The following is a 144,179-nucleotide window of genomic DNA, read 5'->3' as shown; positions in this document are numbered from 1 at the left end:
GCCAGTGGTTTTATTATTTTCAGATTGGCTGTTCATGTAATAAAGACATTGTGTGGTAAGTAAAGATCGAGAACAGGACTGATCAAGTTACCATTTGTAGCAATGCTCTGTAACAGATGGACACAGGTATCCATGGGGGAATCATGAATATGCACAATGGCTAAATTGGGTTTTGAGGGCATGCAGCAACACTACATATGAGAACACTAAAGCAGCTGGCTGGCTGGTTCTTATGAACCCTAAGAGGAAATGCCACCAGTAATCCAACTCTGCTTCACATTCACTTTCCTTAAAAAAAACAAACGTATAAAATAGCATCTGCTGTTAGCCAAAATGCTCGGTTAAGAATTATTATATGGGGGAATTAGCATTCAATAACTGGCACTGGACATAACCTGCAGGATCTAACCTGTGTCTACGGGAATCCAAACCATGATTCAAAGAATGAAGCAGAGTCAATGGTTTTAGTTTCAAGGATTTACTTATTACTCGCATGTTCACAGACACTCAAATAACATGAACACAACAACACAGACAGCCTAGGAATTAAAGAGAGTAGTGTAGAGACGTTTGCCAATGTGGCCGGCTCTCTGAAGACGGGTAATACTGCACCTGGTCCAGAAGCAGAGACATCCAGGGTTCCATGGGCTAAGATACTGGGAAAGCGGGGAGAAGAAGAGGGGTTCCCGGGATTCGACCAGCGAGGAGGGAGGGGAGTGTGGTCAGGCTGCGCAAAACCCAAACCAACAGAGTGACAGCAAGTATGCAAGGGGAAGACCTAAGGTAGCATATGGACTAAGGAGACCCCAATTATACTCTCTCAGGGGGTGGGGGCTGATTGGATTACCCAGGTGGTTCCCGTTGTGAAACAAAAGGTGACAATAACACTAATGGTCGCCTGCCAGGGTGGGGCAAAAGGGCAATTGAGACAAACTATTCTACTCCTACTGATTTGCGCAATTCTGGGAGGACCGGGAGTCGTTCATAGATGGGATTAATCATGCATGTGGAGGAGGAGGGAAAGGACTACGTGCGTGCTTGGTCATCTCTTGCAAAATGACAGCTTGCTGGAGACTGGATCAGAGAAAATGGATTCCCTCTGGTTCTCCCTGAGAGGCTTCTCTGCCCGTGGTCCCTCCTTGTCAGTTTCACTGGATGGTACGGGAGCCTTCCCCATTGCGTTTGGGGCTTGGCACACGTCAGGAACAGTGGTGGCACGTGTCTCTCGGAGCTGCCATGTAACTAGTCCGGGAGATGGCACCTACTGGCTTACACTGCCACAACTTGAGACAGGTTATTTGCCTCTGCTGAGCCAGAGAGAGTATGTGGAATGAATAAAGAGAGCTGATATTCCTGTGGAGTTTAGCACTTTGGTTTTGATAGATTGCATGTGAAAAGGAAGGCTGGGGCTGGCAAACAACACTCTGCAGCTTTTTGGCGAGCAAACAGCAAATATTTATTAAAAACGAAGGCGCAAGGCAGTGATAATCTTTTTCACAGAGTGATTGTGACATGTCCTTCTTTCTCTTCAACAAGGACTGATTATGAATGCTTTGGACTGAACTTAAAAGGTACATGCGGAGTAACAAAAACATACCCAGTTCTCCATTTTGAAATGGCAGAAAAATGGTTCCTGATTTGATGCTCATTACAATGGGGCGTTTTTTACCCCAACGGTGATGAGGTATGTGGAGAATGTGCTTCACTGCTTCACCGGGAGACAGCCAATAAGGCTACTTGAGGGACCCATCAAACAATAGCCTAACAGTGTTTGATGCTGAATGCAATGCATACTTAGGGTTTTGCCAGGTCCCCCCTTGCCATCGGCAGGAGCTTTGGTGGTGGGGGGCAGATTTGTGAGTGTGAAGCACGCACATGCAATAATGTCCCTTCCGGGGTAAATCCAGAAGTGACGGGGATGCTCTAGCATGTCCCTAAAAAACTCCATGGAAACCATAGAGTGTTTGGAGGAATGTGCAAGAGCGTTCCCGTCATTTCCAGGTTTACTTCAGAAGGGACATTATTGCGCCACCCTTTAACTGGTCTGTTTCCCCCACTGGCCAGCTGAAGGGTGGTGGGCAGGCCTGCTTATTGGCGGGCAATTGCTCACCATTTTCAGGCACCTGGCAACTCTATGCATACTGGACACTTCCGCTGGGGGGCAAAACTTTGGCTGGATCCACACATAACGTTGCCAACTCCAAGTTGGGAAATTCCTAGTGGAGCCTGGGTAGGGTGGAGTTTGAGGAGGGGAGGGACATCAATGAGGTATCATGCCATAGAGTCCACCTTCTGAAGCTGCCATTTTCTCCAGGGGAACTGATCTCTGGCACCTGGAGATCAGCTGTAATTCCAGAAGCTCTCCAGGACCCACCTGGAAGTTGGCAGCCTTGTTCACATATGGCTGGCTATAATTGCACTCTTCTTGCACTAGAACAATCATTCAGCTCCTGGATTGTTTACCTCATGGTAAAATCCAGCTAAAATGACTAAACTGAGGCTATCGTATTTTGGCCACATTATGAGAAGACAAGAGTCACTAGAAAAGACAGTCATGCTAGGAAAAGTTGAGGGCAGCAGGAAAAGAGGAAGACCCAACAAGAGATGGGTTGACGCAATAAAGGAAGCCACAGCCCTCACTTTGCAAGATCTGAGCAAGGCTGTCAAAGACAATGGAGCACATTGATTCATAGGGTTGCCATGAGTCGGAAGCGACTTGACAGCCCTTAACGCACACAAAATCTAGTTGCAAATGACTGTGAAAGCAACAAGACAGCCATAGTGACACATGGGTGTTTGGATGCAACCACCATCCAAATCCTAACCTGAATTAGTTTAGAAGAAGAAGAGAAGAAGAAGAGTTGGTTTTTAAATGCCGACTTTCTCTACCACTTAAGGGAGAATCAAACCCGCTTACAATCTCCTTCCCTTCCCCTCCCCACAACAGACACCCTGTGAGGTAGGTGGGGCTGAGAGAGCTCTTAATAGAACTGTGACTGGCCCAAGGTCACCCAGCTGGCTTCATATGTAGGAGTGGGGAAACAAATCCAGTTCACCAGATTAGCCTCCGCCGCTCATGTGGAGGAGTGAGGGAATCAAACCCGGTTCTCCAGATCAGAGTCCACCGCTTCCAAACCACTGCTCTTAACCACTACACACCATGCTGGCTGGTTTAGCTAATTCAACCTCAGGAAACAACTTGAAACTTCTTCATTCTGGTTGTTTGTTGAATCCTTTCTTGTAAATCAGTTCATTGCTTATTCTGTATTGAGATGTATGATGAGGGACGGGCCCTGATCAATTGTGAGGCAAGAAGAATTACCCCACCAACTAGTTGTCCAGAATGGAAAATAAGGCACTGACAGATTTGGTCATTAAGAAACAGTATGAAGTGGAGAGAGTTTGGGTTAGAAATGTGGATCCCAGATCTTGAGTCCAGAGAAGGATACCAGTGTCTAAATTTCATTACAATGCAGGACAACTATTCGTATGAGAATATGTAGCAAAAAAACAACAACACGCACACACAACACCAGAAGAAATGTCTAAGATTAGTGTCTACAGGTGCCTAAAGTTCCATTTACTTTAACCCAATTCATACCAAGCCTGCTCTCTGGTAATCACTCTTTAATGATCTCTTAACAAAATTATTGTTGGCTATTAACATTTAGAGACAGGGGATTTTACAGTCACTGCCTGAGCCCAGCAGGATGCTTCTGTAATGGAGTACTTTCCGTCTCAAATAAAGGCCACTCAAAGAGATCAATGGCAACAGAGATGTCTCACGAAGCACATAAAATATGAAAGGGAATGCACAGAGCTCCTTTTTATGTTGAGGTAAAGCTGTGGAGTGTTTTCACCTTTATGAAGTTTCTGAAAGCTGCCTGATTTAAATCTCCTAAATTTAAAAAAGATAATGGTTGGCTTTTGTTTTCTTTTCCCGTCAAATGACGGAATCGTCTCCCTGGCTGAGACGAGGTGCAAACAGATGCAGCGTTGATGGCGCGGCAGAACAGACATTGACAAATGAAAACATTTCCATAAATTCACTTGCTAGATGTTAGATGAAACAAGCTCAGAATCCTCAAGGACTTGTAGGGGGCACTTCATTCCCCCCTTATCCCTGTCTGCATGCTATTTTTTTTCTTTCTGTCCTTCTGGAAGCCCCCATACCCTAACCTTTCTCAGCTTCCTTCTCTCTAGAGTTGCCAGCTCACTGCAACTCACTGCCACAGCCCCTCCTGTTGTCCAAGGCCCGCTTGTGGTAGGAGTTGGAGGAGGGTAGCGATGAGCCCTCCATGATCAGCTGCCACAGGGAAGTTGGACAGGGCAGGACTGGCAAGACGGTGAAGAGGCAAGCTCCAGAGACGGCTGCACAGGGAGATGCCGTGCCGTGCTCAGCCCTTCATCTCGCCTCCTGCACTCAGGACAGTGACTGAGAGGAGACCCCAACCTGGTTTGCTCCTGCCTGCTCAGTGGTGGAGAAATTGTTTGCATGCAGAAGGACCCAGATTTGAATCTTGGCGCCTCCAGTAAGGGATCTCAAATGACAGGTGCTGGGAAGGACCCTTCTTTGCTTGAGACTTTGGAGGGCCACCTCCACCATTGTAGACAACACTGAGTTACCTGGACCAACAGTCTGATGCAGCATGATAATTTTTGACATTTTCCCATGCAATATTTGTTTGCATTCTATCAAGTGGTCTGTGATTTATTATGAGAGGTTCCCCTCATCTTCTGATGAGGAATAAAGCAACTTTGCAGAAAGGACAGAGTCAACATTTCACTGGCCTGCTGCCCTCACGTAAAGCTGCAATTCTGTGCACATTTGGGAGTAAGCCCCCTTGGACACAGTGAGTAAAAGAGCCTACAGTCACGTTGTGTGCTTTTCTACAGTCTGATATCTGGCTTTTCAGCAACTGGTTTAAGAAATGCCTGGTGTGGTGGCGGAAAGTGTGGTTTTACGGTTGGCTCTGCCTCTTCCAGAAGCCATTTCATGGTTGGCCCCGCCTCTTCTGGCAGCCATTTTGTGCTTGGCCCTGCCTCTTCCGGCAGCCATTTTGTGCTTGTGCCCACCCACCCCCATGTCACAATCCCAAAAGTGCCCACAGGCTCAAAAAGATTGGGGGCCCTTGGGTTAGACTGTAGCGCTAGAACTGGGGCGGTTCGAATCTTCACTCATCCATGAAACTCATTAGGGAACCTTGGACCAACATTTCAGTTCAAACTAGTTCATAGAGTTGTTGTGAGAATAAAGCAGAGGAAGGGAAATCTGCCTCAGTTTCTTAGCAGAAACCTTCCCCTCTGTATGGGGATCTATCAATGAAAGGTTCCATAAGTACAATTTTGCTGTTGGAAGAAGAAAGAGGGGCAATTTTGCTCCTATCCTTCTAACCCAAGTGGCACATGGTACATGTGAGCCCCATCATTCTGGGAGGTCAACTTTTCTCATGTTGGAAGGATCTGTTGCTAGGAAAGGGAGATACAGCCAAGATAAGCATCTTCCAGCATCTTTGCAAGATCTCACCTTATATATGCCCAATTGCTCCTGGTAATTAGTGCCATTCAGCAACATGCCTCCTGGAGCTTCTGGAAAAAAATAGACGCTCCAAAGACAGTCCTACAGAGTACACTTCACAACAATCTAACTTGGATTAGGTCAGGCATAATTTTGACCAGATCCTGGCTGATCCTGGCTTTACCGGGGGGGGGGGGACCGCAAAAAAACCCCCAAAAAAACCCAAGACCACGGTCACACAGCCCGGATAACCTACAAGAACCAAAAAACCAGTGTTCAGACCACTAAATATTGACCAACCAGGACTGATGACTTGCATCTGTTCCACTTTTTTTTGGTCAAATAGCCAGCATGGTGTAGTGGTTAAGAGCGGTGGTCTGGAGCGGTGGACTCTGATCTGGAGAACCGGGTTTGATTCCCCACTCCTCCACATGAGTGGCGGAGGCTAATTTGGTGAACTAGATTTGTTTCCCCACTCCTACATATGAAGCCAGCTGGGTGACCTTGGGCCAGTCACAGTTCTATTAAGAGCTCTCTCAGCCCCACCTACCTCACAGGGTGTCTGTTGTGGGGAGGGGAAGAGAAGGTGATTGTAAGCAGTTTGATTCTTCCTTAAGTGGTAGAGAAAGTCGGCATATAAAAAACAACTCTTCTTCTTCAAGTTGTGTCCAAGGGTTCTGTTCCATAATGCTGCCTTGCCTCTGGGACAAGGAGCCTTTCTCTAACCACTATACCACACTATCCCATTTAGGGATGATACCATATTTTTCATCTCTGCCATTTCAGCTCAAATATCCTCATTGTGAGTTTCTTTTCCCTCTACAAATATTTCCCAAGAATCTTTATTTTTGCATCGTTTCCTATTTGGGGGCATTGAGCTTTAACCACTAAAGTTGGTGGTGGAAAGTGTGCTGTCGCGGCTGATTTATTGGTCATTTATGCATGGGAGGTTTTGCCTTGGCTTTGCTGCTCTGTAGATGCACATTTTCCCCATCCGAATCCCCAGAACTAAAAAATAAGCCCCCATGCAAAGTTTTGAGAATTTGGACGGGGAAAATGTGCATCTAGAGAGCTGCAAATCCAGGGCAAAACCTCCCAGCCATAAATGGCCATAGTGACCGCATGGGGTTTTCAAGGCAAGAGACAATCAGAGGTGGTTTGCCTACTTCTGCATAGCAACCCTGGACTTCCTTGGTGGTCTCCCATCCAAGTACTAACCTGGGCCAACCCTGCTTAGCTACCGAGATCTGACAAGATTGAGGTTGCCTGGGCTATCCAGGTCAGGGCCCACTAGATTTACACTGTCTTAAAATTAGTTTCAGAGGCTAGCCATGTTGATCTGTAGTAGAACAGTTAAATTTGAGCCCAGTGGCACCTTAGAGTCCAGCAGGAGCTTTGTCGTATAAGCTTTCAAGAGAAGGGAGAGAAGAAGAAGAAGAAGAAGAAGAAGAAGAAGAAGAAGAAGAAGAAGAAGAAGAAGAAGAAGAAGAAGAAGAAGAAGAGTTGGGTTTTATATGCTGACTTTCTCTACCACTTAAGGGAGACTCAAACCGGCTTACAATCATCTTCCCTTCCCCTTCCCCTCCTCACAACAGACACCCTGTGAGGTAGGTGAGGCTGAGAGAGCTCTAACAGAGCTGTAACTTGCCCAAGGTCACCCAGCTGGCTTCGTGTGTAGGAGTGGGGAAACAAATCCAGTTCACCAGATTAGCCTCTGCCGCTCATGTGGAGAAGTGGGGAATCAAACCTGGTTCTCCAGATCAGAGTCCACCGCTCCAAACCACAGCTCTTAACCACTATACCACACTGGCTCTCAAAGGCTGATAACCTTGCTGTTCTCTAAGGTGCCACTGGACTCGAATCAAACGATCTTAAAATTGCATTTCAAATACCTCATTAAATATTGTGTTTGTCATTACTCAGCAAGACCATACGATGGCAGTGCAGGAACACTGATGTTTTTCTACACTATTAGATGGCGACTTGAAGGCACTTTACACACACACACACACACACACACAGACGAGGCAACATTTAACTCCGGTTGTTCTTTGGTCATGCAGTAGAGGGCAGCATCCTGTGAAAAGCATAGCCTGGTAGTACTATCAGCTGAAACATGCAATCATATTAAACATGAATAACAAAACAGAAATCCATTTTTTAAATGTGCGTGTTTTCAAGAGTGAGTCTCCGAATGATTCAGGACCAAAGCAGAAACCAGTTTTCCCTGATAAATACTCCTCAAAATTTGTGATGTCTATTCAACTTATGTTTGATACTGATACTTTCTCATGAGAACTAGTGAGTGCGGTGGCTTAAAAAATGATCACTTAGGTCCTGAGTTCAACTCTTAGGAAAGTTGGGGAGGGGCCGTGGCTCAGTAGTAGAGCATCTGCTCTGTATGCAGAAAGTCCCAGGGAGGGCTGCAAGAAAACCAACTCACGTCTGGAGAACCTGGACCTGACTCATTAAAAAATGCACCGTGTCGTTTGACCTTTAATCTTCTCCTGAATGAATTCCTGCCAGAGATTAATGTAGTAGCAGGTTACGCAGCCCTGAATTGGACTGTAATGCCGAGGGAGAACTACCATTTCTACCAATCCCAGTAAGCCTGTGATTTCTGAACATGCATTATTCTGGGAGGAAGGGTTCCAAATTGTTCCATATCATGATTCCTCAACTCCACCCCTTGTTGATAAAAGATAACGACAGGCGCAAACCTAAGCAGGTCTACTCAGAATTAAATCCTGCGTTATTATAAGATGCTACAATAGGATTGCCAGGTCCCTTTTCGCCACTGGCGGGAGGTTTTTGGCGTGGAGCCTGGGGAAGGACTTCAATGCCACAGAGTCCAATTGCCAAAGCAGCCATTTTCTCCAGGTGAACTGATCTCTATCTGCTGGAGATCAGTTGTAATAGCAGGAGATCTCCAGCTAGTACCTGGAGGTTGGCAACCCTAGACATGGGTATCTCATCACTTCCGTGATGCCGGCACAACAGGCCCTGCCCTGAATTCCTCCTGGGGGTTGCGGCCTGCAGCATGGCAACCCTTTCAGTAGCATGGTCTTCGATGAATACCAATGTGGCTTTCAAAATGCTTCTAAATGACTGACTGATGGGTCTGTTCATTCTTTATTTAAAGAATTGGCTGTCAAGCATTACACGGTGATGATAGGTAAGGGAGAGGATTCGTATTCTCGCTAGACTATGTGAGAGCATGTATCCATAAAATTCCGTGGTTTGTTATCGGCTGGAGATCAGCTGTAACACATGAAGCCTGCTGGGTGACCTTGGGCCAGTCACAGTTCTCTTAGAACTCTCTCAGCTCACGTGGAGGCAGGCAATGGCAAACCCCCTCTGAACATTTCTTGCCTTGAAAAGCCTATAAGTCAGCTGTGACTTGATGGCACACATGGTTTGAGGATTCTTGTGTACCGTCTATGCTATATTTCTGAGAATATGCCAATAAAGGTCAATTGATTGATTGATTGATTGGTTGGTTGGTTGGTTGGTTGGTTGATTGGTTGATTGAATGATTGACTTGATGGCACACATACACACAACCATGCACAGAAGATCAAATTGCTCACAAATAGCTGAACTGCTGAATGAAAAACTTGCTCTGCTTGCAACTGGCGATAAGGTTGCCAGACGCCCGCTGGTGGCGGGCAAACCCCTGGCCATTTACCCCTCTGCCCGCCGACCACCTGAGGGTCGGCGGGCAAACGTGCATGTGCGCATGCATACAGCGTGCGGCACTTCCGGTTTAGAACTGGAAGTTCCGCCTCACAAGGGGGCTTTACCTCATAGTTTGAGCTTTACCACTCAAACTAAGAGGTAAAGGCCCCTTGCAAGGAGACACTTCCAGTTCTAAACCGGAAGTGCCGCGCGTGCGAGAAGAATATGAGCTGAACCAGGGGGTGATGGAGCAACCTTGGGATCAACCCAAATGTTTGCTGCTGCTGAACAATTCAGACTTCAGCTGTGATCCTTGAACAGAACTATCAGTATTTTATTTTATTTTTGTTGCCAAGTCACATCCGACTTATGGCTACCCCTGGTGGGGTTTTCAAGGCGAGAGACGTTCAGAGGTGGTTTGCCATTGCATGCCTGATGTCATGACCTTGGTATTCCTTGGAGATCTCCCACCTAAATACTTGCCTGTGCTGAGCCTGCATACCTTTTGAGATCTGATGAGGTCAGACTAGCCTGGCCAGGGCAAACTATCAGTGTAGCCTCCCAAAATGTACTGGCAATGTTGTAGTTGGTTATTACTGTACGAGTGATTTTTCTCCTGCAAAGAATGTATCTTTGGACACACCCTCCATACTGAACATCACATAAAACACAGAGCAACGCTAATGAAAACCACTATTCTTGGCTCGAACATTTCCAGGATTAATATGAAAAATTAAGTCTTGATATTGGAGTTGATTAAACTTTTAAAATTGTCACCTGAGGGGAGTTTATTCTCAAAGGAATAATAAAATATGTTCTCAATCTTTCTTCCCCCCCCCCCAACCTCCTTCCTTATTATAGATCTCTGCGAAGATTTAAATGCACAGCAAGCCCTTGAAACAGATTCTAGTCCAGATGGGAGTGGCCGAATTGTTGTTCGAGAAGCATGCATTTCGATCAGCGGAGCATTCCTGTCAAAGTGGATTACTGCAGGATACTTTGGTCAAGAACAGTTCTCCAAGAAGAATGTCCAAGAGGGGAGAGTTTCATGGAAAAAAAATAAGACAAGGAGAAAGAGAGAATATAAAAAAGTCTCTTCTCTTGGCATTTGAATACACAAATAAATCCATCATATATCAGCAGTCAAATCTTATTCAAAGCTCAGAATGACCAGGTAAAAGACCTGCTAATGGTGAAGACTGTGTGCACGTTAGCATGACAAATACTCACTTCTGAGAACCATTTTTTTTGTCAGTTTGAGAAAGCTGGCATGGCTCCAATAGGCAAGTGGTTTGCAAAATGTCATGACAAAATCAAGAAGAGACATGTATGAAAGCAAGCCCCCAAGAATAACAAACTTTCAAGCAGCTCTCTGACTTCAACCTGGTCAAAGAGAAGTTATATCGTCTCAAAAATGGGGGAGGGACTTTGTAGAGTAGGCATTTTCGGCAGAGAAAACATATTATATCATCAACTCGAGACAGAGCATGACATCTCCCGTTTTAGACATGAATTAGAGACCCTCACAAAATTCCCTACTACTGAATTCCTCAACCAAATTTGATCTGTACGTTCCCTGGCACAACACATCAAAGTGGACCTGACGGTGCTTTGTCATCTCTATAAATTTGGGAGTCAGAAGATAAACATCCTTAGCTCATCCGTCTTCCAACTGGCCCAATATGGTTCACATAATCCCCCTTCTCCTGCCATCAGCCCTATGAATTAGACTAGACTGGAGTCAGTTATGCTTGGGAGTTTTACCTGGGGTTTGTTGCTTGCTGGACCCACACTTTTCTGTTGCGAATCCAAAAATTCTTATGCACCAGCAGTCACCAAGTTCAAATCAAGAAACATTTGAGTCCCCACCACTTGAAACAGTACTTTGTAATTGGCTGCAGTGCTTTCAGTGAGAGAAATATCCAGTTCCCCCCCACACAGAAAGCCATGTTAAAAAGCAAAACAAAAATGAATGGGGGGGTGTGGGAAACCCGTGTCATTTTAAAATCCTTTCTTCTCAGAACTCTGAGAAAGCAGGAAGCATTTGAATCCCCGCCCCTTGAAATGCTGCTTTGTAATTGGCTGTGGTGCTTACAGGGAGAAAAAGTCCCTCCCCCAAGCTTCCGTGTCCCACGCTTTGGCTTATGCACAGAGATTTCACCTAGGCTGATCTCAGGAGAGATAGAAGAACCGGGTTTTAACTGCAACCGTAAGACCTGGGATTTGCAAGAGCTGGGCACGAGGTCACCTTTAATGGATGGAAAACTCATGCATAACTCCAAGGAATAACCAAGTCTGACCAGGGGCAAACATGAGTGAAAGTTCCTATGCATAAACTACCTGAAAAATTGTGACTGGTCCCAGTGTGATCTGTTACACTTTGTGGCTGATTCTTGTAACTAATCTGATAATGCAGGGGTGGGGGAATGGTAAAGCATCTGCTTGGCATGCAGAAAATCCCAAATACAATATCTGACATCTCCAGTTAAAAGGACCAGGCAGTCGGTGATATGAAAGAGCCAGCATGATCTCTTTTTCACATTTTGGCTTGTGCAAGAACTCTACTATATGTGGAAATCTTTTAGTGGATTCAAGCCAGCCAACTGCATAATCTAAACCAGGGTGCCTGGGGGCTGGACCTGGCCCCTTGAGAGATCTTATCTGGTCCACTAACCAGCCGAGGCAGCTCCCCCCAGTCCTGATCTGGGGCTGGCGAGGCATGACACGGCCCAACCAAGTGACATTTATGTAGGGTTGCCAACCTCCAGGTACTAGCTGGAGATCTCCTGCTATTACAACTGATCTCCAGCCAACAGAGACCAGTTCCCCTGGAGAAAATGGCCACTTTGGCAACTGGATTCTACGGCACTGAAGTCCCTCCCCTCCCCAAACCCCACCCTCCTCAGGCTCCACCCCAAAACCTCCCACCGGTGGCAAAGAGGGACCTGGCAACCATACATTTATGTCATATATGGCCCTCGTAACAAATGAGTTCAACACCCCCAATCTAAACGCAAGGATTTAGCTTGCGCTAGGTCTGATCCCAAGAGGACTCCATGGTTTAGGTGAAGCTAACTAGAACAGCACACAGGAAGAAAGGGAGGGGAAAGGATGCAACCAGCCACCTTATATTTGGAGCTGATGACATAGGGTTCCAGGTCCCTCTTTGCCACTGGCGGGAGGTTTTTGAGGCGGAGCCTGAGGAGGGTGGGGTTTGGGAGGGGAAGGACTTCAATGCCTTCGAATTCAATTGCCAAAGCGGCCATTTTCTCCAGGTGAACTGATCTCTACCGGCTGGAGATCAGTTGTAATAGCGGGAGATCTCCAACTTGTACCTGGAGGCTGGCAACCCTATGAGGATGCCGGGTGCCCAAAGTGCCCAGATGTCAGAAGAATGCTATGCTTTACTCAGGGTGGCCTCCCCAAAGCTCGGTTGTACAAGTTTATAAGGATGCAGAGAGGGAGGTGAATCTCAGAGTCCTCCTTCTGAAACAGAAACAGTCGGGTAATCAATAATGCAGCTGAAGCGGTGGATCCTTGGAAACTTTAAAAATAACTAGCCACATTGGTGGGTGTGTAATTTTGGTTCGAAAAACAAGCATGTTAGGAATTGGTGGGAAATGCCAAGGACAACAAAGCGGTGAGAGGAACACTTTGAGGCTGACTATGTTTAAGAAATCTGAGATTGCCAGGCTATGTTTTGTGTGTACCCATGGCCCTTTCACTAAACACTGGTGGGCATCCGTAATAACAGTGGTCATGCTAGGAGAAAAGTAGCCTGACAATTTGTTTTTGAAAATATCTGTCAGGGTCCCTTCACATGTGTGCAATGCCAGTCGCTGCAAACAACAATGCAACTTCAGAATATAACACTGCTGGGAAGAATGTTCATAGAATCATAGAGTTGGTAGGGACCACCAGGACCATCTAGTCCAACCCCCTGCACAATGCAGGAAATTCCAAACTACCTCCCACACCCCCAGTGACCCCCTACTCCATGTCCAGAAGATAGCCAAGATGCCCTCCCTCTCATGATCTGCCTAAGGTCATAGAATTTCCTGCTGGACTCACTACACAAATGCTTTGAAAGGGACAGTCCGGTTAAAAAATGCAAAAGGACGGAGAGAGAGGGAGAGAGAGAGAGAGAGGGTGGACCGCTAGCTATAAAATAGTGTCTGATTCCTCATGTTTTTTATTGAAACATTTCGCCATGACTCAGGGCAGCTTACAACGTAAGACATCCGGTAACAATAAAACCCCTGTTCACAATGACCCTATAACAGCTATGACTACAGTGGCTTCTCATGAGCATTCCAAATATCAGCATCCCAGAAATCTTGGGACATTAATTTGTTCTGTGCACCTGAGAATTCGGTAGGGACTCTGAAGTGCTTACCCCAACCTGAATACTGCAGGATAGCTCAATCTCATCAGATTTGGAAACTAAGAGAGCCAGCATGGCGTAGTGGTTAAGAGTGGTGGACGCTAATCTGGAGAACCGTTTGATTCTCCTTAAAATGTAGAGAAAATCAGCATATAAAAACAATCTCTTCTTCTTCTTCTTCTTCGCAGGGGTGGCTTTGGTTAGTATTTGGCTGGGAGACCTTCCTCCAATTTAAGTGGTTCTTCTTCCAATGAAAAAGTCACAGTTTGGATTAGGCTGGAAGAAGGCTTCAAACTTGAGTCAAAGGTGGGATATGAATATTTGGAGCGGTGGGGTAGAGATAGGATCCACCATGTTTTCTCATTTGGCATCTGTTCACAAAGGATTATATTCTTGCTAATACACAAAAGCATAAAGTTGGGGCCAAAAGGACAACACATAATTATGAGAAGATTATGGAACATTATCACAGCACAAGAAAATCGAGTGGACCTTCTGAAGTACTACTTCCTTTAAAGGATGCATAAGGGAAGGAATGGGGAGTGGGTAATTTCTATTTTAAAACATTGGTGCCAGTAGCTGGCATTAATACTGGAGGATGGCTCCAAACATTCAGTCATTTAAATTTGCTGGCTGTGAGACTGGAACATTGAATTAAAACTGAAATATCTGCTACTGAATACTTTGCGTGCAACAAAAAGATACGGAGAAGCTCATAGATGTTGAAGACAGAAAATACTTTATTTTTAGCAAGCTGAAAGTAGAGATGTTTCCATAATGTACCTAATTCAAAGCTCTCCCTAGATTTTGGATTCTTAATTCCTGAGTGTAACCATGGTCTAGAAGTTGATTTTAATTCCTATGCTTTTTATGGAGCACCATGCATACAGAGTTTGGCAATGCTTTTGTTTCCTTATGCTCCTGTGTTCCACCCCCCATTACTGATATGGCCTTTTTACACTGATAAAACACCACACAAAAGTATTCACTGTGACGGATGCTTCTATTAAGATGTTTTTGTGTGGTGTTTTATTAATGTTCAGGAGAACATATGTGCATCAGTACAACACTACACAAAAGGAACCTTGATTACAACCTGCAGGCCCTTTTCCGTCATATCCTCCAAGGTGTCTGGGCATCAATGGCCATCCAATGGGGGGCCATAAAATTGGACCCCATTACTCAATATTTACCAACCTTCGGGGTTCTGCTAAGGAGAGCTACCAGCAATTATGCTGAAAATTTGGTGTCTCTACCCTGAAAAAAAGCCTCTCTAGAGCCCTGCAAAAATTCCCTATAGGGTATAATGGACCTGAATTTTTTCAAATTCCCAACATCCCCACCCCCCAAAAAACCCCATACCAGTCTGGGGGTTCCGGATTTTTTGGGAATGAACATTTTTGGGTCCAACATATATGAATATGATTTTTTCCCCATTTTTTTAAGGAATACTCCTACTTTTATATAACTGTGCAGGCTTAGAATGCCAAGTCTATGCGTTCCTGTGGCTTTCCAGTTGGTTTTTGGAAACAAATCAGTGCAGCCCCCAAAGCACTATGATAATTCCCTATGATAATGACCCAGCACATCAACCTTACAGCAAATTTAACAGGCAACCACGAGTGGTGTGATCTGTCAAACACTCACAGTTCTTGATGACTGCTTCCTAGCAATGCAACACATGCATCATTGCATGTTCCTTTCCTATAGAGTCATTCATTCATAAATATGTCCTTTGTGTTGTATTTTCTAATTGAGCCCCAAACCACTTGACTCCCTTTGTGGTGCTTCCATTAATTTCCGTGTGGTTGTCTAGTTCTTTTTATGGGATATGGTTCTCTTTGACTATGACTTCTGTTTTTCTTTGTGGTTATGAGGAACTCCACCATTTCCATGTAAGAAATGTGCTATACATTTTGTTTTCAGACTTCTCCTGACTGAAAATATTACCATCCCTAAAAACAAGAAATCAGGGTTACACAGTGGGAAATGAAGGATGGATTTGCTAAGGTAACGCTAATGTGGTAGAGTGGTGGGACCAGAGACCTGGGTTCATACCCCCCATCAGCCATGTAGGCAACAGGGTGACCCTCTAACAGCCTCACCTACCTCACAGAGTAGTTGTGAGAATAAAATGCAGAGCCATATCTGATGCTCTTGGAAGAAAAAAGGTGCAAGTAGCCAAGAAATCAGGAGGAGATTGAGACTGGGAAGGGCAGCCATGAAGGAGCTAAAAAAGATTTTGAAGTGTAAGGATGTGTCACTGGCCACCAAGACTAGATTAATTCATACCATCACATTTCCTATTACTATGTATGGGTGTGAAAACTAGACAGTGAAGAAAGCTGATAGGAAGAAAGTAGATTCTTTTGAAATGTGGGGTTGGAGGAGAGTGTTACGGATACCGTGGACTGCCAAAAAAAAAAAAAAATCAATGGGTTATAGATCAAATCAAGCCTGAACTGACCCTAGAAGCTAAAATAACTAAACTGAGGCTATCATATTTTGGTCACATCATGAGATGACAAGAGTCACTGGAAAAGACAGTCATGCTAGGAAAAGTTGAGGGCAGCAGGAAAAGAGGAAGACCCAACAAGAGATGGACGGACTCAATAAAGGAAGCCACAGCCCTCAGTTTCCAAGGCCTGAGCAAGGCTGTTAAAGATAGGACATTTTGGAGGTCATTGATTCATAGTAGTCAAAAAGGGCAAGAGTCCAGTAGCACCTTAAAGACTAACAAAAATAATTTCTGGTAGGGTATGAGCTTTCGTGAGCCACAGCTCACTTCTTCAGATACAGCTAGAATGTGAATCCATCGGTCTTTAAGTAGAGGAACAGTATGTAAATGTGAATAGCAGGCTTGATGGGATTAGGTGTGATAAGCAGAAGAGTCTGTGATGTCCAGGGGAGAGATGGGTGTGGAGAAATCAGCATTGGTAATGGGTCATGAATGCAAGGTCTTTATTCAGCCCAGGTAAATGCATTGACTTTAGTTTGAATATCAACTATTGATTCATAGGGTCACCATGAGTCGGAAGCGACTTGACGGCACTTAACACACACACACACACACTGAGATATTACTGACCCATCATGTTTACTAGACAGATTTTGTTTATGGGGTGGTTTGCCATTGCCTTCCCCAGTCGTCTACACTTTACCCCCAGCAAGCTGGGTATTGATTTTACCGACCATCAGAAGGATGGAAGGTTGAGTCAACCTTGAGCCGGCTACGTGAACCTAACTTCCGTTGGTATCAAACTCAGGTCGTGAGCTGAGCTTTGACTGCAGTACTGCAGCTTACCACTCTGTGCCAAGGGGCCCTTATTGTTGGAAGAAAGGACAATATCAAAATGTAATAGGCAGTACTTCCACAATTATGGACTGGCCATATCTAGGAGCTCCTGGGTATGCAAAATGGCAATTCAAAAAGCTTCTGATGATCTCTGAGAGCTTTTTTTTTTTTTAAGAGTTTTAAAATAAGCAAACTTGGATGGTCTATTGATCAATAGTCCTGTGTGTTGGGATTCGACTGAACGAAGGGGAAATCCAGATTTGGTGACAAAGTTTATTTGTTTTGTTGGTATATTTTAATCTCGTCTTCTCCTCCAGCACAACAACCCCCCCGTGAGGTAGGTTAGGCTGAGGAAGACTGGCAGGCGCAATATCATCCAGCTGGCTTCCATGGCAGACTTCAAACTTGGGTCTCCTGATGCTCTAACCACGTCACTGGCTTAGCAGTCGTCATTTTTAAAAGTAAGAGACGTTAGCAGTAAAATTTGCCAAAGACGTTTTCACTTTAAGTAAGTCCTGGAACGTAATTGTCCATTCAAATGAATTACCCAACACATTTCGACCACAAGGACATTACCCAAGATTTTTCTTCCCAAGAAAGGCCAGCAAGTAAAGTTAGGTTTTGATGACACATCTATGATTCAGTGACACAAATTAGAAATAATATCCTTTAAAAAAATCACAAATATGGGGAGATAAAATTAAATTTTACCTTTACCTGGGACCACTACAAATCATGGCAGCATGATCCACGTGGCAGCCAATCTCACCCATTAGTAGCACATTAGGATGCCAGGTGGATATGGCCCTGAGCATACAAAAAGACCTGTTACAAGTGTGAAATATTCCCATTGGGATACTTCCCAAATTTTCCATGATAGGAATTTCTTTCCAGTCCAGTTATCTGTGCTGTGGACCAGAATTGCATGCATGTTTATTCCAGCCATTTTTGACGCTTGTATTGTTGATTTTTTTTTTTTTTTTGGAGGGGGTATGCATTAGATACATAATGGGTTGGGTCTAACCAGCTTTTCTGCTAGGGAACAAGGAAGACGGCCTCCCCACCCAGACCATCCTGGAGATCACTGACCTGCATGGACAAAAGTCAGATGGGTTGTGGGCTGTAGTAAGGAGGGGAACTGGGTGAGTTTTAGTGAAGAAGCTGGCTGGATCCAGCTCGTGATCATTATGGCAATACTACGCAAGTGTGGATTACAACTCACATCAAATATATATGTCAAAAAGGGCAAGAGTCCAGTAGCACCTTAAAGACTAACAAAAATATTTTCTGGTAGGGTATGAGCTTTCGTGAGCCACAGCTCACTTCTTCAGATACAGCTAGAATGTGAATCCATCGGTCTTTAAGTAGAGGAACAGTATGTAAATGTCAATAGCAGGCTTGATTGGATTAGGTGTGATATGCAGAAGAGTCTGTGATATCCAGGGGAGAGATGGGTGTGGAGAAATCAGCATTGGTAATGGGCCATGAATGCAAGGTCTTTATTCAGCCCAGGTAAATGCATTTACTTTAGTTTGAATATCAACTGTAATTCAGCAGTTTCTCTTTCCAATCTCCCTTTAAAATTCCTTTGTAAGAGAACTGCTACTCTTAAATCTCTGGTGCGAAAGATGATTGAGAAGGCCAGAATGATACCCAGGCACAACTTACTACAAGATAAGCCCAGAGAGAATGACAACAGAACACCTCTGGTTGTCACTTATAGCTCCCAACTAAAACCAGTCCAACGTATTATTAAGGACCTACAACCAATGCTGGATTGTGACACTTCCCTCGCTGAAGCACTGGGGGGATGTCCCTTTCTTGCTTACAGACAGCCGGCTAACCTAAAACAACTTCTCACCCATGATGATAAACTACTTAACAAGAACATGGACTCTGGCACCAAGGCCTGCAACAAACCAAGGTGCCAACTTTGCCCTCATATAGATTCTAGGAACACCATCTCTGGACCCACCAATGTCAGCCATACTATCTCATGTTCATACTCCTGCTCATCTTCTAATGTGATTTATGCCATCACATGCCAGCAATGCCCTTCCACAATCTACATTGGACAAACAGGTCAGTCTCTTAGACAAAGATTAAATGGACATAAGTCTGACATCAGAAACCACAGTATTCAAAAACCAGTGGGTGAACATTTCACCCTTCCAGGACATTCTGTTGCAGATTTAAGAGTAGCAGTTCTCTTACAAAGGAATTTTAAAGGGAGATTGGAAAGAGAAACTGCTGAATTACAGTTGATATTCAAACTAAAGTCAATGCATTTACCTCGGCTGAATAAAGACCTTGCATTCATGGCCCATTACCAATGCTGATTTCTCCACACCCATCTCTCCCCTGGACATCACAGACTCTTCTGCATATCACACCTAATCCAATCAAGCCTGCTATTGACATTTACATACTGTTCCTCTACTTAAAGACTGATGGATTCACATTCTAGCTGTATCTGAAGAAGTGAGCTGTGGCTCACGAAAGCTCATACCCTACCAGAAAATATTTTTGTAAGTCTTTAAGGTGCTACTGGACTCTTGCCCTTTTTGACTACTGTAAACAGACTAACACGGCTACCCACTGTGAATTATCAAATATATATGGAACTATATGGAACTCTTGGGAAGGAAGGCTGCATGATATGGCCTGATCTCATCAGATCTTGGAAGCTCAGCAGGGTCACTACCTGGAGGGAGGACCACCAAGGAAGACTCTGCAGAGGAAGGCAATGGCAAACCATCTCTGCTTTTCACTTGCCTTGAGAACCCCTTGCTAGAGTGGCCATAAGTCGATTGCGACTCAATGGTACTTACGTACGTATATGGAACTCTTCACTCTATCAAATTTCAGAATGTGTGATGCTATCCCAAGCTTATACAAACACTGTGTGTGAACAAAGTTAAGCATGTCCGTAACACTCAGGCATTAAAAGAAACCAATCATTTACTGACAGCTAATGGAAGAAATAGAATTTCAACTACAGTTTGATAGGAAATGGTTTTGTGATTTCATACATTTCCCTTGTTGTCTCATATTTTAGGACTTTGCGTGGCCAGAAAAGATGAACTATAAAGAGTCTCTTTTCAGTGTTCATTCATTCAGAAAAGCTTCTCTCTCTTTTTTTTCCCTCTTCAGTCTCACACAATGAAAGGGGAACGATGCCTCCATATCTACTATATACTGTACGCACTGGTGCATTTCAGGAAGATTTGCCTGGAACATGAATGGTTTTTTTTTCCTAAGCTGCAAATGGAATTTGACCCTTGGCCTTATTCGTGAAAGCTATTTAGTCATCCTATTAGTCTTAACCCTTTTATGATTTGATCTAGCTGAAATTCGCTGTCAAATCATTAAACGTGGGCAAAGGAATGTTCAGAGTCACAGTGACCATTTTTTCGCAGGAAAGAAAAGTTGCATGAAAAATATTGGCTTGAACAAATACAATGAAAGTCCTCCATAGCACAGGGTGACTGGACATCCACCAGCTTTGTCACATTCAGAGAATCCAACTAGCCATAAAGAATAGGCGCATACACATGATGACAATAGTAGCTGCTTTTTAATCAACATTTCTAGTGCTCGAGAAATAAGGACAATCACAAATTAGCTGTTTCTTGCATTGGGAAATGGCCTCAAAGATTCCAAATCAAAATTTATTGCCAGCGCCTAAAGTTTAATGTTAACTACTCTTGTGTGGGAAGCGGAATAGCTGCTTCATTAAACCATCATTCTGAGCCAGTGCCTGAAAGAGGGCGTGAAGCTCCTTAGGAGCCGGCATGACCCTGCGCTGGCATAGGTGCCCCCTTATTATGGAATAAGGTGGCAACTAGGCCAGCACAGGGGCAAATGTGTCAGCATCTGGGAGCTGCCAGCCCCCACTGGTGTGTATTGGAGCATTGCTGAGGGATGAGCTGCCATTAGGCAGCTTATCTCACCCCTTTTGGGCTTTGGGAACACCCCTCGCACTGCGGTAGTGCTGTGCCACTTTTTTTGGTGGTACAGCCCCGTTGGAGGCAATAGGAGATTTTTCGCCATTTTGTTTTAAAAATATTTTCCTAACCCCTTTTGCCCTGGGAATGCCCCTTCCCACAGCGGCGAACTACGACACCTTTCTGGATGTAGTAGCCCCATTTAAGTTCATGGGGGCATTTTCTTATTTCTTAATTTTTACAGAAGTTCAATTTCTTTTCAGTGGATGGGAAGCCGCTGTGGAGAGGAAAAAAATCTGTTAGTCACTAACCATGCAATCCTGAAGGGGGGGTGAATCTCCTTAGGAGGCGGTGTGGCAGCGCCACTTCCAGCTGCCACAGATCTACCACCCCCTTCAGGAAGTGACATCTTTTGTGCATGCTAAAAAAAACAAGCCATTCATTTGTGTTACATAATTATGCTTCTCATGTTGAAAAATTTAAAAAGAAATTATCTGGACTTTTTTTTTTTCAGTTCCAACAAAACAACTGCTTATGCCTGGCACACTTGAGAACAAATGAAATGCTGTGTGTTTCCAATTAGTCCTCATAAATAAGACATTTATTAATCATATTAAATTTTCACCAATAAACTACAAGACCAGTAGGGATAAAAACCAGATTCTCTGGGTAAAATCTGGAACACTTCAAAAATAGGTGGGAAGAAATAAATCTTGAGTGACTCTTGGTGAGATGACAGACCTTGGAATTTAGCTGGGAGCCGGTTGGAAACAAATTCCATTTATATTAATGTGAAGTAGAGTTTTCTAGAGAATTTTACCTAATTTGAACACTTGAAGCTGCCTTATACTGAATCAGACCCTTGGTCCATCAAAGTCAGTATTGTCTACTCAGACCGGCAGCGACTCTCCAGGGTCTCAGGCAGGGGTCTTTCACATCACCTACTTGCCTAGTCCCTTTAACTGGAGATGCCGGGGAATGAACCTGGGACCTTCTACATTCCAAGCAGATGCTCTACCACTGAGCCATGGCCCCTCCTCATAATTTTACAAGTTGTGATACCACAAATAGTGCAGGAATTTCAAGGGAAGTTAAATGACTTTGAAGAAGTTAAGTATATGCATCCTCAGGTTGCTACCAAATTCTGCCTTAAGCAAAATTTAAAGCATACTTGATGAGTCTTGCTCAGGTAAAACACCTCAGGAATGGTGAGAGGACCTGAGAACCTAGTACAACTTCACACGTACAAACCTTTGTTGGGAATGAATGATTGACATAATGGGCACAATTCAGCAATCCACATGTTTAGACAATCTGGCCCTGCTGTTGAAAGTTGAGGAAATGATCAACTCTAAGTACTGCAGCTGGCAATGGAAGCGCCAAGTAGGCCTGAAGTTCTAAATCACAGTAATTACAGGGCGAAAACGCATGGCCGCTTTATCCTCCTTTAATCCCTGTTTTAGCCAGGATCGAACACACATTAGGCGAAATGCATGCGTTCGATCCTGGCTGAATCCTGGATGAAACAGGGATTAAAGGAGGATAAAGCGACCATGCGTTTTCGCCAACAGATGCTCTTTCTAAGACAAAGTTAAGCTCATGGGTATTACTCACTGAGCTGCAAAAAAGAACATAGAAAAAGATGAAGGAACTTGTGTTTGTGCAGTAGTGTGCTCCGCTTCATCAATAACAGAACGTGGTCTACAGCCTTGGGGGGGGGGTGCGATCAAATACCAAAAAATCTATGAGGATAATATTGGCTTCAGAACTGTTTACCTTGAATAGCATCCTTCTCCACCCCGGTAAGTTGCTTTTGAACTTACGAGGATTTTGAAAATGACTTTGAGAGCCCATTCCTGAAGGGGGGGTGGCTCCTTTGGAGCCAGCATGACCCCATATTGGCATGCCATGTGACACCTACTCCAGTGCGGGGGCAAACATGCTGGTGTCCAGGCCCCGCTAGCCCCACTGCAAGCACAGCCATGCCAGCAGGGCTTTCCCAGAAGGGAAAGCTCACACCAGTGTGTGTGGAGGGTGATCCTGGGGGTGGAGCTGCCTTTAGGCAGCTTCCACAGACCTTTCGCCCCGGGAATACCCCCTTGAGCAGCGGCTGGGCTTTGCCACCTTTTTCGGCGGCACAGCCCCATTGTAGGCAATGGGGGATTGTCCTCTATTTTTATTTTGTTTTATTGTTTCTTTTTGCCTCCACAGCGGCCGGGAAGCCTCTGAGGAGGCCGTGGACCTGCCTCCCCCTTTAGGATGGGGCTGCCCGATATGGCATGGGTTGGTTGTTCAAAGACAAGGTCATAGTTTGAATGGGACGCGATCAAACACACTTAACTATCTCAGACATTGTTGCTAAAGTAACCCAGTAAAGACAAGGTCATCGGTTTCATGGGACTCGATCAAGCACACTTCACTATCTCAACCACTGTTAGTAAAGTGATCCAGAATATCCAAGAATATGGTATGAAAATACACAAAGCAGGGAACTCAAAAAAGCATGAAGTAATAGAAAAAATGACTGATCACTACTCTGAGTATACATAGAGCCTCCATATTTTATTCAAGACTTGTAAGGGTATCAAACATAATGAAACAGTTAGAGTATTTTATTATAAAACTTATAAAATAATTAAATAGTACACTTTATATGTTGCACTTTTTTTACACCATAATCCATACCTTTATGTAACTTTTCTCTTCTGAACTGCTGCCGCTTAGGGAAGCAAGTGATGAAATAAAAAGGCTATGCATTAATAAATTAATATTTTTACATCAAATAATAATTAAAAAATGACACAATTGTAGAACAAAACACGGCATTTCTGGGGGAAGGAAAACATCTCCTTGATGTACTGTTTGGAAACGTTCAATGTTCATGACCCAGAGCATTCAGAAGCTGAGACGTGGTTCTAATAATAATTCCGTAAACAAATCGGAACGTGCATGTTGTTTTCATTTCAACTGTTGCAAATGCAGCTGCTAATTTTAACTGACCGCTGTCTGCTATTAGTGCCGATGTGGCTCATTTTAGTTGGAAATGGTACTTTGGGAAGCAGTAAAGTTCAGCTCCATTCATCATATGAAGCTGTGGAAATGGGTGGAGGTGACAGGGGAAAACATGGCATTTTTAGCCACTCCCCAGAAAATTATAGCAGGACGCAACTCTGCCTTAGCCAGATGGGGTTTGGCAATGAAATAAATGCTTCCCCCCCTTCTTCCCTGGGTTTCAGCTTTGCCTTCAAAACATGCTGTGCCCTGACTCCTCTGGTTCTGGGTCTAAAAATGCCAGCAACTGAAAAAATGGTCCAATAAACCAGGTTTGAGTATCCCTTATCCGGACATTCGATATCCAGACTGACCCCAAAACCGGACTGTTTGAGCTGGCATGCAGGCAGATCTGCGCCGCCCAGAACAGGGTACAGAAGAGACAGGAATAAGGAAGGAGGATGGGAAAGGGTGGGGAGGGAAAAAAGGAAAGCCAGATTTCCTTCCGGGGAGGAGGAGGCTACCACTGGCATGCCTGCTGGCAGCTGCTTCACTTTTTCTGCCTGAGGCTGGGGACCAGATATTCCAAAATATTCCAAAATACGGAAAGATCTGAAATACGGACCACTTCTGGTCCCAAACAGTCCGGATAAGGGATACTCAACCTGTATATCAACATTCCTAGTCGATTTGGAATACGGACAAACACTTGGTTTGCTTGTCATGTGATTATCAGAGAAGGGCATATTTCTCCATAATTTAATCGTGTATGATCCCACCACTGTTTTCCTTAATCACCAAGCCATTTTTCAGCAAATTGGAGCTTAGAACAATGGAACTCAAAATGCAGTTCCTACACACTATAGTCTACTAGACTTCCATTGATTCTTGTTCATTAACATGACATATTAAACTTACTCCCTGATCCTATAAAAATATGTAGTTTCACATATGTAGTTTACAAAGCCAGAAATGTCAAGTGGTTTGAGTCTTACTGTGTACTATATCAATTGCAATCCCTTAGTAATATCTTACTGACCCACCTAGGGTTGCACACCACAGTGGTCAGAATCCTTTTTAGATGCTACATACTTTATGGCCCATTTTCTGGTTTTCCTCTTCTATTGTCACCACACCACTGATATATGCAATGCCACTGTGCCACTTCTGGTAATGGCAGATGTTGCTGACCACCAGCGACAATCTATATGAATCATGGTGCTCTATTCTGGGCTGATTGGCAATTAAGCTAGTGCAACTACCACAATTTGTAGTAGTGTACTGTTATGATAGTGACTGAGCTGAATCAGAAGACTGGGTCCCTCAAATATGGAATATGATATAATTAAAAGAGGATCATGGACAAGAAATCTTAGTTGAAGGCACCTTCATTAATCTTGCAACATAATCAGCTGCAGAAACAGATTGGTGGATTTTGTGCAGACAGATGTTACTCTTCTAGGACTGAGTTTCCTTGCATCCACATTTCATGTCTGAAAACTCAGCCTTTGCATCCACAAAAATGTAATTTTCACATAGGACATTTATGTTCTGCAAGATATGTGATTGTTCAAAGCTTAATTCAATGGTAACCTATGGAGAAGCTCGTGGAATTTTGGAATCCAAGTGATCATTTCTTTCATCCATAATTACATTGTGGGATAACAGCAAATGTGCCAATTTCAGGAATTCGTTGAAGTATGAAATTCTATTTTGCTCCTATTACACAGTAATGTTTAAAGAGGACTTTTTGTGGCATTATGTTGGGTTGGACTCTTGAAGAGTGCCTGTCAAGTTAACCATGGTTGAGTAATGCTTCTTCAACTCTTGATCACTGTTTTTCTGCTCAGTCAAGCAGAACTGAATGGGGGTTTCACAATGTACTCCCCATAAAAGTCCAGCAATGTTTGCCTTTCTATATTTATCGGAAGTCAGTTGCATGTAGCCATTCCCTTCCTCTCTCCAATTTTCCTTGTGTTTCTTTGTTCTGCAGCCTAGTTCTTTCCTTCATGTTTTCTCATGACTACATTATTCTTGAACCATTCATTAACTGTTAGTTCTTTGTATGTGTGTACGTGTGTGTGTGTGGGGGGGGGGGCTTAAGTGCTACATTTCACGTAGCAGCCAAAGCCATTGCTCACTATTCAATTTAAGTAACCTTATGAGTAAAAAATAAAGAAATTGTGATACTAAAAAATGAGTAGTGTTATAGCTGCAAAGCCAAGATACTCAGTTTCTATCCTCCTCAAATAAAAAAAAATGGCCTGCTAATTAACAATTGATTCAGGAATGCCACAGCCAGGTAGGAGAAAACAGAAGCCAAATAAGCTAAAGTCAGAAGGAAAGGAGCATGATGCAAAGAGACTAGTGCTGCGAGATCTCAATAGTGCTTTGACAGTCCACATTTCATAGGGTGGTAACATTTAATTTAAGAAATCACAAAGCAGAAAAAAGACAGACAACAACAGTAAAAAATACAGGAATGCAACAGGGTTGTAAGTGACATTACCTGGATTCTTTGTTAAAACTGAGTGAACAGATCATGTCAATGCCAGACTCAATGCCTACCATGGACGCAACCTTACTAACAAAAGCAGAAAAGGGCAAAAATAAAATAAAAATTCATCTACTCTAATGCAATACTTGCTTTCCCAGCAGCAAGTAAAACACAATAAAGCCCCTTTTATTTTTGAGAGTGCAACGTATGTGCTCAATGTGGATAATAAGACACCCGCATTATGTACGGCAATGCATTGTATCGTCAGCCACCAATTCGATTTCTCAAGACTATAGGCTACCCTGTTTTGGTGGGATGTGCTCATGGCGGTTAAAAAAAGGATCCATGTATCACTGTTACGCTGCTCTGTTGGAGGTCTAGTGCACTGAACAAATGAAGAGCACCATGCCAAATATGCTCAAGTCCATTCTGAAGACCTGCTTTGGCCATTAACAAGAAGGTAGGCTGTTTTTGCTTGCAACAGAGGACAATGGAAATAATGAATCAGAAGAAGGCTAAACATTGCCCTAACCTTCTAAAGTTTAATAATACCCTGTGACTTTTGGTCAAAACCCAGTCTTTGTGCACTCATCGTCCATCAAATATTGTACCACAGCAAATATTGCTCTATCAAATCCAAGTCTCTTCCGCTGGAAATAGCTGTGATACAAGGTGGAGGAAGGCCTCATGGGAAACTAAAGTTTGCGAGGAACTGTCGTCCAAAGGTCAGAGGAAGCCACTTTTATAAGTTCTTCCGCGTGCATGATTTGCAGCACTGTTTGCCGTAGAACTTGTGGTTGCAAACTCCATGCTGGGGAACCAGTTGACACCAAGTAAAAAAGTCCACGCAAGAAGGATCATCTACAATGGTAAAAAATACCAAGCAAACATATTTAGTTTACAATGGAGATGACAATGTAAAGTTCAGAGCTAGTTCAAAACAACAGCTGGCCATATGTACATTTGTTTCCATGTATTAGTCTATTCCTAGGAGCTCTGAGAACATAAGAACCACAGTCCTACCGACCAAAAACCCATCTAATCCAGTACACCACTGCATCCACAAGTCAGTCAGATACCTCTGACCCATCCTCTATGAATCTGTCTAGTTCTTTAAGGCCATATAAGTAACTTTAGAAGAGGAAAATCCTAAGAGATTGCATAACTGCTTCCAAAAAACGTAGGTTGCTCTGAAACCCACAACCTATGAAAGCTGATCCACATACTTTTGCAAGCCGTATCATCAGAAATAGCACAGTTCTTACTAAAATGTGATTTGTGAGAGCAGATAAATAAACTGCGGAGTCGCGAATGTATAAACCATCTCCCCAACAAACTACTATGATTTCCTCCCTCTCCTTCCACCTGACAGGATTGAAGCATGTATGCTTGTGAAATTTATCTGCAAGATCCAATTCCTGCTGTTGCACTGGTTAGGTTTCAGGAGGTTTGCCACTGAACAAGAAAGAGGTGGTAGGGATCTACAGAACCACTAAGGTCTCTTTCATACAGGCTTCTCAAACCTACTTTGGCTTCTAAAGGCAAACAGATCCCCCCCACAAGTTTTCAGACACCTAAAGGATAAAGCACGCGCACACACACACAGGTCAAAAATGCATGGTCCCTTAACCCACTTTATTCCCCGTTTCAGCCAGGATCAAATTTACCCGGGCTGGGGGGGAAACTACGCATTACCTTGAAAAGCAGGGACGAAACTGTGCCAATCGATCCATGTAAACAGAAAGTGCGGGAGACGTGAAGTTCCTGTTTAGTTTGGCACACACCCCACGCCCCCGGTGATTGGTTGTTTCAAATTGACCAGTGAGGGCCTTCCCTGCCCCGGGAAACGACCAATCATCGGGAGCGGGGGTGTTGCAAGCTAAACAGGAACTGTGTACGTCTCCCGCACTTTCTGTTTACATGGATGGATTTGCACACAGTTTCATCCCTGCTTTTCAAGGTAATGCGAACAGTTTTCCCCCCAGCCCAGGTCAATTTGATCCTGGCTGAAACAGGGAATAAAGTGGGTTGAGGGACCGTGAGTTTTTAGCCACACGCAAAGATCTAAACAGGTTTTGGAAAATGCAAATTAAAGCTTCATTGGCCATTTATGCAGGGCTGTTTCCCCGCAGTCACCCCGCTCCGACTGCTTCGGGGCTTCCTTTTGATTATGCATGCCTTTCCTGACCGTCACAGGTCGCCTCACGCTCCCTGCACGTTTCCATGAGTTTTGTCCGCGTTTTCCAGATTCTGGCTAAAACAGCCAGAACCCGGAAAACATGGGCAAAATGTGTGGAAATGAGCGGGGAGTGAGAGGCAACCTTTGACGGTCAGGAAAGGCATGCACAATCAAAAGGAAGCCCCAAAGAAGTTGGGGGGGGGGTGACTGCGGGGAAACAGCCCCGCATAAATGGCCATTGACTGCAGGAGGACAGCGCTTTATCCTTAAAGTGTGTGAAACCTTAAAAAAAAATCCATTTGCCTTTAAAAGCCTGAGCACTTTTATGTGTAAGATGTGTGAATCCTTTTAAAAAATATGTGTGCCTTCAGAAGCCAAAGTGGGTTAAAGAGCCCACAGGAAAAGGACCGGAGTCACTACAGATGTTAATGAGCAACACCTGGGACTCCTTATCAATTACTGGTGTTAACAAGCTTAGCAAAACTAGCGAATGCTCTCTGATTTTTCTTGATGAGATTTACATCTCATACGGTACTTCCTGTACTTTATGGCCCCTTGACGCTGATGTTTTCCTCCTATACCTCCTACATAAAAGGTAGTCAAGAGACACTACAGGGTATCTGAAAAAGAAGAAGAGGAGTTAGTTTTTATATGCCGACTTTCTCTACCACTTAAGGGAGACTCAAACCAGCTTGCAATCACCTTCCCTTCCCCTCCTGCAACAGACACCCTGTGAAGTAGGTGGGGCTAAGAGAGCTGTGACTAGCCCAAGGTCACACAGCTGGCTTCGTGTGTAGGAGTGGGGAAACAAATCCAGTTCACCAGATTAGCCTCCGCCGCTCATGTGGAGGAGTGGGGAATCAAACCTGGTTCTCCAGATCAGAGGCCACAGCTCCAAACCATCGCTCTTAACCACTACACCACGCTGCCAGAAATCCAATTAGATTTCATGCCAGAAATGTGTCCCTTAACAATGCTGTAGTGCTGTTTGTCTGTCTGTCTGTCTGTCTGTCTGTCTGTCTGTCTATCTATCTATCTATCTATCTATCTATCTATCTATCTATCTATCTATCTATCTATCTATCTAGCTGTCAAGTCGCAGCTGACTTGTGTCCCTGTAGGGTTTTCAAGACAAGAGACATTTAGAAATGGTTTGCCATTGCCTGCCTCCCATCGTGATCCTGATATTCCTTGGACGTCTCCCATCCAAATACTAGCCAAGGTCAGGACTGAGAGGGTGTAACTAGCCCAAGGTCACCCAGCAAGCTTCCATGGCGTAAGTGGGGATTCAAACCTGGGTTTCCCAAGTCCTAGTTCAACACCTTAACCACTACACCACACTGGCTTTCTGTAGTCCTGGTAGTTGTGTTGAATTTTGCCCAGCCATCTATCTGCTAAAGACACAGGAGCTCCCTACATGATTGCATACTGGTAATACAAATAATCATCACGGGGATGCTTCTGGGATTCTCTCTATTTATTTTTTTCTCCATGGGTTTTGGCGTGCTAGTCCTGTCTTCGAAGCATAAGATGAATCTTCCTTCTTTCTGAACTTTTAATTTTTTTCTTAGTTTTACACTAATTGACAATATGGAAAGAAAGCCGCCTTGATGGAATCAGACACGAGGCCGTGTCGAGAGTCTTTCTCACAAGGTGCATTTAGCGATGTGCCGGAGCAGACAGGAAGAAATGGAAACCTGCCGGGAACACCATGGGCTCCTATTTCACAATCAATCTGAACAACTGTCCTAGTTAAAGCAACTCAAGGAGAGTCGCAGTGTGGGACAGAATGGTCCCCTTGGAACAGCGAAGGAATGGAACAGGGGAAATCCTATCATCTGTAGTCTCTTGCCCCACCCTTCCCCATTACATGGCTTTGTCTTCAGAGGAACAACGTTTAGATCTGAAGCATGTAACTATATTTTTAAGGTGGGGAGGAACCGGTCGCTGTATGCATGGCTTTCCTTTAAATGCTATTTCTTTTCTGTGCCAAGTTGACTTACAGGCTGTGTGTTACGGTACCTAGCCGACGGATGGAAATGAGGAAAAACGAGCGGAGCAGCAGACCCAGCCTGTCTAGGGAAGCCTGCAAACTTTCCCTGAAAGACTCATGTCTTTCCCCGCAATCTCTCCCCAATGACTCACCGCGCTGGAACTATGCGGTGGGTAATTGAGAGTGATTGGCTCCCATGCCGTTCCAGCACAGCTGGCCACGTTTGGTGGTGGAGACAGAGACTTAGAAAGCGGCGAAGAGATAATTGATCTCCAGAGCCTGAAGACCTACTTACAATAAAGTCAAAAAGGACTGCTACAGCTGGGGGGTGGGGGGAGGGAACAGGCTGAAGCAAAATGAGTAACAGACGCTGCATAAGAAATCCAGCAAGAAGACGGGTGTGTGTGTGTACTCTACCAGGAAAGAAAGTGGGCATTTTTTAAGTCGTGCAAAAATAGGTAGCTTCAAGAATTCTAATACAGAGCCAGTGTGGTGTTGTGGTTAAGAGCAGTGAACTCTAATTTGGAGAACTGAGTTTGATTCCCCACTCCTACACATGAGCGGCGGACTCTTATCTGTTGAACCGGGTTGGTTTCCCCACTCCTCCATAGGCAGCCTGCTGCATGACCTTGAGCTAGTCCCAGTTCTCTCTGAACTCTCTCAGCCCCGCCTACCCCACAAGGTGTCTGTTGTGGGGAGAGGAAGGGAAGGAGATTGTAAGACGGTTTGATTCTCCTTTAAAAAATGGTAGAGAAAGTCAGCATATAAAAACCAACTCTTCTTCTTCTTCTAATAACACCCCACGCCCTTCCGGGAGATTCTGAGAGCAGATTCCCCCACCAAATGTCAGAGAGTGTAGTACTTTGGATGGAATTTGGCAGGAACTCTATTTAAAAGTGAATTTCTTTAGTACAAAACAATTTGCAACATAACAGTAACCTATTTCAGGCTGTTCGGCCACTCTGTGTGGCCAGTCAAGATCCATGGATTCTCATGGTTTCATGCTGATTCTCACATGGGTGCTCATTGCTTGATGACTTCAGAATTGCCATCAAGCAACAACTTGCCAGCATCAACAGGCAGCCAGTGATCTAATATTTTGATAGATCTTTCATGTTACACTAAGGAGCTTTTCACACGTGCTGAATAATGCACTTTCAATCGACTTTGCACTTTGCAGCTGGATCTTACTTTGGGTGCTTTCACACATGCTGAATAATGCACTTTCAATCTACTTTGAATGCACTTTAATGATTGGTTGCAAGTGGATTTTGCCATTTTGCACAGTAAAATCCAGCTGCAAAGTGCATTGAAAGTGGATTGAAAGTGAATTATTCAGCAAGTGTGAAAGTGCCCTTTGAGAAATGGCAAAATCCACTTGCAAACGATTGTTAAAGTGCATTGAAAGTGGATTGAAAGTGCATTATTCAGTATGTATGAAAATGCCCAAAATTACCACACATTCTTTGCTGTTCATTAAGGTCTGCTCAGGCATCCAGCTGGCCTCTGCCAAGTGATGGGACATGAAATTAGGTGTATGCATGTGTGAAACATCTCATTACAGATAATATTTGCAGGGCTTCCAATGTCATCAGTCCAACATCCAGTTTGTCCAGGTTTTGCCTTCACTCACTCTCTCTTCCAGAAGTACTGCCTTGCCTGAGAATGCAATCATTCATTGATCATGAGCTTTGACATACTAACTCTGAAAAACAAGGAAATCTTTTTTGAGAGCTGGTTGGCCAAACATTCACTAACAAGAGTGGGCGTGTTTACCTCTTTTCTCAGGAGCAAGGCAGAAATTAGTATTGCAAGCTCTTGATATCGCTGGCTTCTGATGGGGCAGGCAGCCCATTGACGGCTGACCCTGCCGAAGGCACTGCACAGTCCGTGTCTGCACGCCTCCACCACATGTCACCGTGCACTGCAAGAAGGGAGAAATAAGAGGTTGTATTTCATACAGCTATGAGAACCTACGTGTCCCCAAGAAAGGCATCCCTTTCTATGTATCCCACAAAGCTCTTTTCCCATATGAAGCCCCTCAGTTTCAAGGTCCACAGGAGACAGCAGGATCTGGACAGCTAGGGTTGGATCCTGGAAGATTTCCCACTTGATCCGGTCCCCCTCTTAAATGAAGCCCACATCAATTTGGATTTTGTTCATAGAGGGCCCACTCCCCAGCATAGTATTTTCAGTGGTTAAATCCCCGCCCCCAGTGGGCAGATGAAAAGAGGGTAGGGTCTACTTGCTCATAAGACAAGATGTAACTTTACAGCTTTCTAAATGCATTAAGGTCAATGGGTGACTGAATGAAATGATAAAGTGGTGACCTCATATGCCCACCCACCAGATGTGGAAGAATGCAGGAAAGAGACTGAAAGGTGGTGGAAAGTGCCGTCAAGCTGTAGCTGCCTGATGGTGACCCCACAGGGTTTTCAAGGCAAGAGAGGAATAGAGATGGTTCGTCATTGCCTACCTCTGTGCAGCAACCCTGGACTTCCTTAATGGTCTCCCATCCAAGTACTAACTAAGGCTGACCCTGCTTAGATTCCAAGATCTGATAAGACTGGGCTAGCCTGGACCCTCCAGATCAGGGCAGGAAGGTAATTAGCAACTTCAAGAGGGAATAGATCACCACAAGATGATAGTCAGATTTTCTAATCTTGGTTTGGCTTGGAACCACAGAACAAACTGCCTGCAAAGACTTGGGCAGTGCAAAGCCAACCGATGTCCAACATTCACAAATCTATTTCCCTCTTGATCTACAAACTCTTTAAGGAACTAGTTCTAATAATACTGAAGGATGGCCCAGGGGAGATTGATCTTGTCAGTTCTTAGAAGCTAAGCAGGGTTGATCCTGGTTACTACTTGGATGGGAGACGGGCAAGGAATACCAGGGTTGCAATGCAGAGGAAGGCAATGGCAAACCACCTCTGTTAGTCTTTTGCCTTGAAAACCACATAAGGGGTCACCATAAATCTGCTGTGACTTGACGGCACTTTATACACACACAAATGTTTCAAATATTCCTCAGTAGGTGCTCCTTTACACTGAAACTGTACCTACATGTCACACATACGCAACTGTTGAGAAAACAGTCAACCCACAAGAGATTAACATTTGAAAACATTATTTGTTGACTTATTTTCAAAAATTTACAACCTGCTACGTGGCTCTGCAGAGTTGCCTCCAGGCAGCAGGGACATGATTGGAATTCGTCTGCTATTTGTCTATGTACCAAAAAGTGATCATTGTCTCATGACATATCTGTGGGGAGATAGCCATTTCCAAGGAAACCCCTGAAATGTTATCAAATACGTGAATCTAGTCTGTCTATGAACATCAAGTCTCCAAGACAAAATGTGATCACTTTCAACTGATTATGAATGAAGGTTAGGTAGTCATGTGTGAATGAGCTGGTGAAGAAATGCTTGTCTTAGGGATATGTGACTCATAAGGTAGAGGCGTTCCAAAATACAGAAGCTTGTTTGCAAGACAGTGGAAACAAATATAGACTGATCCAGTAATCAATCATGCTATTCAAGGAATTCCAGACAGTCTCTGCAGATCCCGAAGGACATTGCACATGAAAATTTGTAATAGTTCAACCACAGTGCAGCTCTCAGAAGAGTGACAGAAAAAGGTCCATGGAATGCTGCATACAGGATTTGCGAAAGGTTGCTGAGAACTGCACAGGAAAAGGTTAGCAGAATAGATGTTGCTGAATACGGGATTTAAGTAGGGATGTCAGGATCGGGGAGACTCAGATTGAAATACCCACTCAGCTGATCATTTAGTGACCTTGGACAAGTCACTCACTCTCAGCCTAATCTAACTCCCAGGGATGTTGGGAAGATAAAACAGAAGAAAGGAGAATTATGTAGAAGAAGAAAAGGTTTTATACCCTGTGTTTCTCTACTGTAAGGTGTCTCAAAGCAGCTTACAATCAACATTCCTTTCCTCTTGGAGCGGTGGAGTCTGATCTGGGAAACCGGGTTTGATTCCCCACTCCTCCACATCAGCCATGGACGCTAATCTGGTGAACCAAGTTGGTTTCCCCACTCCTACCCATGAAGCCAGCTGGGAGACCTTGGGCTAGTCACACTCTCTCAGCCCCGCCTACCTCACAGGGTGTCTGTTGTGGGGAAGAGAAGGGAATTGTAAGCCAGTTTGATTCTTCCTTAAGTGGTTGAGAAAGTTGGCATATACAAACCAACTCTTTTTCTTCTCTTCCCACATCAGGCACCTTGTGAGGTAGGTGGAGCTGAGAGAGTTTGGAAAGACCTGTGACTGGCTCAAGGTCATCCAGCAGGCTTCATGTGGAGGAGTGTGGAATAGAACCCGGTTCTCCAAATTAAAGTCCGCTGCTTCTGTGGAGGAGTGGGAAATCAAACCCAGTTCTCCAGATTAGAGTCCCCTGCTCTTAACCACTACACCGCGCTGGCTCTCTTGTAGGCCATCCTGACTTCTTTGGAGGAAGGGCATGATAATAAGAGGATGGATTGATAGTGGATGGATGGACAAATGTGTAGAAGTAGCACCTGGTGCTGTCCTTCTGAGATGATACCACTTTGGATTTTGCAAGGGATGAAATAATTTACCGGTAATGGAATACTCTCACAACTTTTTTTAAAAAACTAACAGATCGGGGGGATTAAGCAAAATTCCTTCTCTGCAAAGTTAGGAAGGGAGTTTTTAAAAGTCTAGATCCCAATCTAACACACCCCTGCAGATGTGAGAGCTCATGTGGTATCATGATTAGGGTGTCGGAATGGAATCAGAGCTATCTGGGTTCAAATCCCAACTCTGCCTTGATGCCTGCATGTTACCTAGGGCCGGTCATTATCTCTCAGGCTGTGCCTACTCACAGAGTTGTCATGAGGATAAAATGAGAGGAGAGTTATGTGCGCTGCCCTCAACTCCCAGGAGGAAGCTACCAGAAGGAAGGATGGAATAAAAAGAATGATCTATTCAGTGCACAATCCAGGTTGATGCCACTACAGGTGGGATGTAAACACCAGCAACATTGAACCACATTGCCCTTGACTGCTACAGTAACAGTGCAATGCTAAGCAGAGTAACACCTTTCAAAGTTACACCAAGAGTATTGTGTTCAGCTTTGGGCACCACAATTTAAGAAAGATGTAGACAAGCTGGAACGTGTCCAGAAGAGGGCAACAAAGATGGTGAGGGGTCTGGAGACCAAGTCCTATGAGAAAAGGTTGAAGTTGCTGGGTATGTTTAGCCTGAGAAGACTGAAAGGTGATATGATAACCATCTTCAAGTACTTGAAGGGTTGTCATACAGAGGATGGTGCCGAGTTGTTTTCTGTTGCCCCAGAAGGTCGGACCAGAACCATCGGGTTGAAATTAAATCAAAAGAGTTTCCATCCAGACATTAGGAAGAATTTTCTAACAGTTAGAGCAGTTCCTCAGTGGAACAGGCTTCCTTGGTAGGTGGTAAGTGCTCCTTCCCTGGAGGTTTTAAGCAGAGGCTAGATGGCCATCTGTCGGCAATGCTGATTCTATGACCTTAGGCAGATCATGAGAGAGAGGGCATCTTAGCCATCTTCTGGGCGTGGAGTAGGGGTCATTGGGGGTGTGTGGGGGAGGTAGTTGTGAATTTCCTGCATTGTGCAGGGGGTTGGACTAGATGACCCTGGTGGTCCCTTTCAACTCTATGATTTTATCATTCTAAGGTAAAGATTAAGGGTGTAACTCTGCTTTGGATCGCACTGTAACTAGAGCAAAGAGCTGCACCGGAAGACGACATCTCCAGAATGACTGCTTTTAGACCCTCTGTCTAGGCCGCCTCTCTTACTTGCTGCCAAGGTGAAGAATACCATCCTGACACCCTGTTGTACACATGATGCAGGGGACACACTCCTCTGTTGCACGCTTCTTCCAGTTCTACGTTTGGCTTCTTCAGGTTCCGACATCGCCGTTGGGGGAAAGTGATCAGTTTGCCACCGATGCTCTTCTCGCTGCACTGCATTTCTCGCCTCTTTATGCCTGGGCCACAGGTGGCAGAACACTGCAGAGGACAAAGCACACAAACATTTGGGCTGGAACTGAAGGTTCCGTTTGACGTTTCCGGCGAAAAGATTATTTCTCCCCTGTGATGTCGCTGAACCTTGCCCAAGACACGAGCCTTAATGGCAGTGGAGAGCATTCCACGGCTCCCTCACGAGAAACTGGGGGATTCTCTTCACATAACAACCAACAACTACATAGCCATTGTCCTTGCTAAAGTCATTGAGAGAGACTCCAAGACAATGCTGAATATATTATTCCGGGGCATTTTAATATACATGCCAAGGATAGCTTTCCAAAACCACTTCATGGTCTCCATGGTTACTAAGGGTCTTTCCCAAATAAGTGGACCCAACACATATTGGAAGCAGTGTTTTTCACTGGCGTGGAAATGGGTGAATGGGTTATGAGAAGCCAGTATTGAGAGAACACCACTGCAACCATCAGAACATTATTTTCTGAAAGCCCAGCTTGCGTATTAGCAGCAAACCACGGCGCTCTTTGGAAGATAAAATAACCAGATAGGTGAATACCAATCTCTAAACCTCACATTGCATGCCTGTTACTTTACCTCACTCCAAGCAGAAATGACCCACTGGAGACGTTCATTTTTAGGACACCGTCCCAACACACACATCTGTTGCGTTTCGGGCTTCGCTTCGCCATTGCACATGCTCTCCGGCAGGATTTTCATCATGAAGGGTCCCATGCTTTTGCAAAAAATGTCCCGTTTTGCAATGCCTCTTCCACAAGTTTTGGAACACTTGATGAGAGGGAGAAACAATTTAAGGTCAGGTGTAAGGAAATTTAATTTGGCACTTCTCTTTCACTGTAGAAAAATGGGCCAACCAGACTTCATCAATATCCTTGGTTACGGATGTATGGTTGGATCTTATGACACATTTTCTCCATCCAACAAGACTCCATCCTCCAGAGCAAGATTTATCATTTAGCAGATGGGAGTCATAAAGTCCAACCCAATGTGGTCCAGCCATCAAAGCATCTTTTTTTACAGGCCCATAATGTTAATTCTCAGATTGTGTAAACACACCTTAGCCTGTGTGAAAAAAACAGGCTGTGTATTATGAAAATGTGGGGAACAGCAAACTGAAAAAGACCTGATTCAAACCTGATAAAATTACCTGGAAGTGACTTTACCTCATCAAGCTGCTGCCTAATTCTCAGCAGGAGGGTGAAGCCAAAATTGGCTCTTATTCTATTAATGTACTGTCTACATTATTCTTTCCATTTGTCCATATAATTTATATATGGCGCAGAGTGGTAAACTGCAGTACTGTAGTCCAAGCTCTGCTCACGACCTGAGTTCGATCCCAATGGAAGTTGGTTTCAGGTAGCCGGCACCTTCCATCCTTCTGAGGTCGGTAAAATGAGTACCCAGCTTGCTCAGGGGTAAGGGGAGATGACTGGGGAAGGCACTGCCAAATCACCCCGTAAACAAAGTCTGCCTAGTAAATGTTGGGATGTGACATCACCCCATGGGTCAGGAATGACCTGGTATTTGAACAGGGGACCTTTACTTTACTTTTACTTGATCACACAATAGGCAGTCTGTTCAGAAAAAAAAATGGCTTGGGAAGGGGCTATGGATCAGTGGTGGAGCATCTGCTTTGCATGTAGAAGGTTCCAGGTTCAGTCCCTGGCATCTTCAGGACCAGGCAGTAGGGTCTTGACCTGAGACCCTGGAGAGCCACTGCTAGTCTGAGTAGACCATGCTGACCTTGATGGACCAATGATCTAATTCAAGATAAGGCAGCTTCATGTGTTCATGTGGATCCAGAAAACCATGAATGGAGCCTGTTTCACTAATCTTTAGCACCTCCCCTTCCCTCCTACTGGCCCATGCATCCCTTGCAAAGCCTTTCTTGGTGGTTGGAAGAACCTTCAGGAATGGCTTGGGATGAGGCAAAGGGGAAACCGCAGTAGGACGCAGGGTTGAAGTTTGGGTTGAGGTTGTCAGTTGGGTCCAACCCAACATCTTCCATTTCCATGATGTTCATTAAGTGAAGTTTTTTTCCTCCTTTGCAAAACTTCAGTGCACTGATTAGACTATCCTGAAAGCCTCTGCAGGAGCTCATTCACTCAGATTACAAGTCTGCAATAACGTCTGCCTTGGCAGCTTTACAAAATGGCAAACGTGAATTTCGCTTCCAGCGTGAAAGCTGTCAAGACTTCCTGTGTCTTCCCGAAGCAGAGGCGTATGTCTTTCAGAATTTGCCTGAGGCCCCAGGCTACCATCTACGCTTTTAAGCACAGTGTTTTCTCTGCCAGGATAGATATCAAGTTGCTTCGAATTACATTATCGAAAAGGAATAGCACACACGTCATTGACACAGTGTTGCTAGTAAAAATCTCATGTGCAATGTCTACTTTGGGAAAACCTCTGTGGGATGAGGAAGTCGAAATACCTGTCCCTGCCCGGTATGATGTTGTATCCTTAATTGCTCTACTATTACAAAACGTTTAGGTCGCAGTTCAATGCAGAAGGTTGGATCCAGTGCAAGGACCTTGTGAGGTTTGTGCAGGGATGCCCGATCTTCCCAGCTTTCCCCTTCCTGCCAGTGGCATTTCAGACCCCAGGAAACATGATTGGGAGGCTGCTATGAGTAGAGGGGAAAGGGCAAAATTGTTCCCTTCTGCATCTGCCACTAGGAGCGCTCTACTCACACACGGTAAAGGTCCCCTGTGCAAGCACCGGGTCATTCCTGACCCATGGGGTGATGTCATATCCTGACATTTTCTAGGCAGACTTTGTTTATGGGGTCGTTTGCCAGTGCCTACCCCAGTCATCTTCCCTTACCCCTGAGCAACCTAGAGCCAGCTACCTGAAACTGACTCCTGTCAGGATCGAACTGAGGTTGTGAGCTGAGCTTGGACTGCAGTACTGCAGCTTACCACTCTGCACCACGGGGCTCATACTCACGCAAGTGGGAACTATTTTTCTCCCTTTCCTCTCCCTGCTGCAGCCTCCTGATTTGTATGGATATTTTTAAATTATTTTTATTCGTTTTAGAGTGAGGTTGTAAGAACCTCAGCATACACAAAATCACTGCCAAGCAAACTCTGATACTAACTTCAGTGGTCTTTGGGAGAAGGGCTAGCCAGAAACGTCAACAACAACAAGAACGACAGTGACTGGGTTGTGCAATACCAGTAAAAATATGAAGCAAGGTAATGCCAGTTGTTTCTCTTAATTACCTGAGACCAGGGGCCAGGACTCCATTCTGGTGGGCAGTCTTGATTATTACACGCCTGTATTTGCGCGGGAGTGCTCACAGGGCAGAGAGCATGGGCCACGATTTCCTCCGTCTTAAAACTCTTTTTCTGGACACACTGTATCTGACGGCTTTGCTCTCCTCCGCCACAGGTCTGGCTGCAAATGCTCCACTCACCTGCCGACCAACTTCAAGAAAGAACACATTCATTGGATAGGATCCAAACCAGGGAGGGTTGGATCCAAAGGGGATCATGGGAAGACTCGTGCCATGTATGGAGTGGCAAATTTAGATCCAACCCTATGGCTTGGAGCCAGAATAGGCCTACTTCATCAAATGCAATGCAACAGATCCTAGGCAGGCATTTATATATGAGGTGTGATTTTTTTAAAAAAAAAACCAGGGTCATAAGGTTATGAGATGCAGGAAGGGCAACCAAAAATATTAATTAAGTTGGCACAGGATTCCTACTGATTTTTTGCTGCTAGCACAGGTACCACTCTGGATTATTTACCATTGAAAGCCAGGATGCAAGGAGACCAATGAATGGATCAACAGAGTAAATAACAGGTGGGGGAGGTGGATTCAGATCAAGACTATGGCGTGTAGAAAAGTGGGAGGTTGACCTTTCTTCTATGCAGTTTTCCAATTCCAATGATCACCTCGAGCTGTTGTTTGCTTCATTGGAGGAAGCATACTGGTAATATTCAAAGTAAAGAAAGGGCAAGAAGAAGAAGAAGAAGAAGAAGAAGAAGAAGAAGAAGAAGAAGAAGAAGAAGAAGAAGAAGAAGAAGAAGAAGAAGAAGAAGAAGAAGAGTTGGTTTTTATATGCTGACTTTCTCTACCACTTAAGGTAGAATCAAACTGGCTTACAATCACCTTCCCTTCCCCACAACAGACACCCTGTGAGGTAGGTGGAGCTGAGAGAGTGTGACTAGCCCAAGGTCACCCAGCTGGTTTCATGTGTAGGAGTGGGGAAACAAATCCAGTTCACCAGATTAGCCTCTCCCCCTGGTCGATGCTATTTACCCCATTTCAAATGTTTAGGAAATCCATTTGTGGCACTTCCAGAATCACTTACACGTTGGCCCTGATTCAGAGGCCACTTTGGCACAAGCAACAAAGTGGCATTGTCTTTCATTCTCCCCACCCTATAGTTTTGAGAAGATACCTTGCAAGAAATCCCAAGCCCCCCAATCTGAGCCACAGTTACTCTGCTTTGGGGGCAGAAGGCATGGCAATTACACTGGGAGGTGGTGGAATCTCCTTCTTTGGAGGTTTTTAAGAAGAGGCTAAATGGCCATCTGACAGCAATGCTGATTCTGTGAACTTAGGCAGATCATGAGAGGGAGGGCAGGAAGGGTTGCATCAATGCTTGGCTCTCGTGACCCTTTCTTGCATGGGAAATGCTCATTGCCACTTTGGGGTCAGGAAGCAATTTTCCTCCAGACCAGATTGGCCAGGGTTCCTGGAGGGGCTCCCCCCCCATCTTCTGGGCATTGAGTAGTGGTCACTGGGGATGTGGGGTGGAGGTAGTTGTGAATTTCCTGCATTGTGCAGGGGGTTGGACTAGATGACCCTGTTGATCCTTTCCAACTCTATGATTCTATGGTTAACATTTGCTGTGTACACAAACTCTTTAAATTCTTCAGATTAGAAGGGTATTATTAAAGGTTTTCATCCACAACAAAGAGAGCTGCAGTCCACATCTGCCATCTATGGCTGCCCTTTCCATTTCCTCTGAGGAGGAAAACCAACTCAACTCTATACTTATGCCATTTTTACCCTGCCTCTCCCTCCTTCCAAGGGACAGCCTACATGCTCATCCCATCCTTTCCCCCTCCTGTAACAACTCTGCGAGGCAGACTGGGCTGAGAGAAAGTGACTGGCCAAATCTTGCCCAATGAGTCTCACTGTGTGTGAGGATTTGAACCAGGTTGTTACCCAAACTACATTCAACACACTAACCACTACATCACCCTGTCTTTCACCAAGCTCAATTAATCTTTAGGATGAAGGAAGAAAGAACTTTCCAAATCCAGCAGCCCTGTAATTAGAGTTTGGCAGATTTCGAAGCTGTCCTCTGGCAGATTATATATATATATGCCTTTGGCATGCCCTGAAGATATATTTTTCTGCCAGCGGTCAGCTGATTAATTCACTCTTTTATTTATTTATTTATATATATATATATATAAAAGAGTGAATTAATCAGCTGACCACTGGCAGAAAAATATATCTTCAGGGCATGCCAAAGGCTTCAAAAAATCCACAAAAAACACAGCCCAAGAAAATACAATAGTTCTAATGAGGGATTGTGTTGTGTAGATATTTCAGCATTGAACTAGACTTTGGGCAGAGGACCAATTCTGCCTTGAAGCAAACTTGGTGACCAAGATTTGGACATTTTCAGCCTAACCTACTTCACAGGTCTGTTGCGAGGATAAAATGGTGGAGAGAAGCATATATGCCATCCTGAGTGGATGTAAAAATGTAGTAGGTATATATATGAACGACAAAATGTAGTAGATATCTATCTAAAGTACAAAATAAGATCAGATAGATTGACTTGCCTCAAGTATTCGAAGCTGAACCAAAGATGGTAGGGTACCAAAGACACTCCTTGCCTGGAACACCCCCTGGACTAGGCCTGGTCCTGCAAAGTGAGTAGTTCTATCGTGCTGTTCACCTCCCTCCCTGAGGTCTAAAAGTATGAATGCCATAACATCTGTGATTGTGGCTGATGGCATATGCCCTCATACAGTTTCTGCATTTTGGAGATATTAACAAGAGAATCCAAGAATCATGGCATTTCAGAAGGGGCTGGAAAGTGAAGTTGTAATCAAAAATCACTTCCTGCATTGTAACTTAGATTGTGATATAATGGGTTTTTAATGCAGAAGTTGTGACTTTAACTGACATTTGGATCTATAGGGTGTTTATTTGGGGTTGCTGCTGCTGTTTGACCTGCTTCTTAATTCAATGTGTTGATCTGAGTTTATGCTATGTGCCATAAAATCTTCAGACTATGGATGTTAATTGGTTCCATGCATTACTGCAAAGGTCGGCAGCAACATTTGGGCATGGTTTTTCTATTAAGGTAATACTTAATAGTTAATGTAATGTTAATGTAAACCAACAATAGCAAAAAAGACTGTAACAACTAGGATCCCTACTTAGGGATCCCTAGAAGAAGATGAGTCTCCAAAATCTGATTGTTCACTTTTCCAAACATTTTTTCCTATTATTGACATACCCATCCTGTCCTTGATCCAAGGAGTTCAGAGTGGTATACAGGTTATTTCCATTTGTAGACCACCTTTCTCGCTGGGATTCAAGTACAGTAGAACTGTTCAATGAATGGGTAAACTGACTACAAAATATAGTAACATCTGAATGATAAGATTTGAATCCATTAGCAAAGCTTCCTAGTAAAACAAAAGTATCCTGTCAGTCAGCAAGCAGATTATAAAATATAACAACATTTGAGTCTTATAGCAAAAATTCTTAGTAAAACAAAATAATGTAGTGGGGTTGGGATTGCAGAACAAGGGGGAAAAAACCACATTATCTCTAACAGAGGTCATGTCCTGAGCAGTTCCATTACATCGCAGCTCGCTACTTCTACAATAATGCCCTCCAGAATAATTATGTTTTGCCCTTTTTGCAAAATGACAGAAGCGTGGGGACCTTCCTAATAGCCTCATCAGGCCATTCCACAACGTGGGAGCCACCAAAGAGACTGCAAGAGAATGTACCTGTTTGCATGGTGGTGCCTTCAGAAGGCTTAGCTCTGGCTTGAGAGCTAGCATTGTATAGTGGCTAAGAGAGGTGGATTGGAGCAGTGGACTCTGATCTGGAGAACCGAGTTTGATTTCCCACTCCACATGAGCAGCAGATGCTAACCTGGTGAACTGGATTTGTTTCCCCACTCCTACACACAAAGCCAGCTGGGCAACCTTGGGCTAGTCACAGCTCTGTTAGAGCTCTCTCAGCCCCACCTACCTCACGGGGTGTCTGTCGTGGGGAGGGGAAGGTGATTGTAAGCCAGTTTGAGTGTTCCTTAAGTGGCAGAGAAAGTTGGTACAGGTCCACGCTGGAGAAAACTTGTCCCTTACACCACTCTTGCGAGTCCTGCCCATAAGAAATGATTGAAACCAATCCAAAGCACATCGCTTAAACCAAACATCTCAACAGGACAGCATGGCCCACTGTGTGAAAGGCTTCTGAAAAGTCCAGTAAAATTAGCAGACTCATAGCTGTTGTTTATATTTAGACAGAGGTCATCATCTAGGGCCACCAGCACTGTCTCCAATCCATCCCATAGCCCAGCCTGAAACCAGACTGAAAGTGCTTTAGGGCCAATGATTTATCCAGGAAGGACTGGAGCTGCTCCTCAACTGCTTTTTCTATCCTTCTATCCCTGGCTCCACGTCACTCAGTAAGCTTGGTGGTTGAACTCAGATCTCCCCATTCTATTTTGACTCTCTACACTATTGTATCTATTTTGCCCTTACCCTAAAAGCTCAGGATGACATAACTCAGCCCCCCCCCTCCATTTTACCCTGACAACAACCCTGTGAGGCTGGTTATGCTGAGAAAATGTGACTGATCCAAAGTCCACTAGTGAGATTTATGGCAGGCTTGGGATTTGAACCTGGGTCTCCCAGATCCTAGTCCAACACTCTAACCACTATACCAGGCTGGCTCTCACAATAGGTGTTCTCACTTTCCCTAGCACTCTGTTTCTGCCTGAAAGCTACAGAGGGTTTCAGTGTGAGCATCTCCTGACCGGACATTTAAGGTCTACACACCCAGCTTCAAAATGTACCCAGGGTTTCCAATAACGGCAAGGGGAAACGATGATAGCAACTTGTGTGGCTTTCCCCCTGATTACAATAAATGGTATGTTTCAGTAGTTGCCAACCACAATTAGAAGGCGAAGGCAAACAATCCCAAAGAAAGCCAAGGGAAATGTAATAGAAGGCTTTTCTGTCTACAAGAAGCTAAGCCCATTGGTCCAGAAATAACGCTTGGCAGCAGATTAATCGCATGCAAATAGATTGTTTGGCAAGCGGGATTGCTTAAAATTAGTGTTCAGACAGTGACGTGGCTCAAGGCAATGAAATTGCTGAAGCTGTCACATGATATGTTACCCCAATTAAACCTTATCTCTGCCTTTTTGTGGTTCTGCTACAATTTCCTTTTAGATTTTAACATCCTATATTCTTTTCCCTCTTCAGTTTTTGCATAAAATTAGACTGCGTTGGTTAAATATTGCTGAACGTACACAATGTATTACAGACTCTATTTCTATCAAATAAGGGTTGTTCAGATGGTGGGTTGGATCCAAACAACAGCCCTGGATCCTTATGGAAGGGGTGCTTTTGAGAATCACTTGTCTGAGCAGCAGGGATGCCTTCCAAGAGAGGAATGGACGCTCTGGATCCAACCCTAAGTTTTGGATTATGAATGACCTGATTTATTTTAGTTGTTAAAATGTTTATACCCTGCCTTTCCCTTGTGGCTCGAGACAGCTTACAGATACAAGATTCAAAGCATAACAAAATACAATAAAACCCCATTAACCCCCTTCCCAAGAAACACCTACCACTTAAAAGCCATTAAAAGCCCTCACAAATAATATGGCTTCTTAAAGACTTGCAAAGACATTGCCTCTTGACTAGGCTTGCCAGGTCTCCCGCTGGCAAGCTCTGTTGCCGCCAGAGAAAACAACACTTTTATTGCTGACCTTGCTACGTCACTTCTGGGCAAAACCGGGAAGTGACAAAGGGTAGCTCTAGGAATCAACAGAAATTCTATGGCTAAACCACAGAGTTTCTGGTGATTCCTAGAGCTACCCTTTGCAACTTCCCCGTTGTACCTGGAAGTGACATAGTGATATTGTGCCCACCCACCTCCCATGTCCCTGCCCTCCAGCCCTCCCACTGACCTCCTCAGGGTGCCCCTTCCACAAGTTGGGAACCACTATAGAGAAGGAATGGGTTCTAGTAGATTCCAAGTAGGCCACCTTCAGCTGAAGGTGGCAATCTTTAGCTCTTTTGCTCTTTGTCCTAGCTCTGTTTTGTCCTCTTGCTTGCGCTAGTTCTTACTCCTGATGTGGCCTTCCTGTTCTGTTAACAGCCACAATAAAGCCTAGTAGGAAGGCCTATTCGTAGGAGAGAAAGAAGCAGCCGGGCAATCTCTCCATCATGTCTCAATCAACTCTCCTCCCTAAGGAACTTTTTGCATTGAATTCTATCATTTCTATTAAAGTCTGCTTCCTATGAGTTGCTTTGGGAATCCGTTTTTGGCCAGAAAGTGGGACAGAAATGTAACGAGCAGAGTATCCAGAAAGAAACGGGTCGATTCCAGGTATCCGCGGGTGCAGAATGCATGCCAAGACTTGGGTGGAAAAAAATGGGGGTGGGGGGTGGGGGCTGCAAAGCAGTAAAACTTACTAGGCTGGGCATGGATTTGTATTGCAGATCTTTGTCTCTGTTAAGGATTTTGTCCTTGGGCCACAGAAAGAGGAATTAACTCGGGTGCGGTGATCTTGTAAACAGACAGCTTTTGCTATTAAGTGCCCTGGGGAGATAAAAATAAATGGAAACAGCAATTCAAAATGAGATCCAGCACCCTTTTTAAAAAGTTAACCCTAGGAAAGACATCTAAATTCAGATACAGGGACTTTAGGTCTCAGAACTAAATGAGTGCGGGGGCTCCCCTGTTCTTTTCTATGCAACTCTTCTGCATTCTCCTCTACGAGATGAATTATGCTCAACGTACGAGGAACCCCATGTGCCTATGGAACACTTCCTTTTATTAAAAAAAACAAGACAAGGATCTCCTACAAACACAAGACTAGGGCCTTTTATGCAGGGACGTTTCCCCACAGTCACCCCCGCCAATTGCTTCGGGGCTTCTTTTTGATTATGCATGCCTTTTCCTACCGTCATAAGTCGTCTCACTCTCCCCGTGCATTTTGCTCCTGTTTTCCAGATGCTGTTTTAGCCAGAATCTGGAAAATGTGGGGAAAACGTGCGGGGAGAGCGAGGCGACCTCTGACGGGCGGATAAGACATGCATAATCAAAAGGAAGCCCCGAAGAAGTTGGTGGGGGTAACTGCGGGGAACATCCCTGCATAAAAGGCCCCTCCCTGATCACTTTGGCTTTATAATTACTTTGTCCTATAACTGTTATAATTTTTGAGGGCAGAAAGGGTATAACAAAGCCCTTCTCGTTCAACATCACAACACATAGTAGTGAACGTACCAGAGCAGCGTGTTTATGAGACAGGCTTGCCAGTTCTGAATTGGGAAATTCCTGGACATTTGGGGGCAGAACATGGTAATGGCAGGGTTTGGGGAGGGGAAGGACCTCAGCATGGTATAATGCCATACAGTTCAATCTCCAAGGCAGCCATTTTCTCTGGGGGAACTGATCTCTGTCGCCTGGAGATCAGTTGTCATTCTGTAAGATTTCCAGCCCCCACCTGGAGGTTGGTAGCCCTAGAGAGAACACATCTCTCTCTCCCTTTCTCTCTCTCTAGTATAATTGAATCCTGCCCTTTCTCCATTGAGCTCATGGTGGAGTTTATGAGTCTGTCTTTCCCATTTTGTCCTCCCAACAGGGTAGGGTAATGCATTCATACTAACAGGGATTTCTAGTGATGGCAATGAACAGTAATGTGCTGTTATCTAGCCTAACAAACTGCTGAGGATGGAACTACCTGCCAGTTATCTCCACAAGCCAGTTCACAAACCTGCTGATGTCTCATAATACTCATAGAAGGATTAATCGGGGTGTGTGTGTGTGTGTGGATTTGCACCAGAGAATCAGCAGTAATGACCCAGTGCTTGCACAGGGGACTACCTTTACCCTTTACCTTTATAAAAGTCACCAGAAAAAAACTTTTGGCGATTTGGCTTAAGTCATGGTAAATGTAGGCCCTTCTTCAGAGATCTTGGAAGGGATTCTGCCCCTCCCAAGTGCACCATCTCCAATGGCTCAACATTTTTTAAAAATTGAAATGCATTGTTGGGATTACAGAAACGTTACTGAAAAGTAGTCTCATGGGAGTTTGGCATAGTCTTGCAATTCAGACTTTTTGAGTAGGTTACTCACCCCCACCACACGTTGCTGAGCAATCTGACTGGACCGTCACCCACAAGTAGCTATGTCCTTTGGTGAATATCTTGTTCTCATTGATCATCTTTGAGAATGTGTACTGCCAAGCAATACCTGGGTTTTTGCCTTGTAACAAGATCTAGATTTGGGATAGAAGTAGGAAATAGATTATCAACAGGAGAGAAAGGAGGCCAAATTCGGCGGTTTTGAAGATATCACAGAATCATGTCAATCCATGATCTGATGGGATTGACCTGTGATATACACACGAAGATCTCCAACTTGGCAACCTTAGTAACACACGTTCCCCAGTACACACATGATCCCAATTCATAGGTACACCACCATGAAAATATAGTCTCCAGAGATGAACAGGGGGAGGAGAGAACCAGTGAATTGCCAACAATCTGCGTACTTTTTAAATTTTTTGATCAAGAGGAGTCTAGTCACATTAAAGGGGAGTGATAGCTATTCAGAAAATGTACCCACTGTGGCCTGGAGGGACCAATAAGCCACGACAGGGAAATGTTTTCAAAAGAAACTTGCATTTACTTCTGTGCAACAATGGCAAGCATGAAAAGGATCAACAGTGTTTGCCATGTGCCTCTGTACAGAATAATGGGGGCGGGGGGAGGAGTGAGAGAAAGAGAAAACGATTGAAAGATGCATTTTCCAGTCTTAACTATATTTCCAGTAGTGATTCAGACTGGAAGTAAAGGACCTAGTGCAACAACACACTCGAAGGATTGCCAGATTTTTTTAAAAAAATGCTGGACACACCAAGAGACTCCGTGCCGCCTCCTTCCAGAGCAAACAGTGCAAATCATGCTGTTTGTGCCAGGAGAAGCACTCGTTCCCAACATGAAGCCACAGTGGCAGCTGCTGTTTTGCGCTTGGTGTCGCCTCCCTTTAGGGTTGCCAACCTCCGGGTGGTGGCTGGAGATCTCCTGCTAGTACAACTGAACTCCAGCCGATGGAGATCAGTTCACCTGGATAAAATGCTAGATTTGGCAATTGGACTCTGTGGCATTGATGTCCCTCCCCTCCCCAAACTGGCAATCCTAAAAAGCACTCAAGTCTTCCTCTCTCCTAGCAAATAGCTTTCCTTATCTTAAATGCTTAAAGTTCCTTTAAAACTCCCTCCTTCATTAGCACGCAGTTCTTACGTATATCTTATTCTCCAATTATTCCTATTCAGGCTCTCCACTCAATCTTGTCCAAAGTAGGGTTGCCAGTTCTGGGTTGGGAAATACCTGGAGATTTTGGGGGTGGAGCCTAAGGAGGATGGCATTTGGAGAGGGGAGGGACTTCAATGCCATACAGTCCAATTGCCAAAGCGTCCATTTTCTCCAGGGGAACTGGTTTCTATGACCCAGAGATCAGTTGTAATAGTGGGAGATCTCCATCCACCACCTTGAGCTTAGCAACCCTACCCCAAAGACATCATGACGTCACTTCTTTTCTGCCAGAAATGATATTACATGCCAGTGTCATGCCAGTATGCCTGCCCCCACCCCCAATCCTAACGGAGATACCAAGCGGTAGTCTGGCATCCCTAATAGGATTCCTCAACTCTTCAGGTAAATAGCTGTTTTTCACTCATTTTCTCCTCTGGTTCTTCCCTCTAGCTTTCTTCTCTGCTCTCATTCCTCCTTCTCCATTTACTATTTCTCTTTCATAGCCTCCCATAGTTTTCAGCCTGCTAGCTGTTACTCTCCTAGATCCATGCTTCTTCTATTTCCATTCCACACCATAAACCTACCTACCCTGTTTCTTTCTAGGATCAGAATTGCTCAGCCTACACAGCCAGACACCCTGCTTCATGCTAGAAGAGCAAGCATCGCCTCACTGCAAAAATTGGGAGTCTGACCTTACTTTCATTTGCATCCAGAATATTGAATAATATTTATGTTCCATTATGATGCTATTGTCAAAGTAACCAGAACCCTCAGAATAAAATCTGCTCTCTTCCTACAAGCATGTCTGGTTTTTTTTTAAAAAAAGCTTTCCTTCGCAGTCCAATATCTACGGTCAGTGTACGCTGCCATATTATTAAAACTACAAATTTGGAAAAGACCTCCAGTGCTTCAGTCTACTTAACTGGACATATTCCAGAGACTTCCCAGCCAACTGGCGTTTGCTCCCAAATTTACAGCTGGCAAACAAGCTCTTAAACATTTCCAGGTCCTTCCCACAGAACTGTTTAACGTCTACCTTTAACACACCAACCACCTGACTTCAGACACAACACTCAGCAGCTTCCACCGCAGGGCGCAGAGTTATAAAATTTACAACTTCTTACGTTCACAAGCCACAGGTTCTACGGCTAAGATCTTCCAGATCTATTCTGAAGAACAAGACTTTTGCTCAAAGCCTAAGAAAGCTGGAACAATGGGCAAACCCCTCTTATGTAAATGGCCATTTTCTTTTTCTGCTAATTTGGATTTCAAACTTAGAACAATAAATATTCTAAACCAGCTGTGCATCTCTCTCTTTGTTCCAGCTTCCCCCCCTCCCCCTTCACATTCCTTGGCCTTTACAAGTATATAAATGGATAGGAACATTTGTGGGTTAGTTTAGCCATTTCTTTTAAACGTATGTCAACACCTTCTTTGAATTGTCTTGGGGATTTTCGGCTGCAATCTGTTCGTGACAGCTCAACTAAATTAATTACATTGAATAATTAAATACATTCTAGCAATGGTTTAAGATAGCAAATATGAAATGTTGAGTACATAATCCATATAATACCATGTATTGTGTAATATCATATACAACCCATTACATTGTATGTAATGCATACACCACATGTAGGTAGTATCATACAACGTGATTACGTTGGCAGTCAGCATGGCATAGTGGTTAGAATGTTGGACTAGGATCTGGGAGACCCAGGGTCATGCTACCTTGACAGCTCACTACATGAGGTTGGGCCGGTCACTCTCTCGTGGCTTACCGGTAACCTACCTCAAAGGGCTCCTGTTGTGGGGTAAAATAGAAACTGGGGCTATTTATGCAGGGTCAATTTTGATGCTTGCTCAACGCTCTTTTTTTAATGCTACCTTTAAAATGCCTATTCACGGTCTCGATGCAAAAGGAGAAATTCCACCTACCCCCACTCGTCTGCTCCTTCGCTTGCATAGCCATTGGCAATGGTCGTTTGCATAGCTAAGCCACGTTTGTGATTTTTCAAGGTTCTTTCAGTAAATGCTTCGGTGCAGGGGCGGAGCAAATACAAAAGGTTGCGTGAAAGGGGCTCTTAAGAAATGTGAAGCAGGTATGTGCCGGCTTCGCAGTCACTTCCTGAATGACGGTTCAGCGTGAAAAAAAAAATGTGGGGCACTTCAGCCTGGAACGCGCTGCTAATTACCAAGCATAAATGGCCAGGGAGAACAATGTCATGAGCCATTCAGGGTCCCCTGCAGCGCGTGACATGATTACGTCACTTCCGGGTTTACCCCCAGAAGCACCGCATCACTGCAGCTGCATTAGCACTCAAACCCCCAAAATGCAATCGCCCCAGCCCTGCCCACCAAACCCTCCTACCGATGGCGAGGGGGGACCTGGCAACCCTAATCTAGACCAGCATACTCTTTCACAAAGTGGTTAATCAATGGATTGGTAGGGCCAACAAACAGGGCATAGAAGAGAAGGCCTTTCCCTCATGATGTCTCCTAGGACTGATATTCAGAGGTTTACCACCTGTGCATGGGGAAGTTCCCTTTAGTTACCATGGCTAGTAGCCGTGGATAGAATAAATATGTCTAATCCCCCTTTAAAGCCATGTATGTTGGTGGCTAAACTTAAGTCCACTGAATATCACAATTTAATTACTGGTTTAATAAAGAAGTAATTTCTTTGGTCCACCCAGAATCTATTGCCCATCAACTTCATTGGGTATTCCAAGTTCAATATTATAGGAAAAGGAGAAAAAGTTCTCTCTCCACTCCATGTATAAGTTAATAAACCACAATCCCTTAGTCTTTTTCCCCTAAACTGAAAATCCCCAGACTGTGTGTATGAATACTGCATACCCCATAGGCAAAGGCAATTGTGTGAGTTTTTGCCACCTGATCTTTGCCTACCGTTCCATTGGGTTGGTAGTTGGGTAGGAAAGGCCCATGTGACTGGTTATCACTTATGTAACCGCAGCGTTCACACAAACTCCAACAGTTCAGGAAAGTACCAGGAAAGAGTGGATCCGGGGGGACCACAGATTTTCTTTCGAAATTAGAATCTGCACCTACAAAGTAGATCACCGGAATCATGGAGGCTCTGTTTTTTCAGGCTGTGTGTTTTGACAGAATTGCTCACCAAGGAATATAAGCACTGCTTCCAGGCGGAGCAGAGAACATTTCCAACCCAGAATGCCAGGAAGAGAAGCTTCTTGTCAAGAGAGGGAACTGTAGCTACTGCCCTCACATTGGACCAAGCCCCCTGATATGTCTCATTATCTCCTGACAGTACGAAAACGGCTACTGTTGGGCTGATCCTTATCGAGGATCTATGGGGCCTGTCTCGTTTTACCTCAAAGGCTCACTGAGTCCCTGGGCCTGCAAAGAGGCTGAAGAAAGCTACAAAAGACAGATCAACGTATGGACATGATACCATCCCAAAGCAGTCACATTGTTTATTTTATTGTAGATGTTCGAAAAGTCTCAAGATGACTTTCCGACATCTCATTAAAATCCAGATTTTCCCAGTATAAATTCCCAACGCTATTTGTCCACTTATCAATCATCACGGTACTAGTGTTATACATATAAATTCATACTTATTGTCTTATAAATTATGTACAAAACTGGTGTAATGCACAGATGCAATACAAATTAATCAACAAATCCCACATCCAAAAGCAGAGAATTGAATCTGTTGACTCCAAGAAAGGAAACCCAAAACTCTTCCTCACCCCTATCCAAGACAAAGGGCTTCCATGTCTTTTATTTTCCCAGAAGTTATTTTAAATCCAACCTTCAACATGACATGAAAAGCCAAGAGTTCACACACCCTTACTAAAGACAACGACAAGAAAAGGTATCCCTGAAAGGTTTTTCTATGATCTTCAGCTGGTTTCTATTTGCCATCCTAAGTATTCCTCGCACTCTCTTCTTCAGGAAATGTCATGTGCTAAATTCGCTAGTTGAAGGGCTACAGCCCGTCTAATCTTTTTCACTTAAGCGGAACTCTTTTATCCCTTACACTGAGTTTACATCTGTATCCCATAAGCGTGGCTTTGCTCTGTCCAACACATACTCTCTTTAGGGGAAATCAGAGCTAATTCATCATGTAGTAGCTAATAATAAAAGTTAGGCTTTCGAACTGCACCCTGGCTCTCACCCAGGAGCTGCTAAATTATCAGCAAAGTCCTTCCACCTGGTTTCCTTCCTCCATTCTCCCCATTGACAAAGAACAGAGGAAATGATTTATCGGTTTTAATTAGACAACTTTTCCTCCTTTGAAGATCCATTCCCTTTTTTTGTTTCTGGTGAATGATCGGGATTTGGTTAAGTGCCCCATCCATCCCTTACCTCTTGCACTGGAGATAAACTAATCTAATTTCATGGGGAGGGGGGGAAGAGTTGTAATTCTTTAGCTTAATATTAGACAGTTTTGTTGAAGGTTCCATTAATTCTGTGCCAAGTCATAATCCTAAAAACCTTCCAACTGCTTTTTGCATGTGGTGGCGACATTTCAAAGACGATTTGGGTGATTTTGCTACTTCTTAGTATTTATTATTTCCAGAGCACCTATATCAACTCGGCAGCGTGCATAAAACAAAAGTCCTCCCAAAATTGATCCAAGCCGATGCACCTCTCTTACTGGGACCTTAAAAGTTTCAATCACAGTGAATGACAAGAGGCAGTTTAGACTATGGGAAATGTAGTTTTCTTAAGACATGTCTGGCACTCCGGGGGTCAGGTGCTCAGAACTCAAGCACCTTGGGGGGAAACTACATTTCCAGGTAGACAATGCTCAATAACATTGAGCAGGCTCAGGGGCTTGGAAAGATAGGTAGTGGTTGGGTTAGGGACAGAGCCCAAATTCAGAACTGAGTTAGGGGGAAATAGCAATTTTCAGATGCTTTTGATATCTATTCGCTGAACCTAATTTCAAATCAAGCCAAGAACAGTCGAGGCACCACTAGAAATAACATCTACTTTCATTCTAGTTTTTATCAATAGTCTTTCAAAAATTATTTTTGGCTTTGATAATAACTGCTGCCTTTGAAATGAGCTGTTATTTCCTTTCCAAGGATTCTGCAAGACTCAAATTGCACCAATGATGTTGATGTGCCAAAACCTTGGCTTTTTTATTCCCCAAGTTGACATACATATCCCATTTACTGTTTTGCTCCTGGAGAAACTGTTATAACCTCAAACCTATTAGGAAAACAAAAACATTTGTTGTAAAATTTCCTCTTTAATAATCAAATGAGGTATCATTCCACTGTACATTTATTACCATAAAGTATTTCCAACAGGGAATGTGTATGAAAAAAGATCATACTGAAATTCAAAATCCACATGGATTTGGTAAGGAACATCAACAAACAGGAGCAGGCAGGGATATGATCATTAGCTCACAAATATTAAAATTCACAGGTACTTTGTTGGCATCTTATGGCAACTCAGTGTTTGCCACCACGTGCACGAGTCTAGGGTTGCCGGGTCATCGCTTCCAACCCCCCAAAAGCTTATTCTGGGCAGAGCCCTGGGGAAACAGTGTAGACATTGCCATTATATCATTTCTGGGAGAAAACCCTGAAGTGATACACAGCCTACCATGATGCTCTAGGAGTTCCACTAAGCTCTATGGTCTAAAACTCATGGTCTCTTAACCCACTTTCTTTCCTGTTTATTCCCTGTTTCACCCAGGATCAAATCTTCGCAAACCGATGGTACCTTATTTACTGTTGGCTCAGCCCTGTCTCAATGCCAAACAAACTCAGTTTTTGCAATTCCCAAGTCAAACCATTATCCCTGGCTCGTTTCAGACAAACTGAATAAGCGGCCTGCTCCAAACCCCTCCTTGTGCAAGCTCTCCGCCTTTTTTCTTCTTCTCTCGAATATTTAATTGAACAGACCAATTACTGGGGCGGGGATGTTGCTAACTTAACAGGAACCCTGCATTTTCTGTTTTCATGGATGGATCAGCACACAGTTTCATCCCAGATCATTCAAGGTAATGCGTACAGTTCCCCCCTCCCCTGGCCCAGGTTAATTTTTTCCTGGCTGGAAAGGGGAAGAAAGTGGGTTACGGGACCATGCGTTTTAGACCTATGTTAAAAACCATAGAGATTTGTGGGATTCCTAGAGCATCATGGTGGGGGGTGCTGTGCTGTCACTTCTGGGTTTCCCCCCAGAAATGACCTCACAGTGCAAGGGACACTGTTTGCTCCCCGTTTACTTCTCCCGCCATCAAATCAATCAGTGGTGTGATACTGAGTGCATCTGTGGATATTGGGCTCACTTTTCTTCCTCCTTCTTGTCCTATGAAGCAACGTAACCAAAGCAGTGCTGGATCAGACCAACGGTCCCTCTAGTTCAGCTTATGCTCCTCACAGTGACAAACCAGATGCTCAAAATGCTTCACCAACCTGGGCACATAGGCCAAAGTCTTCTTCTTTTGCCTTCTAGCAAGTGGTACTCAGTGGTACACAACCACTACCTCTGAGGTTCCATCACAGTAACAGCCACTGATGGACCAATCCACCAGAAAATGGTCTCATCTCCTTTTACAACCACTTAGTTGCCCTCATCCCATTCCACAACACTGAATTTGACAAGCTCTCTAGCGGCAGAGGGAAAATGGCAGCCATGGAGGACTGAGGTGAGGAAAGTGTGGTGAAGATTTGTATGTGGATGCTCTGTGGCCACTGGGAATGCTGTCTGCATGTGCAGCAGCTACAGAAATTATATGGAGAATTGTCTCCATGTGGCAGCAAGCAATGTAAGCAATGATGAAGCCACCGTCAGTTCTTCCTTGTCCAAAAACCTTAAAAAACAACAACCCAATTCTTTGAACAAGTTCTATAAATTGAAACCAGATGAGCTTAAATTACCTATGCCGGAATTGCAACAAAACGTTTTAGTGTTAAGCACTTAACTGGATTAGAAGCTAAAACAAAATATATATCTGCATGCCTCCACTTAAGATGACACAGCTACATTACTCAAACCATATGCTAAAAGCCAGTATTAATTCATGATGCCAGATGATCTTTGGACTATCATATATCTTCCCTATTGTTGGTCTCTTTCTTCCCCTCCAGCCAGAACCTGCCTCTTTTTGGGTGGGTTGGAGTCAAAATCCACTAGAGAGATGATGCGTTTGTGTTGTATCAGTTTTAGCGGGCTTCTGTAAACTCCCAATCAGGAAGCTGTAAATAACGCACGTGTTTTCAGCAGCTTCAAGCAATATTGGCAAGTACAAAGAAGGAGCTCTCCACGATCTCTGGCCGAGAAGGATCTTAGGATCTGCGAGACCCATAGAGTTTTTTGGGTGAATCCTAGAGTGTCACCCGGATGTGATGACGTCACTTTGGGTTTTGTGCCAGAAGCGATGTCGTCCATAGGGTCGCCGACCTCCAGGTGGCGGCTGGAGATCTCCTGGAATTACAACTGATCTCCAGACTGCAGAGATCAGTCCCCCAGGGGGAAGGGGGAAATGGCTGCTTTGGAATGGTGGACTCTATGGTGCTAAAGAAGAAGAGGAAGAGTTGGTTTTTATATGCCGACATTCTCTACCACTTAAGGGAGACTCAAACTGGCTTACAATCACCTTCCCTTCCCCTCCCCTCGCCACAACAGACACCCTGTGAGGTAGGTGGGGCTGAGAGCTGGCTTCGTGTCTAGGAGTGGGGAAACAACGGCAAAAAAGCCTGCCCCAACCCAAATCTCCAGGAATTTCCCATCCCAGAGCTGGCAACTCTATAACTTCATGATTTACAGGAAGAGATTTGGAAAGGAACAGAGACAGAATGGCACCAAGGTAGGGTTGCCAGGCCCCTCTTCACCACCAGCGGGAGGTTTTTGGGGCAGAACCTGAGGAGGGCGGGGTTTGGGGAGGGGAGGGACTTCATTGCCATAGAGTCCAATTGCCAAAGCGGCCGTTTTCGCCAGGTGAACTGATCTCTATCGGCTGGAGATCAGTTGTAATAGCAGGAGATCTCCAGCTGGTACCTGGAGGTTGGCAACCCTACACCAAGGCCTCAGCGGATCAGGGCTGCAAAGACTGGCAACCAAGTGCAAAAGAGGTAAGACAGTGGGAAAGGGTTTGGGGCATATTTCACACACAGAGAGACACACACACACAGCCACTTTTTGCATACTGAAAATGCTGGCTATCAAGCATTCATTGCAGTTCTCACAGCAACGGCCGCCAGCATTGTATAGAGGTTAGAGTGCTGGATTAAGACCAGGGAGATTCTGGTTCAAATTCCTGCTCAGCCACAAAGATCAACGGATGACCCCGCAACAGTCATTATTTTTTTTTTATCAGGGAATTAAAGATCTGTTACTGCAGGCAAGCACCATTGAAAAGGAGTGCTCCACTAATGACCTACACTATCTGCAGATGTATTCCAGGGTAATTTTGAGACCCAACAGACCTCAACAGTGCCTTTGTGAACTGTGTATGAACCCTAAAAACACTCCCTAAATCCTCTGCAACATGCAGGAATTCCATTAAGACATGAAGAAGTTCTTCAGCAGGAAAACCAATACAGAAACAGTTCTTTGAAGCCATTAGGTTTCAAAACCGCCAATGTATGCTATAGCTTTCCCTCAATTTATTCATGCGTACGCTGCACTGAAATTAGTGAAACTTCCTCAGACACAATTGCTTCCCCCCAACAATATCCATGCTGAACACTCATGGACAAGATGTTTAAAGCAAGTCAAAAGTAAGCTATGATATAAAAGATGAAGAAGAGTTGGTTTTTATATGCCATCTTTCTCTACCACTCAAGGGAGAATCAAACCGGCTTACAATCACCTTCCCTTCCCCTCCCCACAACAGACACCCTTTGAGGTAGGTGAGGCTGAGAGAGAGTGACTAGCCCAAGGTCACCCCGCTGGCTTTGTGTAGAGGTGTGGGGAAACCAACCCGGTTCACCAGATTAGCGCCTGCCGCTCATGTGGAGGAGTGGGGAATCAAACCCGGTTCTCCAGATCAGACTCCTCCGCTCCAAACCACCGCTTTTAACCACTACACCACGCTGGAACTACACCAGTGGCAATTGGACTCTATGGCATTGAAGTCTCTCCCCTAGCCAAACCCCACACTCCTCAGGCTCCACCCCCAAAATCTCCAGGTATTTCCTAACCCGGAGCTGGCAACCCTAAAACTCTAAGGCAATTTTCCCAGGGCTGCTTTCAGATACCACAAACAAACTGTGGCACAGTTGTGATGAGATGCAGTGTCCCTCAGAATGATTCAAACCAACTGCAGCTTGTTTCTTGCCTACAAACCAAGTTTCTAAACTAAGGAGGAAAAGGGGTGCAAGAACCTGTTCTCAGGCTATACAAAGCATGGTTTGTTTGGTTGTTTCAATGCAGCCGTGACTTTCATCAAGTGGTTTCAAAAGCCTTTAGCCCTGACCATGCAAAGAACCCTGACAAACCCCATGGCTGGCTTTTCTTCTGTGCACCCTTTAATTTGTTGGAGAAAAGCAGCATGGAGCTATTGCTGTCACGGGTAATTCTCTAACAGACATCAAGGAGAAAATGAACAGAAAGAAACCTACTTCAAAGACAAGCGTCTCATTAGTTGGCCCAATGGCGGAAAGTCTCTCTGGAAGGTTAAACGAACGCTGATAATCAAAGATTGTTCCACCAAAATGGAATTTTCCCGGCCAGTCGATTGTCCAGTCCTTCGTTAGGTAGTATTTCTTGTTCAGGTTGCGGACAGCTAGGTAGCTGCTGGATATTTGTAATTCCTGGATTTCGATACTGCGAGCTCCTGCTGGAATTGTAACCACTGGATAATAATCTAAAATAGAATATATATATATATATTTCTGTACAAAAAAGTATTTCCAGACAAAAACCACTGTATTTTCTCTGTAACTAATGTTATTATTTACAAAAACAGGCATTTGGATAGTGCTTCTGAGTATTTAGGGAATGTTGCATACATTGTTTTAGATAGGATCCACGTGTCTTTTAAGATTGCATTTTTGCAATTCACTTCCTGGATTTTCCCGCAGCCGACTTATGGCAACCCCTTTTGGGGTTTTCATGGCAAGAGACTCACAGAGGTGGTTTGCCAGTGCCTTCCTCTGCACAGCAACCCTGGTATTCCTTGGTGGTCTCCCATCCAAATACTAACCAGGGCTGACCCTGCTAGTGTCAGGTTAACTTCTGGATTTGTCTCTCGGTACTGGAGTATTCCTCGCAACAACACATGAAGATCGCTTAGCCTAACCTACCTCACAGGGTTATTGTAAGGATAAAATGGAGGAGAGGAGAATGATGTACACTGCTTTGGGTCCCCTCTGGGGGAAAAGGCAAAGTATAAGCAAAATCAATAATCAATAAAATGTTGCATATGGGGGCAGAGTCTAGGGGACTGTGGCGTGTGCACCAGGCTACCTGGTGAGTTAATGGCAGAGGTCAGATTTAAGATCAGACTTCCTGTTTCAGCGTGTAATTCGGTAGCCATAGACTAACAGCTAATTCCTTCCTCCTGAGGACCCCAAAACTTAGATTCTGATCCCCACCAGGGACCCAACAAGATGGGACTTTTCCTCCTTCAAGTGCTGGGCATTTATTCCATTTGTCATAGACTTAACTTCATACTTTTGCTAATGCCTCCAGTGGAATTTACTTCCAATCGAGTGTTCCTAGAATGACAGCCAGAGACTAATAAGCTTTACAATGTGAATGTATTCAGTTATGACATTTAGCTGGACGGGAATAAAATACAGGCTGACACGAAGCAAGCATTTTCCTCTGGTTAGCGAGAACCGTTGTTTTCACACCTGACCATATTCCCTCCCTGAAGCATCTGGCTTAACCCCTTAGTTCTCCTCCCCAGCCATAATGAAGCCTAAATGCGTTTGCTAGCTCCAGATTGCTTTACTTTTTAAAATGTTTTTATCCCACCTGACCCAAAAGCTCATGAAGGTTTTGGGTTGTTGTTGTTTTTTTGCTATCTTCTGGGCATGGAGTAGGGGTCACTGGGGGTGGGGGTGGGGAGGCAGTTGTGAATTTCCTGCATTGTGCAGGGAGCTGGACTAGATGACCCTGGTGATCCCTTCCAACTCTAAGATTCTATGATAACAAGACATTGCAAACAAACACTAGAAGCCAAAAACGTACACACAAAAGTTAAGACTAAGGTTCAATAAATACCCTTGCCTCTTTCATTCTCCCCTTCATTCTTTTTTTCCCCCTTCCCTGCTCCTTGTTCTTTCTCCACTGGTGGAATTTAGATTGCATGCCTCTTGGATAATATTTGATTGATTTTTTGCTGATGCCATTTTGTAAACAATCATGTATGTCAACCCCCAATAAAGGGGGGGAGAAGATGGTTCATGTCCTTCCTCCCTTTGTGTGTGTCTCTCTGTGTATATATAAAGCACTGTCATGTCACAGCTGACTTATGATAACCCAGTAGGCTTTTCAAGGCAAGAGATGAACAGAAGTGGTTTGCCATTGCATGCCTTTGTGCAGTGACCCTGGACTTCTCTGGTGGTCTTCCATCCAAGTACTGACCTGGGCCAACCCTGCTTAGCTTTCTAGAGTTGACGAGACCAGGCTAGCCTGGGCCATCCAGATCAGGGCTCTTTTTCTCAAGTGGGATGATGATAATAAACCAGAGGGGAAGGGACAATTTTGATCAGGAAAATAGTGCCAGAGGAAAACTTCTCCCTTCTCTAGGACCATTGCCCTGATCTAAACTCACGAGGCTGCTTTTTAAGAACAAATCATATTTGGGTTGTGGAACCCCCAATGTAACATACAGTTTGGCCCTAAGTCTCTCAAGGAACAACTTTCCTTACCATTAGTTTTATGCTGGGTCAAGTAATGGCCAGAAAAAAACTTGCATGTCGAATTGTCTCCTTTGCAAACTCCACAGGAATCCAAAACGGCTTTGGATCCTAGCTGACGATCACACCCTACTTGCTACAACAAAAAAAGCATGAGTGAAAGACTAAAAGGGACTACAAAGGGGTTTCTCCCCCCCCCCCCACAACAGACAGGTTGTCCATCTCTTAAAAATGAACTCATAAAGTTGCCTTGTACTGTCTCACTCCAAAGTCCAGTTCTGTCCACTTTGAGCAGCAGTGACTATCTAAGATCTTCTCCAACCCCACTACCTGGCAATCTCTTTAACTTAAGATGCTCAGCACTGAGTTTTTGGATTTCCACACATAAAGCAACAGCTCCCACTTAAAGGGAGCTGGGTTTGTGGGGCCACACCAGGAGCTGGAGGTCTGGCCCGGATTTGGCCGCGTCCATCGGGGGTGGGGGGAGAGTTCAGGAGAAGGCCACTGGCGATGCGCCTCTCCCTCACAGCTCCTGATGGGCAGCAGCTGGTTGGGCTGACGGTGGCGGCGGCAGCAGGCTGGGAGGAGCCGAATTCCCTCCACACCACGTGGAGTGAGTGGGGTAAAATGGCGGCGGCCAGCTGCGCGCCGGGCGGCCACGCAGCCCACCGTTTGAATGGGCCAATCAGGGCCCAGGTGCCTCGTTCCTACCCGGCTGGCGGCAAAACGGACCTGAGGTTTGCACTCGGGGCTGCCGGCCAGGTATTTATTACCTGCACTTCTTCTAGCCCAGCCAGTCCTCTGCTGACTTTGTCTCGCCCTCCCTCCCTATATTCAACGTCTAAGAATTTTGTCACAACTTTAAGGTTGGGGGTTTGGGCATGGGGCCGGATCCTGTTTGGGGAAAAGATGGCCTGTGAGCCCCATAAAGCATACACTCTGCCACTAAGCAATATCCAAGGCACTGTGACAGAGGGGGGGAAATCAGCTTAATCTTACTTCACAAATGCCGTCAATGCACACATCGTCTCTGTAGAGAGAGCAGGGAGTTCCATCTTTCACTCTGCTGGACATGGCAAAGAAAAAGTCAAAGTCTTCTGCAGTGCAGTACAGTTTGCAGCGATCTTCCTCTGAAAGGACAGATGCGTGTGTGTGTTAAGTGCCGTCAAGTTGCTTCCAACTCATGGCGACCCCATGAATCAAAGTCCTCCAAAATGTCCTATCTTTGACAGCCTTGCTCAGATCTTGCAAACTGAGGGCCATGGCTTCCTTTATTGAGTCAACCCATCTCTTGTTGGGTCTTCCTCTTTTCCTGCTGCCCTAAACTTTTCCTAGTATGACTGTCTTTTCCAGTGACTCTTGTCTTCTCATAATGTGACCAAAATACGATAGCCTCAGTTTAGTCATATTAGCTTCTAAGGTCAGTTCAGGCCTGATTTGATCTATAACCCACTGATTTGTTTTTTTGTGTGTTTATTTTTTTGGCAATATCTGTAACATTTCCCTCTAACACCACATTTCAAAGGAAAAGACAGAAAGCCATTAAGAAGAGAAATGGAGAAAACATCCTTGTTACCACAGACCTTCCCTGTTACCATTACTAATTTACCTACAGAGGCCAATATCCCTTCCTCCCAGCTGAAAATCTTCGCTCTTGAACAATAAAAAAAAAAAAGGGTAAAGGTCCCCTGTGCAAGAACCGGGTCATTTCTGACCCATGGGATGACGTCACAACCCGACATTTACTAGGCAGACTTTGTTTATGGGGTGGTTTGCCAGTGCCTTCCCCAGTCGTCTTCCCTTTACCCCCAGCAAGCTGGGTACTCATTTGACCGACCTCGGAAGGGCGGAAGGCTGAGTCAACCTTGAACCGGCTACCTGAAACTGACTCCCGTTGGGATCGAACTCAGCTCATGAGCAGAGCTTGGACTGCAGTATTGCAGCTTACCGCTCTGCGCCACGGGGCTCCTCTTGCACAATTAGGGAACTACATTTGTATGACTTTCCTTTACAACTGACAAGAAAATTTCTTTCAGTTATGATGTCGCCTCTTAAAATTTGGTAACGGACCAGGATGTCTTACTGTATATCTCGGGACATATCTCTCTATTTGGCTTCCCTCCAAATACAGATTTTGTATATGCCAAATATAATAAAAAGATGATCCTCCCCTGCCTATTTTAGTACCATATCTTCCAGTTATGAACATATGGCACCAAACTAACTTTGCCTCTAGGTAAAAAAGGAATTTGTAATATAATATGTGATCACCATCGATAAAGGAGGTTTTTAAAGGTAAATTTAGGTTAGACAATGAGTTCTTTGGGTTTTTAGAAATTATTTCATATATTTATGGACTTTTACAACCTCTTGAAAATGATCATTATTTTTTTAAAGTGGCACCAAATTGGCAGTGTCTTACAGAATCAGCATTTTCCACTGTATAGAGTATTAAGCTAGAGTCTGAAATAGGCTGACTTGTCCAACCCATATTTTGAAAGCCAGAATGTAGCAGTAAAGGTAAAGGTCCCCTGTGCAAGCACCGGGTCATTCCTGATCCATGGGGTGACGTCACATCCCGACGTTTACTAGGCAGACTTTGTTTATGGGGTGGTTTGCCAGTGCCTTCCCCAGTCGTCTACACTTTACCCCCAGCAAGCTGGGTACTCATTTTACCGACCTCGGAAGGATGGAAGGCTGAGTCAGCCTTGAGCCGGCTACCTGAAACTGATTTCCGTCGGGATCGAAGTCAGGTCGTGAGCAGAGCTTGGACTGCAGAACTGCAGTTTACCACTCTGCGCCACGGGACACAGTACAGGAGTAAAAACCACGGGGTGCAGTACAGGAGTAAAAACCAAGCAGTATGTACAACACAGTAAAACAATCCACTTGCACAGTATATCCAGGCATTAGAACCATAAGTTAGAGCCATACCATAGGCCTGCTCAACAGCATGGAAATAAAATACACTGAAGGAAGAGACTGGGGTCATGGTCATTGCCCCCCCCCCATCCTTGCATTCAGGGGCTCACTGCCCAGATCCTATGCACATATACATTAAAATTATACATGGGATGGAGAAAATGGTTAGAGGGAGCTTTTTCTCCCTCTCCGATAATACTAAGACTCAGGGCACCCAAGGAAGAAGATGGGCAATAGGTTCTGGATAGATGAAAGAAAATTCTTCTTTACTCAACAAGTAATTACATGGTTGGTGGGATTCACTGCCAGCGGACGTAATGATGGCCGTCATTGGATAGATGCCTGGAGGACAGGTCTATCAATGGTTAGTAGCCATGGTGAATAAAGGGGACCTCTGAAACCCAGTGCTAGGAGGCAACGTCAGGGGAGGGCCTTGGCCTCTGTGCTCATTCTGTTGGCCCTTTAGGACAACTGGTTGACCACTGTGTGAAACAGGATGGTTGGCTAGATGGTCCATAGGTCTGATCCAGCAGGGCTCTTATATTCGTATGATCCATACACTCTGAGTTATGCATTGTTCATAGTGCAACTTACGAGTATTAGAGTGTATGCATATAGGGGTGCCCCTGGGCACGATTCAGAAAGTTCAGCTGATATTAAATGCTACAGTCTTCGATTTGGCATGAGCAGATTTCTCAAATAGTATAAAAATGTCAGTCACTTTGAATGACAGTCACTCAGATCATGGTTTGTCTCAACAAATGCTGCTTTTTATCTCTTGTTTACCCACCTCCCCTGCAGAGACCCAACTGGCATCCCAGCCGGCCTTGTGGCTATGGTGAAGCTAGGGATCAAGCCAAGATTAAGACAGGATGCCTTTAACATTCATGCATTAAACAAAATCATAGTTAAAAGTAACCATGGTTAATAAACCAACTGCAAACCATGGTTACAGAAAATTGCTTGTCCTCCTCTAACAAACCATACTTAGTGGACTGGCCCACATTCTTATGGTCATACTAACCATGGTTAGTTTAAGTTTTATGTGACATCTGAGCTGAGTCATAACTTTATGCACATCAGGCCCTTGAACATATGAAGGTCAGGAGTAAGAGAAGCAAGAAAAACCCCAGTGTCTTCCACATGTCACTTCAACATGGATCGATGTGTTGGCAGGGCTCATATGACATCCCAATCTATATTCATAACGCAAAGAGATACAAGAGAGAGAACACTGATTTCATGCTAACCATTACTGGATTACCTTCAACTTTCGTGTAGGGCTTCCATTTGTAGTACCATCCACGGAAAGGCTTGCTGTTATACTCAGCACACTGCTGGGCACGGAAGTCAGGACTGGTAGAAGCGCACGGCTGAATATTGCACAGTTGATAAATACGACTTGAGCCCTGACAAAATTTTCCACCATACTGAGGCCTATGAAGAAAAGAAATCCTTTGGCAAGATTCAACACTACGCAGGCGATCATCCACTAAATTATTAGCATAATGGCTGCTTCCACCACAACTATCTGGCCACAGTTTTCCATGCTTCTGTCATGTTCAGGTTGGATTACTGCAGCGTGCTCTACACAGAACTGGGTGAACCTGAGGCCAGAAACACTCTCAGCCCGATCTACCTCACAGTGTTTTAAAATAAAATGGCAGAACCATGTATGCTTCTCTAAGTTTCTTGGAAGCTTAATAAATACGTACCAGGTAAACAAATTGAGAGATTATAATGTATATAAAAGACTGACACACTAGTAACACGGAATGATTACATTTTACAGGTCACATTTGGCACAAAGAAACAGAAAAGTGTGCCACAATAAATAATCACCGGGTTGATTCACCCAAAGGAAAACAACACAAAATGGGAATGTTGGGGTCAAAATGGGTCATACTCTCAAACTTCTCAAATGAAGCTGGAGGATGAGAAATTAGGGCAGGGGATCAGTGACACGAGGAGCTTACACACACACCTCCCCATTACGGCATTTCAGATAACAAAACCAAGCAGGTGGGGTGTGTTTCCAGAGATCAGCATCAGGGCATCCAAAATATAGCAAAGCTTATGGATAAAGCTTATGAATAAAAGGAATACACATGGTCAGTTCAAGCATTCTGGTAAGCAAGGGAACAAAGAAAAGGTGAAAACACATTGTCCCCTTTCCCTCCGTACTTATCCTAAACAGGCTTGTATTACTTGAAGTTGCAGTAAATTCTGGAGAACCTTAGTTCTCATGGTTGGGACTTTGCCCCATTTTCCCTTACTGCATGGACAAGTTGGAGATACTAGGTAAAAGTATAGTTTTTCATGGCTTGTGCCCATCCAAGGTGAAGAGCAAGATGGAAGAGAGCTTCTTCTCTGTGTCCTGAGAATTTATAATCTACCTTGGGGAATCCGTCCCGTCCCACTTTTGAGTTGTTTTGATCTTCCTGACTCAAGAGAAAAAGAATATATTCTAGCACCATGGCTGTTTCCCTTTCTGTCTCTTTGGGCATCACCTTTCAGAAGGTATAGGGTGAGAAACTATTGTCCTGCTTCAGCCGGAGTCATTAACACAACCTTGAGAGCTTGGGTGCTCTCTGTGCTTGACGGCTCCTTCCCAACCCTCTCCTTTCTGCCGGCTACAAGTTTGCAGCTGGGTTCCTGAGCAAACACAGAGTATAGTCACAATGACTGAAATATTGGGGTGAATTCTTGGGTGAATGGGACATATCACATTGTATTGCTGTTGTAGCAATGATGGCCATCATGCAGCTGGAATGAATACTTATATTTGCCAAAGATAAGTGGTCCTGGACTTCAAAACAGGGTCTCCTGGGGCTGGTTACATGATGTGCTCATTCCTCAAACAAGGTGAGCAGGTGGCGGATTTTGTTCCAGATTTCTGAGCCAATGTCATCATCCACCCAAGCATGTCTCCTAAATACACATGTCATGAAGTCAGCCCTGGGCAAAGCTACCTTGGACTGATCTGGACCACTTACGTGGCGCATAAAGTCTCTCAGAAACGTTATGAGATGTGTTTTCAGATTAACACACAGTATTTACCCAACAACAATGTATGAATCCATATGTGGCAAGCTATCAATAGATACTAAATCCCTTACAAAAAAAAACCTCTTACTATCATGTCCTAATATACTATACTGTTGAATCCATCATAAAAAGATCTTGTTAACATATGTAAGATAGAATCCAGGTGCAATTTACAATCAGATCTTGATACTCTCTGCTCAGACTTGATACCCTAATCCTCTCTCTCTCTCTCTCTCTCTCTCTCTCACACACACACACACACACAAAACAAGACAGAACGTGTCTCAGCAGTTTATATCCCTTGCAAACAATAACACAGATTCAAAAGCTGACTTCTTCCCAAAGCTTTTCACAAATGAAGAATATAGAACACTGTCAAAGCAAGCAGCAGAAACTGTCTCTTGTTCCATGTCAATATGGGTAGCAATACAGCTGTGAAACAATAGATGTGATATCATCTGTAATTACACAACTGAGGAGCAGCACAGTTTAAAAAAAAATTGTACAGAATGTAATATTTAGTCTTTATGTCCCACACTTGAAGAGCTTTGTTAAATTGTATCATTAATCCTTACAATAGCTCTGTAAAATAGGCTAGTATTTCTACTTCTACATTTAAGACAGGATAGTTGAGGCAGAAAGAACAGCAGCTTTCTCAAGACAACTTAAGTTTCTGGTTGTATTAAGGTTTGAATGAGGGCTTTCCAAGCATCATCTACCTTTTCATCAACTATATATCTATTTTTATTTAGAAGATTATCTGTCCTAATTTGAAGCATTAGAAAGCAATGGGGTACATGAAGTCTTAGATTAAACCATGTAGTAATGGCAAGGGCTGTATCCACATGGTGATGGTTCTCTGGGTTGCTTTCACTGCCACAATGAACACAGAGGCTTTTGTAGAGACAAATGGAGTGTCCCTATGATAAGCTGAGCAGTGAATTCCCACCTCGCTCCAGGCATCTTGCAGCCTCCCCATTCCTTTCCAGACAAGCTGCATGAAAAGTGCCTGCACCTTTCCCATTATAACTCAGCAACAAAAAAGGACTTCACTTTTTACAATTAAAGTTGGGAAATCAGCAAAACTAGCAGATTGAAGAAATAGATCCTTACAATGTTATTGCACTATAGCACAATAGCAATTTCTGGTTAAAAAAATACTCCAGTGGCATGGTAAAGAAAATAGTAGCCATGAGTGGCTGAAGGAAGGAAAACAACACTGCTGAGAGCTGAAAGTTTGAAAAGGCACATCTTGCCATCTAGAAAGCATGCCAACATGCCTGGACTATATTCTTAAAAAAAACAAAAACCTTAGCAAAGCAGGTCTGGGAAGCATCAGAGCAAAGCAAGGGAAAACCTGGAAAGTAGACAATTAAACAATGATGCTTTGTGGATCCTCCTAAAAGGGGGGGGGAGCAACAGTGGAGCAAAACATCTGTGTAGAAGTACCCGAATATGAAGTTCTTGTTTCATTGGCAAAACATCTTATGAACCTGAGGTTGCAATTCTGAGTGTTGCACTGCACCATAAAGCCTAACAGATTTATTGCGGCATAAATTTTCATGGACCAGTGCCCATTTTCTCAGATACAAATGGACTCCAGTGCTCTACAGCATCTTAGATCGCAATACATCTAATAAGCTTTAAAGGGCCACAAGACCGTTTTGTTATTTTATTAAACAACAGACTGCCTTTTGAATTTACTGACATGCTTGGAATGTCCACTGAAGTCCTGTGTTTTTTTTTCCAGAGAAAGCATGATAGGACCAGGTTGTCAGAGGTCTACCTTTAGTGCACAAAGTGAGCGGCTTAGGGAATTCCAGCCTTGAACTGTCCCTCCAGAATCAGACTAATTACCGTTCTCTTTGTACACTCTGTTGATATTTGCAGTTCTCGCAATCACTCCCCAACCGAGAGCGTGACAACAAATAAAAAAGTACATATGTTAAAGCCATTGTTTCGCTTGGGTTTTGTTTTTTTAAGTACACGAGAGTTTAAAATTGTATTTTAATATCTGAGCGAACAATGTGCTATTATAAAGCAGGTAAGCCTGAATCCCACAGATATGAGTTAGTATGAGCTTACGTCTCATGGGTACGCTTCATGTTCTTTACGGCCAAGCTATTCAGTTATGCAACCTATTGCATTCTCAGGGAAAATACCTTGACTGTAAAATGTTGTGATGTATGAAAACCAGATCTCGTGAATTTACACCGCAAACATAATGATTTTAGCAAATCTGCATAGAGTTGTTGGACTGTGGATGACCTCCAAAGGTGCTGGGAGGCTGTAAGGTTCTACTGAATGTAGACAGAGTCAGAATGCCATTGCCAATTTTCTTACCTCAACAATGCATATCATTTATATTGTAGATGCTTGATAATTTAAGATGGCTGCTGACCCCAAGTGAACAGTTGGGATCATTTGACAAAGGAACAGAAATAAACAGTTTAGACAACCAGAGGTTCCCAAACTGTGCTCCAAGGAGCACTTGGTCCTCCACAAAACATCTCCCAGTGCTCCATGAAGAGATTGGAAAGGAAAATACTACTGTCGTTCTGTTTAGTATATAGGTGCTAGGTGAAAATTAGTGCTCCATGACGAATTTCTCTCCTGAAAAGAGTCCATGACTCAAAAAGTTTGGGAAACTCTGTAGGCAACAGTCTGTCCAGCAGTTTGTGACCTTTGACGTCACCATGTGGTGGGAACAGATTGTAGTAATAGAGCCAAGATGGAGTCCAGAGACAACATGGGCAGCCCATTCCCGAATTGGGGGGGGGCAGTTAGGAAAAATAGGGAAAATGCCCCCATTGAGGAAAACGAGGCTACACCACCAAAATACCTGGTATAGCAACACCGCAGCTCAAGGGGGCGTCCCTGTGGCAAAAGGGGTTTGGAAGCTAACCTAAAGGCAGCTCTGCCCCCAGGAACACCCCAGGATGCCAGCACAGCTGTGTTAAATGGGGTCTTACACTGGCACGGGGTCACGCCAACTCCTAAGGAACTCCCTTCCCATTCAGGATTGCATGCTTAATGCACAAGTTTTGAACCACCACCAAGGAATAGTTTTTGAAATTCTTATTCCTGCTGTTACAACCTGAAAAATCCCCCTTCATTTTGTGCAAATTCAATACATTGTTCTTTATTTTTGCATCACTTTTTTGTTTCCTCACACCAAAGTTCTCCCATAAAATGTATGCATTTAAAGCATTACTTGTGTGTCAGTACATTTTAATTTTTGGCATTTTGTGTATTTTTATTGTTGTTTTGTGTAAGTCACCTTTTGTTCTGCAAAGCAGAAAGGTGGCTAAGAAATGTTTAAAATCAATCAATCAGATAAATTAATAAAGTAGTATTATAAATTGTACGTATAAATGCTATATGTTTGTATGCTTAAATACTTTATCAATTGCATATAAAAACTATACGACGTGTACGCAATATAAACAGATCTATAAAACCAGTTGCAAAAAGACAATAATATAAACGAATATAAAGAAATCTCCTTTAGTAAATGGTGAAAGATTTATACAATCTGAAGAAAAACCAGAGTATAATAAAAAGAATTGAACAGGGATCATTCATTGCTCCCTAGAATTATTATGCCATCCTCTGGTAAAGCAAAAGTCACCTTATTCTGGGTTTTGGTTTCAGTTCTGTTAAAAACTTGCTAGGTTGGATCCAGTCCATTCAATTTTACCCAGTTATCCTCCTTACTATTGCCTTTGTCCCACATGGCTATTGTCCATGTAGACCCTCTCATCCCCAGAATAACCATTTGGGGTTGTCCAAGGAGACCCTTTCCTTCCTTTTCCACTGGTCGGATAAACTGGTTGGATACTAGGCATCTTAGCCTAGTAACAGTCTTCAAGAGAACTTTGCTATGTTAATTAATCAGAGGACAATTATGAGGAATATGGGATTCCTACTATCTGCCTATCATGTTTTCTTTGCACCTCTCCAGCAAAAACTTCAAGGTGACATGCATGGTTCTCCCCTTCCCATTATATCTTCACAACAATTTTGTGAAGTTGTTTAAGGCTGAAAAGGGCATGACAGGCTCAAGCAAGGTGAGAAATTGAACCTGGATCTCCCAGTTCTAGTCAAATAGACACCCTCCAAGTCTATTACGATGGTCTTAGATGGTAGGAAAGGGTATTAATTCTCAAGGAAAATCTATTCTGCCCTCTGCCTTGCTAGATACCAACTATTCATAAGAATAATGCCTAATGATATCCATGTCTTACTTTGGATTATTGCAGTGTCTCTCTTGGTATGTTATGCCGCCTCCACAGGTCCGAGAACATTGGGACCACTCAGACCAAATGGACCACTGGCCGTTAACAGGTTTGGGACCGTGGTCTCCATACCGTATGCACTGACCTCTTCGGCACCACTGTAGAAAGGAATGTAGAAAGTCAATGCTTCATCAACGCTCGCCCATTTTGGAAGTGTAAAAATTGGCATTTCTTTCAAAGCAACCCCGATGGTCTGATTGGGACTTCAAGGAAGGGAAACCAATTGGGGGGAAATGAATAATCAAAGTCACCCAGAGGACTTGATCCATTCCCATGTGTTTGTTTCCTCCAATTCAGCAGGTGAAGAACTGAAGCTGCTAAAATGGGAAGCTGATTCAAAGAATAGAAATGTCCATTTTGTAATAAGATAAAGTTTTGGTTAAGTGAGAAAAAGTTAGTGATGTAGAGCTGTGAAATATTTTACGTGATTTTATGTGATTATGCAACTATTTGTGTGTTTGTTTAGTTTATGTATATATCTATTGTTGATTGTCCATTAAAATAAAATAAAATAAAATAAAATAAAATGGGAAGCTGATGTGTTCTCCAGTCATAGTATTCAGCCCTAAATAAATTGGGGGAACCAATATTGAGGGAATGGAAGGCAATAACACAGTTTTCTTATTTAAGGCATTTTTTAACCTGCCTTTCTCTTGCAAAAGGACATAAGGACTGTGTGGTGTTTTCCCCCATTCATCCCATTTGGAGGACAGAAATCACATGCTTAAATGCTTTATCTACATAAAGAAAACTAGCATGGGAAAGAAAAGACTTCCATTCCATTTAATAATGCTCACAGACCAATTGGTCATAAGGACATAGAGAAAAATGCAACACCCATAATTATAAAACACAGTATTTACATTATATGATTTCATTATTAAATGCCATAGGCAAAAATTTTACCACTGTGAGAGTCAGGCGAGGGTAGGGTTGCCAGCCTCCAGGTGGGACCTAGGGATCCCCCGGAATTACAGCTCATCTCCAGACTACAGAGATCAATTCCCCTGGTGAATGAATGCTTTGGAGGGTGGACTCTATGGCATTCTACCCCACTAAGGTCCCTGTCTTCCTCAGGCTCCATCCCCAAATCTATAGGAGTTTCCCAACCTGGATCTGGCAACCCAACCTCCCCCCACCCCCATCCTCTGCCGGTGGCCCAGGGTGATCTGCCAACCCTACGTGAGGGTCGACTCAGCTAACAATTTAGCTATAATCTCCAGCCTTGGAGTCCATTTTTGAATATAAACTATAATCCACATCTTGGGTAACACTATATTTATTACAGTCGATTTAAAAAATGCCAAATCATATCTAATTTTTCAGATTTACAATTGCAAAGCCGCTCAGAAAACGAAATCCCTGCAAACCTACCAGATAATTCCCCTAACAGTAACACATTATTTCTTGCTTTAGAAAACAGGATTCACTATTCAGGCACAGTTAGGAGCTTACATTAAGAAGGAAGAGTCTTTGGGATTGAGAGGCTTAAATAATACAGGGAGCACACCTTCTGAGCTCTACAACAAGAATTTCTTCCTAGCATGCTACAGTTCTTTGAGCAGGAGTTTGCTTTTAATATGGGAAAGCATTCAAACATGCATTCTCTCCCCAGCCATGCACCATCTCAGATGGTAGCACCTAGCCACTGAGCTATTCTGTTTAACCCACGTTTCACAACTAACCGATTACTAACTTACCATGCTTATCCCACAAGTTGTCCCTTCGGCCGCTGGCATAAATTTTGTCTCGCATCGATGACCTACTCTGTGGCACCAAAGTGATTTACATATATCCTGAAAGTTTAAAAACCTCTCATTACTTTTATTATTTCATGACTAGAACCATCCAATGTGTTCATTTCCAGCATCATCCCCCCTGCACACACCCACAAAAGTCTATGTTGGGGATCATGGGACCTGCATGAACAAAAGCCATAGTGAGACAGGGGCAGTAATTAGAAGAGGAATTGACAAGATTGAATGAAAGCATTGGCTGGATCCAACCCAATGCTTCTGCGAGTTCCCCACCTCCATCATCTACTCATGGACCTCAAAATTCACAAAGACAGATTTGCCCAAAGCTTAAAAGACCATCTGTGATGGGGTATGCTTTGGGGTATGTGTGTGTGTGTAAAATGCCGTCAAGTCGCAGCCGACTTATGGCGACCCCTTTTTGGGGTTTTCATGGCAAGAGACTAACAGAGGTGGTTTGCCAGTGCCTTCCTCTGCACAGCAACCCTGGTCTTCCTTGGTGGTCTCCCATCCAAATACTAACCAGGGCTGACCCTGCTAGCTGAGCTAAAATTATACCCAACATTGGTTGTTTAGGTAGGGCTGCTGATCTCCAGGTGGCACCTGGAGATTTCCCACTATTACAGTTGATCTCCAGACAACAGAGATCAGTTCCTGTGGCAGCCTGTAGAATCCGTCAGACACTGTTGGGAACGCCGGTACTCCCACAATTTTAACGTGTGGTTGTTCCTCCCAGCCACATGGCGACGAGGTGAGAAAAACCCATGCAACTGACTTCTGCCATGTGGCTGCATCATCCACATGCATACATGCACACTCTCCTATGGAATAAATAACATTCCGGAGGATTCAGTTCCCATGCGTAGTACTTGCATGTGACTGGGGCTAAGAGGCTAACAAAAGCCACCAGGATCTACTACTTAGAACTGACCCATTTTGAACCCATGTCTAATCTTTCTTACAGTAAGATGAGTATCTGTGTTTGAAACACCTTTAACACTTCTTCCTTGATATGTTATCAACCAAACAAATTCAACCACATCAAAACGCCCCCTTTGCCACAACTGTAGCTCTCCTTCTCATATCTTTATTACCATCCAACTGATTTCCCAGACAAATAGCCTCCAAGTTATTTCTGAGTCCACACCCTGTCCCTGCCCACCCTGCCCCCCAACAATACAAGCTGCTGCAAAACCTTTTGCCTCTCCCTCTTTGACAATAACAAGGTACGCCCCTGCCTCCCCATTTTGGCTGCCAGCATTTGGTTCATCTTATTCTTGTCCTGTCTTGCCTCAAATATTGAAAACGCCTTCCTCGTCATCCACCCTTGATCACAGCTCCATCTCTTCTAGGAGCTGTGGCTTATTGGTAGAGCATCTCCTTTGCGTGCAGAAGGTTCAATTCCCCAGCACCTCCAGTTAAATGGATCAGGTGATGTGCAATAGCTCTACCTAAGGTTCTGGAGAGCTGCTGTTAACCAGAGTAGACAATTTTGACCTTAATAACACAGTGTGTCTCAATATAAGGCAGGATCAGGTGCAACCTATCTGAACATCTATAATCTCTCTCTCTCTCCCCCCCCCCATTCCCATAGGCTTCAGTCTTTCACAAACACATGAAGTTGCCTTATAATGAATCAGAGGATTGGTCCATCAAGGTCAGTATTGCCTACTAAGACTGCTCTGACAGAGGCAGCGGCCTTTCTCAGCACCTACCACCTGATGCTTTTGGTTGTAGATGCTGGGGATCGAACCTGGTTCTTTCTGCATGCAAAAAAGGTGCTCTAACACTGAGCTACGGCCCCTGCCCTCCACTCTTGCCACATCCCAAAATCCACACTTCCTAACCTTCAGGCCTGTCTTTCCTATTTTATTGTATGTCACTTCACTTCCTTCTCTTACAACCTAAGGCAATGTCAAAGGTGTGGTATTTAGAGCCAGAGCAGTGGAGGACAGCATGTCAGAATAGGGCTTGTATGGGAAATCCCATAAAGCCTTTTGCTAGTCAGCCTTTCTCAGCCTTAACCTACTTCACAGGGGTGTCATGATAATAAAATGGAGAAGAAAGGAACCATATATACCACCCTAGGCTCCTTAGAGGAAAGGCAGCTTAAAAGAAACAGATAATAGATTTGCACAAAGACAATCCCACACAAATGAGGTGCAATTTAGGGGTTAAATCCTATCAGATATTCTGCTTGAGGGGGGGGGAGCCTATTTTAGCCACTGGAAAGGCTATGCTGAGGATCATGGGACCTACAAGTACAAACGCCACACTGGGCAGAGGTTGCAGTAACAAGCGGAAATTGGCCAAGACCATAGGGAAAGGTGGAAGAAGCCAACCTCATGTCTCGTCCTGTCATCTCCATCTTGCTCTTATATCCACCAATGGATTGCAAGCTCTTGGATGCCGTCTCTTCCATTAATGACTAGCTAGCTGGCAAGTTCTTTGATGCCCTCTCTTCCATTTCAGGAAAAAACCTGAAGGATCACAGCGTACAAGACAAATACAGAAAGACAATGCACTGTGAAAAAAAATGAGAATGCAATGGCAATGAAGTAATTTTTTAAAATAATTTGTTAAAAATATGGAATGCTTCACGAATGGCCACTGTACAAGGATGACACTCAAATTCATGAAGCGTTCCATATTTTTTACAAATTATAAAATAATATTGTATACATTACATCATTGCCACTACATACTCATTGATCACGAATTGTGAATTTTTCACAGTGTATTGTCTTTCTGCATCTCTCTTCCATTACAGCATCATTTTAGGACTGGATCATGCCATACAGTGTGTGGATATGCCAGATCACACGAACACATGAAGCTGCCTTATACTGAATCAGAATCAAAGTCAGTATTGTCTACTCAGACTGGAAGCTCTCCAGGGTTTCAGGTGGCGGTCTTTCACATCATCTACTTGCCCAGTCCCTTTTACTGGATATGCCGGGGATCGAACCTGGGACCTTCTGCATGCCAAGCAGATGGTCTACCACTAAGCCATATCCCCTCTCTGTGATCTGGTAACAAATCTGGGCTGACTGCCACTCCATCTCCATGCAATAAAAAAAAGAAACAACTCTTAATGCAAAACGGAGCTCAGGCTCCCCCCTTCTGTTCACTCTTCAATGTCATCTGCAATTTGATTCGACATCCTGTAGGCACAATCTTGTCCTGCAGCTATGATGGCCCACCTTGACTTCCATCCAAGCCAACACCTTAAAAGCAAGCGAGAAGCCTGCCAAATCAATGAAGGTTTAGACAGAGCGCAGACCCTGGAGCTCATTGGAACCCCTCCACTCATTCATAATGTCTTCCATTTACAGCTCGTTGCCGTTTCCCGGTTCAAGTTCTGACTTTGCTCGAAAGGGTCTTAGAAACGTACCTTCACAAAACTCAGGTTGCAGAGTTTGGCTTTCCCTCCAAATTGCCACTTGCACTGTGTGTCAGCGTCATAGATTTGCCCTGGGAGTTTATCGGGATATTCGTATCGCCCAGTTTGTCTGGGCTCATCGATCAGACAAGCCGCTTGAGCTGTACTATAAGAAAGAGATGCATCTCTGAACGAATCGTTTTATCCCCATACGAAAACCATGATACGTGGCTCAAATTATATCTTTTAAGAGAAATTCAAAGCCAGAAAGGGTCCTGAGAGCAACCAAGAGCTTGCTCCTGCTTAAATGTACACCATTAGTTACCACTCAGTTACTCATTAGTTACTCATTACCACTCAGTTGCTCACACCTCAGTGTTGTAAATTGTCTGTAAACAAAAAAGCTTTGTGGAATGGTTTGCACGCAGGCAGCCCCAATGCAAGCTCTTCAGGGCTGATTCTCAGATTACATAGTACACAGGTTAGGCCCAGGATCCCCACCCTTTTTCCTAAGTAAAAGCTGCACAAGTTCCTCAATTCCCATACGTACGGTGACCAGAAGGAAAAGAGGAAACCCAGCATGAGATGGATTGACTCACTGAAGGAAGCCATGGCCTTCAGTCTGTGATAGGGTTGCCAGGTTCTTCTTTGCCACCAGCAGGAGGTTGTTGGGGCAGAGCTGGAGGAGGGTGGGATTTGAGGAGGGGAGGGACTTCAATGCCATAGAGGCCAATTGCCAAAATGGCCATTTTCTTCAGGTGAACTGATCTCTATCGGCTGGAGATCAGTTGTAATAGCAGGAGATCTCCAGATAGTACCTGGAGGTTGGCAACCCTAATCTGTGAGACCTGAGGAAGGCTGTTAATAATAGGGCATTTGGGAGGTCATCACTTTATAGGGCCGCCATAAGTCGGAAGCAACTTGACAGCACATAGCAAGCATACCATACCCTATTCAGATCACGAGTAAGCCACATGAGAAGAAGGGTCGAGTTTTCATGTGGGTTTCCCCAACAGCCTAAACACTGGGGCTCCCCAGGACAATTTCAGGCCAGGAAAACTGACTGGAGGGAAGGCTGAAGCCCCTTCTCCACGTGTGCCACTGCTGCAATCAAAACAGGGCACCGTGCATGGGAGAACTGAGGAATTTATGGGTGACTCTTGCACAGGACAAACGATGGAGACCTCTGGCCACTGTGCTCCATTGTACTCCATAAGGTGGAAATCAGCCCTCAGAAACACATGGTAGATGGTAGTTGTACACAGGTGGTACATTGTTATTCCAAACTGCTTGAACAATTGGCCAACTGAAAAAAAATAATTAGTCCAGCTGTATAGACAGGCTTCATAGGGAAGTACTCATTCTCACAAATTCCAGAGGGTTAGCAATGTGGCAAATCTGCATTACAAACAGACCATAACATAACACGGGCACTGAAAACAGACATGAGATTGCAAATTTTTTACACCTTGCAGTTTTAGATATAAGAAATCCTAGACAAAGGCCAAACGAGATGACATGCGGGAGACACATTAATACCCTCCTAAATTTTTCTGAATGAAATGAAGCTGAGAATGTTCTCCGTTTCAACAGAGGAACGGCAGCGTCTGCTGGACGCCTTCCACTAATTTGTTCTCTCAAACGTGCCATGTGCAAAGTGCTTTCCATACCATGTGAGGAAAGATCAAGGGATCCTGGATCTTTTTTCAGGCAAGTGGGGAAGAAGGTGGGGGGGGGGAGGAGGAGGAGGAGGAGGAGGAGAAGAAGAAGAAGAAGAGGAGGAGGAGGAAGAAGAGGAGGAGGAGGAGGAGGAGTTGATTTTTATATGCTGACTTTCTCTACCACTTAAGGAAGAATCAAACCGGCTTACAATCACCTCTCCTTCCCTTTTCCACTTGTGAGGTAGGTGGGGCTGAGAGAGTGTGACTAGCCCAAGGTCACCCAGCTGGCTTCATGTGTAGGAGTGGGAAAACCAACCCAGTTCACCAGATTAGAATCCCCCACTTGTGTAGAGGAGTGGGGAATCAAACCTGGTCCTCCAGATTAGAGTCTACCACTTCAAACCACTGCTCTTAACCACTATACCATGCTGGCTCTCAAAGCTGAAAAGCTGAATGGAGTGGGAGCAGGGCTACCAAATGCTTCCCCCCCCCATATACATTGTCTGCACATGTCATGTGTGCTGGATTCAAACATGGATCAAGGAGATTTTAGATTAAATAAAAAATATGTCATTTATTTAGATACATATACCCTATTTTTCTCCCCAGTGGGGACCCAGGGCGATTCACAACACCATTTCCCCCTCTTCCATGTTATTATCACAACAACAAACCAGTCAGGTAGGTTAGGGTAAGAGAGAGCTTTGACTAGGATCTTGGAGACCCAGTTTTGACCCCCCCCCCTTTGTGCCATGGAAACTTCCATGGCAGAAGAGGGAGGTCAAAACTGGGTCTCCAAAATCCTAATCAGAACCACCCCACCACACTAGCCAGTCTCCCCATCCCAAACCATATTGGTTTGTTCAAGAAATATCTGTTTGCATCCAATGCCAGATCTTTGGTCCAGACCCAAGATGCCCAACGATCAGCCTCTTGCTTCAAACTTACCTGAGAAATTTGTTAAGATACTGCCGACTGCACATTGACCACGAAAACACTCCGTTGTTGCCTGTGAGAGTAGGAGACATAATGTTACCTTCGGCTTTTCTGCAAGGATTCCCTTCTCCATCATGGATCATGCCAAAGCTAGAGACAGAAGCAAAAAAAGGGGGTGGGGGGGAGAAAAGAAAACAGAAGACCTTACTAATGTATAGGGGATTAAACAAGGAGGGACAGGTTTATGGGAATAATAGTTTCTTGATTTGGGGGATCATATTATAAAACAGTGGTTTTAATCTTCAGCTTCTCTTGATGACCTTGAATCTCTACCAGGTTTAACTCCAAAGTACAAAATGGCATCCAATTTTGTTTTACAATGCAATTATATGCAGTGTTACTCCAATGAAATCAATGGGGTTAGGCTAGAGTAACTTTGCATAGGACAGCAAAGGTCAATCTTATTGGGCTGGACCTTTTAAGCTAAGTGAAGTGTCCATCCACAAAGGACACTTTCAAGTCACTGAAAGGTTTTCTCAGTGAAAGAAAGTTAAGTGACATTCAATTAAGCACAGAATCTTCTGTGAATGGAAGATGAACAGAAGAGCTCTAATTTTTAACTTCGCTGTATCTGTCTGTCTAGAACTGCCCTTTCCAGAGGCCAGCGCATAAAGACCAGTGGTCCTCCTAACATGGAAACAAATGGGTGCATAGTCCTCCCCGCCAGCACACATATTGCATGATGCATGAAATCCACACTGATATACAATGGCGTCATTTTTACAGTTCCTCAAAAAAGGGAGTCATGCCATTTCATCCTACTTCTCTAGGGTTCTCTGGCATACAGCTTGCTCAAGATATCTGTAGGAGTGACTTGTATATGAAGAAAGGCATTGGGTCCATTGTTTTTTAGAATTGTTAGCTTCCATATTAAAAGACTCACATGCTGAAATAAGCCTGTGACCCAGTAATAGGTCAGCAATTAAAGTGGAGACACCTTCATGGAGGGCAAGTTCATCAGTAGCTACCAGCTTCAACATTTAAAGGGAAACTCTATCTTCAAAAACATTAAACCTCTCTATGCCAGTTGCTAAGAGACAACATCAGGGAAAGGTTTGTCGATCCTCCAAGGCAACTGGTTGGCTAGTGAATGAGACATGATGCTGGACTAGATGGACCACTGTTCTGATCCAGCAGAGTTCTCCTTATGTTCTCATACAGAAGAGGAAATGAGGTTGACTTCTGAAACCAAAATATGCATTCTGGCGAGGAATGCTGAACATTCTCCACCCTGCAGCTTACATCCTCTCAGACCCTCTCTCAAGGTACTTTCCCCATGTCTGAGGAACGTGTATCAGCAATAACGCTGAGAGACAAGCCCGTGGAAGACGAGATTTCAAGGAGATAATAAAAGGGATGGTTTAGCTCCCCTCACCTGTGTGCCCCCCATCCCTTCTGGGCCAGTTCCAAATACACTGAACCATCTCTGCCACATAGGGTTGCCAGCTCCAGGCTGGGAAATACCTGGAGATGTTAGGGGTGGAGCCTGGGGAGGGCGGGGTTTGAAGAGGGGAGGAACTTCAGTAGGATATAATGCTACAGAGTCCGCCTTCCAAAGAGGCCATTTTCTCCAGGCAAACTGATCTCTGTCACCCAGAGATCAGTTGTAATAGTGGGAAATCTCAAGCCACCACCTGAAGGTTACACTGAGGAACTAAGTAAAAGGTTCCCGCTGAGGAACGAAGTAAAAGGCTGTACACATGATTGGTAATGTGCATTCAGAATTATGCTTGTAAAGACAATAGAGGAGAGATATGAAAAGGAACTGAAGAAGAACCACAAAATGGAGTAGAGTAATCTCAAGAAAAACCATCTTCCAGATTCTACTGGGCACTCTCCTGGAAATAACGAAATTATGAATATGGACTGTTGGTTGGTTCTTGTAGGTTATCCGGGCTGTGTAACCGTGGTCTTGGTATTTTCTTTCCTGACGTTTCGCCAGCAGCTGTGGCAGGCATCTTCAGAGGAGTAACACTGAAGGAGTGTCCTTCAGTGTTACTCCTCTGAAGATGCCTGCCACAGCTGCTGGCGAAACGTCAGGAAAGAAAATACCAAGACCATGGTTACACAGCCTGGATAACCTACAAGAACCAATGAACTCTGACCGTGAAAGCCTTTGACAATATTATGGACTGTTGGGACTGTGAACTCCTATGTACTACTGAGCTTGTAGCTCATATGGTTATTTTTGTGTTTGTACTATAACTTTTGTCAAGATTCTTTGATTTGATATAATATAGAGACATTAGGTATCCTTGCCGTTCTTGATTTCAGGTTTAACCACCTGAAGGTTGGCATCCCTACTGCCACATCTCACTCGAGACCAGATTTCTCCACTTTAAAACTTCTGGTTCTCAAAATGAAATTAGAGCACATCGATGGCATCCATCAACTCATAGGAAAGGAAGTTTTATTAAACCTAGACTGATTTATCTGCCAAAAAAAAGCATATAATTGTTTCAAACATTCAAACGCTCCCTCTTATCTATAATTATTATCCAACTGCTAATAGGATCATTAGGCATCACTTCTAAGGACCATCTGCCTCCAGGATCTTTAGGTCACTGCTGCCAATTTCCCCTATTATACAGCTGAAGAGGCACAAGCTTAGACAAACGACAATTTCTATCAGTCATTGCCAAATGAAAAAAAAAACTGCAGCCTTTCCAAAATACATTTTTTTCGGAAGGCCTTTCATAAATCCTTCCTGTCTGGATATTGAAATGTATATGCCAAGCTGCAAAAAAAAAGGCTGAAAAAACAAGAGGGGAACCCTGAAGAAAGAACAGCAAACATAAGTATGCATTATTGAAAAGCAAATAGAAGGAGAAGAGGGAGTTGAGACACCAACAGTGCAAACCTAAGCAGAGTCACATCCTTCTAAGTACTTTGAGGTCAATTGGGCACAGAAGAGTGTAATTCTGATTGTACTGCAGCTAGCATGTTCATGACAAAACTCTACTCATTTATCACCATTGGGCACAAACCACCAGGACCTTTTGAGGACCAATCCCCTTTGGCATGGTTAACGGCTATTCTTTTGTGGGCTCCTGTTTATGTCAATGAAGTTCTTGCAGGAGAGTGTCTCAGTGCCATGTTCCTACACAGCTGCCACTTTTCCCCCACTAGGACTTGTGCAAGAGAACTTGCTAGAAGATAACACTTACTGTAAATGACCCAAAATTTCATAGATTCAAGTCCAGTGACATCTTGGAGACCAACAAGACTTTTGGGGGTATAAGCTTTCAAGAATCAAATCCCCCCTCACCAAAACTTCTTGAAAGTCACACAACCATGTTTTTGGGGTGGACTTCATGACTTTGATTTGGGCTGTCTTTTGGTGAAGTTTTAATCTGTCCACCAGATTTAACTTCTAACAGTTGTATTTTAGGAACAGACATCTGCATTCTGCACAAAGTGGATTTTCTTGACACACGCCAAGGCTAGGGTGACCCAGTTAGCCAGATGTAATGATTTTCCTTGGGAAGTTTCATGCCTTCACCAAAAACCCGACGCCGAGTTTTTTTCTTTCCAAAGGCAGCAACCAACGCTCCCAAAAAGGGATCAGATTTGAGAGGGGACATCCAGAGGTAACTGGAAAACGGAAGTGAGTTCATTGTCTAGGACAGGCCCCCACATGAACTCATGAAGCCTTATATCAAATCAGACCACTGGTCTATCAAGGTCAGCATTGTCTACTATGACTGGCAGCAGCTCTCCAGGGTCTCAGGAGGAGGTCTTTCACATCATTGTGCACCTTGTACAAATCTATGGTGAGACCACACTTGGAATAGTGTGTACAGTTCTGGTCACCACACCTAAAACGGGATATTACAGAGCTTGAGAAGGTGCAGAAAAGAGCAACCAAAATGATCAGGGGAGTAGAGCAACTGTCCTATGGGGAGCGGTTAGGACGCTTAGGGCTGTTTAGCTTGGAAAGAAGGCGTCTGAGAGGAGACATGATAGAGGTCTATAAAATTATGCATGGTTTGGAGATAGTGGACAGGGAGAAGTTTGTCTCCCTCTCCCATAATACTAGAACACGGGGTCATCTGCTAAAGCTGGAGGGTGAGAGATTCAAAACAGATAAAAGGAAGTATTTTTTCACACAACACATAGTTAAATTGTGGAACTCCCTGCCCCAGGATGTGGTGATGGCTGCCAGCTTAGAGGGCTTTAAGAGGGGAGTGGACATATTCATGGAGGAGAGGGGTATTCATGGCTATTAGTTAGAATGGATACTAGTCATGCTGCATACCTATTCTCTCTAGTATCAGAGGAGCGTGCCTATTATTTTGGGTGCGGTGGAACACAGGCAGGATGTTGCTGCTGCAGTCGTCTTGTTTGTGGCTTCCTAGAGGCACCTGGTTGGCCACTGTGTGAACAGACTGCTGGACTTGATGGGCCTTGGTCTGATCCAGCAGGGCCTTTCTTATGTTCTTATCATTCACTACCTCATTCTTTTACTTGGAACTGCTGGAGACTGACATAAACTGTGGAGACAACTCTGTTCTGAACTGCCCCAGTTTTGGTTATTATTGGTCTCTTATGCATGGCTGTTTCCCTCGCTGTCACCCCTCTGCCGACTTTTGGTCTTCGTTTAGATTATGCATGCCATTTCCAATCGTCAGAGGTCACCTCACTCTTCCCCTGCATTTCCCTGTGTTTTGCCCGCGTTTTCAAATTTGAGATGAAAACGTGGGCAAAATGCAGGGAAACGCAGGAGGAGAACAAGACGGCCTCTGACCATCAGAAACGGTATGCATAATCTAAACAAAGGCCTGAAGTCTTCGGAAGGGTGACCACGAGGGAAACAGCCATGCATAAAAGGCCGATCTCTCACTAAAATGTCTCACAGGGTTACTGCCGGGATCAGGATTAATCCCTAATTCCTCGTTTCCTTTCAGATGAACAGCAACCTGCAAAGGGACCACTCGTGCAGACGTGAGGTCACAGCCGATGCCCCACACAGTATTTACACAAAGAGGACTGAATCATGCCGAGCAGTCATGCAGAATCAGGGATTCGTGTCACAGGCAAAAGGAATGACAGCAGCGTGGCCATTGACAAAAGGGGACGAGCTGAATGGGACTGTCAGCCAACAAAGGGGAGCTTCTGTGCGGGATGTATTTTCATAAAGATTCCCAGACAAAAGCAACCCTGGATTTAAATCCTGCCTTCATGCTAAAAGCCACGGTTAGCCTGCTGCCAATGCCTTGGCAACTTGATGGCACCACACATATGCATTTATTCAAATACATTGCCCACCCTGACTCAGAAGCTCAGGATGGGAATGGTATTATTTTCAAAAAGACCTAATTGAAATCCAACAGCAATTGATCATCTCTGTGGGTGACCTTCACTCCTAAATCTCCCCTATCTTTTGCCATCCCAAAAAATATCTGCATGGTGCCACCTCAGTTCTTTTGAGAGGGGCTGTAGCTCAGTGACAGAGGGCCTGATCATCCCCATGTGGAAGCAGCCCTGCAGGGACACATAAAAGGAGACATGCATAAGCTCCTCTCGTGTTCCTGAGACGATGCCAGAAGGGGCACTGAAGAAAAAGCACCACTCAAAACTCCAAGTTTGGGCATCACTGTTCGTTTCAGGTTATCTTGTAGGGAGAAAGAACTCACGAGGAATCGCTTACTTGTGTCCGGATTCGTGAGCAATAGTAAACGCCAAGCCGAGCCCAGTGTCTTCATTGATGGTACAACTGCGGTATTTGCTGCACATTCCACTGATGGGAGCAAAACCTGCCAGGGAGGGATTGAGAACAGGAAAAGTGGCGGAAGAAAGGGATGATATTTCGTCCTGCTGCACAACTTCACAGAGATTCGTCACATATTTTAGCCGGGTGCCTGGGGAAGATTCAGCGCTCATTCAGTTTTGGCACATCGAAGGAATCTACAAGGCAAACTCTCTCACACACGGCAATGTTGGGCCCGATCCAAGGGGGGGGGGAGAGAATGCATTCTGTCTGCAGCAGCTTACAAAAGTAACACAAGCTCATGTTCTTTGCTGACTCAACACCAGGCCAGTCAGCTGGGAAAGTGATTTTCAAAAGGGGGCTCCAGCTCTTTTCAGGAGGTCAGCCAGCGAGAACAAGAATGCTGCGGGCCAGAGGTAGTTTCAAAATCTAAACCAAGAGTACCGGGCTGAAGATTCCCCAAGCACCAGAAGCCTTCCAAAATAAATTCCCCCCCCCCCCCAGGAAGACATCTCCTTTTTGGTCCTACATTGCGGGGTCCAAAATCCTGCTAATTAGATCATGTGTAGAAAACTGTGAACGTGTGAGATCAACTAACCTTTTTGCCTCCCTGCTGAGCTGCCTTGGATACTAGATTAACTGTGATGATAAGTGTGCTATAGGACACAGACATAAGAACATAAGAAAATAAGAAGAACCTGCTGGATCAGACCCGTGGTCCATCTACTCCAGCATCCTGTATCCCATGGGGGCCAAATGATAGCCCTGGAGAGCCAAACAAACAGGGCATAGAGGCTGAGGCCCTCCCCCACTCCTGCCTCCCCAGCACTGGTATTCAGAAGTCTGCTGCCTCTGTATATGAATAGGGTTTCCAGGTACCTCTTCACCACCAGTGGGAGGAAGGACTTCAATGCCATAGAGTCCAATTGCCAAAGTGGCCAATTTCTCCAGGTGAACTGATCTCTATCGGCTAGAGATCATTTGTAATAGCAGGAAATATCCAGCTAGTACCTGGAAGTTGGCAACCCTCTATATAAACCTTCCCTTCAGTCACCATGGCTGGTAGCCTATGATGGATGCCCACCATACTTCATAGCATAACCAAAGCAAAAGCCAACTTCTCACCCATTCCTTTCAAGTATTCCTCGGGCAATACTTAAGAAAAAAAAATAAACTGCAAGTTTATAAACTCCTTTTTTTCCTCAACTGGTAGCAATCTAGCGCAACTTTTCAAGAGGGTTTGCTCATTGCTACCTAATCATGGCCTACTCTTATGGGCCTCTTACTATTGTGTGTGTGTCAGGTGCTGTCAAGTCACAGCCGACTTATGACGACCCTCAGCAAGGGGCTTTCAAGGCAAGTGAGAAGCAGAGGTGGTTTGCCATTGCCTGCCTTTGCAGAGCCTTCCTTGGTGGTCTCTGGAGAACCGCTGCCGGTCTGAGTAGACAATACTGACTTTGATGGACCAAGAGTCTGATTCAGTATAAGGCAGCTTCAAGTACTGACCCGTCTTAGCTTCCGAGATCTACCAAGATCAGGCTATACCACGCCGCCTTCCCTCCCTGTCTTACCATTACATCTAGCTATAACATTCATCTGTTGAGGATCTCTTTCTTGTCCTTGAGGCCATTTGCCCAGAGGGAGGGGGGAAATCATCTTTCACATGACAATTTAAAATCTGAACACATTTCAGTGGCTTCTGTACATGTCCCTCCCATCATGCCAATCATAGTCTTTTGTGGGGTGGTCAGAAGGAAAAACGGGTTGGATCCAACCCATTATTTACATCATATGGCTGTCCTCAGTTTGCCATAGAATATTTCCATGCCATACCTAAAGTGTCACACGGTTCATTCTTCCAGGAGCAGATATCAAACCCGGTAAGCAAGATGGCATGGTCATGACGCTTCCCATTCTTTCCAACCAGAGCAGACTGCCACTGGCAAAAGCTGTTTAGGGACTGGTCCGCATGATGGTTGATTAGTAATCCACCCTAAGGGATAATTCACGGACAGGAAAAAATAATAATCTGCAACCAACATCCAAACAAAAGGCAAAGAAGTAAGAAAAAACTCTGAACTCTTAGAGTAATGGCTTTGTGTTATTGATGAACTCAACTCTGGCTTGCATGTTTTTCACAGGCCACCTCGTGGACATGGGAGAAAAGCTTAAAAGGCTTCCAAACTGAAATTTTGTCCTCTGTGGCTCCATAATCCCAGCAAAAAGACATGCTTAAAGCTTCCACTTAAACTGGTTTTCCTGCCGAAGAAGAGGCAAGTTGCTTTTCAAATTGCCTCTTCTGCATGAACTGAGGCTATCATACTTTGGTCACATCATGAGAAGACAAGACTCACTGGAAAAGACAGTAATGCTAGGAAAAGTTGAAAGCAGAAGAAAAGAGGAAGACCCAAAATGAGATGGATTGACTCAATGAAGGAAGCCACGGTTTTCAATCTGCACATTCTGAGCATGGCTGTCACTCCCTTCGTATCCATCTAAGACAGTGTCCTTCACCACATCCTATACCAGTGAGTTCCACAAGTCAACCGAGCTCCTTCATTCAATAGTTCCAGGGAGAGCAGTAGCAATAGCAACATTATTAGGCTTGTGCATATTGATAAACCTGAACCAAAAATAAACCTTAAAAAAGTTATTTCGGTAAATTTCGGGTTTACCAAATGCTAAAACCTGGGGAGGAAGCCAAAGCCAAATTGGCCATTCCCCCCAAAAACGGGTATTTACTCAGCTTTTTCGGGTTTGGCTTTCCCCAGGCTTTGTGAAGCTCCTGGAGGACATTTTTTGAGGTCGAGCCCCCAAATGTGTAGCATTGCTGTGACAGACTCTCCTTGCATGAACCCCCAAGTTTGGTGAAGATTGGATCCAGGGGTCCGGTTTTATGTGGTTTGGTCCCCATCCTCCTCCATAGAGAAGAAATAGTGAGGTGGTCGCAGTCAGATTCTCTATTGCAAACTTCACTATGCTTCTCTATTGAGGAGCCCGACAAACTTTCCCGCCATCGAAAGCAATGGGTATGGCCGGTATGGGAATTTGGCTTATTTTGGGTTTCCTGAAAAAATTCAAGCCCAATAAACCTGAGTTTTTGCACAACTCTAAACATTATCACATCACAACATTTGTGAGCAAGATTTGTCATGATTTGTACATTCCCTCTGAAGAATTTCCTCTGTGTAGCCAGGCTTGCATAACACATCCAATGTAAAATATTTTCCCTGACACAAAAGGGTGGCTCGCATCACTTACGGGTTCTTGCTCCAAAAGAAGAAGGCTCACAACCACAATGTTGATGTCACTTCCGATCGTACCATCCTTAAAAAGGCTAGAGACCTGTGTGAAGGAGAAAATGGATACAACAGTAAGAAAGAGAACAGTCTGAGAAAAGGAGCAGGAAGCCCCTTTAGAGCTGCTCTATGTGGTGGTGGAAAGCACCATCAAGTCACAGCTAAATTATGGTGACCCCGTAGGGTTTTCAAGGCAAGAGTTCTTCGGAGGTGGTTTGCCATTGCCTGCCTCTGCAAGGGCTGACAGAGTTCTGAAAGAACTGTGACTGGCTTCATGTGGAGGAGTGGGGAAACGAACCGGATCTAATTCTTCAGATTAGAGTCCGCCGCTCTTAACCACTATACCACACTGGCTCTCAGAGCTGCTCTATACAACTGAGAAGATCATTGATGTGCATGTATGTATTTTTATCCTCTCTTTTCAACTGACCTGTCTCAGAGCAATCATAAAACTCCAATACAAGTGAAAATTAAAATGCCGTACACCAACTTCCTGAGGGAAAGGATGCTCAGGCCACACACACAATAGAATGAGATGGTAGAATGGGTTGGGAAAGGGGAGACAGGGTCAAACTCTTAAGGCTCTGGGTTCAAGAAGTCAGTCAATAAATTTAGCACTCTTTCCTACTGCAGCCCATTCCTGAAGTGGGGGGTGGATTCGCAGCGGACAGGATGCAGAAAAAGCCTTTTATAAACATGTAAAATTTTAAAAAAGGAAGAGGAAGGCCCCATAGCGAGCAGTGAGGCTGAACCACCGAAAAAGGTGGCGCATTCCCACCACCACTCAAGGGGGTGTTCCTGGGGTGAAAGGGCTGTGGAAGCTGCCTAAAGGTAGCTCCACCCCCAGGAATGCCCCCACCACGCCGGCATGTTTGTCCCCATGCTGGCATAGGTGCCACCTTATTCTGTGATAAGGGGGCACCTACGCCAGCGTGGGGTCATGCCAGCTCCTAAGGAGCTTCGCCTGTCCTTCAGGAAAGGGCTCTAAATCATGTTATTTTGCAAGCAACACCCATTCTTACCATGTTCATCACTGTTAAGATGTACGTGGTGACATTCTCCTTACTGTGTTTCTCCAACATTTTCCTGTCAGCCACAACCAGAGTCTCCACATTCAAGCTTCCGCCTTTCTGGCTTTTATCGGGGGATCTTTTCAACCTTGTCGAGCTCCCGTATTCGTCAGAGAGGATGAATGTGTCCTCTGTGGGTGGCTTAGGTGTGTCTAAAAGGAAACAGAGCCGAGATTTGGAAAATATTCAGAACTTTTTTTTTTTTAAAATGAGCAGTTCAGTTCAGTCTTAAAAGAGCCAAGGGACTCGAGCCCCAAACAAACGCTACGGCGCTGTGACGGATGCCAAACCCTGATTAAAATGGGCTGTCAGATGCAGAGTTCTTCTAAAGACATTATTAATTAAGTCCTGATTCCTCCCGATTCATCCTCCTTTGGAAAAAAACAAAGATACTTAATACAATAAGTCGCTGAGAATAAAATATTCATCTTGCAAAAAAAAAAAAAGAGTTTCACATGCCTAGGCGGGAAAGCCTTCAAATTTCTGACTAATCGTTTTCTATCTGCTCGTGAAACACGTGTACGCACTCTTCCCCCCCCCCCATCCCCACAATATCTAGGGAGCAATTCAACTAGCTATTCTGTGGGTGGCCGGGATTTTTTGTGTGTTTTCATTCTGACTGGGTTGCACCAGTTTTCTAAGGAGCAGGATGCCCCTAAGCACAAAGCAGAACCATGTTAGGGCTGCGGCAATGAATTATGCTTTTGAAGGGAGGCACAGGAAAAACTGTTCACCAGGGGCAGACTTTCACTTACTGAGAAAGCTACTGGTGGGCTGTTCCCAGGCTTTGAAAGCACTACTGAGGTGAAACAGCTACCCCATTTGTATTTTTTGGGCAGAATTCAGAGAAATGTGGCTCTAGAACCTTCTCCCCTTAGGTCCTCGTCACCTGCACAGTACTAGAAAATGTCCCCCAAAGTACAGCCACTTAAACGCTTTCAGTTTGCGTTCTGTAAGGGTGGCCTGAAAGATGGCACTCTACCTTGACTAGGCTTGCCAACTGTTCAGTGGGGGGCAGGCAAAAGCCCGCCAATCCCTCAGCTGGTCAGTGGGCAGAAGAGGGCCAGCGGAGGTGGACTAAAATACAGCAAATAAGGAAATCAATTATCATCACATTACATACACTATGATAATTTCCCCCAGGAATTTTTGTTTTACTAGATGAAACCACAAGGGCTGTGATATAAAGAGCAAGATACATAGAGGAAGAGTATTTAGCTCCTCCCCTTTGTACCTTGTCCTAAGAACAAAAACCCTCCACCACCAAGCTGTTATATTAGGCCATTAGCATCTTCTGCTAGACACAAAACAGATGGCAGAAAGTGACATCAGAATTTTCAGACCTAGGGTTCTTTCACACATGCTGAATAATGTAGTTTCAACCCACTTTCAATGCACTTTGCAGCTGGATTTTACTGTGTGAAATGTAGGCTTGCCAATTGCCCAGTGGGGGCGGACAAAAGCCTACCAATCCACTAGGGCTGCTCGCCGACCCTCAGCTGGTCGGTAGGCAAAAGAGGGCCAGGCGGAGTGGGAGGTGTGCAAGCTGGCGCATGCAACCCATGCAACATGCCAACATCACAGCCAGGTTTACCCAGAAGCGACACAGATACTCAAGCCATCTCTGCTGGAACTCTATCGTTTCGGCACAGATTGCTAGAGCATCTGCGTCACTTCCAGGTAAACTCAGAAGTGATGGCGCGTTGTGCAGGTTGCCAGCACGTTGTGCAACCCCAGCCATGCCCCCACAAAGTTCCTGCCGGTGGAGCAAAGGGACCAGGCAACCCTAGTGAAACGGCCTTCTCATTTGCTAGGGTTGCAGGTCCCATTTCACCACCGACGGGATGTTTGGGGAGCTGAGCCTGAGGAGGGCGGGTTTTGGAGAGGGGAAGGCCTTCAATGCCATAGAGTTAGGATTGCCAACCTCCAGTTAACAGCTGGAGATCTCATGCTATTACAAATGATCTCCAGATGATAGAGATCAGTTCACCTGGAGAAAATGGCCGCTTTGGCAATTGGACTCTATGCCATTGAAGTCCCTCCCCTCCCCAAACCCCACCCTCCTCTGGCTCTACCCCAAAAACCTCCCGCCAGTGTCAAAGAGGGACCTGGCAACCCTACATAGAGTCCCATTGCCATTTTTTCCAGGTGAACTGATCTCTATCGGCTGGAGATCATTTCTAAAAGCAGGAGATCTCCAGCTACTACCTGGAGGCTGGCAACCCTATCTCTTGCAAGCAAGCCATTTGGCCCCACAAAGCAAACAGCTTGCTCTCAAAAGTGCAGACTAAAATATTTGTTTAGCTGGGAATCTAAGATCATATGTTCCTCATGAAATACATAGCTCAATCACATGCAGGGAGCTTTTCTCAGCCGCCTTGGCCTTGAGATTAGTCTTGTCTTTGCTGCTATTAAGAAAAGAGTTATTAAGAAGAAACAGCGTTACTCAACCATGACTTGCTAAATAGGAGCTGCCTGGCAAGGCTACTCTGTAATTATGTACCTTGGGATGACCGGCTTTCAAAAGATTGCTGACTAATGCCGATTCGATAAAAGCTACATGTTGAGTTAAATCATTACAGTGAAGCACGAAGGGATGAAACGGAGGCCTCTGTCCTAAATGTGGCATAATGCTAATTCCTCCCTCCCCAATTATTATTATTTTTGAAAAAATGGATCCATTCCAAGTATGAGTTAAATTAAGCCTATTTTAAATAAAATGAAAAAGTAGAGCAAAGTCCTGTGTCAAATGTGATCAAGTAAATAGTGAAGACCTATTTCCCTCCCCTCCCCAACCCCACCCTCCTCGGGTCCGCCCCCAAAACCTCTCACCGGAGGTGAAGAGGGACCTGGTAACCCTAATAATGGTGGTGGAAAGGGCCGTCAACTCACAGCTGACTTCTGGCGACCCTGGGTGCTTTCCCCTGATTTGGATGGCCCAGGCTAGCCTGATGTCGTCAGATCTCAGAAGCTAAGCAGGGTCAGCCCTGGTTAGTATTTGGGTGGGAGACCACCAAGGAATACCAGGGTTGCTGTGCAGAGGAAGGCACTGGCAAACCACCTCTGTTAGTCTCTTGCCATGAAAACCCCAAAAAAGGGGTCGCCATAAGTCGGCTGTGACTTGACGGCACTTTACACACACACATACACACGGGTGCTTTCACACAGGCTGAATAATGCACTTTCAATCCACTTTCAACACACTTTGCAGCTGGATTTTACTGTGTGAAATGGCAAAATCCACCGGCAAACGATCGCTGAAGTGCATTAAAAGTGGACCGATAGTGCATTATTCAGCATGTGTGAAAGCGCTCTAACTTCCATGTGCTCATCATATCCCCTATGTGCTCACCAGCAGTACACCCATGGTACTAGCCCGGAGAGAAATGGACTAAAATTGTCCTTTTCAGCCAGGCAATTGCACAATTGGCAGTCATCATCACAGTAGTGACTGCAACCCAGGGCAACAGCAAGCATCTAATAAACTAAAAGCTACTACGTCAAAAAAAAAGAGAGAGAAAGTTTCCTTACATACATTTCTTGCGACGTCCACAAAAATGCTGCTTTTGAAACCTTCCGTGGTGGTAATCATTCGCTTGAACATGATACTTGTGGGCAGTGTGATTTCTGCCATGGCCAAGGGGAAAGTGGTGGGGGTTTGAATCTACTTTGTACCGGTGAACTTTCTCTTCAGCCATCCGTTTGTACAAGACGTGAGGGTGGTGTCCAGCGGGTGCCGTGAAGTTGTGTTCCTGCGCTAGGTGTTGAGGTAATGGAGATATAAGGAAGTCATTCTCCTGTGTCCTTATCAAACCTGACTAAATAAATAAAATAAAAAGAGAGAGAGAGAAAGTTATAATACGTTTGCTAGATTGGGGTTTCTGAAACCCTGCCACCAAAGAGTTGAGATGAGGCAAAGATGGGACCCATTTGTTTCATGGGCTTGCATGGGATTTGACTTTGCTGGGGCAATCCCAACAGCCAACTGCCATGCAATGTGATCTCCCCTGCTAAAGCCACAATCAAAGACAATTAAAATAAATAAATCAAAGTAGGTTTGAAAGCCACTGCATTAGACAATAGTAGGTTCTTGTGGCAGATCCTTAGAGCCACATTTCTTTTAAAGGCAAAAGCAGCTGCTAAAGAGGTAAGATTAGGAATTATGAATTAACCCTTTCCCTGCACCACTTTCTGAATGCAAACAGTCCCCCCCCCCCCCAATTAACTCTGTGGGACAAATAGCAACTCCAGGGGAAAGGATTTAAACTGTGGAAACAGCATGCCCTGATCTGACCTGGGTCCCCCCTACAAGTGTTTTTGCCTTTAAAATAAACATAAGTGATTCTGATCATGGATTTTCATGTCACTTAAAATCCAGCCCTTGTAGAGGTCAGTTATCCAACTCTACCACTTTCATGACCAGCCTTTAATGACCAAAGGAAACCCTACAGGCACACATACATGTTGCTTCCAAAGCTGGCAACAGTCATAACTTCTGCTTCATCAGGAACTTCAACTGAACTCAACCAGGTAAGAATATCAGAAGGGCCCTAGTGGTCCATCTAGTCCAGCATCTTGTTTCAAACAGTGGCTCCGCATTGGCGTTCTTGGAGAGGAAGAGGAGCGGGTTGAGAAGGCTCAAAAGTATGAGATTAAAATTGAGATCTTGATACTGCAACCATTTGCCAGAGCATAAAAATAATCCTCAATCACCAACAAGTTGGTGATTTCAGGACTTTAAAATATCAAGACCAGAACAGAAATGCAATAAATAACACATGTATATATAATGCACACAAATACATTATTGGGCTATCAAGGCTGATCAGTGTATGTCTGTGTCATCATGTTGCAACGGACTTATGGCAACACCAGCAAGGGGCTTTCAAAGCAAGTGAGAAGAAGAGGTGGTTTTCCATGGGCTTCCTCTGCAGGTCTTCCCTCCAAGCATCAACCCTGACAGCTTGGTGTAGTGGTTAAAAGTGGTGGACTCTAACCTGGAGAGCCAGGTTTGATTCCCCACTCCTCCACTACACCACACTGCCTTTACAGACAAATGCCAAGCTAATTCAAAGCGACATAAAATTGAAATGATGGAACCAAGAACACCAGAAGCACCACAAGGGGTTGTCTAGACTGGCTTGCCTACCACACACCACGTTGTCCTCAGTCCCCTCACTTAGTAGCCCCTTCCAAATGAACGGTGGTTGTTGCACTTACTAGTTACACACAATGGCTCTTTGAAGCAGAGAATCCGGGCTAACAAGTTTGAAAGCGACCGCCAATTAATAAGACATACAGCAGGATTGTCCTCCCAGCTGAGCGGAGGCATTGCAGTCACCACAGCAACAGCTGCAACCTGAATGGCTACAGTGAGAGGCCCAGAGGCCTCATGGGAGAAGCCTCGTAGGACTCAATAGTATGACGGGATCACAGCAATCTAGTATGCCATGAGTAGTATTATTGTGTAGTCCAACTGCACAAGGTGAACTTGAAAGAATGGACCATCTACTTCCTCTTCATATGAACTATGAATATACATTTCTTCTCTTTTCAAAAGGAATTAACAAAGTCCACCCCTGTCCTATCAGTCCAAAGTCTTGCTGTCGGTGAATGAACAAGGACTTGAAAACTGCTGATCTTTGGAAATACCTTCATTCACTTGCTTGCCCTTGTTCAATGAATAGCCAACCTTCAAACTGGCCAATCACATTGGAGAACAGACCAAAAAAAAAAAAAAGAATCTCCCTGCTGGGGTCAAAGTGATAGTTTAATCCTTATGATTTATGTCAGCAGATACTTAGAAGTGACACAATTCATGTGCAGTTCCAAGTCAAAAAAAGGAAAGGAGAGAAAAACCTTATAATCATCTGTTATTCTACACCAGTAACTGGGCATCTGCAACCTGATTTCACTCCTATTGGAAAAATAGAAAAAGAAAACGAAACACAGTCAATCTGGTTTCTATTTTGCCATTTTAAAGGTTTCCAACATCTGAAATTATTCCTACAGGATTCATTTCATATATGATTTGAACCACATGGAACAGAATGGTCCGCATTTCCTTTTTAAGGACCTGCCTGTGATGCAGAACCTGCCACATTGTCGTCCCAAACACAAGTTCATGATGCCCCATCGCATGGGGAGCTGAAGAATTCCAGATATATATGAGGAGCTTCCTTCGGATTAGGGCTGAGAACTGATTAAAGGATTTTTACCAGATTAATTACCCTTTCTTCTAATTGATTATAAATGCATATATCACCGAAAGCTCAATAGAGACATCTTTTTGAAATACCAAAGGAAACATAATTTACAGTGTAATACCACTGGGAGGAATTCCTTCCACTAAAGAGGAGTCTTCCTCCGGAGATGTCCTGAGCCAAAGTTTGGATGCCATAATGAATGAGGGCCATCGAACTGAAACTCACGCCAGATAAAGCTATGGTTCTGTTGGTTGATAATACCAACAGAACCGTGGCTCAGTGGTAGAGCATCTGCTTGGCATGCAGAAGGTCCCAGGTTCAATCCCTGGCATCTCCAGTTCAAGGGACTAGGAAAGTAGGTGATGTGAAAGACCTCTGCCTAAGACCCTGGAGAACCGCTGCTGGTCTGAGTAATACTGACTTTGATGGGCCAAGGGTCTGATTCAGTACAAAGCAGCTTCATATGTTCAACTAATCAGGGTTTTGGGAATCAAACTGTGCTTTTTCTTCAAGTTTGTAGTTTGGGGGTACTATTAGTTTCCGGTCTTGACAGAGCTATGCCTTCTCTATGGAGAACACTACATGGGGTCATATCATGTAACACCCTTAGGGGGCAATCCTATGTGGCTCTCCTCAGAAGTAAGCCCCATTTTATTCAGTGGGCTTACTCCCTGGAAAATGTTTTTATGATTGCACCCTTTGCCAGCTAGTCACCTCTGGGCCCTTCAGTGTTGTTAAACAAGTCTTGCTGTCCATCAGTTTTCTTCCTACACAGTCTGGAGTGAAGGTTAGGAATGTGGACCTGGGGGGAAAAACTATATTTTTTCAGATTTGGAGTTCTAGAAGGACATAAATACCAGTATTTTAAGTTATTTGGGTTCCCTCGTACTATTTTGTGATTCAAATTCAGCCTTTTTTCTAATTCCAAAAATTTGGGGTTGTCCATTATTTCCTATGGGGAAATCTTTCCTGGGGGGAGGAGTAGCTGTTTTTCGAGCACATGATGCCAGAATTGTAGGGAATTTAGTCCTTCCTGTCAACTAAAGGACCCCTAAGTTTCAAGTATCTTAGATCCAATTTTACAGGCAAGGTGCCCCCAGCCATGCTACTTGCCTCCAATGGTTAATGTGGGGAAAAATTCCATGCTTTCTCCAGGTCAAAGAAGCCAATAGCTAAAAACACACAAGCGACCACTGGCCAATAGCCTCCAAATGAAAACAGAACCAATAAGGCCAAGAGAACCAACATCAAATCAGAGAGTCCCAGCAGGCCACAGCAAGCTCAACAGAACCAACATCAAACAGAGAATCCTAGGAGAACCCACTGAAGCAAGGGACACGTTGCAAACCCAACAGAGCCAGGGTCAAATCATGGAAGCCAGACAAAACCCAGGTCCAATGTGGCAGCAAGCCCAACAGAACTAGCATCAAACCAGAGAATCCCAGCAGACCCAACCCAAGCAATGGATACTGTTGCAAGCCCGACCCAACCAATGTCAAACCAGAAAATCCCAGAAAAACCCAAGGTCAATGTGGCAAGCTCAGCAGAACCAAATGTCCTTGGTCACTGATGCTTCTGTTCCCTCCCACCCTTGTACAGAAGAAACCCAGCACCACTACAGCATGCATGAGCTTCATTTTAGGTGCTTTTGAGGAATATGTTTGTGCTTTAAAAAAAATAGATACTCTTCTACCCTCCTAGCATTTCTTCTACCAGTAATATTTGTGCTTTGTTTTTGTTTTTATGAGCGTGGCAAGATCATCATTTTTGGCACCATATTTATTTATTTTCTGCGTAGAATTGCACCCCCTAACATTAGGGATGTGCGCTCAGATCTTTCTGATCCAAATATGCCTTATGATCTCTAGATCCAAGAAATCAGTTCCCCTGGATAAAATGGCAGCTCCAGAATGTGAACTCCACGGCATCACATCTCTGATGAGCTTTCACCCCTCCCCAAAACTCCACCCTCCCCATGAACAGAGTTGGCAACACTATTTTCAGAGTCAGCTGATTTATCCATCCCCTGTACATTTGCAGTCTTGTCCATGTTGCATGAAAACAGGCCACAAATCAGACGGAAAGCTTCCGTCTCTAAATTAAGCAAGGCTTATAAATCAACATATTTCACAGCTGCATAAAGCCACTTTCATGATGTGTTAATCAAATTACAAGCAACAGTTCATCAATATGCATTTGAAATGTCCCAGAAATTCAGAATCCAGATACACATAATGAGGTATGAATTGCAACAACATGAAATCCAAACCCTAGGACATAACAGGGCAATCAGACCAACAAGCTACACTTCATGTTAAATAAATCAAGTTAACTAATGCAAGGTTTGAGACAGTAAATCTTCTCTTTCCGTGATGACATGAGCAGCCTTGGATGGACCAATAGGATCTAGTCAAAGATCTCTTGAGGTTTATTAAATAATATACCAGGTGAGGCCAAAGATCTCAATTCTAAGATAGGGAAAGGAAAATTCTTTGCAAGAAATGCACAATATTGACCACCTGACTCATCTGGAGTTCCCCAGATCCTTTTATGATGTTTTTCTCTCCCCGATCCTCTCAACCCCTCTCCCAGGCCAGCTTCTCTGTCACCAGGCCCCTGATACTTCTTCTCTTCCTCCCATCTTCCCATAAGCCCTCTGGATGAAGCTACTGCAGCTGTCACAATTGCTTCATTTACCCAAGGTCCTTTGTTACCAGCAAAGGGCTACCAGGAAGGAAGGAAGAAAGGAAGGCAGAGGGAAGGAAGGTAAACATGAAGCTTCCTTATACAGAATCAGACCTCTGTTCCATCACTGTCTGTGTTGTATACTCAGACTGGCTCTCTACGGTCTCAGGCAGAGGTCTTTCACATCACCTACCACCTGATCCTTTTAACTGGAGATGCCAGGGATTGAACCTGGGACCTTCTGAATGCCAAGCAGATGCTCTGCTACTGAAACATGGCTTCTCCCTAGCTAAAGTCTTGCATTGTCTACTGTTTTCTCCTCCTCAGGCTAATGCTGCCCTATTTTGGGGAGGACTGCTGGCATGGGAAGAATGCATATGGTGGACGCAACCCACACGAACCTAGGCTTCCGATATTACCCAAGAGGCATGGAGCATGTTGCAGTTGCTTCCATGCTAAGGAAATGATGTCAGAAGAGGTCCTCACGTCCATACTTTCAAAAGACCTGAGTAGGCACAGGTTTCAGAGAAGTGTGGTAATTAATATAAATAAACCAAGATAAAATCAAGAGTGGATTTGGAAGGAAAATCAAAAGGGTTTCATTTATAGGCATATCTGTTTTGCATAAAACTTTTTCCCCATTTCAAAACTGATAAATGATTTAAAATTCCTGGCTTTGGAAAGGATAGGGAAGGGTTGTTGTTGTTTTTTTAAAGCATAATGATACACTTTTCTTGTAGACTATATATTTGTAAACTCACCATGTTAAACTGGCTTACACAACATAGCATTTTAGTTCTCCCACAAATTAAAGGAGCTTCAGTGAGAGAAATCTTCAAACAACCATTTTGTTCTCTAGCTACAAGACCGCTCAGCTCATGTTAGTGCCACAAGAATGAGTTCTATTCCTGAACGTTCAGAAATGGTTAAAACAAGGTAACAAAGCGGCTCTTCCTTTTAATTATTCAGATACGAACAGAGATGAGGTTGTGCTGAATGGTGTCTTTGTGCTTTGGCAGTTGACCGAATCGTCTAAAAACATCTCCGTGCCATCCTGTTTCCATCGTTATGTAGCAATGATGCAGCGTTTTAATCCATTTCCTGGGCTAGGTTCATTATCCTTGCTTCCGTATTTGAAGATTGCACATAGAGCGGTTTTCTGATACATGCTTACAACTAACCATATCCTAAGGGGGAATTTTTCCCCGGTGCATTTTTTAAAAGTGCAGGAACTCAAAGTACAAGATTTTCCTGCTTCTTATTGTATGAGCAAGCACGCATGCACACACATACACACAGACCCTCTTAGGGTAGTCTTGCCCCATGCTCTGCCATTTCTTTTGCTTCTGGGATCAGCAGGAGCAAAATTGGGTGGGGGAACATTGTCATGCCGATCCCACGATGTCACTGCTGGCCTGGACCCGGAAGTGACATCACCATGCTGAGGTGACGCTTTAGGATTTATCTGAAATGATAGAGCCCAACCAAAACTACAAAGTTTCAAGTGAATCCTAATTAAAGTTTTTTTTTAAAAAAGTAAAAGTGAATCCTAGAGCATAGCCCTAATGCGGAAATGTCACTTCTGGGTTAATGCCAGCATCAGTGTGACACCATTTTGTCATCTGCCAGTTGCCAGAGCTCAGCTGGCAACCCTATCCCAGCCAAACACCTTAAGTGGAGCCTTCTCGAAGATGGTCAATCCATAGGGTTGCCAACCTCCAGGTGGTGGCTGGAGATCTCCTGCTATTACAACTCATCTCCAGCCGATAGAGATCAATTCACCTGGAGAAAATGGCCACTTTGGCAATTGGACTCTCTGGTATTGAAGTCCCTCCCCTCCCCAAACCCCACCCCCCTCAGGCTCTGCCCCCAAAACCTCCCGCCGGTGGCGACCCTGGCAATCCAGCAAAAACAAATGCAAGGACATTGGCACATATTGAAGCTGAGCTTCAGACTAAAGGCTGCATGGGGGTCTCCAGGCCTCCCTAGCTGCCAACCCCAGGATTTCTATGAAGCCTTGTGACCCAATAAATCTGTCAGACTTTTAGGTGCCACAAGATTCTGTTTTGCTTTCGGACTGGTTTCAAACAACAGGCATGAGCCCTGGGAAAGATGAAATATGGACAATGATGGCAGAGCTTTTAAGCATGGGCAAACCACCCTAGCCCCCACTCCCCAGCATGCATTTTAGCCTTGTTCACAAGTTCCAGTGAACAGACTTACAATCTGTGTACAGTCTACAGTTGATTTTTCTTTGCATGTGCTCTAAGTAACTCTCATGTTACATTCAGTTGACGGACAGCTGACCGGGTGCCTGAAACCCAACATTGATCCAGGTTCTGGCCCCTGGTTCCATCTGTAAAGTGACAGCACATTGGCTCTTGCTTACAAACGGGTGTATGCACATACGTGTAGGTCATAGGTGCATTCATTGTAATGCATGAGCAGGGCTTTATGCTCTTGGGCGGCATTTCAACGTCTTGAAAAATGAGCACTTCTACTTGATGTCTTACGTTCCCATCTTAAAAATAATATTCTAACACAGAAATGGGTTAGCTGAGGCATCACGATCTAAGGGACAAACCAGATGAGATGCTGGAAAACCTTCTGTTGAATTGCTAGCATTGTGTTCCATGGCAGATAGCCTCATGGAAACCTCTCTCAGATTAGAAATTCTTCCCCCCATGCCGTTCTTCCTATCCTCACACACTTGTATAAAGTGCTGTCAAGTTGCAACTGACTTATGGCGACCCTAGGAAGGGGCTTTCAAGCCGACTGAAATAGACAGGTGGTTTGCCATTGCCTTCCTCAGCAAAATCTTCCTCAGTGGTCTTTTATCTAACTACCAACCCTGCTTAGCTTCTGAGATCTCACAAGATCGGGCTATACTACACTATTCCCCATCCCAGGCAACATTTAGGAACCCTATATATTTCACTAAATAAATTTCCATCCCATACACTGCAGCCCCAATCTGAATGAGTTCTCCATTCTGCTGCTATTTAACTAGTAAAATAAATATGTTTCGGAGATCCAAGCACGGACCTTCTGGTGTCTCCTCTGGCTTGACCCCAAGATAGATTTCATAGTTTGGTGCCGAGTATGTGTTGAAGCAAGTGCACACAGTAGGGGAAAAAAAGTCTCCCTATTTTATTAGCAATGACAGTTCCAAAATTGTGCCAGAAAGCAAACAGGAAGCGGTGGGATTATTTTATGAATTCTCTAATGCTTCACTTGTTCTGTTGAGAAAGGAGATTGTGCAGAATCTCTGGTGTGTTTGAACTATCGCTCATGCACTGACAAGAACCGATGAGGAAATGTGAAAATATAGGTGAGTGATACTGAAAAGCTTGTCAAAGAGGACGGCGATAAACCCCATCAATATAGCCACTGTTGGAAAGTTAGTCGAATGAACTGCAAAACAAATGCTATGCTTAATGCAAATACTTTAATCTTAGGTGATCTTGGGGTCAAACGAGACGTGACGGAGATCACGGATCTCTGCTAGTTCTGTAATGGCACATTACAGGTGTGCACAAACCCAGTTCAGAATGGGACAAGGCAAGGAAGGAAGGACGGGTTTAACCCTTTCATCCCTGCAGTTTTCTTTACAGACATTTCCCTATCTTGTGCTTTGGGGGGTGGGGGGTGGAGACAGAACTAATCTATTTTCTTTACAAGTTTCAAGGGGAAGAAAGAGTTAAATCTCCCCTACCTCTCCTGCATGGTCCCAATCTGAATCAGGACCCTACACAGCTTGAGAGCCAGCGTGATGTAGTGGTTAAGAGCAGTGGTTTGGAGTGGTGGAGTCTGATCTGGAGAACTGGGTTTGATTCCCTACTCCTCCACATGAGGGGCGGAGGCTAATCTGATGAACTGGATTTGTTTCCCCACTCCTATACATGAAGCCAGCTGGGTGACCTTGGGCTAGTCACAGCTCTCTAGAGCTTTTTCAGTCCCACCTACCTCACAGGGTGTCTGTTGTGGGGAGGGGAAGGGAAAGAGATTGTAAGACGGTTTGATTCTCCCTTAAGTGGTAGAGAAAGTCAGCATATAAAAACCAACTCTTCTTCTTCTTCTTTAATTAATCCTGGGAAGACATTTGGACTATCCAAGAGGTTAGATCCAACCAGCTCTTCTATTAGTGTAAAAGGGAGGAAGGAGTGTCCCCTTTGACCACTTAAAAGGCTATGCTGGGAATTATGGGTCCTGCATTTTTTAAAAAAAACAAAACACTTGGGGGGGGGGGGACTGTAGTAAGGAGAGGAACTACATGAGACATGGGACTGAATGAAAAAGCTGCCTGGATCCAGCCCCATGGTTCTCCCAATATCTAGCTTGTATTTCTCATTAGAATTCAACAGTGATTTCTCAAGCCTAAGTACATTTAACAGCTGAAACTGGACACACATGAAGCTGCCTTACACTGAATCAGACCCTTGGTCCATCAAAGTCAGTGGCTCTCCAGGGTCTCAGGCTGAGGTCTTTCACATCACCTACTTGCCTAGCCCCTTAAACTGGAGATGCCAGGGATTGAACCTGGGACCTCCTGCATGCCAAGCAGATGCTCTACCACTTAGACACAGCCCCTCTCCAATTCTGTTCCACTGTCCAATTGTTCTTAGGTAAACGTTTCAAAGAAGTCTATGCTTCCTCCAGCTTTGAACTCAAGGCCCCAGCTCTACTTTGTTCTTCCTTCCACGCCTCCCAATCCATCGGCAATCATCTCCAGCAGGTGAGCTCAAAAAAAGTTGCACACAGCTGCATTTATGTAACCCTCTGAAGTGTAAGAGTCTGAACAGCCACCCAGAAGAAGTGGCAGGATGGGGAGAAGCAGCCATGGGCCAGAAGATCCCACAGTGATGTTTGCAAAGTGCAAGTAAAAACTCAGAGGAATCATATTTGTCTTATTAACTGAGCTAATAACACAGATAGAATATGTAATTCTTTTTTTTGAGAGAAGCCAGAAATAAATGAGAACTTAACTGGTATCAAGTGAAGCACATACTCTGCATCCCGCAAAAACTGTCAATAAATCACTGTCCAAGTTCTTTGACTGGGGCCATTTATTCATGGTCGCTTTAACCTCCTTTATTCCCTGTTTCAGCCAGGGTCAAATTTTTCAGTATGCACACCATCTCATTCCTTGGAAGCTCAACGCTGCTTCGACACGAAACGAACCCGGCTTTTCCCATTCCTCTTCTGGCCCGAATTAAACCGTTCATCCTGGCTCATTCCGGAGTCACAGAACATGCATACTGCATTAGGGGAAACACAGAAGATTGGCTTCTCTCACAGCCAATCACGAAGCAGTGTGTAAAGAGGCAGGGATTCAAGTGCTTCCTGCTACCTCGGAGCTCTTTCTGAGCAAAAGAAAGGCTTTTTTAAAACGAGGCTTGGATTTCTCCCCCGCCCCTTTCAGGTAGCTCCGTTTTTTGTTCTTAAAATGCTTTTTGCAGATCCAGGGCTTACATGGCGAAAGCTACGGACACCACTGAGACCACTCCAAAAGTAAGTACAACATTACTTTATATTTGCAAAAAAATTCAAGATAGAAGAATTTCTTGTTGTGGAATAAAGTTAGCCACAACTTTTAACATTTTTAACATTATAACAAAACAGCTGATGAGACTTTGGCATTTTCATATGGGCTGGATCTATACTTCAGCAGCCCGATGCTGACTGAAGTTACCTGCTCCCAGCGGTCCCGCTGGGAGTGATTAGGAACAGCAGTGATTGGGCCCACCTTGGCCGCTTGGTGTTGCCCCTGCTGCTTAGGAAGTGGCCTACTGCACCCTCACCCCCCTGTGCCTCCTGTCTTGCCACTTCCTAATCCCTTATTGGGTCCCCAATTCCGGTATAAGGGGGCTCGCAGGCCACCTTATCCAAAGAGATCCAGCCCAAATGCTTCCTTCCGCTAAAAGTTGTGACGTAAGGAATACAGTAAGGGCGTGGTGGGTGGGAACGCTATCGGGCGAAGCGTCCCTTCGCCCCTCTCCGGCTCCGTTTTTATGCCGGGGGGGGTGAGCGAAGCTTGCTCAACCCTCTCTACCCCCCTCCGCACCGCAACAGTCCCTCCCCTGATTGGCCTGCTTAACTTTCGGCCAATCAGGTTACCGGAGTCCTCCCTTTCCCCATCATCTTCTCTCACGGTAAGCCAATTACAGAGCAGCATTTAAAGGGGTGGGACTTGACTTGAGCTTGGGAGACTTTTTCTGTATTCATGGTTCAATTAGCACACAGTTTTGTCCCTGATCATTCAAGCCAATGCATACAGTTTTCCCACAACCCGGGGAACCCAAGTCCAAGCAGAGAGATCCAGCCCATGCATAAAAGACCTGGGTCTATCATTATGGGTTCAGCCTCAAGTGCAGATATGATTCACAGCAGTCGCATAACGTTTCATCAATGGAGGTTAATTATCAGAAGATGGTTCCCTGCTAACTCTGCTCAAGGCCCTATGATGAACACATTAATCAGACCACGTACTAAATCCAAACATTGGTCTATCACAGTCATTGATAGTCAGTATCCTCTCCTTTAGCTGGCAACTGCTTTCCAGGGTCTCATGTGGAAGACTTTCCCAACATCTACTGCATGACTCTTCTAACTGGAGATGCCGCAGATGAAACCTGGGACCTTCTGCATGCCAAGCAGATGCTCTACCACTGAGCCACAGCCCCACCTCTAAACTATGGCCCCACTCCCACACTTAGAAAAGGGTCTACAGTATGTGAAGAAAGAGAAGCTTGAGCTTGGTGGTAGGAGAAGAAGGCAAACACAGAGCTGCGGTGAACTGGGTGAAATTGAAGCATCTGTGGTCTATCTCTAGGGGGGCATCTGATGTGGAGTAGCAGAACTGCTATCTTCTAGGCATGCCTCCATCTAGTCTCATTGGTGGAGGGATTGTGGCTCACTGGTTGAGCCTGCTTTCTATGCAAAAGGTCCCAGGTTCAGTCCCTGCCATCTCCAGGTAAAGAGATCAGGAAGTAGGTGATGGGGTAGACCATTGACTGAGACCCTTGAGAACTGCTGTCAATCAGGATAGACAATATTGACCTGGGCAGACCAAAGGACAAACTCACTTTAAGGCAACTTCATTTGTATTAGTATATTTGTACAGTGAAGGGGTCGGGGCAAGCTATAGTCCCCGTTTGGCCTTAATAGGGTTGCCAGCCTCCAGATGGCAGCTGGAGATCTCCCGCTATTACAACAGACCTCCAGGTGACAGAGATCAGTTTACCTGGAGAAAATGGCTGCTTTGGAAGGTGGACTCCCTGGCATTATACATCACTGAAGTCCCTCTCTTCCCCAAACCCAGCGCTCCACAGGCGCCACCCCCAAAATCTCCAGGTATTTCCCAACCTTGAGCTGGCAGCCCTAGACCTTAACCAGAAGAAAAGGGTTTCTCAGGCTCCGTTCCTTCTCCTTCTGGGCCCACGGGTTCCTCTCTGGCTACAAAGAACCTCAGAACACCTGTTTTTTTCAGCCTCCTCTCCCTAGCTTCTCACCCATACCCACTTCCTGTCCTCCCCCACAGGTCTTTGAGTAGGCTATTGTTCCTGAAGAGGCCTCCTAGCCAAGGAGAGGAACTGACTGCCACTCCTCGCTTGGCTCTCTTCCCTGTCCTCTTCCTTGGCCTCAAGAGGCTTTGATAAGGTGCGGGTTTCCCCTCAAATCCCCACCATAAATTATAAATACAACACTTACTGCAAAGACACCCTCCTTCTCCAGCACCTTCCCATCGTAAGCAAAACCATATCCCATTAGTGTTGCTACTGCTCTGGAAGTGGGTAGCATATAAACAGAAATTCCCCTATGCCAATGCTTTTCTTCCCCCCCATAGCGGTTACCTTGCAAAATCACTGACATTACAGATTTTTACCAATACGTTTCTTTGTTCCAGTTTTCAATCTCCTTTCCTCACCCTGGCTAAAATTCAGTCCATTCTGATTTTTGATGTGTTGTTTCAGGGTTCACCAATCTGACTTTGAGGCAGTCAGTCACACACAAACTCCTAGGAACTCATTTGGTGCTTAAGAAGAAGAAGAGTTGGTTTTTATATGCCAACTTTCTCTACCACTTAAGGGAGAATCAAACCGGCTTACAGACACCTTCCGTTCCCCTTCCCACAACAGACACCCTGTGAGATAGGTGGGGCTGAGAGAGCTCTAAGAGAACAGTGACTAGCCCCAGGTCACCCAGCTGGATCCATGTGTAGGAGTGGGGAAACCAACCTGGTTCACCAGATTAGCGTCTGCCGCACATGTGGAGGAGTGGGGAATCAAACCCGGTTCTCCAGATCAGAGTCCGCTGCTCTTAACCACTATACCTCACTGGTTAAGTGGGAGTCCATAGGACAGGGACAGCAAACTTCAGTCCCTGTTTTCCAGCAGTGGCCCAGTCAAAATAGAGGAAACATTCGTGACACATCTGAATCCCATTCTGATATTAAAGGGTGATAAAGCAGTAAATTTCATTCCTGCTGGGACACTGGACAAACTGCATTAAATCTAAATTCCAGAAGGTCAGCATTCTGTTAAAGATCAACAGGTTTAAAGTCCCATCTCGTCCTTTTTTCTCAGGGTTTCTCGGCAATGCTCTGACGCCCAAATAACAACTGCTACGTTCCGATGTATAGTGAACCACATAAACATCCAGGTCTTAATCGCAAACAGATCCCGGAGCACAAAGCAGGCCTGTGAAACTACAACTGAATAATCATCATGTTGTCTGTTAAAAAAAAAATGACACATTCTTGAGCCAAAACCCATAAAAAGCCTGCCTTTATGGTGTTATGCTAAGAGATAGCTATCAGCTGTCAGACGTAGAAACACGGGACTAGTGAAACAACCGTGACAATAATGATACACTGGGAAACAAATTCACCTTCCTAAAGGGGCTAATATTTATCCATTATAAATGGTCACAGGAAGCCGCCGTCTCAGGGTTGGGGGTTTCCCAATCCTGCTACTGGTAGCTGTGCCTTTCCCATTGTGGTTGAACAGAACTTCAATTGGAAAAACCAGGGAGGAAAAATAAACCCTGCTCCCCCGCCACCACAGTCTCAAGCCACCACGGTCCCCACCAAACCTGCCATTAATTCATTCATTCTAATGTGGGAGATCTTATTGTCAATCTCCCACCACCATGCCTAGCTGACCCCTCACTATCTGGATCTACATCAGTGGGACAACGCTGTGATAATCCTAAGAGCTTGAAACATAGGGTTGCCAGGTCCCTCTTCACCATGAGCGGGAGGTTTTTGGGGTGGGGCCTGAGGAGGTCGGGGTTTGGGGAGGGGAGGGACTTCAATGCCATACAGTCCAGTTGCCAAAGCGGCCATTTTCTCCAGGTGAACGGATCTCTGTCAGCTGGAGATCAGTTATAATAGCAGATTTCAAGCTAGTACCTGGCAGTTGGCAACCCTAGTATGAAACAACAGCCTCCTTTGGGGTGAGAATTGCATTTGCATGAACATATATTTACTTATATTCCCTCTTTTCTCCCCAGCTGTGACTAAAAGCAGCTTAGAACATTCTCCTCATCGCCATTCTCTCACAACAACCTTGTGAGGTAGGCCAGGCTGAGAATTTTTGACATGCCTAGGATCACCCAGCAGATTCCAAGGTAGAAGTGGGGATTTAAAGCCGGGTCTCCCAGGATCCTAGTCCAACATTCTATCCACTATGCCATGCTTGCTGTCCACACTGGCCGAGGGATATTCTCTTTACACCAGGTCAGGTATACTTCACAGGGTATCCATGAACATGAATCAAATAATAATTGAACCGAGGGGTAGGCCAACTTCAACATGCGTACTGATAGTGGCACGCCAGATCTTTTTGCTTGGCATCAAGGGCTAGATGCCACAAACTAAGCACTGGCATCATTCTTCTCTAACCTGTTTGAGTATTACTGCCTGAGATTAATACAGGTTTGTTATTTTTAATGCTCCACACCATCCTCTGCTCTGTTTAAACCAGTTTCATGGCATCGCTTTGCAAACACATGCGCTCGGTTTAGGATGCTTGTCATGCAAAGTGCATAATAAACTGTGTGGGAGACTTGGTGGCTTTCCTTTCATACATGAGTGAGATCAGTGCTTTGCAGAGATCCAAAGAAGAGAGGAAATGATGAAATGGGAGAAGTTAATATGGAGCACATAAATAAGTGGCCCCGTTTCCTTTTCTGTCCCCACCCCCAGTTGTTGTTTTTTAAATGTTTATAAACAAGGAGATGTGAGCATTTAACTTTTTTTTTCTTTCCCACATGGCAGACATGCATTAGATTGCTTTGTTTCATGCTCGTGAATACCATGTCTTGATGAAAACCTTTGCTGAGGGGAAGGCTTCCAAAATTGACTGCCTAAAACAGAATGTTCTCAAAACACGGTCTTTAAGACCACCAGTAAACCGGAGAGTTCTTTGCTTAGCCGCAAAAGAAATTACAGAGCAGGAAAAAAAGATTGCAATGGGTAAGTTTAGGATTCTACACAAGCCTACTCTACCTCACAGGGTTGCTGTAAGCATAACATGGAAAAAGGGATAATGTTATCAGCCGCTTTGGGTCCCCACTTGGGAGAAAAGTGGAGTATAAATGAAGAAAATATATAAAATGTTTTGAACGCTCACATCTATGATGTTGGTAAGAGAGCCAGCATGGTGTAGTGGTTAAGGAGTCGGACTAGGATCAAAGAAACCCAGGTTCGAATCACCATTCTACCATGGAAACTTTCTGGGTGACCTTGAGCCAATCACACACTTTCAGCCTCGACCCTGGCAAGTATTTGGATGGGAGACCTCCAAGGAATACCAGGGGTGCGACGCAAAGGCAGGCAATGGCAAATCACCTCTGAATGTCTCTTATCTTCAAATCCCATGGGATCGCCATAAATCAACTGTGACTTGACAGCAAAACAACAAAAAAAAGGTGTTGGCCATCATTACAAAACAACCCCGTAAGGTGAGTTATTTCCCCATTATTACAGATGAGGTGGCTAAAAAAGATGGGGCCTGGCTTAAGAACAGTTATGAACTGTGGGCTGATCTGCTCAACCTTTTTTAAAGTGAAATTTCAGCCACAGAAAGCTTTGATTAGTAGTGGGTCTACAACAGGGTGGGAAGAAAGCACACAAGATTTTGCCAATCAAAACACAACCACCACCACCACCCCACACAAACATCCAGATTTTATTAGTCTTGCAGTAGTGTGAATGTGCCCATGTGATTCTGGTGTCTGCCCATGAACCTAGCTAACTCTCCAGTCACAGACTCTTCTGCATATCACACCTAATCCCATCAAGCCTGCTATTCACATTTACATACTGTTCCTCTACTTAAAGACCGATGGATTCACATTCTAGCTGTATCTGAAGAAGTGAGCTGTGGCTCACGAAAGCTCATACCCTACCAGAAAATATTTTTGTTAGTCTTTAAGGCGCTACTGGACTCTTGCCCTTTTTGACTTCATCAGATAAAAGCCTATATCTGGGCTCAAATCTTGCCCTGGCAAATGTGAATGTGAATGTCAGTATTCCAAATTCCATTGACTGAAGGGAAGCAAATTCTGGAACACATGTTCCATTCGTCTGATACAGCAGGTCTCTACTTACATTCTTCTAGGTGTGGAGCTCCCTGGGGAATTCTGATAGTAAATCCCCATCAAAATCGCTCAGGAACTTCCAAATTTACCACAGAATCCTGTTGTCTCTCTCAGCTTTGTGGGGCTGACCAGGACAGCTGTGTACCCATTATTTTAACAAAGGATTCCCCCTTTCTCAGCAACAGCTGCTGAACTATCGGTGTAGGATCCAGCCATGACTTGCAAAAAACAGACTCTCTCTTCACCTGTCAATTGTACCTGTGCATGTTTCAGACATATAACATTCCAAAACAATACAAAGAAGAGATGGATTTCAGACAGGTGCAATTCATCTCCCGGACACTTCAAGGTACACCGTGGCATACATAGATATTTTTCAACTTCACACTACCTAAGTGATTTATTTCTAGCTGTACAAAATATGATATGCTATACAAAATATAGCTGTACAAAATATGATATGCTATCATATTAACTGGGTGATCATTTAATCTTGCTTGTTTGGCAGAAATTATATGATCTTGCTTTGTGTGTGTGTGCATTAGGAAGAGTGAGTTTTCTCTAGTGTAGTGGTTAAGAGCGGTGGTTTGGAGCAGTGGACTCTAATCTGGAGAACCGGGTTTGATTCCCCATTCCTCCACATGAGCAGCGGACGCTAATCTGGTGAACCGGGTTGGTTTCCCCACTCCTACACATGAAGCCAGCTGGGTGACCTTGGGCACAGTTCTCTTAGAGCTCTCTCAGCCCCACCTACCTCACAGGGTGTCTGTTGTGGGGAGGGGGAGGGGAGGTGATTGTAAGCCGGTTTGATTCTTCCTTAAGTGGTAGAGAAAGTTAGCATATAAAAACCAACTCTTCTTCTTTGACCACCCCAAAATGCAAAGCTGGGGTCACAGGATGGACTTCTACAAAAGCCACATGGAGTAAGGTCTGTAGTAAGGAGGAGAGTTGGGTGAAGTATAGAAACCTGGCTGGATCCAACACAAAGTAAGGAAGCCCTGTGGTCCTGGGGACACCACCTGTAGCTCCAGATATCCCAAAACAGCAATTTTCATGACCCCCAACTGTTTTTGTAAACCAGTTCAGGGATTTGAAGTCAGAAGTCTATCCAGATCACTACCCAAAGCCACAGTACAACCTTAATTCCATAACGATTTAATATCATTTCCCCTGTTTTAATCCTGATTTCATGTATAGAATCAAATGATAAATGAATTAGGCAAAGACAAAGGTTCTTCTGATCATACTGCCTCATGTTCTGTCATCTTTTGCCCTGCTTTCTTGTCACTGTATAAACCAGTAACCAATGATCAGAAGCATATTTAGGCTATCCCATATGTTTGGCTGAATATCTTGTCTTGCAATGAAACCACATCTCAAACTATCTGCAAGACTGAAGACCACACAGATAGTCTTGTAAGAAAAATATCGCTGTTAAGAGTACATTGACAAAATAATTTTCCCACCAACTATAAGGTGATTTTAAAAAAACCAACATTTAAACACCCACCGTATTCATGTGTTCTTTGTGATCTGTTGGCCTACAATTAAAACACATGTTGAACTATTCACAAGGCTGGAGACCACATGGAGGGCATTATTAAAAATAAAAAAAACATGCCAATAGTTGTCATGGCAGGGTTTATTATTCTGATTACATAAACCATGTGGCCTCCAGTCTGATGGATTGTTCAACATATGAGTTTATTTGTAGGTGAACGCATCTAACCCATCAACAAGGATTAGGCTATCTGGTGAATTTTTAAAATTTTAAACATCCGTGGTGCAGAGTGGTAGACTGCAGTATTGCAGTCCAAAGCTCTGCTCACGACCTGAGTTCGATCCCAACGGAAGTCGGTTCCAGGTAGCCGGCTCAAGGTTGACTCAGCCTTCCATCCTTCCGAGGTCGGTAAACTGAGTACCCAGCTTGCTGGGGGTAAAGGGAAGATGACTGGGGAAGGCACTGGCAAACCACCCAGTAAACAAAGTCTGCCTTGCAAACGTCAGGATGTGACGTCGCCCCATGGGTCAGGAATGACCCGGTGCTTGCACAGGGGACCTTTACCTTTTACCTTATACCAAGCAGGCCCTACCCAGACTAGCCTGATCTCGTCTCTCTCAGAAGCTAAGCAGGGTCAACCCTGGCAAGTATTTGGATGCAAGACCTCCAAAGAATACCCAAGTCATGAGGCAGAGGCAGGCAACAGCGAACCACCTCTGAACATCTCTTGCCTTGAAAACTTCACCAAGGATTGCCATAATTCAGATGTGACTTGATGGCAAAACACAAAAACAAAAACACAAGCATACCTCGGAAATATTGGAAGTTTGGATCAAGACCACTTCAAGAAAGCAAAGATCACAATAAAGCAAGTCCTGTTACTTTTTTTGTTTCCCAGTGCATACAAAATTTATGTTTACACTATACTGTAATCTATAGTAGTCTGGAGAAGAGGAGGTTGAGGGGGGACATGATTGTACTTATTTGAAGGGCTATCACTTAAAAGGGGGAAGGGAGCTGTTCCTGTTGGCAATGGAGGAAAGGACTAGCACTAATGGGTTTAAATTAAAAACCTTCTGATAGGGAAAAGGTTTTCATGAGAATACTCTCAAAAGAGTACTTTTTCTTAGAATTACAGTGAGAAGAAGACGACAACGAAGAGTTGGTTTTTATATGCTGACTTTCTCTACCTCCTGAAGAGAATCAAACTGGCTTACAATCTCCTTCCCTTCCTCTCCCCACAACAGGCACCTTGTGAGTTCTGAGAGAACTATGACTAGTCCAGCTGGCTTCATGTGGAGGAGTGGGAAAACCAACCCAGTTCACCAGATTAGAGTCCACCACTCATGTTGAGGAGTGGGGAATCAAACACGTTTCTCCAGATCAGAGTCTACCACTCCTAACCACTATACCACATGGACTCCTGATTTAAGGATGAGGATTAAATGTAGGCTGACACAATCTATCACAAGGAACTGATCCACAAACTGACTTATAATTTTTTTTTAAGATCATCGTTCTTCATGTCGGAACAATGGTATTGTTATTAAACCCTTAATACATATGAACAACCAAAAAACACAAGAGCCCTGTTGAATCAAAGCAAGGGTTAATCTGGTCCCCACAATGGCCAACCAGATGCTTTGCGGAAGCCCACAAGTGTGGAATGAAAAGAACAGCCTTTACCTTCTGCCAGAAACTGGCACTTGGGGCACAATGACTCTGAGCATGGCAGTATCAGTGAGCCATCTTAAGTTTATAGCCACTGGGGGAACTATCCACCATAGTGTGGCCTAGTCCCCTTACCAAGTCAACTAAGAGCTAAGCTACACACCATGGCTTCTTCCCAGTACATTTTGAACAATGCTCTTTTCATTTGCAAATACAGCTGCAGGGATTGTCTTGGCAGGAGGAGGAAGATGAAGAGGACGAAAAAGGAAGCTTAAACTCTTCCCTTCCCTGTTGGGAAAAGGCACTCCCAAGCAGATTTTAGTGCCACTGAATAAAATTGACCCCAAAGCAGCTCAGCGGTAGTTTTCCATTTAATCAATAGCAGAAGAAGGTTACCCCCATTTTCCTCCTTGATAAGGCAATCCCTACAGCTGCATTTGCAAAAGAAAAAGTGGTGGTGGAAAGTGCTATCAAGTCACAGCTGACTTCTGGCAATTTCCATAGGGCTTTCAAGATGGTTTTCCATTGCCTGCCTTTGCATAGCAACCCTAGACTTCCTTGGTGGTCTCCCATCTAAATGCTAACCAGGGCCAACCCCGCTTAGCTTCTGAGATCAGATGAGATTGGCCAAGCCTGAAATGGATGTTCTTTAATGTGCATGAAAAAACAATCATCTGTGTATGAGCTGCAAAGCAGACAAGTGAATTGTGTTGTGTGGAGAGGTGCTTTTATTTGTGAATTCAGAATCTACTGTGTGGCAACCTTATTGGGTGGCTCCAAGTTCTAGTATAAGAGAGAAGAAAGTCTTCCCTCTGTCCACTTTTGTAGTGGCGTTGCAGAAGAGCATTGTTATCTTGAGGAGATAGTGGCATGTCTCACTCCTCCTCACATGACAAAATCAGGTTGGGTTGATATGCCTTTAAGCCCAAGGGTGCAGGCTCCCTGCAAATGCTGGAAGCACCCCAGGAGTGACTGATCTGTGTTTGGTAAACAGAACAACTTTTCCAGACCATGCATAATCCGGTAAACCTCTATTGAGTCCCCCTTAGTTGTCTTCTTTGTAACCCATCTGTTAGGGTATAAGTTTAACGACAACCCAACATTTCCAATCCTATCATAATAAAGAGATGCACAGAGATACTCTTAACATATACCGTAAGCATCCGCTCCTTGAAATGGGTAAAGGTCCCCTGTGCAAGCACCGGGTCATTCCTGACCCATGGAGTGACGTCACATCCTGATGTTTCCTAGGCAGACTTTGTTTACAGGGTGGTTTGCCAGTGCCTTCCCCAGTCATCTTTCCTTTACCCCTCAAGCTGAGTACTCATTTGACTGACCTCGGAAGGATGGAAGGCTGAGTCCACCTTGATCCAGCTACCTGAAACCGACTTCCGTTGGGATCGAACTCAGGTCGTCAGCAGAGCTTGGACTGCAGTATTGCAGCTTACCACTCTGCGCCACGGGCTAGCCTGATCTCGTCAGATCTCAGAAGCTAAGCAGGGTCAGCCCTGGTTAGTATTTGGATGGGAGACCACCAAGGAATACCAGGGTTGCTGTGCAGAGGAAGGCACTGGCAAACCACCTCTGTTAGTCTCTTGCCATGAAAACCCCAAAAAGGGGTCGCCATAAGTTGGCTGCGACTTGACGGCACTTTACACACACACACCTTGAAATGGGGTAAAAAGCTTTATGTGGACGTACTCTTGCTTAAAAGTCATTCAACAAGGCATGCTTTCAAGCGAATGCCGTAGGGATCAGGACGCAAGCTATACCACTCTCAGCTCAGCAAGCGACTAATATCAAGGCTTCAGTATATGCATTCCCTTCACAGCACGTTTTCCCTGCCTGCAAATGAACAGCCCTAACCACCCCCACATGTCCCCCCCATAAGAAAACCCTCTGAGCAAAACAGGTGCTACGCTTCAGAACTTGCCTTCCTCGGTTAGACATTTTCCCAGCGTTCTCATCTGTCACAGTTCTGTACTATGAGCAGATTTTCTTCGTTGTGACTTCTAAAAAAAAAATTACCTACAAGAAACACTTCAATTACAATATTAACTGTAAACCTTTCCTGCGGTTTGGACTAGACTAATTTAAAGCATATGGAATTGATAATGACAGCCAACATCCCAACCGCTTTCAGAAAAGAGAAGAATCAGTGCAGAATTAGGAACACGGCACGGAAATAAGTTGACTTTTTTTTTCTAGAAATATCCAGAATTCCCATATCGTTATCTGCAGAGACAGAGGGGAAAACAGTTCCGATTTTACAGTTATGAGCTGGTTGATCTATTTATAATGCTGACAGACAAATGGATACTAAACAGCAGTTTAGTGTTGGTTTACCACTGGTAGTATAGCTGGAAGCGGTCCAGCAGTTATTCTAAGATTCCCAGGAGAAAGCAGCAATTATGGCCCAGTGTGTACTGCACAGCATCCAATTGCTTAGTCATAGTTAAGAGATTAACAGCGCAATCCTGAAGAGAGTTACTTCAGTCTAAAGCAGGGGTGTCGAACCTAAGGCCCACGGGCCGAATCCAGACCCTGGAGGGCGCTTATCTGGCCCACCAGCCAGCCAAGGCAGCCACCCACTTCAGTCCCAATGTGGGCTGGTGAGAAGAAGAAGAGTTGGCTTTTATATGCCGACTTTCTCTACCACTTAAGGGAGACTCAAACCGGCTTACAATCGCCTTCCCTTCCCCTCCCCACAACAGACACCCTGTGAGGTGGTTGGGGCTGAAAGAGTGTGACTAGCCCATGGTCACCCAGCTGGCTTCATGTGTAGGAGTGGGGAAATAAATCCAGCTCACCAGATTAGCCTCCGCCACTCATGTGGAGGAGTGGGGAATCAAACCCGGTTCTCCAGATTAGAGTCCACCGCTCCAAACCACTGCTCTTAACCACTACACCAAGCTAAGGCATGGCCTGGCCCAACCAAGTGACATTTATGTCATATCTGGCCCTCATAACAAATGAGTTCGACATCCCTCGTCTAAAGTGACTGAAATAAATGGACTCAGACCTGAAGGTATCTCCAGGTTGGACCCAGGGACACTAGGGTTGCCAGGTCCCTCTTCGCCACCAGCGGGAGGTTTTTGGGGCGGAGCCTGAGGAAGGAGGGGTTTGGGTAGGGGAAGGACTTCAATGCCATAAAGTCCAATTGCCAAAGCGGCCCTTTTTCTCCAGGTGATCTGATCTCTATCGGCTGGAGATCAGTTGTAACAGTGGGAGATTTCCAGGTAGCACCTGGAGGTTGGCAACCCTAAGGGACACTGACACCATTTTAGTGCCTAACGAGGCAATTTAAAAATCCTTGTGAGGGCTCAATCCAAACTAGGGAAACTGCCTCCCTCCATGCGTATTTTCAAGTGCCAAAATGGTTGCTCCCAAAATCTCACGATTGGGCCCTCGCTGTGTCTTTAAATCTCCCATTAAGCACTGAAATTGTGGTGGTGTCCAACCTGGAGATGTCGTCACACCTAGCCGTGCCCTTACTGGAGCTATCGCCATAGTACTGCACTGCGAAAGTAGGCTGTGCTCTTCCTCAGAGGAGGAAGTGCACCAGTGCAAACATGGCACATTAAGAAATCCTGATGTGATTGTACACCTCGCTGCGTCAACAATTCTTTTGCCCCAGTGCTCCAGATAAAGACATGAGACCATAGCATGGCTTGAATCAGTTTATTCAAATCAGCTGATCTATGTCATCAAGGCCCAAAATGGGTAGCCCAGGCTAGCCCAATCTCATCAGATCTGGGAAGCTATGCAGGGTCAGCCCTGGTTAATATTTGGATGGGAAGCCACCAAGGAAGTCCAGGGTTGCGACGCAGAGGCAGGTGCCTTGAAAACCCTACGTGCCTTGAAAACCCTACGGAGTCGCCATAAGTCGGCTGCCACTTGATGTCACTTTCCACCACTGTGTCATCAAATATTAAATATGCAACCAGGCAGGCTGTGGTAGGCAGCCTAGCAACGACAGCCTTAATTTTGGGCAAATCCACCGAGTCATTAGATGCACGACAGTCGGCTTGCAAAATTCAATAGCATGCCTCCTTAGATATTCGTACTTCAATGCCAATTTCTCACACTAGGTCAACAGCAAAGCACCAGATCCTCAGGTCCAATTTTTCCAACTAGATTACACAAAAGCCTTCCCCCGCTCCGTAATCCTCTATGCTGGCAAAACTAACAACCAGGCGAGTGAATTCTCTAGGGCATTTCCGCACCCCCATCCCCCCCAAGAGAATGAGATCAAAGGGTCCCAATAGTTTGTCGAAATACAATTGCTTCCAGTTCCCACTGCGGAGTTCCAGGCTTGAATGAATGGGTCACTGCGGCTTTATTGTGGAGACGCTACCACTAATGAAAGGAACAATGGGGAGATTAGTGCTGCCAACCATGTAGTAGCAACACCACTTTGGGTTTAATTGTGGCAAACAAAGCACATCAGAAAGAAGGGCAACCGAGTGACAAACGCGGTTAGGGAAGGGAGGGCGTGGATGGCGTTAGTCTACAAGGTGCTTCCAATCACAGCTCTGCACTCAGGCCAAGAGTACAAGTGCAGAATCTAGATCGAGACTGACGTTCTTAAGCTTTGGTGGTGGTTCTTGATCAATAGCAATGAACATCAGTAAAAAGACTATTGGTAAAGGCAGTCCCCTGTGTAAGCACCGGGTCATTACTGACCCATGCAGTGATGTCATGTCACAACGTTTACTAGGCAGACTAAAGGCGAAAATGCATGGTCGCTTTAGCCTCCTTTACTCCCTCTTTCAGCCAGGATTCAGTCAGGATTGAACGCATGCATTTCACCGAACGTGCGTTCGATCCTGGCTGAATCCTGGCTGAAACAGGGAATAAAGGAGGCTAAAGCGACCATGCATTTTCGCCGTGTTTACGGGGTGGTTTGCCACTGCCTTCCCCAATCATCTACACTTTACCCCCAGCCAGTTGGGTACTCATTTTACCAACCTCAGAAGGATGGAAGGCTGAGTGAACCTTGAGCCGGCTACCTGAAACTGACTTCCGTCGGGATCGAACTCAGTTCATGAACAGAGCTTTGACTGCAATACTGCATCTTACCACTCCGCACCACGGGACTCCTAAACACTATTGACTCTTGGTTATTTTTATTCCCGGGTGTGTATTTTCTGGATCTGTACATACTGGTATGGATCCAACCTTAGGGTAGAGGAAGCATAAGGAACACTCCTCCTGCTTAAGTGATTCTTCTGCAGGAAGAATTCTCCATAGGCGGAGGAAAGGCTCCAAACTTTGCTGGGTACTCATTTTACCGACCCCAGAAGGATGGAAGGCTGAGTCAGCCTTGAGCCAGCTACCTGAACCCGACTTCTGTTGAGATCAAACTTGGGCTGTGAGCAGAGCTTTTGACTGCAGTATTGCAGCTTACCACTCTGTGCCATGGGGCTCCCTACTGTATAGTCCAGAATCCATTTTTTAAAAGTTCAAGGTGAAATTTGAAGGATCCAGATGCTTCAGAAATTGTGAATGCACCATGAACTGCATTTGTCAGACCTCCTGATGTAAATTTATATACACAGAATATCATTAAATAAAAATAGAGAGTAACACATGCTGAATCCACCTTATTCTCATCATTGATGTGGAATGTTCTATCATCCACTGAACATGCAGGATTCAACTACCCTTGAATAGCAATGTGAGGCTTAGGGGGGGAAATCAGAGGGGTAAACCTCCTACGAAATATTTTCATAGTGAGAAAAACCTCGTCTTAACAAAGCAATTCATTAATTCCAAATGTACAAATTAAAGATACGTGTGCTATGGTAGCATAGGATGCAGCAGTTCGCAACTGTCTTTAATTATTGGCTAAAGTTACAATTTTTCTTGTTGAAAATGATGAGCTTTATAGATTTACATTCCATAAGTATGCCAAATAGTACTATCGTATATGCATTTTATAGTGTTCAATCAGTAAAAGAAGTTTAGTTTTGATGGGAAGCTACGTACTGCATATTTTCCCATTTCCCCCAATATTTCTGTTTGGTTTCCCCCCCCCAGAAAAAAACAACATTATTTTCACTGGCTTCAGGATTTCAGGAAATTTTACATCTCTGCCCTTGAATGTATGGAACTCCATTTCCCAAGTCACCAACCTCTTCCCATATGCCTCACAGTTGCCATTATTCCCCTCAACATCCTCGAGGATAAGACACATTTTTTCCTATAAAAGAAACTCAGAATCAAAGTATGTCAAATTCCATTCCAGATACCAAATTCCCTTCTCACCCTGCAAAACTGCTTACACAGAAGACATGTCAGACAATAACCACAGAATGGAACCTTTACAGGTCTGCCATTTTGCTCAAACCCCCAGCAAACGTTAGGCATCTTAGATCATCGAACATTTTTTAGGAAGCCTGATTCTCTCTATATTACAGCCTTGCTCTGCAACCATGACGCACGTGAGCAAGCAGTGGGGTAACGGTGGAAGTGCGAATAAAAGCTATTCATATATCCAGGAAGGAGATGGAACAATTAAGACACGGCTGCCTGTATCGACCGTGAAGACTTGATGCGGAAAGGAAATTCCCATGGATTAACTGTGCACATCTGCCACCAGAATTATTTTCATTAGACCTGTCTTCGAGAGCTGTAGCCTCAAAACTACCACTGGCTTGGCAAAGAACGATGTAATTTAAAGCTCCCTTGTTCGATAAGATTACATTGGCGAGCCAAGCAATGGGAGGAGAAGGGCGGAAGGAAGCTGATGGGTCAAATGGGACTGAACGTTGCAGGAGCCAGAGAACTGTGTCAGAACGGGACGTCCCGCCAAAGTTGACGCCGCACCACACATTCCTTTAAAGAAGACACTTACCAAGCCTACACACGTCGATATGGCTACTGAAGAGGAGCTATAGTTCCGTATAAATCCCTGATAGAAACACGGTTCAACGTGGTGGTCTTCCATATCTGCGATGCCATCTTTCCCAAGTACCTGGACAGTAAAGCTGTAGCCGAAAAGGTCAGATGGCTGGAGGTCCAAGTGCATTTCTTGTCCAAATGCGGAAAAACGGTAGTGCAAGGAACTCTTAGAGCTCGGGGACGATCTCTTCCTCCTAGCGCTGTGCAAAATGTCGTGCGAGATGTACGATCCGCTGGAGTCCACCTCGACGGGAGTGACAAAGGTGTAATCTGGAAGGATAAAGCGGGGTTAGCTGTAAGCCTTCATCACCCAAGCGCAAGTTGGTTTTTGACAATTAATCTCTTTGAGGGATGTTAAAAAACAAACAAACAAGAGAAAGACCATGCAAGCTTTCAGACAGCAATAGCAAGAGTCTATCAATTACAGCCAACCACAGACAAATACATCTAAAGCACTTTCAGCCAGTCCCATGTATATCACAAGGGTTATAAAACAGGGCTTGTTTCCTCTCTGCCCTCTGATGGTTCCCACTAAGACAGAGGAGTGAAGTAGCTGTGAAGTTTCTCACAGTCAATCTAGTGAAGACATTTGTCATCACCAGGAATGCTGCTGTTTCCTGCCACCGTTCTGTTAAACAAGGACTAAAGGAACGGTTGGGTTGTCCACCTTCCTTATGTCTCCTTAGCCCCTAAAAGCAGAGCAAAAACATACAGCCGTCACTGCAAGAACTAGGGCTGTCAAAAAATAATAATTCGGTACAGTTCGGATTCGGCCGAATTTGACCCTTGTGGGGTCGGTACGTGCCGAAGTCCGAACTCCCCCGCTTCGGATCCCCGGTAATTCGGGGGGATCCGGAGTTCGGGGGAAAATTCGGCCGAAGCGCGCCTTCAGGGATTCCCTGAAGGCGCGCGGGGGCCCTTTAAACTCCCAGCTGGGAGGCGCAGATCAGTTTAAAGGGCAGCCCGCCCCCCTTCAGCGGGCTCCGCTGAAGGGGGGCGGGCTGCCCTTTAAACTCATCTGCGCCTCCCGGCCAGGAGGAGCAGATCAGTTTAAAGGGCAGCCCGCACCTTTCAGCGGGCTCCCCTGAAGGGGGGGCGAATTGGCCGAATTTATTCGCGAACTCCCGAACTCGCTGAATTCGGCCCCCCCGGTTGCCCGCCAGATTTGAGTTCGGATCCGTCCGAACTGAAAATCACCAAATCAGGGGAAATTCGGTTGATTTTCAGTTCGGACCGAACCGAATTGACAGCCCTAGCAAGAACTCACCGCTTGTTCCAGTGGATTAAGCCATTAATTTATTAGTGGCTCAAAGGACACAGGCTTTATCATATGAAGGTGCCTTATACTGAATCAGACCCTTGGTCCATCAAAGTCAGTACTGTCTACTCTGACCGGTAGCAGCTCTCCGGGATCTCAGGCAGGGGTCTTTCACATCACCTACTTGCCTAGTCTCTTTAACTAGAGATGCCAGGGATTGAACCTGGGACCTTCTGCATGCCAAGCAGACACTCTACCACTGAGCCACAGCCCCTCCCCTCTTTCCATATATTGGAATATCCCCTATCTATGACTGGTTTTTGAGCTGTAGCTGATCTTTTGTCGTGGAGGACAATCTCCTCTCTGCAAACCCCCCCAATCCAAAGAAAGCCAAGAAACAGGATGGAGAGAAAATCCACCTGGAACGTAATTCCTCACCCTGGGCACCAATCATTACTAACACAACATTGGTTGAAGAACGCATCACTCACATGAAGCTCCCTTATACTAAATCAGACCCTTGGTCTATCAAAGTCAGTTATTTACTCAGACTGGCAGCAGCTCTCCAAGGTCTCAGGCTGAGGTCTTTCACATCACCTACTTGCCTAGTCCCTTTAACTGGAGATGCCAGGGATTGAACCTGGGACCTTCTGCATGCCAAGCAGATACTCTACCACTGAGCCATGGCCCCTCCCCTAAAAATCAGCTTTTGTCAGAAGTGGGATTCCAACCCATGTCTCCAGGGGAGACTGCGATCTGAACTGATCGGCCTTAGACCGATCCGCCATCCTGACTAGCATCACATTGCTGAAGCTTACAGAGGAATCCTAAGTAGAGTTACACCCTTCTAAATCCAGTTATTTCAATGGATTTAGAAGGGTGTAACTCAGATAAGGATTGCTGTGTAAATTAGATCTGATCGGTGCCAGTATCACAGATCTTCTGGGGATCCCTCATAAGCAATCTTGAAGTCCATGAAGAAAGCACACGTAAAGGCCAGTGCATTTAAGGGCAACAGTAAACACATGCTGTGCTTATGTTGGTTAAAAGTTCTACCCATAGGACACATCATGTTCAAATCACGCCAGAGAAACTAATTGGAACATTGTTTTCTCTCCACAGGCATCTTTAAGACACACGCTCAGAGAAAACAATCAGAGATATGAATCTTTCCAGTGCGGCAGCCAACTCAACCCAACCGAGGATCTGGAAATCAGGGCTGAAATCGTGTTTCAGAGATCCCCAGTAGCCAAAAAAAAAAAAAAAAAAAACACCCCTACTTGCACAGGAGGGGGAACTGTAGGTTGCTCGAACCTGTTGTTCTGCTGGTGAAAAAGGAAAGGGCTGTGAGGGAGACCATAGGACCTGCATCAACAAAAGTTATATGGGTTGAGGGACTGCAGTAAAGAGGAGGATTTTTATTGATTGATTTACTTCGTCTGTACCCCATCTTTCTCCCCAACTGAAACACAAAGTAGCTTACGTCATTCTTCTTTCCTCCATTTTTTTTTGTGCCGTCAAATCACAACTGGCTTATGGTGACCCCGTAGGGTTTCCAAGGCAAGAGAGGTTGGGAGGTGGTTTGCCACTGTCTGTCCCCACAACATGGCCTGGTATTCCGTGGAGGTTGCCCATCCAAATACTTACAAAGGCCAATCCTGCTCAGCTTCTAAGATCTGATGAGATCAGGCTAGCCTGCAGCTATCCAGGTCAGGGCCCCTCCTCCATTTTCGCCTCATAACAATACTGTGGGGTAGTTTGGGTCAGAATTGGATGAGATTGAGCAAAAACAACAACAACCCCTGGCTGGATCCAACCACATGTTATTCAACCTTCCCATATTAAAAAAAAAAATCCTCAGGATCAAAATTCAGAATGGAGAACTCTATCGTAGCCTTCTTCCAGATATGGATAGACAAACAAACACATGTGGTTAAAAAAAAAACATGCAATTTGCTAAGGCACAATCTGAAGCAAAGAAGTCTAGAAAGTTTTCCCATCTGGCCAGTTTTACCAATCATATTACACAGGTCACAAGAGGACTCTGCAGAGGAGAGCTCTATCATGGCTTCAGGGCAGGGGTTGGGTACCCAAGGTTGGGTGAAAAGAAAATATATATAAGTTTATGTATAAATACTGAAAGTATAATTTATTAGAAGCACTATATAAAAGTTAAAATTATTTAAAAGCATTAAAAAAGCACAATGGCATTTCCTGAGGTTGATAACTATAACCACATACCAAACGTGTTTCGGCCTATGGGGCCTTCATCAGTGGTTAATTAAAACCCTTTGTTAAACCTGCACACATTTACAGAAATACATTAATGAATACAAATACAAACAGTTCAAACCCAACCAGGCCTGTGTATATGTTGTAAATTCTATTCCCAATTACTCAAACATCTGGTATAATAGGTTCTTGTTGTAATACTGGTTAGTATAAGTCTCTCAAATACTATGTGTGCAGGTATCTGCTTTAAAGTAACCGCTTTACTAGGTTGATACCTGCACACATAGTATTTGAGAGACTTATACTAACCAGTATTACAACAAGAACCTATTATACCAGATGTGTTCCCATCTGGCCAGTTTTACCAATCATATTACACAGCCTGCAGGTCTCAAGAGGACTCTGAAGAGGAGAGCTCTATCATGACTTCCGGGCAGGGGTGCCATTTACTGGTAGCCACCAAGTGTTTACGGGTAACTACCAAGTGGAACATGGCCAGGGCCAGGTGGTCTCTCATCCAAGTACTAACCCTGCTTGGCTTCCAAGGTCTGATAAGATCAGGCTATACTACACCGTTCTACATCCCTTGATGGAATATTGTGCAGAGCCAGCATGGCGCAGTGGTTAAGAGCGGTGGTTTGGAGCAGTGGACTCTGATCTGGAGAGCCGGGTTTGATTCCCCCACTCCTCCACTTGAGCGGCGGACGCTAATCTGGTGAACCGAGTTGGCTTCCCCGCCCCTACACATGAAGCCTGCTGGGTGACCTTGGGCTAGTCACAGCTCTCTTAGAGCTCTCTCAGCCCCACCTACCTCACTGGGTGTCTGTTGTGGGGGGAGGAAGGTGATTGTAAAGCAGTTTGATTTTTCCTTAAGTGGTAGAGAAAGTCAGCATATAAAAGCCAACTCTTCTTCTTCTTCTAAAAAAACAAACAGCCTTCTACATTGCCACCTAGAGGGCAATTCAGTGACCCTACATACTGATGTATTATTCCTGCTGACTTCAACCCGAACTGGGATGAGTTTCCAGATGTCCCTCATTTTATGAAACGTCTCTCTCTAAAAGTATCCACCCTGATGAGTGTTTTGGTTTCTGGAAGTCCACAGGTCCATTTGATTCCAGAACAGTAGGACCATATCTTCCCATGCTGTGCAGCCTGCCAGTTAAGATTCTTTTCTCTGAGATCCTCCCTGCAGAGGTAAGGAAGGTGGTGACCAGGGACAGGGCTTTTTCAGAGGTGGCCCCTCACCTGTAGAATGCCCTCCCTCTCGAGGCTCACCTGGAACCTACTTCGCTTTCCTTTCGGTGCGAGGCCAAAACAGTTCTCTGTACCCAGGCTTTTATCTAAGGGGGTTCCATCTTTTTAAGCTGTTTTATGGTCTGTTCCTAACCCAAAGTCTGGTTTATCAACATCAGTTTAGACAGCTGCCTGTTGTTTTAGATGCTTTAATGCCATGGCTTGTTTTTATGAACATGTTTTTACTGACTTGTTTTTATTTATTTCACTTTATTGTCTTGGTTTTGTTTTATGGTTAGGGTTGCCAACCTCCAGGAATTAGCTGAAGATCTCCGGCTATTGCAGCTGATCTCCAGCTGATAGAGATTAGTTCACCTGGAGAAAATGGCCACTTTGGCAATTGGACTCTATGGTACTGAAGTCTCTCCCCTCCCCAAATACCGCCCTCTTCAGGCTTCGCCCCAAAAATCTCCAGGTATTGCCTATCCCGGAGCTGGCAACCCTATTCATGGTGTTAGCTGTGAGCTGCCTGGAGCAGGTGTGCAGAGATGGCATACAAAATGTCTAAATAAATAAAAAAATTATGGGTTTATTTTGTTTTAGTATTTATATGCTACTTTTCTCCCCAATGGAAACCGACTGTGGCTTACAACATCATTCTCCTCTCCTTCATTTTATCCTCACAACAACCCTGTGAGGTAGGTTAGGCTGAAAGAATGTGACTGGCCCAAGGTTACCCAGCAGGCTTCCACGGCAGAGTGGGGATTCGAACCTGGGTCTCCCAGATCCTAGCATAAAACTAACCATCACACCACACTGATTTATGGTTGCACTGGTGAAAAAAATAAAATAAAAGGGACCCTCTTTGACAGCCCCGAAATGTTATGTTGGGGTTGTGCTTGAATTACCTCCATGTGGAATGAGGGCCATAGTAATAAGAGGACTGGGTGACATTTTAAAAAATTTGATCTAGCAACCTATGGCCTATGTGCATGTGAAACCTTTCTACCCTTTCTAAGCAGTCATTATGTTTAAAGCAAACACACTGGTGTCAACCCAGAATTTCAGCAATGAAATGTGAAAGAAGAGTTGGTTTTTATACCCCGCTTTTTCTCTACCTTTAAGGAGTCTCAAAGCGGCTAACAATCACCTTCCCTTCCCCCAAACAGACACCCTATGAGGTAGGTGGGGCTAAGAGAGTTCGGAGAGAACGGCAACTAGCCCAAGGTCCTCCGGTTGGCTTCATGTGGAGGAGCGGGGAATTAAACCCGGTTCTCCAGATTAGAGTCAATCGCTCTTAACCACTACGCCATGTGTGTTCCTACCCACTCAAGTAGCCTGATCAGGCAGCCATTCCCCATCATGTGTACATAGAAATTTCAAGACACATGTTGATCATTTACAATGTATGTGTTGGTTGTGGGAATCAGCAGCGAGACACTGGATGTACTCACAGCAAGCCATGCCAAGCGTCAAGCTTCTTCTCTCTTACTCATTAAATTATACATTGGGGGAAAGTTTCAGCTTTTGACATGGACTTTAAACACTAACAGTACTATCTTCTTGGTGCAAAGTCTGACCTCAAGGCATAAATTGCAAGCCATACATTTGTAACACTTAAAGTGTCCATATGTGGATTTGCTGTCAGTATCCTTATATATGTCTGAATGGAATAGTCTGTCTCTGATAGAATCAGTTTTATAAAAGCCTATTTTAGGTGAATTCTGACATCCAGGGATGTCTTTCAGAAGGTGCCAATGCTTGTTGACAAATGTATGGCATGCAATTTATGCCTTGAGGTCAAGGAATTTACTAGAGCTGACATGAACTTTACTTTTAAGTTGCGATCCTACACCAATTGTGACACCCATTTCTGTGTGTGCTGCCTTCTTTGCCCATGTGGAAAAATTTATATCGGCTTGTCTATTAGACCTATCAAGAGTCGTATACTTGAACATAAATCCAGGATACGGGCTAAATTAATTTCTGCCCCAGTAGTGGAACATTTCCTCCAGCAGTGCCATAGCGAGAATGAGCTTCGCTATTTTGTGATCTGGTGTCTAAATAGGAAACGTTTTGATAGATGCAATAATGAAAAGATACTGAGACAAAAGGAGGCTTTCTTTATACATCTTCTGAACACTCTGGCTCCACACGGTTTAAATTTGGACAACGATCTGACATGCTTCCTTTAAAATACTCCTGTCCCTTTAAGATACATGCGCGCCATCGGCAAGGTCGGGCTTCCGTCTCAGATCTGATTGTAATGACGCACACCTGGGTTTACTACATAGCTGTTAGCTAGTTTCTAATTCTCAAATGCTGCATGATGTGATGTACCTTTTGGACATCTTATAGTAACCTTTCTTATACTTACCCTGTGTGGGATATGGAAATGATTGTGTATGACTATACACTCTTTAGAAGCAATTCTCTGTAAGTATATTTTATTTATTTTTGTATCTTGAATAGCTGTAATCTAGAATATATGACTGTGTACTGCAATTTTAAAATACAGGAAGGACTGAAGAAGGATTCTACACTATTGTGAATTTGAAACGGCCGTATCCTATTGAAGATTGTGGCTTCTTATTCATCTTGAAAATTGAACTTGAACTCATATTACTTACTTGGTACTCTGCTGAGACCTTTGAAAGATTTTTTTGCCCTTTGATTGTATATTTTGTACATACTGTGTGTTGGTTATAGAGTGGTTACTTGTATTTGTACATTGTATGTGTTTGTGTATCTCAATAGCTTATAAAAGGTGCAGGTAATAGCTGGAGATCTCCCAGTGGTGAGAGACATCGGCCTTTTATACATGGCTGTTTCCCTCGCGGTCACTCTCTTCCCTGTCTACTTTGGGGCTTTGTTTGATTGTGCATGCATTTTTCAACTGCCAGAGGCCGTCTCGCTCTCCCCAGGTGTTTCCATGCGTTTTGCCCGCATTTTCTGGATGTGCGGGGAAAGCGAGGAGACCGCTCATGGTTTGAAAATGCATGCATAATCGAAACAAAGCTGCGAAGTAGTTGGAGGGGGGTGACCGCGAAGGAAACAGTCGTGCATAAAAGGCCATGCACACAAAGCTATGAGTACAAGAGCAAAGAATCTAATGACACACATAGAATCATAAAATCGTAGAGTTGGAAGGGACCACCAGGGTCACCTAGTCCAACCCCTGCACAATGCAGGAAATTCACAACTACCTCCCCCCCCCCAAAAAAAACCCAGTGACCCCTACTCCATGCTCAGAAGATGGCCAAGATGCCCTCCCTCTCATGATCTGCCTCAGGTCACAGAATCAAGGTCTTACTATCATTTATTGCAGCTGCAGCCCACTTCCTCTGATGCAAGAACTGCAGCCTTCAGTATATACCACTACAAGGCATAGATTTAAACCAATCCACTAATCATGCAAGCCTATGCAGAGTTATGCAGAAATTGATGCTCTTCAACCCCCTGCTAGGCTAACACATTTACTAGATGGGTCAGACACTCTCCCTTAACCTACTCTTAATTCAAAGATTATTATGAGGATAATGTCAGGGAGGAGGAGGAAAAGGAGGAAGAGGAGGAGGAAAAAGAAGAGTTGGTTTTTATATGCTGACTTTCTCTACCACTTAAGGAAGAATCAAACCACCTTGCAATCACCTTCTGTCCTCCTCCCTAAACAGACAAACTGTGAGGTAGGTGGGGCTGAGAGATTTCAAAGAAAACTGTGACTAGCCCAAGGTCACCCAGCTGGCTTCATGTGTAGGACCTCTGGGGAGTTTGAGAGCTCTGCGCTTCTCAGGAATACAGGCAACCAACTTGGATTGGTACCACAGCATGCATGTGAAGGGGGCTTAAGCTCCCCCCTCCAGTACCGTTTTCTGGATCTGAAATGTTTCCAGGAAACCACTATTTACCCTGCTAGGGGAAACTTGCCTGCCATAAAGATGCAGTCCGTCACTATATGTGAAGTTTCCCAAATGAGACACAGAGTGGCTCCCCAGGAATATTTGAGGTTGGGGGAAGGAATGGGGGGAGGGGATTTATTATGCCAATAAAGGTATTGAAATTTGATTTCCCATGCATACCTGGGAACTGAGTTCTGAGCACAGAAGTCCTCATCTGCTGTCTGTATCCAGGGACAGACCTGGGGAAAACCTAACAGGCAGGGAGGCCGACTGAGGTCCTGATCTGGACAGTGCAGGCTAGCCTGATCTCATCAGATCTCAGAAGCTAAGCAGAGTCAGTACCTGGTTGGTTAGTACCTGGATGGACAATCACCAAAGAAGTCGAGGATTGCTAAGCAGAGGCAGGCAATGGCAAACCACCTCTATTCATCTCTTGCCTGGAAAACCCCTTGAGGGGTCACCGTAAGTCAGCTTCTACGTGACTGAAGAAGAAGAGTTGATTTTTATATGTCGACTTTACCACGTAAGGAAGAATCAAACCACCTTACAATCTCCTTCCCTTCCCCTCTCCACAACAGACACCCTGTGAGGTAGGAGAGGCTGAGAGAGCTCTAAGAGAGCTGTGACTAGCCTAAGGTCACCCAGCTGGCTTCATGTGGAGGAGTGGGGAATCAAACCCGGTTCTCCAGATCAGAGTCCACTGCTCCAAACCACCGCTCTTAACTGCTACTCCACGCTGGCTCCACTGCACTTTCCACCTGCCCCCCTGATTCCCTGGTTGAGCATGGGCCCCTCACGCTGAGGATAATTTCAGAGTGGGGCAGAAGCCATGTGTGCTTCTCTCTGCTCTTCGGAGGAAGGCCGGGCAAAAATATAATAATGACACATCCGTGGCCTCTGGCGAGAAAGCTGGCTAGCTCAGCCCCCTTTCTTTAGCTCAGGGGATGGGACCAGAAGAAGAAGAAAATGACCTTTGAAATACAGCTCCCCTCCTCACCTTCAAGCACTGCCTTTTTTTTTTAAGCTGCAAAAAGCAGCAAGCGATACACTGCTGCAGGGTGGAAACAATACATCAAGCGCCTTTCACTTTTCCCCCAGTGGTGTTAATCAGCGGCAGAAGTTGCGGACGCTCAACAGGCCGGTAGCCAAAAAACGCAAGCAGCTGCGAGAGGGAGGGAATTCCCCAGCTCAAAGGCGCACCATGCACCAGGGTCTGCCTGTCCCGATCCCTGCACATACGGGACTTGTTCACACTCCAAGCGAGTATATGATGCATGTGTCTTCCTATCCTACAGACAGATGCATATCCTGAAACACATTGCATAAAGGCAGAACGTAGCTCTCGTCGTTTTTATCCTCTTCAGTGCACTTTATACTGCCGAAGCATAGCCATCCCCCCCCCCCAACCATTCTTTTGAACGTTAATTCTTAGTTTTGGAATGTACAATCTGCCTCCAATCCATTCATTCCTTCTCCTGTTGTCTTTGAAATCTAGCAATCCTCGCTTGCCTGCTCACACATGTTCTTTGCGCTTGCTTCATTTCATCTGCTTTTTTTGGGGGGGGGGGATACTTTGAAGTCTAGAGATTCTGAGAGATGCTTCCACATTATTTTTTAAACAGCAGCTGAGTTTATTTATTTATCGTAGAGATTAATAACCCACTCGGATTTCCTGCTTTCCCCCCAAGTGGTACAGAAGCGTGGATTCTGCCTGGATATTTCCTCTTGGATCCGTGATGTATTTACAAGGAAATACGTCTAAAGCAGAGTACCACTGTTCTGACCCCACTAGCTTCAATGGACTCCTTCACACCGATAACGGTGACACTTGGAAAGTCTGATGCCCCTTTCAACCTGCACATGGAAACCAACCAAACTCGCTTCCAAGTAAACCAGTTTCTGAGATCAGGCTGCAAGCTTGCAACCGTGCTAATCCTAGAGTAATCCCGCTGTCAAGAGTGTAAAGACCGTCTTGCTGGATCCGACCAAAGGTCTGGCTGGCTCAGCATCCTGCGCTCAACGGCAACCTGCCCAGGGAACTGGGTTGCTCCAAAGCTGAGCAAGCATCCACTTTCAGTCACGGGTATCTAGCGCAGCATCGAGATTTGAATCCGGCAGCACCTTAGAGACCAATGAGATCTTCAGGTTATCTGACAAGGGGAGCTACGACTCTCAAAAGCTTCTACCCCAAAACTCTTGTTGGTCTCCAACATACAAATCTAATTGTTGTACTGTAGACCAACATAGCTATCTAGTAATCAGACATATACTCTGAATATAAAAGTTGCAGGTAAATAGCCTAGCGACTAGCCTTTTATTTATCTATGCCTTGCCTCTCTCCCCAACAGGGACCCAAGCTACACACAGCATCCTCCTCTCCTCCATCATATCCTCACAACGACCCTGCGAGGTTGCTTAGGCTGAGAGCCCGCGACTGGCCCAAGATCACCTAGTAAGCTCCCCTGGCAGAGAGGGGAGTCCAACCTGGTTCTCCCAGACCCTTGCCCTATGCTCTAACCACTACACCACGCTGGCTCTTATCGACCAGACTCTGTTCCCTGCGATCATCTCTCTGCAAAGTGCAACTGGGGAGGGTAGCATCAGCTGCATTTTGCTCGCTTCGGTTTCACATGAGCAGTGTGCGATCTTTGCAGTGCTAACTGGACCCTTTCCGCCCATTTTACAGATGAGGCACAACAAGGTTGTGACTTGCCCAGTAGCCCGGTCTCCAGAGACCAACACTAGCACTTGAATGATATGAAGCAGCCTCCCACTAAGTCAGACCCCTGGTCTATCAAGGTCAGCATCATTCAGCATGAGCCAGCATAGTGTAGTGGTTAAGAGCGGTGGTCTGGAACGGCGGACTCTGATCTGGAGAACCGGGTTTGATTCCCCACACCTCCACATGAGTGGCGGAGGCTAATCTGGTGAACTGGATTTGTTTCCCCACTCCTACACACGAAGCCAGCTGGGTGACCCTGAGCTAGTCACAGCTCTCTTGGAGCTCTCTCAGCCTCACCTACCTCACAAGGTGTGTGTGTGGGGAGAGGAAGGGAAGGAGATTGTAAGACAGTTTGATTCTCCCTTAAGTGGCAGAGAAAGTCGGCATGTAAAAGCCAACTCTTCTTCTTCTTTTCCATGATCTCAGGCAAAGGTCTTTCGCCGCACCTGATCTTTTCCACCAGGGTTGCTGGAGTCTGAACTTGGGCTCCTCTGTGTCCAAAGCACAGCCTCTGCCGCTAAGACCCTTACAACGCTTCTCTCCCCCACGGAGTCCACCGAAGCGACCCATTCTCCCCCCACACACACACTTCAGAAATCAGCTCCAACACACAGGGCAGGTTGCTCATCTGCATGCCATTTTTCAAAAGCGAAAAAGAGAACCAACCATGATTGAGTCCGCGGATGCCGCCGCCGCCGTCACCGGTGCAACCGGAGGCCAACGACACCCAGGAGAGGCAGCACAGCTGCAGGGTCTGCAAAAAAAGAAGGAGAAAGAAAGGAAGGAAGGGGAAAGGGCGAGGGGGGAAAGAGAGGGATGGGGGGGGGATCGGATTCCCCGAGGGATGGGTCCCCCACCTTTGCAAGAGAAACTGCGCTCCGACCTACCTTGGCGACGCTGCCCAGCCAGAAGAGGGTGAGCGCGGGCATGGAGGCGCCCTCGCCCACCGCGAGGGGCAAAGCCCACAGGAAAAGCAGGAGACAGTCCATGGCCCTCTCCTGGGCACATCTGGGAATCTGGGGAGGGGGGTTACCTGCCGCCGGACACGCGCAGCGGCAGCGCCCGTCCCCGCCACCTGCTCCCAGGGCTCTGGGCAGCCCGCCTTGGCATGGCCCCGGCGGCGGTGGGGCAGCCCCCCGGGGGAGGCGAGGCGAGGCGGGGGCGAGCGGCGCGGGGATCCCCTCCCCGCCTCCGCCGCTGCCAGCGCGCGGCTTTGGGAGCCTCGCTGCGCTCCCCGGTCCTCCCCCCCCCACGGGGGTGGGGGAGAGGGGGGCGGGGAGGGGGCAGGGGAGGGGAGGGGCCGAGCCCCGGGCTTCTCGACGGCTCTTCGACGGGAGGAGGGGCGGGGAAGGCGGGGCGCTGGAGGGGAGGGCTGCGGCTCAGCGTCCGCTGGGCGCGCAGGAGGTCGCAGGTTCGAGCCCCAGCCTCTCCGAACAGAGCAGCGCTTCCCAAAGTGGGCAGTGCCAACCTCTGGAGTGTCGGGAAGGCGCGCGGGGTGGGGGGCTTTTAACAGTGGGTGCCTCCCGGCCGGGAGCATGGCCGCAGGCACAGACAGCTTGAAAAGGGGATCAGGTGGGTTGATGGAGGAGAGCCGGGGTGACTAAAGGGAACCTCCACATCCAGAGGCAGCAAATTTCTGAGTCCCACAGTGTCAGGAGGCAACATCAGGGGAAGGCTTCGGCCTCTGTGTTGCCGGACCAACCGGTTGGCCACTGACAGGGTGCTGGACTAGATGGACCGCTGGTCTGGTCCAGCAGAGGGCTCTTCTTATGTTCTTGTGAAACAGATGGAAACAGACCGGGACTTTTTGTCCCGGGATATTGGCCTCCCCTCCCCAAAGGCATGGCATCGAAGTGGCAGGGTGGCGCGGGGGAGACTGGAGAGATCGAAAGTTGACTTGGGTCGATTTTGATCTGGTTATTTTTGGCGGACAGCCACCAGCGTGGTGTAGTGGTTAAGAGCGGTGGTTTGAAGTGGCAGACTCTGATCTGGAGAACTGGGTTGGTTTCCCCGCTCCTACACATGAAGCCAGCTGGGTGACCTTGGGCTAGTCACACTCTCTCAGCCTCACCTACCTCACAGGGTATCTGTTGTGGGGAGGGGAAGGGAATCATAGAATCATACAGTTGGAAGGGACCACCAGGGTCATCTAGTCCAGCCCCCTGCACAATGCAGGAATTTCACAACTACCTTCCCCACACACACCCAGTGACCCCTTACTCCATGCCCAGAAGATGGCCAAGATGCCCTCCCTCTCATGAACTGCCTAAATTCATAGAATCAGCATTGCTGACAGATGGCCATCTAGCCTCTTTTTAAAAACCTCCAGGGAAGGAGAGCTCACCACCTCCCGAGGAAGCCTGTTCCACTGAGGAACCATTCTAACTGTTAGAAAATTCTTCCTAATGTCTAGATGGAAACTCTTCTGATTAAATTTTAACCCACTGGTTCTGGTCCGACCTTCTGGGGCAACAGAAAACAACTTGGCACCCTCCTCTATATGACAGCCCTTCAAGTACTTGAAGATGGTTATCATATCCCCTCTCAGTCTTCTCCTCTTCAGGCTAAACATACGCAGCTCCTTCAACCTTTCCTCATAGGACTTGGTCTCCAGACCCCTCACCATCTTTGTTGCCCTCCTCTGGGAAGGTGATTGTAAGCTGGTTTGATTCTGCCTTAAGTGGTAGAGAAAGTCTGCATATAACCAACTCTTTTTCCTTTTGTTGGTAAATGGGACCCAAGTTTCTTCTTCTTGAAGGCAAAAGCCTGGGAACATTTGGCAGCAGCTCCAATACCACCTGGATGTGAAAACACGTACACTTCCCCCCTAAGAAGATGCCTGTTTGCCTTTTTTGCCAACAAGGTGTTTATATGCAATTGGTTTGGGGGTGGGAAACGGCGGGGCAAAAACCATTCACGCTTTCCTTCCCTGCATTATTTCCTGACAATAAACCTTAAATCGCTCCCTAGCTGGGAAACCCAATTTCCCTTCCAGTCTTCTTGGTGGGATGCATTCGCGCCTAGCTGAATTCACTGGAGCACAGTCTTTGACAGAATTCACACATGCCAGTAAAGCTGTTTTCAGCCACTCTCCCACCGTTGGCGTGCACGTGTGAAAAACTGAACAGCAGCATCAAATGCGGTTGTCTCGACGGACCGACGGCCCTGCCAGAAGGTCGCTTTAAAATTGTATTTTGCCCTTCCTGTGCGTGTGATTTCATTTAATTTTGGCTGAAGCTGCAGGCTGAATTTCTGCACCCTTCGCTGTAGGGCTTAAGTAAAGGTAGAGTCAGCGGCCATACAAATGTACCCCAAGGATTTTGTCTGAAAAACAGGCTTTTTATTTTGGGGCAAGCCAGTTCCCATTTATCTATTACATTTTCATCCCACCCTTTTTCCAAGGAGTTTAGGGCGGCATATCTGGATCTCCCCTTCAGGACAAGCCTAGGGTTGCAAACTGTCTGGAGGGGGGAAAATGGCCTGTACCTTTAATAGAAACATAGGTTACAATCCTAAAGACACTTTCCTGGGAAGAAGACCCATTGAATAACATGGGACTTACTTCTGAGTAGACCTGCTTAGGCTTGCTCCCATAATGAGGTGCTGTTTACCAGCCGGGAGCCAGTGTGGTATAGTGGTTAAGAGCTGTGGTTTGGAGCTGTAGACTCTGGAGAACCGAGTTTGATTCTTCACTCCTCCACATGAGCGGCGAAGGCTAATCTGGTGAGCTGGGTTGGCTTCCCCTCTCCTCCACATGAAGCCTGCTGGGTGACCTTGGGCTAGTCACACTCTCTCAGTCCCACTTACCTCACAGGGTGTCTGTTGTGGGGAGGGAAAGGTGATTGTAAGCCAGTATGATTCTTCCTTAAATGGTAGAGAAAGTTGGCAGATAAAAAACTCTTCTTTTTCTACTTCTACTATTTACCTCCATACCCTGAAAAGATTCATCTGCCCATTCTGCATATTAATGAAGCCCCTATTAAAGGGACAGGGAATCCTCCCCCACCCCACCCCAAGACCTGTTGGTAATCTAATCTGCACCTAGTGAGATTCTTGGTCAAATGAAGACATTAGCTCACCATTTAAAGAATGAAGGCTTGAACAGAAACATTGATGGGTGTGTGTGTGCTGGTTTCCACCCCTATATCAAAGGTGCTCAGTTCCTAATTTCGTCCATCTGACCCATCCAATTCTGCCTATCCTAGCTCAGGGTGGATTTTTCAAGATCACTGTCACTCTTCTTGTCTTGAAACATAGCTACCTTTAATGCCTAAGGCTTTGGACATGGCTGGACAGTTCAAGGACTAAGAGGGCAATTTAAATACACAACTCAAGGTAAAGGTAATCCCTGTGTAAGCTCCGGGTCATTACTAACCCATGGGGTGACATCACATCCCAACGTTTACTAGGCAGACTTTGTTACGGGGTGGTTTGCCATTGCCTTCCCCAGTCGTCTACGCTTTACCCCCAGCAAGCTGGGTACTCATTTTACCGACCTCGGAAGAATAGAAGGCTGAGTCAACCTTGAGCCGGCTACCTGAAACCGACTTGTGTCGGGATCGAACTCAGGTCATGAGCCGAGCTTTTGACTATGGTACTGCAGCTTACCACTTTGCAACACAGGGCTCTTTAAAGAAGCAATTACATATTTAGATAAGGTGTTCGGCATTAGTAGGTAACATATAAAATATATTTATATGTTATATATTTATAAAAATATATAAAATAATTGTTCTTAATAATTTCTGATGCTAACAATTCATAGACCCCAAGGGCAGAACTACAATCTGTGTGGTGTAGTGGTTACAGTGTCACACTAGGCTCCAGGATACCCAAGCTGGAGTTCCCATTCTGCCATGAAAGCTTACTGGGTGATCTTGGGCCAGTCACATGCACCAAAAATAATAGAAACAGCACCTGTAGCTTTAAGAAACAAATTCCTCAGTGGCCATTGCAGCTTTAAGCATAAATGCATGAGCCTAATAGATATACTTTTCATGCATCGGATAAAGTAATCTGTGACTCCAGAAAGCTTGTGCTGGAATTGATTTTACAGGGCTCCAGTTTAATTTATGGAGCATTTCTAAACAGCTTTAACTCAAATGTAAATCACCTGGATTTCAGTAGGACTTATTCCAGGTAAGTGTCTGTCCTGAGCCAGCGTGGTATAGTAGTTAAGAGCAGCGGACTCTAATCTGGAAAACCAGGTTTGATTCCCTGCTCCTCCACATGAAGCCTACTGGGTGACCTTGGGCTAGTCATGGGTCCCTCAGAACTCTCTCAGCCCCACCTACCTCACAAGGTGTCTGTTGGGGGGGGAGGGAAGGTGATTGTAAACTGGATTGAGACTTTATAGAACTTTGGGGTATAAAAACCAACTCTTCTTCCTTTTCTTATTCCTCTTCTGAGTCTGCAATATGACAGAGCCAGAGTGGTATAGTGGTTAAGACTCTAATCTGGAGAACCGGGTTTGATTCCCTACTCCTCTACATAGGGTTGCCAACTGCCAGGTAGTAGCAGGAGATCTCCTGCTAATTCAACTGGTCTCCAGCCGATAGAGATCAGATCACCTGGAGAAAAATGGCCGCTTTGGCAATTGAACTCTATGGCTTTGAAGTCCCTCCCCTTCACAAACCCTGCCCTCTTCAGGCTCCGCCCCCAAAAGCTCCCGCAGGTGGTGAAGAGGGACCTGGCAACCCTACCTCCACATGAGCGGCAGACTCTAATCTGGTGAACCAGGTTGGTTTCCCCACTCCTACACATAAAGCCAGCTGGGTGACCTTGGGCTAGTCACAGTTCTCTTAGAGCTCTCTCAGCTTCATCTACCTCCAAGGTGTCTGTTGTGGGGAGAGGAAGGGAAGGTGATTGTAAGCCGCTTTGATTCTCCTTAAAAGGTAGAGAAAATTGGCATATAAAAACCAACTCTTCTTCTTCAGGGGAAAAGTACAAGCCAAATTCAGTTGCGCAGTATTCCCCCGTTATAGCGTTTTCCTTTCTTTCTTTTCTCCCAAGAAGCCAGGCAACAATTTGATAAAGAGTGCTGACCTTCCAGACCCCTTCCCACATGCCAAACTCATAACAACTTCAGCAGTAATGAGAGGCATGCAGAACAAATATGCCCTGGCTCTAAATGCCCTCTTATTTGCTTTGGCTTCTTTGTTAGAGTAAATTCTTCGTTGGGCAGCAGGAGGATGCTCTCGGAGTCGGTTAAAAAGCAAATAACTCTGAATGCTCCATTGGGTGACAATGACGACCTCTCTTTCAGACATTAGTCTGTGAAATGAAACAAAAGTCCAATGGCACCTTAAAACATGAGCTTCTGTGAGTCAAAGCTCACTTCTTCAGATGCGATGAAGAGGAAATCATATTCCATGTGTTTATAGCATCCACATGTATACCTTTATAGCATAGGAAGAAGTGTGCTCTGACTCACAAAAGTGCATAATGGAATCAATGTTGTTAGCCTTTAAGATGCCAGTTCTGTTTTATTTTGTTACAAAAGACTAATAATTTTATTTTATAGGTGCGTTGATTCAGAAGGCTAATTGCAATAAATCTAACAACTTAATGAAGCATAACAAAAATGTAACTATAAGTGTAGAGTAGGATATCGCCTCGCCAGCCGTAATATGTAGTGGGCGTTTGATTTTTTTCTCATGAATGTATTGGCAATTTAGCCTGGATAGCAGTGAGAAAGAATAACAACATACTCCACTTGATTTGTATCTAAGACGTTTATGTATATGGCATTTTTCTTTCTTTTTTTCTTTTTCTAATTGTAAGACGGATACCCTTTATCACTATCCATCCCTATTTTTTCCTTCTGTACCCTATTATTAAATAAATATTTTTTTAAAAAAAAAGACTAGTATGGCTACTCCTCTGGAATTCGATCATGAATGCCAATGGTGAGATTCTTGCTGCCCAGTTTTGGCCAATCAAAGTCACTCAGAGTTGTCAATTAGAGTTTCTGATACTGGAATTCATGTCATTGCTCTTTAAAAAATCTCCAGATGTGCAAAGATGAAGATATCTACAGTTTGCTGCAGCTCCCTTCTGTTTGTTTTCCTCTCTCTTACTGATACACACATGTGCATTGGGAGAACATGGGAGAAAGCAGTCTTGGTATGACCGTGCTAAGATTTTATTTCTTTGCTGTTTTATCAAGGCACAAGAACACATGTCTACATCAGTAAAATATTGTATTAAAATAATCTTAATGTGGTCATACCTTAAGATCGGGGGTGAGGGGGTTGGCAGCGGTTTTATCTATGAATCAAAGGAATGGAGAGCTGCAACAAACGCTGCATTGCAAACTCTGCAGTTCCAGAAATTCAGATACTAATTGCAGAATTCAGAAAAAATGGAATGCAGTGAATAACGAAATTCAATAATAATAATGATGATGAAGATGATGATGATGGAGTATATGCTCATCCCTAATTATTAATTAATTTATTAAAAGCAGTTGCCTAAAGGAACCCTGATTCTTCTTAGGATATAGAATCATAGAGTTGGAAGGGACCGCCAGGTTCATCTAGTCCAACCCCCAGCACAACGCAGGAACTTTTCTTTTTGCACCCTGTCCTTCTTCCTAGCCACACTTCCTTCTAGTAGCAATGCACCATTGTCAGATGAACATGTTGCCTAGATTGATGGCTCAGCTTTAGAGTGTTTCGGCTGCGTTGAATAATCTACCTTTTCCAGCCTCTCTCTCTTGACTTACTTTCACTACTGAATGCATTAACTGCTGGATGCTACTTTGGTCCTTATGTTTACACTGACTCACAGAGGGAATTCGTACATATACTCTTGTTGTGCACTGATTAGTACACCAGCTGATCACTAATGGGGTAACAAAGTGTTGAAAGGGGGATGAAGTGGACAGAGAGTGCCGCACAGTCTGGAGAAAAGCAGGTTCAAATTTCCACCAAGCCTCGAATCTTAAATTACTGACATGTAACTGGGCCAGTTGCTGCTTCAGAAACCTATTTCACAGAGTGGTTACGAAGATAAATGCAGGAGGAGGAAGAAGAGGAAGAAGAGATGGTTTTTATATGCCCACTTTCTCTACCACTTAAGGAGGAATCAAACCGGCTTACAATCACCTTTCCTTCCCCTCCCCACAACAGACACCCTGTGAGGTAGATGGGGCTGAGAGAGTGTGACTGGGCCAAAGTCGCCCAGCTGACTTCATGTGTAGGAGCGGGGACAAATCCAGTTCACCTGATTAGCCTCCACCCCTCATGTGGAGGAGTGGTGAATCAAACCCGGTTCTCCAGATCAGAGTTCACTGCTCCAAACCACTGCTCTTAACCACTACACCACGCTGGCTCCCATGAGCAATGCATGAAGCTCTTAGGAGGAGGGGTCAAATAAACGTATATCATCTTGTCCTAATTTGTAATGCACTTCTGAAAAATTTGGATCCTTTTTTTAAACGTTGAGAGTTGCCTCGTACAATTAACACCCTGGAGTTTTCTGCGATAGCATAACTTGGAGAAACTTTGCAATTGAGAGTTATGTTTTGTTTGCACCTTTGTGTTCCTAGGGTCCACTCCAGCCATTGAAAAGATGTTTTGTTTGCACGTTAGTATTTCTAGGGACCTGCCATTAAAACATATGTTTTGTGTGTTCCTAAGGTCCACTCCAGCCATTGAAATATAATTTTTGTGATGTTTTTTGATGTTCACATGGCCCTCCATAAAGTTGTTTATGATTCACTGATTTCTTCTTTTACACATAGTGTGGCCTCTGTCCTACCACCACCCATTTTGTTTAAAGATAACTACATTTCAGCTGACATGGAAACAGGATAAGTAACAAAAACATCTACTGCTTGAAATAGTATGGTTCCTCCATTAATTTATGTTACTTATGAGCCAAGAAAGCTCCTAGAATAAAATTCCAACCATTTCCCTAGCCTCCGTATTAAATTCTACATTCTGCAGAAGCCTCAAAACGTGGTGTGAGATGTGGAAATGTTTCCTCCAATGAGCTCTAAAACTCCCAATTTTGGGACTGAGACCTACAAATCCTGGCAAGCTCTGAGCAATAAAGACAGATCTCCATAGAATTGGCTTTCACCATATTTACAGTATTTAGCGTATTTTGAAATAAACCCTTCAATTCATTTTGCATAGCTTTCTAATCACGTTAGCTGGAACCAAGGTCCCGAACTTCCATTTGGCTTTGCCCCCTCCCCTAAACTCCCAGCAAAATCAAAAGAGAATAGTGCTGACATTTATCACTCTATCCAGCCACTCCAGTCCCAAATAGATGCTTTTGATTACGAATATTAAACAGCAATTATCTGCTTACATGAATTGCTCTGTATCGCACAGCATGGCCGTCCTAATTTGATTAGTTCTACACATTTATTTATGTTTGCTGAATCTCCTCTTTCCTGGCGAGGCGTATGAAGTTCCAGCTATCCTGCTGACATCCCGGCATTGTGTTTTCTGTGCTCCGCTGCCTGGTCCAGGTTCCGGGGCAAAACAACGATTGGGGCTCCTTGCTGAGCATTTAAGGGCTGACATGCGGGGCCTTCCGGGACGTCGTTCTCGTCCAGCGGTCGCTAAAGGCTAATGCCGGGATTTGAAAAGAGATTAACTGTCTTGCTCTTCCAGTGTCACCCGTATTTTTTTGCTTAAATCCCTGGAAAGGGAACTCCAAGCCAGGAAAGCAAAGGAGACATCCTGGAAAGCGGGCAAATGTCTTTGGACGGGTTCCAAATATCACAAGTTTTCTTGTCTTAATGCACCGAACACCCCGACGGCTGGAATATGAACAAGTAGAGAAGCTGTCATTGGTTCTGTCGCTAGGGTTCATTCTCTAGCATACAAAGAGAAAATTAAATACAAATATCCATCCATAATAAGAGGAAGGTGGGGGGAGATGGAGGTGTCATGGTGGGTGGCCCGAATTAGATTTTTCAAGTGTTCTATTTTAGAGGAGTTTCCTGGAAGCTCGCCAAGTATAATTAAAGAGCAGGTAACATTGAATTCGCAGGACTCTAATAAAAAACAATTTTATGTTGCATGATGCCTATGAAGGCAGACCAATTTTTTTAATGGTACAATCAGATGGAACAGCGCAGAGGAATTGCACCTTTTGGCAGATGCAAATTCTTACTTCCGTACCTGCCAGGTGGGGTGACTATAATGCTTTGTGCGCTTCAGCTGGTACAAAATGCAGTCAAATAGCTCTTGACTGGGCTCCCTACGCACCCCAAGCCACTTTTCCAACCACTTAACTGGCTTCCAAATTTGCTTCTGTGAGCCATTCTGGGACCTGCACACATGAAGGGCTATCTCTCCAGACTGAGCTCGCATATCAGCTTTGCTTGACAAATACACTTGGCTGGCTGGGTGCAGATACTCTGCTGGCTGGGTGCATAGGCCATTTGTCATTCCAGTGTTTTGCGATATGTTGCCAGAAGTTGAATGGGAATAGGGTTACCAACCCCGGGATGAGAATACCTTTTCAGGGTGGAGCCTGAGGAGGGCGAGGTTGGGGGGCTTCAAATGCCATTGAGTTTACCTTCCAAAGTGGCCATTATCTCCAGGCGACCTGATCTCAGTCACCTGGAGATCAGCTGTAATAGTGGGAGATCTCCAGCCACCACCTGGAGGTTGGCAACCCTACATGCAAATCACCTTCCTTACTAGCTAGTTTCAGGACTTTTTTTGGCAAGATTTTTATAAAGTTAATATTATTGCGTTGGCAATTGGACTCTATGGCATTGAAGTCCCTCCCCTCCCCAAACCCCACCCTCTTCAGGCTCCGCCCCACAAACCTTCTGCTCATGATGAAGAGGACCTGGCAACCCTACTGGCAACCCCATTGCTCTGCCCCACATATAACAGGTGATCAGTGGTGGAGCTGGGGCAACAGTAATTTCCAATGACATTATGACATACCATGCGTTAAACCAGGTGCTTTGAAGAAGAGGTCAAACATTCATGACTCTCATAATTTTCAGTCCCATTCAGTTATTTTTTTTATTGAGTTACTGAAAACAAATTGCTTAAAAACCTACATTCTATAGATTAGTTTTAACTTCCCACCCGAAGGACTATTTTTGCCAAACCTTCTAGCAATGGATAGTCTCTGTTTTTACTCAGCAATTCCAGATTTCTCATGCCTCATTATTGGAAACCAAATTCCTAATTTGCAAACAAAGCTGACAATTCACCGTCTGGTGTCAAATCCAAAGAGAAATGTCCGGGCCCAAAGAGGCCTTCGGCGGTTGTTTTCTGACTATTGTTTGAGTGGTTGCTGTGACAGCAATTCTTTAATTTTCTTATTGTGTCTGCATTCAATGGAACGTGTGTGGTTTTGCCTACTTCAGCAACTAAGAGATCAGAAATTTCACAACGGCGAAATGAACAGGAAATGAAATTACATAGTCATTCGGATAACTGCTCATTCTTACAGCACTAGAATTAACAGCGATCCTCCAGCTGTATCCAACGGCAGCAGAACCAGGTTTTTAAAATTGGCTTTACAATGGAGTTTTGTAGAAACATATTATATTTGAAAGAATGGCAGTGTTTATGTCAAGCACTGTGAGCCCCGAGTGCTATATAAAATTATTGATATTGTTTTAGAGTAGACACACATTAGCAAGGAAGAAAACAATGTTTTACTACTATTTGGAGTATTCTAAAGGTCTTTAAAGGCCACTGAGAAGCTTGGGCAATGCAGGAGTAAGTGGAATAGACCCTCTCCCTAGTTTACATTCTTTTAACTTTCATGGAGGTTTACTGGTTAGAGCATTGCTGGTAAGACTCAGTGTGATGTTGTGATTAGAGTGGACTAGGATTTGGGAGACCCGGGATTGAATCCTTACTCTACCATGGAAGCTCGCTGGGTGATAGGTTGCCAGTTGGGAGGTTTTTGGGGTGAAGCCTGAAAAGGGCAGGGTTTGGGGAGGGGAGGGACTTCAATGCCATAGAGTCCAATGGCCAAAGCAGCCATTTTCTTCAGGCGAACTGATCTCTATCAATTAGAGATCATTTGTGATAGCAGGAGATCTCCAGCTAGTACCTGGAGGTTGGCAACCCTCCATATGAACCATCATGAAAGGGACTTGGTCTTCACTAAAGCAACTGGTATTAGGAAATGAAAGCGGCCATTTTCTCCAGGTGAACTGATCTCTGTTGCCTGGAGGACAGTTGAAATAGTGGGAGATCTCCAGCCACCACCTGGAGGTTGGCAACACTACTGGGTGACCTTGGGCCAGTCACATACTCTCAGCCAAAACTACCTCAGAGGATTGTTGTTAGGATAAAATGGGAGAGGGGAGACTAGGCTTGCCAGGTGAGTGGTTTTGGCAGGCAATTGCCCGCCAATTCTCCCAGCTGCTCTGGAAGCCCCACATCGCCACGGTTGCTTTAGCACTCAAACCCCAAGCCCCACCCCCTAAAACCTCCCGGCAATCGAGAGGGGGGACATGGCAACCCAAGGGGAGAATGATGTCATACGACCCTTTAGGTCTCCGCTGGAGAGAAATGCAGAATATATATAGGTCTAGCATGCTCTCGAGTACTACGGAGGATTGTAATGAATTGGCTGAACCTGTAGGATTGCCAGGTCCCTCTTCACCACCAGTGGGAGGTTTTGGGGGCAGAGCCTGAGGAGGGTGGAGTTTGGGGAGGGGCTTCAATGCCATAGAATCCAATTGCCAAAGCAGCCATTTTCCTCAGGTGAACTGATCTCTATCAGCTGGAGATCGGTTGTAATAGCAGAAGATCTCCAGCTATTACCTGGAGGTTGGCAAACCTATGAACCTGCCTGTGCGGGCAACCAGTGTGGTGTAGTGGTCAGAGTGTTGAACTAGGATCTGGGAGACCCAGGTTCAAAGGCCCACACTTCCATGGAAGCTTACTGGGTGACCTTGAGCTAGTAACACACTCTCAGCCTAATCTACCTTACAAGGTTGTTGTGAGGATACAATGGAAGAAAGGAGAACGATGTGAGATGCTTTGGGTCCCCATTGGAGAGAAAAGCAAAGTGATAAACAATCTATCCCTTTATACCAGTTTTTAATCTCCGCTACATTTTTACCTTTTGCATTATTGGTCCATAACTATTTATGTATGTATTTAATTTCAATTTTTTAGGACATTTGATGGTCTATGACTGCAAATGAAGTCTGTTCTGTTCTGATAAACAATCTAGACGAACTATGACACAACTCCAGTTTACAATTGCTTTAGGCTGTTAGGAATATTTTAATAAAAA

General features: G+C 44.8%; 1 protein-coding gene and 1 pseudogene across 2 annotated transcripts; one reads left to right on the top strand and one right to left on the bottom strand.

The window, feature by feature from the left end:
* Positions 1-27,036: 27,036 nt before the first annotated feature.
* On the bottom strand, positions 27,037-119,641 carry ADAMTS18 (ADAM metallopeptidase with thrombospondin type 1 motif 18). 2 transcript variants are annotated; one of them, XM_056862471.1, is made up of 20 exons: positions 119,538-119,641; positions 88,964-89,163; positions 87,904-87,987; positions 86,476-86,635; positions 84,583-84,688; positions 78,885-79,022; positions 76,288-76,441; positions 72,840-72,935; positions 71,089-71,237; positions 65,058-65,230; positions 61,871-62,001; positions 60,884-61,007; positions 58,625-58,869; positions 47,875-48,016; positions 46,209-46,335; positions 39,731-39,935; positions 37,086-37,277; positions 36,303-36,515; positions 32,259-32,406; positions 27,037-27,171 (listed from the first exon to the last, which is right to left on the bottom strand). In XM_056862471.1, the coding sequence occupies exons 2-20, from the start codon at positions 89,021-89,023 to the stop codon at positions 27,053-27,055; spliced, it is 2,766 nt and encodes a 921-aa protein (XP_056718449.1). In that variant the 5' UTR covers positions 89,024-89,163; positions 119,538-119,641; the 3' UTR covers positions 27,037-27,052. The 2 variants fall into 2 exon arrangements, with proteins under 2 accessions (XP_056718449.1, XP_056718448.1); XM_056862470.1 differs by lacking the exon at positions 119,538-119,641 and adding an exon at positions 92,543-92,788.
* On the top strand, positions 75,455-75,548 carry LOC130489241 (U6 spliceosomal RNA; annotated as a pseudogene).
* Positions 119,642-144,179: the final 24,538 nt, after the last annotated feature.

The sequence above is a fragment of the Euleptes europaea genome, chromosome 17 (assembly GCF_029931775.1).
Source record: "Euleptes europaea isolate rEulEur1 chromosome 17, rEulEur1.hap1, whole genome shotgun sequence".
NCBI classification, from domain to species: Eukaryota; Metazoa; Chordata; class Lepidosauria; order Squamata; family Sphaerodactylidae; genus Euleptes; species Euleptes europaea.
Note: the sequence above shows the minus strand (reverse complement) of the source record. Positions and strands in the feature narration are given on the sequence as shown.

Coding starts and splice junctions, on each gene's coding strand:
- ADAMTS18 (XM_056862470.1), bottom strand. CDS start 92,645: ATGGCAGAAATCACACTGCCCACAAGTATCATGTTCAAGCGAATGATT. Junction 89,164..92,542: donor GGACGTCGCAAGAAATGTAT/GTAAGGAAACTT, acceptor GTTTCCTTTTAG/ACACACCTAAGCCACCCACA. Junction 86,636..87,903: donor TTCTTTTGGAGCAAGAACCC/GTAAGTGATGCG, acceptor ATTATCCCTTAG/GGTGGATTACTAATCAACCA.